The sequence below is a fragment of the Rhinopithecus roxellana genome, chromosome 17 (assembly GCF_007565055.1).
Source record: "Rhinopithecus roxellana isolate Shanxi Qingling chromosome 17, ASM756505v1, whole genome shotgun sequence".
Classification (NCBI taxonomy): domain Eukaryota; kingdom Metazoa; phylum Chordata; class Mammalia; order Primates; family Cercopithecidae; genus Rhinopithecus; species Rhinopithecus roxellana.
The window spans coordinates 7620430-7760195 of NC_044565.1; the positions used below are offsets into that span (position 1 = coordinate 7620430).

Sequence of the window (139766 nt, forward strand, 5' to 3'; positions counted from 1 at the left end):
CGCCACTCCCTGTGCGGGGCCCTCCAAGCCCGCGACCGCGCCGGCTGGAACTCACACTGGCCCGCGAGTGCTGCGGGCAGCCCTGGTTCGCGCCCGCGCCTCTCCCTCCACACCTCCCAGCAAGCAGAGGGAGGCGGCTCCGGCCTCAGCCAGCCCAGAGAGGGGTTCCCACGGTGCCATGGCGCACTGAAGGGCACCTCAAGCGCCACCAGAGTGGACGTGGAGGCCAAGGAGGCACTAAGAGTGAAGGGCTGCTAGCACATTGTCACCTCTCATTATAACATTAGTTGTTGTTGTCTGAGACGGAATCTCGCTCTGTCGCCCAGGTTGGAGTGCAATGGCATGATCTCGGCTCACTGCAACCTCTGCCTACTAGGTCTTGGTTCACTGCAACCTCTGCCTCCCGGGTTCAAGCAGTCCTCCTGCCTCAGCCTCTCAAGTAGCTGGGACTACAGGCACACGCCACCACACCTGGCTAATTAATGTCATAACATTTGTAAGATTTGTATACAAGGTGTTTTTCAAGACTTTTTTTTTTCCCCTCTGGTGCAAAGAGCTGTCCCAAACAAACAAAATCCCAGATGCTTTTTTTTTTTTTTTTTTTTTTTTTTTTTTTTTGAGATGGAGTCTCTGTCACCCAGGCTGGAGCGCAATGGCATGATCTCAGCTCACTGCAACCTCTGCCTACTAGGTTCAAGTGATTCTCCTGCCTCAGCCTCCCGAGTAGCTGGGATTACAGGCATGCACCACCACACCCAGCTAATTTTGTATTTTTAATAGAGACAGGGTTTCTCCATTTTGGTCAGGCTGGTCTGAACTCCTGACCTCAGGTGATCTGCCTGCCTCAGCCTCCAAAAGTGCTGGAATTACAGGCATGAGCCACCGTGCCTCCAAAAGTACTGGAATTACAGGCGTGAGCCACCGTGCCCGGCTCCGATGCATTTAATGTTGTGTCATTGTATCTGGAATGAAAAGGTCTGATCTGCAAGAAACATGTGGGCATCTATACTGACAAGACTCATCAGTGAACTCCAGGAAAGGCAAAGGGAACACAGGAAATTCTGACTTCATTCACAACACACTCTTTTCTTCATAGAGAGGTGCTGGTGTCAAAGCCTGTCAAAGAAGAAATTTTAAAAGTCTGGATGATATGACAAAAATAGTCAACTTTCTTAAACAGAGCTACAGTCTGATCATGTACTGAAGATGAGATTTACTCATCTATCTCTCGACAAACTGTGGATTTCTATGAAAAAATAGGTTTCTGCTCTTCATCGGAAAGCAACAAACACCTTGGTAGTTTTTAACTTCTTTTTTTTTGAGACGGAGTTTCGCTCTTGTTGCCCAGGCTGGAGTGCAATGGCTCGACCTTGGCCACGGCAACCTCCGCATCTCGAGTTCAAGTGATTCTCCTGCCTCAGCCTCCCGAGTAGCTGGGATTACAGTCACGTGACACCACACCCGATTAATTTTGTATTTTTAGTAGAGACTTGGGCTTCTCTATGTTGGTCAGGCTGATCTCGAACTCCTGACTTTAGGTGATCCCCCCGCCTCAGCCTCCCAAAGTGCTGGGATTATAGGCGTAAGCCACCATGCCTGGTTGGTTTTTAACTTCTTAAACTTATAAACAAACTTTTTCTTGTTTTTGTTTTTTGAGACAAGGTCTCATTCTGTTGCCCAGGCTGGTGCAGTGGCATGATCACAGCTCATTGCAGCCTCAACTTCCCAGCCTCAAGCTATCCTCCACCTCAGTCTCATGAGTAGCTGGGACAACACATGCATGCCATCACACCTGGCTATTTTTATTTTTATTTTTATTTTGCAGAGGCAGAATCAACTTATATTGCTCAGGCTGGTTTTTCTTTTTTAAGAGGCATTTGAAATTTTCATATTTATGTTGAAGAATGTGTATTTGACAAGCAAATACACAAGCACAAGTTTCAATTAAGGGGTAAAGTTCATTCTTTAGTTTTAGTTTCAAAAAAGTGTTTAATACACTTTCAATACTTTTATATAGACCAGTTAAAGAGATCAAGAAAGTAATACATGTATATAACAATTTTGTAATTGCTAGGCCTACATGGGAGTGTGTTAGTCCATTTTGTGTTGCCATAAAGGAATACCTGAGGCTGGGTAATTTATAAACAGGTTTATTTCACTCACGGTTCTACAGGCTATACAAGAAGTGTGATGCCAACATCTCTTCCTGGCTAGGCCTTCAGGAAGCTTCCAATCATGGCTAAAGGTGAAGGGGACCCAGAGTGTCACATAGTGAGAGAGGAAGAGAGAGAAGGTGGAGGGGCAGTGTTTTCTTAAACAACTAATTCTCATATAAACTAACAGAGCAAGAACTCATTCATTACCACTGGGACAGCCTCAAACCATTCATGAGGGATCTGCTCCCATGATCCAAACTCCTCCCATTGGGCCCCACCTCCAACTTTATCATATTTCAACATGGAATTTGGAGGGAACAAATATCCACACCATATCAGGCAGCCTGATCATGTCACTCAGTAAGGAAATGCTTTTAAACTGTCTTAAAACAGTCCTAGGCCATTTTTATTCATATTGTTTTCTCTGCAGTTTTACTAACTTTTAACATTTTCAATAAATTTTCATGTTGTAAATAACATTAATTAAAATCAATTTACAACCTTTATATAAATTAAATCAACTCCTCCTACTTTTAGAAAAATTTCATTTTGTCTTAAGCCTATTTAACAAAATGTATTATTTTTACCATATGAGTTTTAAAATTTTATGAAAAGCCACTAGGTGTTGGGAGCAGGTCCCCCAAAATCTGGCCATAAACTGGCCCCAAAACTGGCCATAAACAAAATCTCTGCAGCACTGTAACATGTTCATAATGGCCCTAACGCCCATGCTGGAAGGTTGTAGGTTTACGGGAATGAGGGCAAGGAACATCTGACCCTCCCAGGGTGGAAAAACCACTTAAAGGCATTCTTAAGCCACAAACAATAGCACGAGCAATCTGTGCTTTAAGGACATGCTCCTGTTGCAGATAACTAGTCCAACCTATTCCTTTAATTCTGCCCATCCCTTCGTTTCCCATAAGGGATACTTTTAGTTAATCGAATATCTATGGAAACAATGCTAATGACTGGCTTGCTGTTAATAAATATGTGGGTAAATCTCTGTTCAGGGCTCTCCGCTCTGAAGGCTGTGAGACCCCTGATTTCCCACTTCACACCTCTATATTTCTGTGTGTGTGTCTTTAATTCCTCTAGCGCCGCTGGGTTAGGGTCTCCCTGACTGAGCTGGTCTTGGCAACTAGGGAGATTAATTTCAAGAAAGGTAAGCTAATCTTAATTATCTGATTTTATTTCAGGGACAGATGGTTAAAAAGACATAGCAACCACAGTAGAATCTCATTTAGTAGAAATTTGTAATAAGAATTTGGGATCTACTTGGATAAGGTAAAAATTCAAGTAGACATAATGAATTAATATCTTGTTTTTGGGAGGAGGAACCACATAAAATGATAGGCAAATTAGTTAGCCAAAATAAACAAATATTCAGGAAAAGATATAATTCTCTACTCAAAAGAGCATTGGCAATTATTATTGGATTGTTATATCTACACCTTACTGATCATGCTAATGTACTATGGGCTTAGATAAAATAATCTTTATACAGAGGTCCCCTGAGACCTGGAAATTGTTTCAAGAGCTCCTCCAGAGGAGAAAAACTGTGCTGTTTGACCTGCTTGTGGGATAAAAAAAATTGCATAGTATCTCCTCATCTCAGTACAAAGTACTATATATTGTCTATCACTTACAATTTTAAAAAAAATTAATCATGTTCATGACATCCTGTGGCAAATACACTGTAACTTGTAACAATATGCAAAAAAAGTATATGATACTATCTATAAATATTAATACTTTTTATTTTAATAATTATATATAATTTTAGCTAATTATATACATAATACATTAAATTATATATATATAATTTTAATAATTTTTTTTTGACAAGAGTCTTGCTGTGTCATCAAGGCTGGAGCATACTGGCATGATTGCAGCTCACTGCAGCCTTGACTTCCTGGGCTTAAGAGATCTTCCTGGCTCAGGTTCTTGAGTAGCTGGGACTACAGGCATGTGCCACCATGCCTGGCTAATTCTTATTTTTAAATTTTTAAAATATTTTGTAGAGATAGGGTCTCACTATGTTGCCCAGGCTGGTCTTGAACTCTTGGGCTCAAGTGATCTTCCCACTTTGGCCAACAAAAGTGCTAGGATTACAGATGTAAGACACCACACCTGGCCTAATTTTAATAATTTCTTTCTGTACCCCAATAAATCATTTTTCATACATTTAGGGATGCATACACCCACTTTGGAAGCTACTGTTCCGGTCATAGAATTTTATCATTAACACAACCAACTGACCTCATTTGATTAAGATTTATTGACCATTACACCCCACAACAGCAGAATATAAATTCTTTTCAAGTGACCATGGGAATATTTATTAAAATATAGCATATTTTGGCCCAAAAAGCAAGTGTCAATAAGCTAAAAAGAATTTAAGTCACATATAGTATGTTCTCTGACCACAATTGAAATAAATTAGAAATCAATGACTGCTGAAAAATTGCTGGGTAGACCCCAAATATTTGGGAACTAAATAACAGACTTCTAAATAATCAACGGGACAAGAATAAATCAAAAGAGAAATGAGAGTATTTTAAATGGAGTGAAAATGAAAACCCAATATATCAAAATGTGTGGGATGCCCTTGAAGCAGCACTTAAGGAAAATTTTACAACATGAAACACTTATGTTAGAATAGCAAAAAAGGTCTCAAATCAATGACTTCAGCTTCCATCTTAAGACACCAGAAAAAGATTAAACTCAACATGCATAGAAAAAAGAAAATAATAAAGATCACAGCAAAAATAATGAAATAAAAACCAGAAAAACAATAGCAAAAATCTGTGAAACTAAAACTGCTTCTTTGAAAAAATAAATCAATCAAATTGATAGACCTCTAGCTAGGGTGATTAGGAAAAAAAGATAGATGCAAATTAACAATATCAGTAATGTGGGACACAACATCACTGCAAGTTATACAGATTTAAAAGATAATAATGGAATATTATGAATGACTCTATGCCAACGAATTCAACAAGTTCGAGCAAATTCTTTGAAAGGCACAAAATACCAAAGCTCACTCAAACAGAAATAGATAGCCTAAATAGTCCTATACTTATTTTAAACATTTAATTTGTACTTAAAGGCTTTCTCACAAAAGACTCCATATCCAGATGGCTTGCTGCTCTGAAGTCTACAAAATCACAAAAATAAAATAATAGTAATTCTACTAAAACTCTTTCAGAAAATTGAAAAGTAGGGAATATTGCAATGAATTCCATAAATTAAGGATTAACCTGGTACCAAAAAGCAGACAAAGACAAGCAAACTACAGACCAATATTCCTCATGAGCATAGATGCAAAAATTCTAAACAAAATATTAGCAAATTTAATTCAACAATATATAAAAAGGATAATACAGCCAGGTGCGGTGGCTCACACCTGTAATCCCAGCACTTTGGGAGGCTGAGGTGGATGGATCATGAGGTCAGGAGTTCAAAACCAGCCTGGCCAATGTGGTGACACCCCATCTCTACCAAAAATACAAAAAAAATTAGCTGGACATGGTGGCTCACGCTTGTAGTCCCAGCTACTCGTGAGGCTGAGGCAGAAGAATCACTTGAACCCACGATTGAGGTTGCAGTGAGCCGAGATGGTGCAACAACAGCACTCCAGCCTGGGTCACAGAGTGAGACTCCACCTCAAAAAAAAAAAAAAAAAAAAAAAAAAAGGATAATGCATCATGACCAAAGTGGGGTTTATTCTAAGAATGCAAGGCTGGTTTGAGATCCAAAAGCCAATGAAGGCTGGGTGCAGTGGCTCATGACTGTAATTCTAGCACTTTGGGAGGCCAAGACAGGGGGATCACTTCAGCCCAGGAGTTCAAGAACAGCCTGGGCAACATAGTGAACCACTGTCTTGACCAAAAAAAAAAACCCCAAAAATCCAGCTGTGCTGGTACTTGCCTATAGTCCTTGGTACTTGGGAGGCTGAAGTGGAAGGATCACTTGAGCCAGGGAGGTCAAAACTGCAGTAAGTCATGATTGCACTACTGCACTCCAGCCTGGGTGACAGAGTGAGAAGTTGTCTCTTAAAAACAAACAAAAAAAAAAAAAAAAAAAAACAAAAACCAATCAATATAATTTACCATATTAACAAACCAAAAAGAAAAAACACATGATCTTCTCAATAGATGAAGAAAATGCATTTAGCAAAACTCAACAACAATTTCTGATAAAAACTCTAAGCAAATTACTATTAGAACATCCTGAACTTGATAAAGGGTATCCAAAAAAATTACAGTTACCATTATACCTACTAGCAAAAACCTAAATGCTTTCTTCCTAACATCAGGAACAGATAAGGATGTTTACTTTCACCACTGCTATTCAATATGGCATTGGAGTTTACAGCCAGTGCAATTAGACAAGAAAAAGAAATAAAGGGCATTCAGACTGAAAAGGAAGAAGTAAAATTGTTATTATTTGAAGACAACATGATCATTATGGAAAATCCAAATGAATTTGCAAAACAAGTAGATACTAGAAGTGACAAGTGATTAAAAGTAGGTTTAACAAGGTTATAGGATACAAGGTCAAAATACAAAATTCAACTGTATTTTCATACACTATTGAAGAACAATTTGAAACTGGAAAAAATTTAAAACCCACACATACGATTGCATAAAAAATTAAATACTTAATGATGACTGAAAACTACAAAATATTGCTAAAAGAAATTAAAGAAGACCTAAATGGAGAAACACACTTTGTTCATGGATTGGAAGACTCAATATTAAGATGTCGACTGTCCCCAAATTGATTTATATATTCAATGCAATCCCAACCAAAATCCCAATAGGTTTTTTGTAAAAATTGACAAATTGATTATTAAATTCAAATGGAAATACGAAGTACCTAGAATAGCCAAAACAACTTTTACAAAAGAAGAACAAAATTGAAGAACTTTCATAACATGATTCCAAGGCACTATAAAACTACAGCAATCAAGACAGTATGGAATTGGCATTAAGACAGACAAATAGATAAGTGGAAATATGGTGGATCCCAGAAATAAACCCACATATATATATAAACAACTGAAGCTTTCATAAACTTTAAAGGCAATTCTACTTTTTTCAACAAATTTTACTGGAACAATTGGATATCCATATCCAAAAAAAGAAGAAAGGAAGGAAGGAAGGAAGGAAGGAAGGAAGGAAGGAAGGAAGGAAGGAAGGAAGGAAGGAAGGAAGGAAGGAAGGAAGGAAGGAAGGAAGGAAGGAAGGAAGGAAGGAAGGAAAATGAACTTTGATCCATACCACACAGTACATAAAAAAATTAACTCAAACTGGATCACAAACCTAAATGTAAAACCTAAAACTATAAATGTTCTAGAAGAAAACACAGGAGAAAGTCTTTGTGACCCTGGTTTGGTCAATGGTTTCTTAGAAACAATACCAAAATCACAATCCATCTATAGTGTTTTTTGTTTTTTGTTTTTTGTTTTTTGTTTTTTTACTTTATCCAAATGAAGAACTTCTGCTCTTTGAAAAATACTGTTAGGAGAATGAAAAGACAAGAGACAAGTTGTTGGAAAAATATTTGTAAATCACATATCTGATTTAAAAAAAAAAACTGTGTCCTGTAATGTGCAAAGAATATATATATTTTCAAAACTAACTAATAAAAATTCAAAAAATTAACAACCCACGGGGCCACTGTGGCTCATGCCTGTAATCTCAGCACTTTGGGAGGCTGAGACAGGCAGATCACGAGGTCAGGAGATTGAGACCATCCCAGCCAACATGGTGAAACCCTGTCTTTACTAAAAAAATACAAAAAAATTAACTGGGCATGGTGGTGGGTGCCTGTAGTCCCAGCTACTCGGGAGGCTGAGGCAGGAGAATGGAGTGAACCCAGGAGGCGGAGCTTGCAGTGAGCTGAGATCGCATTACTGCACTCCAGCCTGGGCGACAGAGCAAGACTCCATCTCAAAAAAAAAAAAAAAGAAAAGAAAAGAAAAGAAAAAAAACATTAACAACCCAGTACAAAAATGGGTAAAACAAGACTTCATCAAAGAAGATGCACAGATGGCAAATAAGCAAATGAAGAGATGTTCAAAAAATCATTAGCTATTAGACAAATACAAATTAAAAAATCACAATGAGAATCTTCTATACCCCAATTGAAACTTCTTAAATTTTGAAGACTCTCCATGCCAAGTATTATCAAGGATGTGCAACAAATGTAATTCATATATATTGCTGGTGGGAATGAAAAATGGTTAACCACTTTGAAAAACAGTTTGGCAGCTTCTTAAAATTTAGACATACTCTTACCATATAACCCAGTTGTAGGATATAACAAATTCCTCTTCAAAGGTTTTAGCCTGTAAATTGTTAAGTACAATGCGTTCTGGTATCAGTATGTTCAGCATCCTGTTCTTTATTTTACAGCTTAACCTCCTCATTCTCTTTGTCTCTTTACCCCTAGTTTCAGTAAACAACCCCCTCCTAGCCTCTATCACCTGCTCCATCCCGAGTCACCCCTGGTCACCTGCTCTGACCTGTCACCCAGGCTGGAGTGAAGTGGCCCAATCATAGTTCACTGCAGCCTTGACCTCCCTGGCTCAAGTGATCCTCCCACTTCAGCCTCCTGAGAAGTTGGGACTACAGGCAAGCGCCACTACATCCAGCACTTTTTTTTTTGAGACAAGAGTCTCACTCTGTTGCCAGGCTGGAGTGCAGTGGTGTGATTTCAGCTCACTGTAACCTCCGCCTCACAGGTTCAAGCAATTCTCCTGCCTCAGCTTCCCAAGTAGCTGGGACTACAAGCGTGTGCCACCACGCCCAGCTAATTTTTGTATTTTTGGTACAGACAGGGTTTCAGCATGTTGGCCAGAATGGTCTCAATCTCTTGACCTCGTGTTCTGCCCGCCTTGGCCTCCCAAAGTGCTGGGATTACAGGTGTTAGCCACTGCGCCTGGCCTTTTTTTTTTTTAAGTACAGACATGGTGTTGCTATGTTGCCCAGGCTGGTCTTGAACTCCTGGGCTGAAGTGATGCTTTCACCTCGGCCTCCCAAAGTGCTAAGTTTACAGGTATGATCCATCACACCCAGCTTAATTATTTCTTAAATTGTGCATATTGGCTGGTCACGATGGCTCATGCCTGTAATCCCATCACTTTGGGAGGCTGAGGCGGATGGATCACCTGAGGTCAGGAGTTGGAGACCAATCTGGCCAATGACTCTGGAGACTGAGGCAGGAGAATCGCTTGAACCCAGGAGGCAGAGGTTGCGATGAGCCAAGATCGCACCATTGCACTCCACCCTGGGCAACAAGGGCTAAACTCTATCTAAAAAAAAAAAAAATCGCGTATATTGCTGGCCTTTCCTTTACCTTCTTCTATAGCTCTGTGTCTTGTCAATTGGAGCTTAGATGCACAGAGCCGCATCCTTTTTGGAAGAGACTTTGGATACTGTGATCTCCCAACCTCCTCAACTTATAGACAAGGAAACAAAGGTACAGAGAATGTCTTACCTAAGGCCAAATAACTGGGTGAACTTGTTTGGAACATCAAAGTTTTAATTTCCTGTTCTATGCGCTTTGTACTACACATCCTCTTTTTCAGCTTTTTAAGATGGATCATCATTTCCCTTGAAGGGTTCTCTGCTTAACCTCCCCATGACTTGAGATATGTTTTCATGTTGTTTCCTTTATTACTTACTAGCTACATTGCCTCATTTATCTGGGGGAAGCAAACCTCTGTTGTGTGAGAAAGTTTTTAATAACCTTTTCCCCCACCCTGCTACTCTGACTATGACCTGTCTTTTGATAACACTGTCTTTTCCTAATTTGTAGTCCTCAGGTCTTGTTTTTTGTTTTTACTTTCTTTTCTTACAGTCAGTTCAGTTGCTTCAGTCTCATGTTTGAGGTTCTTAAGATTTTCCCTCCATTTTCTTCCTTTTTCTTTGGGATCTTGAGGTTAAAAAACCTTTCCCTCCCACCCTCAGTATGACTGAGACTGTTAATTCACGTCTTGTTTAATCTTATTTTGTTTGTCTTTTGCATCTCTATTGTTACTTTAGTGGGTTTTCTGAAAACACTCATATTCATTCCATCTTCTTCCAGAACACTTTTGCTTATAATTCGGGAAAATACAGAAGTTCGATTGTATTCTACAAACTATCATGTGAAGTAAATTATCAGTAAAGATTAGGATGGTAGTTTTTGTCTGACTCCTCCCCTTGTGAGCCATCTCTTTGAGCACCCCTTGTTTCCCTGATGAGCTCTTGCTACCAGGTAAACAGAATTGATATGAGATCAAATGAGAAAGTGTGCATGAAAATAATTTAACTAAAAATACACGGAGCAAATATATTAGCATCAAAATCATGATATCAATTAACTAAGATTATTAATTAATGTTAAACTTTAAAATAAAAGATAAAGGATAGTTATATGTATATTACAGTTAAATTAAGTGCTGCTGTTGCGGGGGCACATGGTGGACCACTGTACTAGAATTCCTTTTTCCAGAACTATGCAGGCCAGAGCCACATTTCAGAAACTATTTTTTTAAATGATCAGAAATCAATTGGAATTATAATAAAATACATGACACATCTGATGAAACATACCTGCTAATTTTTATATTTTTTGTAGAGACAGAGTTTCACTATGCTGCCCAGACTGGTCTCGAACTTCTGGACTCAAGCAGTCCACCCACCTTGGCCCCCAACGTGCTAGGATTACAGGTGTGAGCCACCATGCCAGGCCTATAATCTTTTTTTTTTTTTTTTTTTTTTTTTTTTTTGAGAGACAGAATCTCTGTCTGTTGCCTAGGCTGGAGTGCAGTGGCATGATCTTGGCTCACTGCAGCCTTCACCTCCCAGGTTCAAGCAATTCTCCTGCCTCAGTCTCCGAGTAGCTGGGACTACAGGTGTGTGCCACCATGCCCGGCTAATTTTCGTATTTTTTCATAGAGACAGTGTTTCACCATGTTGGCCAGGCTGGTCTCGAACTATTGACCTCAAGTGATCCACCCGCCTCAGCCTCCCAAAGTGCTGAGATTACAGATGTGAGCCACTGTAATATACCCTTTTCATAAATGTGTCCACCATATCATGAGAACTGTTTTGCAATTTTAGACCTTTGGAGATTAAATACTTCTATGAAGGGGGAGTTAGTCCTGCAGATGCTGTACAACTTTACCAAGTGGGGGCAAACAGTGCTACATTTTCTTGGAATCCTTGGGAAAGGTGCAGGAGTAGAAGATGTCTTTCCTTAATTAAATGATGGGTTTCTGCCTGACCCTATACCAAAGTTAGAGTTCCAAAACACAGCACAGAAATCAGCTAAAACAATTTGCAATTAAAGTCACCTAAAGCCTATATATATATATTTTTTTTTTTTCTTTTTTTTCTTTTGGAGATGGGGTCTCACTCTTGTTGCCCAGGCTGGAGTGCAATGGCACCATCTCAGCTCATTGCAACCTCTGTCTCTCAAGTGATTCTCCTGCGTCATCCTCCTGAGTAGTTGGGATTACAAGTGTGCACCACCACGCCTGACTTTTTGTATTATTAGTAGAGACAGGATTTTACCATGTTGGCCAGGCTGGTCTTGAACTCCTGACCTCTGGTGATCCACCCGCCTCAGCCTCCCAAAGTGCTGAGATTATAGGCATGAGCCACCATGCCCAGCCAAGCCAATATTTCCTTATAGTATCTTACTAAAAATATTACATTATACATGGGTTTGCATGTGTGTGTATATGCATGTGTGTATATATTCTATGACACATATGGATTTCTTTCCTCATGGTTTCTTAACTCTCTCTAAAACTCTATAATTTTTTAAATTTCCTGAATTTTTAATTAGACTAAGTCCTTTTGTTGGCAGTTTGTCAAGTTTACTACTTTTTCTGGGAAGAATTTTATATGACTGCTCCTGAGACTCAGAAGTAAAATATCTACATGCTTCTGAAAGAAATTGTAAAAACAGTGACAAGATTTTTTCAATCTAGCTTGTCACATATTTTTCCAACTTCATTCTCACTTTTCTCACTCTCATTTCTCCATATAAAACATACAAGACACTGTGTGTTATAGTCAGGAGCCAAAACTTCTTGCATATTTTCCACCAAACAGAAGATAGTTTTCAGCGACTTAGGAAAATTCAACCTAATTTTACTGTCTCCCATGGCCATCTTAGGCAGGAACCCAGTTTGGCAATTTTAACTTACTAACCTGTTACCAATTTAACAACTCTTTTGCCAGTTTCCCTTGGCAGATCAGTGTTTGCTTTATATTAAATTTAGAGTGACAGTATCCCTTTCAGGGGAACAAAAAAATAACTGGTCTCATCCTACCCGATAACTAAATTGTCTATTTCTCTTCAATTTTCTCTTCCCCGCATCTCTCCCAATTTAGCACTAGTGTTTAAGTAGTATAGAAGCACTGAATTAAAATTGTGTTTTAGGCCAGGTGTGGTAGCTCATCCCTGTAATCCCAGCACTTTGGGAGGCCAAAGCAGGAGGATCACTTGAGCACAGGAGTTCAAGACCAGCCTGGGAAACATAGCAAGACCCTTCTCTCCAAAATAATTAAAAATTAGCTGGGCATGGTCGCATGCGCCTATAGTCGCAGCAATTTAGGACTCAGAAGTGGGAGGATCACTTAAGCCCGAGGGTTGAGGCTGCAGTGAGTCGTGATCGCACCACTGCACTCAAGCCTGGATGACAGACTGAGACCCTGTATCAAAACACAAGAATTCTGTTCTATAATACAAAAATTATAATATGTCAATGCACTGACTGTTATGAAAAATTCTAGGTCTCCTCCTTTTCTATTACCATTAATATTAACTGTAATTATATAAATTTCACTTGTTAGAAATGAAGTTTTTAAGACCAATGAATAATTAGCAGTTTAATAAATTACATTGCCGGGCGCAGTGGATCACGCCTGTAATCCCAGTACTTTGGGAGGCTGAGGCGGGCAGATCACTGAGGTCAGGAGTTTCAGACCAGCCTGGCCAACATGGTGAAACCCCATCTCTACTAAAAATACAAAAGTTAGCCGGGCGCAGTGGCGCGCACCTGTAATTCCAGCTACTCGGGAGGCTGAGGCAGAAGAATCGCTTGAACCCGGGAGGCAGAGGTTGCGGTGAGCCGAGATGGCCTCCAGCATGGAGGACAAGAGCGAGACTCCATCTCAAAGAAAACAACAAAAAATTACATTTAATGCCTGTTGATGAGGGCTCAAGATGATGATACTCCTTAATTTTTCAACAGATCATTATTATTTTTTTGAAACGGAGTCTCCCTCTGTCGCCCAGGCTGGAGTGCAGTGATGTGATCTCAGCTCACCACAGCCTCACTCTGCCTCCCCAGTTCAAGCAATTCTCCTGACTCAGCCTCCTGAGTAGCTGGGATTACAGGCGAGCGCCATCGCGCGGCTAAGTTTTGTATTTGGAGTAGAGATGGGTTTTCACCATGTTGGCCAGGCTGGTCTGGAACTCCTGACCTCAGGTGATCCACCCATCTCGGCCTCCCAAAGTGCTGGGATTACAGGCGTGAGCCACCACGCCCGGCCTCAACACATTAACTTTATACACACATAAAGAGAAAAATGCCGTCTGTGAGAGACTCCATGTTCTTGCTATGATCAGAGTCAAGGTTCTCCCTTTAGAACTAAAGGAGTGCCAGAAATCCATGACTCGACTTACTGTTGGAAAAGAAGTGACAAAGGATTGATCCAACCACTCCCAATGATGAAAGCCCTGGAACAATTTCCTGAACTGGTCTTCCTTTCTCATTACCCAGTCTCCTGCACCCTGAAAGAGTTTCAAGGAAATGTCATGGCAGAGTTGCTGTATTAGTTAAGTATGGCTGCATAACAAATTATCCCAATACTTAGCAGATTGAAACAACAAACATTATGTTGCACAGTTTCAGACATTCAGAAATCCAGGAGTAGCTTAGTTGGGTGGTTCCAGCTCAGTGTCTGAAAAATAGATGATTGAAGATTTTACTATATGTAAAAATGTATACATACAGATAATTGCAATCAAGTAAGCACATTTTATTTTATATGAACATTATGAACACCTATAGTCCTCACTACTCAGGTGGCTAGCTGAGGCAGGAGGATCGCTTAAGGCTGGGAGGCAGAGGTTGCAGTGAGCGAAGATTGCACTACTGCACTCCAGTCCAGGTGACAGAGCCAGACCCTGTCTGAAAAAAGAAAGAAAAAAAAAGTTTATAACTAAACAGAGAATATTTGGTGAAGAACCAGAGTAAACAGTGACAATTTTACCTACAAGAGAAATGTAGGAGGGAGAGGTCCCAGAGGGCTCCTGTGATGTAGGGAGGCTTCAAGGAAAAGGTGTGATTTCAGCTGGGCTCTGACGGTAGGATCAGACTTGGGATTGAGAGGAAGGCACTAGATTAGCAGAGGAACTGAGGGGAGCACTAAGAACAGTGAGAATAGACAAAATGAGGAGATGAATTTAGATCAGGAGTAAAGGCTTATGCTGGGAAGTAATTTTCAGAACCAATGGATCAGTTGAGAGAGACAAGGAAGGTTACCGGGTTCAATAACTGTGCAGTGCATGGAGACCCCTGGAGGTTCTATTTCAGGAGATTAGTCATCTATGGACAGAACTGTTTGTTATTTATAATAAACCATTTGATTTTTTGTGAATAAATTCCTTCATAGTTTCTCATGAAAAATAATATTTTATCCTAAAGATCCCTTCTGGAGGACTTCATTGCTTTTTTTTTGGTAGGATAAGGTACAAGGATTTTTATCCCTGATAGATAAAGTAGCTTGAGAATCTCCCCTTATTTCAGTAATTTAAATCTAAAAATCTTTGTCTTCAAATCCTTGTTTAAAAAGAGGAAAACCATTTTCTGGCCCACTAGACTGGTAACAACAACAAAAAAGATTTGTCATTATGCCATCGAAATATACACCTTGAACAGACCTGTAGACTTTAGGTTCATTTCCTCTGATTTGCTTCAAGGCATTGAACTCAACTCTTCCATTGAAAAAGCTGTTGCAGACCCAAGCCAGAGGATCCCTGGCAAAGTGTGAATAGTTGGTTTTGTGGCTTTTGCTTATGCCTTGGAAAATGTGTCATGGAGAGGAGGGTTAGAGAGAAAAGGGCACATGGTACGATGTATACCTACTCTGTCTTTCTTCCATATCCCAGGGTGTAGACACTAAGACTGAATGCACCCATATCTAGGATTAGAGAAGTACCCTGGAGATGATTGGATGAAAAATGATCTATTTCAATGCAATAATGTGTTTTAGCTGATCGTACATTATTGGATAACCATGATGGGGGTTGATTTGGAAAAAGGTGTATAAATTATCCACATTCCTTGCAATTGTGAACCCAACTGTAAACAGAATTATATGAACGAGCTTATTAAAAATTAAAACATAAAATGAGGTTTTACCTTCTGATCTCTTGCAACATCTTTGCCCTTGAATCAAACATGGATGTGAAACAAAACAATGCATGTTTAAAATGTAGTTGTTAAATTCTCCAACTATATGAGTGTTGGAGGCCAAAAGAATGAGGGTTGTGATCAAGTCAGTATACCACTGGAGGCTATATGAGTAAACAGCTCATAATAAGGATTTGAAGACAAAGATTTTTAGATTTAAATTACTGAAATAAGGGGAGATTCTCAAGCTACTTTATCTATCAGTTCTCATAAATGCAGAATGTTGGCAAACTGACAAACCACATCTGCCACCCAGAGGGAATGCTGAGGGCAGTCACACCTCAGGCACAAGTGTTTCTTGTGATTAGGCACATCTGAAGCCTGTTAGCAATAATGGGAACCCGTGATCAATCAAGCAGCTGACCAATTGTTACCTCCTCCTCCCTGCTCTTTCTATCCAACAAATACGGAGGGCTGTGAAAACTCAAGGCCCTGGCTCACTAGAAGCAAGAAGCCCCTGACCCCTTCTTTAAAACAGATTATTTTGTCTTAAGTTTTCTTTTCTGCATTCGTCCTCCTTTGTTCAGTCCTGTAGTAACTGTCACCAGTGGCCTTCGTCCTCCTTTGTTCAGTCCTGTAGTGACTGTCACATATTAGGGTATACAAAATAACAGCTAATAAAAAAATCTTCTTTATTGTATTTTTATGCAATTTTATTCATATGGCTTTAGTTTTAGAGACATGAGTTTCTATATTTTTCTTTCATAATGAAGATTACCCTTTTCCTTTTGTTCAATTCAATAAGAAAAAGTGATTGTAGTTACAAATAAGTTACAGTCACCTATGTACAATGGGATGAGGCTCTGGGGGACTTCAGGAGGCAGTGAGTATATTATGCATGTGGAATGTGAATCACAGGGGTCAGAAGATAGACTGGGGTAGGCAGCCCCTAGATGGCTCCCAGTGACAGCAGCCTCCTCTTATTCTTGCTCTTGTATAACTCCCTCACCTTGATTGTGGCCTGGATCTAGTGACTTGCTTCTAACAAATAGAATGCCAGAAAGGTGAGTCACTTCTGAGATTAGGTTATAAAAATAGGGTGACGTCTGTCTTGCTCTCTTGCTTGCTTATTCGGAGGGGGGCCAGCTGCCTTGTTGTAAGCACCCCATGGACAAGCCCTATGGGGCAAAGAACTGAGGGTGGCCTCTGGCCAATAATTAGTGAAGAACTGAGGCTGAATCCAACAACTTAATGAGGACTTGAATCCTGCCAACAACCACATCAGTGAGCTTGAAAACAGATGAAGTCTTCAGATGACTGCAGGCTCAGCCAACACCTTAATTGCATGCTATGAGTGACCCAGCTAAGCACTCCCAGATCCCTGACCCACTTGTGAGACAATTTTTTTTTTTTTTTGAGACAGAGTCTCGCACTGTCACCCAGGCTGGAATGCAGTGGCAGGAGACTCACTGCAAGCTCCACCCCCCGGCTTTACGCCATTCTCCTGCCTCAGCCTCCTGAGTAGCTGGGACTACAGGTGCCTGCCACCAGGCCCAGCTAATTTTTTGTATTTTTAGTAGAGACAGGGTTTCACCGTGTTAGCCAGGATGGTCTCGATCTCTTGATCTCGTGATCCACCCGCCTCAGCCTCCCAAAGTGCTGGGATTACAGGCGTGAGCCACTGCGCCGGGCGAGACAATGTTAAGTCAAGTTTTGGAGTAAGTTTGGAGTAATTTAGAGCTTAATTTACACTGCCTTCAAGTAGCATATGGTCTAATTAAGTAAACTAAGAACATAAATAAAAATAATAGCTAACAAGTATAGTATTTACTGTATGCCAGAGATGCTTCTAAGCATTTTACATTTAATTAATCATTAGTCATTTTTATTTATTTTTTGAGACAGGGTCTCACTCTGTCACCTATACTGGAGTGAAGTGGCATGATCACAGCTCACTGCAGCCTCAAACTCCCCAGGCTCAGGTAATCCTCCCACCTCAGCCTTCCAAGTAGCTGGGAATATAGGTGCATGTAACCACACCCAGTTAATATTTGTATTTTTTGTAGAGATGGAGTTTTGACATGTTTCCCAGGCTGGTGGTCTTGATCTCCTGACCTCAATCAATCCACCCACCTTGGCCTCCCACAGTGCTGGGATTACAGGCATGAGCCACCACTCCTGGCCAATCATTAATTTTTTTTGGGGGGGGGGCAGTGTCTTGCTCTGTCACCCAGGCTGGAGTGCAGTGGCATGATCTCAGCTCACTGCAACTGCAACCTCCGCCTCCTGGGTTCAAGTGATTCTCTGCCTCAGCCTCCCGAGTAGCTGGGATTACAGGCTTCCACCACCATGCTCAGCTAATTTTTTTTTTTTTTTTTTTTGTACTTTTAGTAGAGACGGGGTTTTGCCATGTTGGGCAGGTTGGTCTCAAACTCCTCACCTCAAGAGTTCTCCCCACCTTGGCCTCCCAAAGTGCTGGGATTACAGGCGTGAGACACCATGCCCGGTCAATCATTTCATCTTTACGATAACTCTATTAGGTATTATTACTATCACCATTTTATAAAGAAATTAAGGCAACATGAGGTTAAATAACTTGCTCATGGTCACACAGTAGAGTTGAGTGTCAAACTCAGTTTGGTGCCAGATTTCACATTCATTTGTACTGCCTCTTGCCATTTCATATACCACAATAGAAGTATGTATGCTTTATGGAAGTACTACAGCATGGAGAATGATTATATCTGTAGGATAAAAGGGTCAGAGGATTTGCAGACATCTAAGTAGGATTTGAAAGATGGAGGAAAGGGATTCCAGTCAGATGGAATAGCGTATGTTAAGGCATGGGAGCACAGACTGACTGTTACTATTCCTTTCAAATGTTTGTAATCAGGCAGCGTGGTCTTCTTCCTATTCTGACCTTCATTTCTATTGATGAACACCACCTCTTTGAATTCTAGTAAACCATTACTCTTTTTAAGAAAAGCGTAAGTCCTGATTCTGAACCAAGTGCAGGACAGAGGCTCAGAATAAGTTAAGCAGAAAAATCAATGTTTGTTTTGACACGAGGTGATTTAGGGGATTAATAATGGAGGCACTTGTCTCTTGGAGCAACAGAAGCACATTGTTTACACACTGTCTACGTGCTGTCTACTTAGAGTGCCCAACTACTATAGTGCTGTCCACTGCTCTTGGGAATAAGGCGAAGATCAGTCATAAGTTTGAGAACCACAATCAAGTTTCTATATTTAAATGTAACTTCAAATAATCTTGGCTGGGTGCAGTGGCTCATGCCTGTAATCCCAGCGCTTTGGAGGGCCGAGGCGGGTGGATCACCTGAGGTCAGGAGCTTTGAGACCAGCCTGGCCAACATGGTGAATCCCTGTCTCTACTAAAAATACAAAAATTAGCTGGGTGTGGTGGTGGGCGCCCATAATCCCAGTTACTCGGGAGGCTGAGGCATGAGAACCACTTGAACCTGGGAAATGGAGGATGCAGTGAGCTGAGATTGCACCACTGCACTCCAGCCTGGGGGATAGAGTAAGACTCTGACTCCAAAAAATAAAAATATAAATAAATAATCTCACATCAGACCCAAATATGACAGAAAAATGAGAACAGAAAAAAGGGGGGATTAATTATTCACTGGAAAAATTAAAAGAGGCAACACTAAAAACAGAGAGAAGAGGCTGTAGATATAACTAGGGACATAAAAAGAGTGGTTGCCTTTTCCCCCCATTATCATAATTATCCTTAAAGGGTCATTAAAATGGTTTTGAGATAATTGTAGATTAAATGCAGTTGTAAGAAGTAATGCAGAGCGATCCCATATACCCTTAGCCCAGTTTCCACCAATGATAACATTTTGCATAACTACAGCATGACATTACAACCAAAAAATTAACATTGATGCAGTCCATGGAATTTATTCCATTTTCTTCAGTTTTACATGCACTTGTGTGTGTATGTGCTTACTTCATGTGTATAGAATTGTGTGAGCACCACAATTAAAGTATAGAACTGTTCCATCACAAGGATCCTTCATGCCACACTTCTGTAGCCACAGCCATTTCTATCCCTCTTATTGTCCCCAGTCCCCGGCAAACACCAATCTGTTCTTCATTTCTACACTTTTGTCATTTCAAGAACACTATATAAAAAGAATCTTTTGAGGCTGACTTTTTTCACTCAGCGTAATTCCTTTGAGATTCATCCATGTTGTTGTGGTATTAATAGTTCATTCCAATTTATTGCTGAGTAGTATTCCATGGCATGGATGTACCATAGTTTAACTGTTCACCCACCAAAGGGCATTTGGGTTGTTTCTTACGTAGGGCTATCACAAATACGGTTTATATGAGCATTTGTGTACAGGATTTTGTGGGAACATAAGTGCCCAAGAATGTAATTGCTGAATGCATGTTTAGTTTTGTAAATGAAACAAAACACCACACTCTGTTCCAGAGTGGCTGTATCTTTTTATACTCCCACCAGCAATGTATAAGTAATCCCAATTTTTCTGCATCCTCAGCAGCATTTGGTATATTACTATATTTTATTTTAGCCCTCTTGATAGGTGTGTAGCAGTATCTCATTGTGGTATACATTTGTATTTTGCTAATAACTAGTAATTGTTGAATTCTTTTCATGTCCTTATTTGCCATCTGTATAGCCTCTTTAATGAAATGTATGTTCATGTCCTTTACCTTTTCTGATAGGATTTTTTGTACTCTTGAGTTTTGAGAGTTCTATGTATATAGTCTAGATACAAGTCCTTAGCAGGATATGTGGTTTGCAAAGGCATTCTCTCAGCCTGTATTTTGTTTTTTCCAACGTCTTCACAGAATCCTTTGCAGAGCAAAAGTTTTTAATTTTGATGAAGTTCAGTTTAACAACTTTTCATAGACTGTGCTTTTGGTGTCAAATTTAAGACCCCTTTGTCTAGTCCTATGTTTCAAAGATTTTCATATATTTTTTCTAAGTTTTACATTTTACATTAAATGTTTTATTTATTTATTTATTTTTGAGACTGAGTCTCACTCTGTTGCCCAGGTTGGAGTGCGGTGGTATGATCTCAGCTCACTACAACCTCAGCCTCCTGGGTTGAAGTGATTCTCCAGCCTCAGCCTCCTGAGTAGTGGAGATTACAGGTGCCCACCACCACACCCAGCTAATTTTTGTATTTTTAGTAGTGACAGGGTTTCACCATGTTGGCCAGGCCGGTTTCAAACTTCTGACCTCAGGTGATCCACCTGCCTCAGTCTCCCAGAGTGCTGGAATTACAGGCGTGAGCCACTGCACTTAGCCTACATGATTTAAATTTAAATCAGTAATCCATTTTAAGTTAAAAGTGTGAGACTTAGGTTGAGGTTCTCTTTTTTGGGGGGGGGGGGGGCTATGCATACCCAATTATTCTAGCACTGTTTGCTGAAAAAGTTATCCTTTTTCTATTGAATTGCTTTTGCACCTTTGTCAAAAATCACTTTGAGCATATTTGTGCAGGTCTATTTCTGAGTTCTCTATATTCCATCGATCTATGTGTCTATGTCTGTGCCAATACCACCCAGTCTTAGTTACTGTATCCTTACTATATTACATATATTAAGACATATATTAAAACTAGAGTGATTTTTACTACTTTATTCTTCTTTTTCAAAATTGTTTTAGCTATTCTAAGGCCTGCACCTTTCCATATAAATTTTAAGATAAGCTTATCAATATTATAAATCATCTTGCAGAGATTTCGATTGGAATCACAGTAAACCTACAGCAATCCATTTGGGGATAATTGACATTTTCACTAAATTGAGTCTTCCAATTCATGAACATAAGTATGTTTTTCCATTTATTTAGAATAAACTTCACTAGGTCATGGTATAGAATTCTATTTATATATTGCTAGAATCCATTCACTATTTTGTATTTTTTTTTTACTAAGTTCATGAGAGATACTGGTCTATAGTTTTCTTTTGGTGTATAATCTTTCGTTTTGGTTTCAGGGTAATACTAGTGTCATAAAATGAATTGGGAAGTATTCCCTCCCCTCGTATTTTTTGGGAGAAATTGCACAGAACTGGTGTTAGTTCTTCTTTAAAGGTTTGGTAGAATTCTCCAGTGAAACCTTCTGAGCCTGGAGGTTTCTTCTTTGAGAGTTTTAAAATTATGAATTCAATTTTATGAACAGCTAGAGGGTTGTTCAAACAATCTATTTCATATTGAGTGAGTTATGGTAGTTTGTGTTTTTTGAGTACTGGATCATTTCATCTAAGTTGCTAAATTTACCTGTGTAGAGTTGTCTAGTATTCCCTTATTCTTTGAAGTCTGCAGGGTATGCAGTGATATTCTTTGTTTTGTTTCTGATATTGGTAATTAGTGTCTTCTGTGTTTTATTCTTTGTCAGTCTTGCTAGAGGGCTTGCTAATTTTGTTTTACTGATTTTTCTCTATTGTTTTTGTTTTCAATTTGTTTTTTTCTTTATTATTTCCTTCCTTCTGCTTGCTTTGAGTTTATTTTGCTCTTCTTTTTCTTGTGTCTTGAAGTGAGACTTCCTTTTTGACCCATGGATTATGTAGAAATGTGCTGTTTAGTTTCCAAGTGTTTGGAGATTTTCCTGTTATCTTTCTGTTATTGTTTCTGGTTCGATTCCATTGTGCTCACAGAATATAACTTCAATTTCAATTGAACAAATTAACAAATTTCAATTTTTTATAATTTGTTGAGTTTTGTTCTATGGCTCAGAATATGATCTATGTTGGTGTATGTTTCACAGGCACTGAAAAAAATGTGTATTCTTGGTGTTATTGGGTGGAGTATTCTATAATGATTAAATCATGTCTGTTGGTGGTGATGTTGAGTTTTTTCATATTCTTGCTGATTTTGTCTAGTTGTTCTATCAATTGTTGATAGATGGGTGTTGAAGTCTCCAACTATTATTTTGAATTGATCTATTTCTCCTTCCAGTTCTATCAGTTTTTTATTTCACATATTTTGCTGTTCTGTTGTCTAGTGCTTACATATTTTTAATTGCCACGTCTTCTTGGTGGATTGACCCTCTTATCATCATATAACGTCCAATTCTGTCACTGGTAATTTTCTTTGCTCTGAAGTCTTCTTTGTGTGATATTAATATAGCCATTTATGTTTTCTTCTGATTATGTTTACATATCTTTTTACATTCAACCTGCCTGTATCATTATATTTGAAATGAACTTATTGTAGACATCATAGACTTGGGTCATTTTTTTTTTTTCTTTTGAGTCAGAGTCTCGCTATGCTGCCCAGGGTTGGTCTCAAACTCCTGGGCTGAAGTGATCCTCCTGCCTCAGCCTCCTGAGTAGCTGGGATTACAGGTATGCACCACAGCACCTGGTTTTTAATCCACTCTGCCAATCTCATCTTTTAATTGTTATGTTTGCAAATGTACATTTACATTTAATGTAATTACATGGTAGGGCTTATGTATGCCATTTTTTTTGTTTTGTTGTTCTCTTTGCTGTTCTCTTTGTTTTCATGTATCTCATTTCCTGTTTCCTGCCATCCTGTGGGTTATTTGTTCAATCATCACCACTATCCATCTCCAGAATCTTTTCATCACCCCAAAGAGAAATTCTCTACCCATTAAACAATAATACCCCTTCCCTTTTATCTACCATGTTTTTATTGCATCCCTTTGTATATTTTTTTAGTGGATGCTCTAAGTTTTACATTACATATACATATGTAATATATATATTACATATGTATATATTGTTATATATAGTATATATAATATATGTTACATATATGTAATATATGTAATATATACTACATATATGTATATATTGTTATATGTGTGTGTATATATGTAATATATATACTTATATGTAATATATATATTCATCACAGTCTACTGGTGTCATTTTACCAGTTTCAGTATAGAAACCTTACCTCCCTTTACATTGTTGCCCTGTTTATAATAGTCTTAAATATTTTCTCCACATACATTTAGAACTACATCAAACAATGCTCTAATTTTTGCTTCCAATACCAATTTAGAAATTTTAAAAACTCAAGAGGAGGAAATTTTATTGTATATACCCATATTTTTGCTGTGGTTTTCCTCCCTGGTGTTTCAAGTTTCCTTCTTTTATAACTTCCTTTCTGTTTAGAAAATTTCTTTAGCGATTCTTTTTGGTAGATCTGCTGGTGACACATTCTCTTACCTTTCCTTCATCTGAGATGTCTCCATTTCCCTTTCATTACTGAAGAACATTTTCACTGGTCATTGGATTCTGGGTAGACAATTCTTTTAGTTCAGTATTTGAAGAATGTTATGGCACTTCCCTCTGGTCTCCATGGTTTCAAGTTAAAAATCTGCTGTCACTTGAATTGGTTCTCCCCTATCAATAATGCATCATTTCCCTCTGGCTGTTTTGAGTATCAATATTTTTTCTTTATCTTCAACCTTCAGAAGTTTAATTATCACATGTCTTAGCATCATGGATTTCTTTCAGTTTATCCTACTTGGGATTTGTTCAGCTTCCTGAATCTGAAGGTTCATCTCTTTTGCCAAGTAAGGGGAATTTTCAGCTATTCTTTGAATATTCCTTTTCCTTTTAAATATCCTGCAGATCCTTGAGACACTGTTCATTATTTCCCCTATCTCTATTGTTCAGATTGGATAAGTTCTACTGGTCTGTCCTCAATCCACTGATTCTATCATATGGTATCTTCACTCTACTATTGAACCCATACAGCAAGTTTTAAAATTTTACTTGTACCTTTCTGTTTTCTGTTCTATAATTTTCATTTAATTCTTTAATAAATTTTTTTTTGCTGGGTTTTAAATTTTTGTTTCAAGAGAATTTGAATGATTGTTGAAGCATTTTATGATGCTATTTTAATACCATTGTTAGATAATTTCAACACTTGATTTATCTCATCATTTGACAGCTGTTGATTGCTTTTCTCATCCATGTTGTGATTTTCCTGGTTCTTGGATGAATGATTTTTTATTGTATCCTGGATATTTTGGATAGCATATTATAAGAGTTTGGATTCCTATCCTATTTAATAATTCTTCTTCTTCTTCCTTCTTCCTTCTTCTTCACAGGCATGTTCAGCTTCCCTCTGGGCCCCACTGACAGTACCTTGACAAAACTGAAGTACTGACTCACATGGTCTTATTGCAAATGGTGGGCTGGAAGTTCAGCTCTCCTATTGCTCCACTGACAACATCCCAGTGAAAGTATGGCACCAACTTCAACCACCTTGATGCCTCTGATTGGGATGTAAGCTTGATCAATCCCCCTTGCTCAATCTGCTGGGGGAACTGGAGCATTGCCTGCTTCTATAAGGTAGGGAATAAAAGGTCAGCTACCAGTCAGGCCTACCAAAGTCACCCACAGGGAACTGGAGAGCTGCCTCCCACTTCCATAGGTTAAGGGGTAGGGTGGAAGGTCAACTTCCTGGTTGGCTCTGCTGAAACTGCTGGGGGTTGAGTATTGGGGAATGCAGTTGTTCCATCAGTGTTTGGCTGGACTAGGGAAGAAGCTGATGAGGTTTTTCATTGTTGGGCCACACTTTTTTCTATTCTTTGACTAGGGAAAACGGGCTTTCCATGGGTCTTTGTTTTGTCTGTGCCTATTCATGGTGCAGGGCTGCAGAATTCTGTAGTGCCTTGTCTGAAATTTAGAAGGAAATGAGGAAACTAGGGAATTTACCACATGTGATTCCTCAAGTCTTGAGATCCCTAGGCAGTCTCAGTATGACTTCTTTCCACCTTTCTAAGTCTTCCTATGCTTGTTTTTTGTGTTATGTCCAGGTTTTTCTGGGAGGGCCTAGGAAAAATGGGACTACTCTATCTTGGTAGAGCCAGAAGTCTCAAAAGGCCATTTTTATTTTATTTTATGAGACAGGGTGTGGCTCTGTTGCCTAGGCTGGAGTGCAGTGTTGCGATTTTGGCTCACTGCAACCTCTACCTCCTGGGCTCAAGCCATCCTTTTACCTCAGCCTACCAACTAGCTGCGACTACAGGCACATGCCACCATGCCCTGCTAATTTTTATATTTTTTGTAGAGATGGCATTTCGCCATGGTGCCCAGGCTGGTCTTGAACTCCTCAGTTCAAGCAATCTGCCCACCTTGGCCTCCCAAAGTGCTGGGATTACAGGCGTGAGCCACAGTGCTTGGCCTCAAAAGGCCATTTGTAAACACTTGCTTTAGTTTACTGCCTAGAGTCTCCTCCAGGTTGTCAAAAGCCATGAATTTTGTACTTTATCAATTTACAACCCAAACCTTGCCCTGCACAGATGCATACTAAGATATAGAAACAGGCTGAATCAAATACTTAAGAAGACTTCCAGTTTCCAGTTCATGTAAGGAGTCTGGAATTCATCACTCTGTCCTAACAACAAGCAAAAACTGAACAAACTCTTCTTAGATTTTGTTTTGTTTTGAGACAGGGTCTCTTTTTGCCCAAGCTGAGTGCGGGGGTACAATCATGGCTTACTGCAGCCTCGACCTCCTGGGCTCAAGCAATCCTCCTGCCTCAGCCTTACAAGTAGCTGGGACTATAGGTGCACATCACCACACCTGGCTAATTTTTTGTATTTTTTTGTAGAGGTGGTTTTCACCATGTTGCTGAGGCCAGTATTCTTAGATTTTTTTTTTTTTTTTTTTTTGAGACGGAGTCTCGCTCTGTCACCCGGGCTGGAGTGCAGTGGCCGGATCTCAGCTCACTGCAAGCTCCGCCTCCCAGGTTTACGCCATTCTCCTGCCTCAGCCTCCTGAGTAGCTGGGACTACAGGTGCCCGCCACCTCGCCTGGCTAGTTTTTTGTATTTTTTAGTAGAGACGGGGTTTCACAGTGTTAGCCAGGATGGTCTCGATCTCCTGACCTCGTGATCCACCCGTCTCGGCCTCCCAAAGTGCTGGGATTACAGGCTTGAGCCACCGCGCCGGGCCTAGATTCTTTACAGAATTGAGGTCACAGGGCAAACTGCTGCCTCCTAAGCTGGAGGGTTAGATAGACAGATACAGAGAATTGCAACATGCTGGAGCAGAATCTCAGAAACAGAAATCTCTGAGTGAAGCAGTACTCACGAGGAAAACCTAAACTGTAATTGAGGAAATGCTGAGACTCACAGTGGACAAGTCTGAGAGTTAAAAATCCTAGGATGGGGCAGTGCGGGGAGGCTGTCCTAGAAGGTCCTCACACTTGTGTGGGTTTTACCTCTTAGAGCTTTGGCAGGTTCTCACAGTGAATATCAGAGAAAAAATCCATGTTTCTGGAAGGAGAAAGGAAAAAGTTATTTTGAAATATGCCAGAGCATTCAATGATAAAGAAAAAAATCTTGGAAGAGCCAGAGGAGAAAAGTACCTTACCTATAGAAGAACAAAGATAAGAACTATATCAGGACTTCTCAGAAACTATGTAACCAAGAAGAGAATAGAATGAAGTATTTGAAGTGTTGAGAAAACACCCATCAATGTAGAATTCTGTATCCTGTGGAATTGTCCTTCAACAACGAAGGAGAAATAAGCACCTTCTCAGATAAACGAAAATTGAGGGAATTTGTTGCCAGTAGACCTGCCTTGCAAGAAATGTTAAAAGAAGTTCTTCAGAGAGAAGGAAAATGATGTAGGTTGGAAATTCTGATCTACATGGAGAAAGGAAGAGCAATAGAGAAAGCATAGTTGAAAATAAAGTAAAAAAACCTTTTTCTTAGTTGATCTAACAGATAAGAGTTTATTCAAAATGATAGCAATGATGTATTGAATGACTGTAGTTTACATTTAAATGCAAAGAATGACAGCCATTATACAAGCGACTGGAGGGAATAATTAGGGATATTTCATTATTATAAAGTATTTGCACTACCCATAAAGTGGTACAGTGCTATTTGAAAGTGGACTTGGATTAGTTATAAATGTATATTGCAACTTTAGGGCAACTACTAAAAAATGTTGAAAAAGGAAGTACAATTCATATGCCAAGAAAGGAAAGACAGAAAGTGAAATCATAAGAGGAAATAATAGCACCCTGCACTTTTATGGGGCCTCATGATTTGTGAGCACTTTAAAAAATTATATATATAAAAAATGTGTATATTTTTAAATATATGTGTAATTTAAAAATATATATTTAACAATGTTTACTTCATCTACCTTGCAACATTGATATGTATTTTCTCAATACATATTGTTGCAAGGTAGGTGGAGTAGACTTTGTTACTGAAGACAAAACAAAATAGAACAATGAAGTTTGGTTAAGGTTCTTACCTAAGGTTAAAAAGCTGGTAAGAGAAATGTTAACAATTTTTGTGAATTTTAGCCCTGTACTCCTATTAGCAAACCCGGCATTATTTACTTTAAAAGGTTGCTTTGAGGACTGAGATAATCACACATTTAAAGCAGAATGCCTAGCATGTTATAAGCACTCAATAAAATTGTAGCTATTTATTAAAACCAAAATCAAAAATCCAAACTAAAACAGAAAAATAAACCTCATCATATTTCCATAATGAGGAAGTAATGATTCAGACTCCAAGCTTTCAAAAACAGGAAGGATGCCTCTGTCTATTCCTGTTTGGTTGTGTTGCACCTCACCTGTTACTTAATAAGCCCTGGTATCTCTGTAATTTTAGAACTGGAAGGAACTTAAAGGTCATCTATTCCAAGCTTCTCATTTTATAGATAAAGAATCTGAGGCTGAGAGGGGTTGAATGAATTACTTCAAGATTACAGTGCTAGCACTCTTCCTGCTACAGCTGGTAGAGTACACCAACAGTGAGCAGGAAACAAACCTAAGAAAAACATCCAGATTCCAGACAGGAAAAGATTCAGACAATAAAATCTGAGATAGCAGGTTTCAAAAGGTATAAATAACCCCCTACAGGCTAAGCACCCAGGTACGAGGGCAGTGCCTACAAACTATACTCATGGAAATCTATGAGGTCCTCATGGAAGTCTATGAGGGGGTAATTTAACTGGTAGGCAACCAGACTAGAACTGCCCTGGACTTCATGAGTGGTGAAGGCCACACTGAGGAGGGCTTTGCAGCTGAGCAGAGGCTCTCTTCTACAAACATTAGTGGAGCTCAAAGACGGGGATGGTGGACACAGAAGTGCAATACTGTCAATACTGCACATCCAATCCCTAAGAATCAGTCATAATGGTGAGCAAGTATCATTAATCCAGGCAGCAAATGGGCCCCAAACCACACAGGTGACACAAAAGATGCAGAAAATATTCAGATCAAGACTTTTTGCTAATAGTTGTGCTTTCACCCCTCACTTCAACTGGTCATAGCAGCAATTCCCAGAAATGTCTCAGACAGATATATATTTTTTACTTGAAAATGATAAAAATGTGCCAGGCATAGTGGGTAGCTCACGCCTGTAATCTCGATTACTTGGGAGGCTGAAGCAGGAGAATCACTTCAGCCCAGGAATTTGAGACTGCAGTGAGCCATAATTGCACCACTGCACTCTGGCCTGGGTGACACAGCGAGACACTGACTCTTAAAACACAAAACAAAACAAGATAAAAATTGATTTGTTTAAATGAGAAGAAGTGCTATTTTTTGCAATTATTTCTTTTAGTAACACATTTTGTCAGTTTACTTTTACTTTTATATTAGTTGTGAGCTAGAGTAGTCAGGAAATTAGTAAGGTCTTTGCCAACCTTGCTGATTCATTTTTATTAATAGAATTATAAACGTAGTCTTTCTTACCCTTATCTGAAAGTGTATTTTGCATAAAAGCAGAAGTTTTTAAAAATATAATTTCTCAAATTTAAGAGATGAAATTTTGCCCTTTTCTATCTTGTCCCTCTCTGGTTTGTCTTCTAAGAATAAATCAAAGTGAAAAGAACATGTATGAGATATGTTGAATAAGCTATAAGCTAGTGTAACAGCTAGTAAGCATTTTAAAAAAGATGTCAAAAGCAGTTCTAAAAACTGTTTTTGTTGCTGTTGGAGAAATGTTAAGAGGACAACAAAAGCTGTTTACAAAATAGTAAATACAATGAGAGCTTTCTTTCATAAAAATGTGCATATGAGTTTATGTGTAGGCACAAAAAAGAAATCTGTGGAAATTCACCCCGAACGTTAAAACTGATTTTCTTTTTCTGGGTCTTGGGCTTTCATGGGACTTTTATTTCTGTTTACTTATTTGTATTTTCTAATTTTCCTACAATAAATACGTATTTTGGCTGAAAGACAAAAGGTTTTCTTTTTCCTTTCTTTTTTGATTAATGTTTACTTACATTTTACAGAGTCAAATCTGGAGTGGAGGGGAAGATGAGCAAAGTCCAGAATGAGTGTCAATTAAAGCTTCTCCAGGCTGAACAGCATGTGGGGGCAGGAGTCCTCTTGATACTAAAGTGGGATTTTGTGTGTGTGTGTGTGTGTTCTTCTTTGTTGTGTAGTGAAAATGCAATTATAGAAAACTAATTTGCAGTTGCTCTGAAAACTAAATTTGTTTCCCTGTTGTTTCTAGAGGTGCTTCTTTGACAATTCAGTTTAGGCTTAAAGCAATTATGCACTGTGTTGAAAGGGCCAATACAAAGTAAAGAGGGGACATAAATCTCTGCCCTTACAAGTACTATTTTTCTCTCCCAGCTAACTCTGAAGCCTCTTCTCCTCTAATTTGTGTATTCTTTTTCCTTTAACAAGCACTTCTTTTCATCCTGATTAAATCATGGGAGATAAAAAAAAGTCAGCCCAGATCTGGAAGCTGATAGTCTAGTTGAGTCAACAAGGCACATGTTGGAAAAATTTACTAAAAAGATGGGGGCAGTATGCACTAAGACATGAAATGACTTATACAGAGGTCTTACAGCAGTTAAAGGTAGGACTGGTAACTTGACTGTGGTCATGGTCTAGATCAGCACTGTCCAACAAAACTTTCTACAGTGATGGAAATAATTATTTTGCACTGATTAATACAGTAGCCACCAGCTACATGTGGTTATTATTTGAAATGTGATTAGTGCAATTGAGGAACTAAATTTTAAATTATCTAGCTTATATTTCAATTTAGCTACATGTGGGTCGGGTGCGATGGCTTACACCTGTAATCCCAGCACTTTGGGAGGCTAAGGCAGGTGGATCACAACGTCAGGGGTTTGAGACCAGCCAAGCCAATATGGTGAAACCCTGTCTCTACCAAAAATACAAAAATTAGCTGGGCGTGGTGGTGTGTGCCTGTAGTCCCAGCTGCTCAGGAGGCTGAGGTAGGAGAATCACTTGAACCCGGGAGGCAGAGGTTGCAGTCAACTGAGATTGCACCACTGCACTCCAGCCTGAGTGACAGAGCAAGACTCCATCTCTTAAAAAAAAAAAAAAAAAAAAAAAAAAAGCTACATGTGGCTGGCTGGTGACTATGGTATTCAAGAGTGCAGGCCTAGGTTCTAGAAGGTGTCACTAGTTAAAGTAAGACTTGTTACTTGAAGAAAGGGAGGATTCGAAAAACAGAATAAAGTGTTCCAGGAGAAGACAAAGTATGAATGAGCTGTACTCAAGTCATACCAAGGGTAGAAAAGTGCTTCATGCCTGGATAGGGGTTTGTGCTGTGTTGCAGCACTGGGCAGACCACATCCTTGAGAGAGGATCTGAAGCTGTAGGTAATAAGGAGTCATTGATTATTTGAGATCAGTGGATTATCATGGCTCTTACCTTGTGCCAGGCATTTTGTTGAGTGCCTTAAATGGAATATTTCATACTATAACAACCCTTTAAAGAAAGAAAAAAAAAAAAAGACTGAGAAAAGGGTGACCGAGCTTATCAAGGAGATCCTTGAAGAAAAGGGAGGAATAAACATAGATTTGTCTAGGCAGCTTGGCAGGGAAAGAAATGAGTGCTTGAGGAGGATTACATGAAGGTTCCTCCCCCAGGTAGGTCAAACCCATTTGGGCTGAAAGCAGAAAGGAAGAACCTACTGCAGAGAAAGAGGGGGAAGATCTGGACAGGGGTGAAAGGCAGCCCGCAGGCCTTAATGGCTGTCCTGGAAAGGGAGAAGGGGTTCCTGGTCCTTTGGGTACATGAGAATGTTCACAAAATGGATGATACACAGCAATACTTGGAAAAGAGTGACAGAGGTTGCTGGAGCTGGATTTTTTTTTTTTTTTTAATCTGTTAAGTAAGAATCAGAGACATCTGCCAAGAAAAGAGGGAAGAAAGAAAAATAGGGTGAGTGTGGAGAAGGGAGATCTGAAATAACATCATTTGGGGTTGCCCTAATAATGACTACCACCACCTTTATCATGTGGTTTTCCTGAGCCTATTATGGGTATTTATATATATTATCTCCTTTATCTCACAATTTAGTTAAGTATTATTAATTCCAATTATTTCTCAGTTATACGGAAGTTAAGGCTCAAAAACGTTACCACTTTAATTTTAAAAAAAGGATTGCCTACCACCTCATGCCAGGGCCTGTTCTAGGCAAAAAACTCAGGCAAGGGGCCTGCCTTCATGGTTTTATGTAAGTGGTGCAGACAGAAAAATAAAACATCAGATCATTTCAGAGTTTAAGTGGTGTGGAAATAATAAAATGTGTTATGGTATTAACGGTGCGGAGGAAGTACATTAGTGTGTACTTCCAGGGGAAGACCCTGTAAGGGGACAAGTGAGCTGAGAACTTTAGGATGAAAAAGGCAGGAGGAAGAGTTTTCTGGGCCAAGGAAAGGGCAAGTGCAGAGGCCCTGAGTCACGAACTAGCTGGGCTCCTGAAGAAATGCAAAGGTAGTGCAGCCGACCCTGATCAAGGAGGTCTAGGCCAAGGCTGGAGACGCCATAGCAAGTTATGGGAAGGATTTACCCAAGGGGGCAAAGCCGATCCGATCCGATAGCATAAGGCTTCCTAGGGAGCAAGGGCCAGGCTGCCCGGCTCTCCAGCGCGTGTTCTTTCCACCCGGCTAAGCTGCCCGGCACATGGCTCTGGGGCGAGGCCACCGTCAGGAGAGGTTCCCGGCCAAGGGGCCAAAGGGCCCGCGGGGGATGGGGACATTACTTCCTGGGTGTCGCAAGCCCGGGGTAGCGCTGACAGCCGGCGCGGGCCTTTCGCGAGCAGCAAGCAGCTCCCCTCGCCCGGGCCTGATCATCCCCGCCTTTAATTCCCATTGGCGCCCCAACCCGCCGCAGCACCAGCCCGGGCGGCCTGGCTTGGTTTTTCATCCCGGGAGGTGGATCCGTCGCCCAAAAGTTCGGAATGACGGTACCCCTTTCCCTTAAGAGGGATGAGGAGACGAAATAAATTGGGGTCAGGGCGACGTCCTACGGAAAACAGCCCTTTGTATTTTTGCCTGGTTTTCCCCTATGGCTGTCCAGAAACTACTCGTCTCTCGGTACGCTCTCCAAGTTACCCCCTCCAACAGCGAGCCCGTTGGTTTGGCCCCTCAGCCTGGATTGGCTGAAGGCTTACACCTCGGCCAGGGATTGGTTTCTTACCACTCCCCGCGCCCATTGGTTGGGTTTCCCCACTTCTGGGCGGAGTGAAGGCCGGTTTCCGCCCCCTTGTTTACGGAGAGCGTAGTTGTAGCGCTCTCCGAGCGCTGGGGCTGTCTCTAAAGTTACCTATTTAGCTCCTCAGGCCAATTGGGGCCTCGCTCCACCCTCGCCCTCTCCCTCGCACGCCTTCCGCGTGGTACGGCCCACACCTTTAGAGCAGCGGCGCGTGTGGGCGCCTGTCGCATTCCCCCGCCCGCTCTCCCCGGGTCGCCCCCCACCCGAGGGTGCGCTTGGTACGGCCCGCGCCGCCTCCTTTCGTCGCCCGGGTGGCCATCCCCTTCCCCCCAGTCGGCGGCGCTTGGTGCCGCCCTGGAGAATCAGGTCATCAGTCGGTTCCCGTGAAAACAGAAACAATCGGCCGCGCCGCTGCGGGTACCCTAACGTCGCGAGCGGGGCCCGGAGACGCGGGGCCGGGTGGAGCGAGCAAACGGGAGCAGCGGCGACGCGCAGCGGGGCCAGGGCGCCATGGGGCAGGCGGGCTCCGGCTGCGCTGGGCTCCCCCGGCGCCGCGGCTAGTGCGCCCGCCTCTTCGGCCGCCCTCAGCCTCCCGCGCCGCCCGCTTGGGGGACTAGGAGCAGGACGCGGCCTCGGCGGGGCTCGGGCCGAACGGCTGCGGACACCCGGGCGCCAAGGAGCCGAGCGCCGCAGCCTCCGGCATGGATCAGTGCGTGACGGTGGAGCGCGAGCTGGAGAAGGTGCTGCACAAGTTCTCGGGCTACGGGCAGCTGTGCGAGCGCGGCCTGGAGGAGCTCATCGACTACACCGGCGGCCTCAAGCACGAGATCCTGCAGAGCCACGGTAGGGCGGCCCGCGTGGGCGCGCGGTGCAAGGCCCACCGCCCGAGTCCCGGCCCGGCCCCGCGGCGAGAACCCCTCACCCACCCTCGCACCTCTGGCCTGGCCCTCGCCTCCCCTGGGGCGCGGAGGCCCCCAGACCCCTGAGACTTTTTCTCCTCTTTTCGCCCGATTTACCTCGAACCTGCCGCGACTTCGCTGCTAATTCAGAAGGAGCGCGAACCACCCGGAAACCCGGCCAGGAGCTGCGGGCTCCAGTCCGGATAAACGTGGGTGTGGGGGCCGCCTACCGCACCTGCAAATTGCCGCGCCCCCGAGTGGGCGCCCCTCGTCCCCCGCCCCCAGCCGGCCCCGAGGGTCTCACGTGGTGCCCGCGGCGCGGTCCTGCGGGCCGTGCGCGAATCGCCTGGGACCCCAGGCTCTGAGTGATGAGGGCAGTGCAGGCGGCCCTCTTTCCCCTCTGTGCCGCCGCGAATCCTTGGCCTGGGGACTTCGTTTCTTCGTCTTATTTTGGAAAGTCGAGCGTTATTCTTAGCTGTGGGTTAACAACAGCCGCTCCTGCAACTTCATGATTTGGCTGCTGTGTGGACGCAGCTCCTAACTCCGCAGCGGCTCTGACATGGTTCCTTGGAAACCAGCTCAATCAAACCCTTCTATTCTCCTAGTGTACCTTCTGATGACACTGAGGAGGAACGGGCGACGTTTGCCCAAGTAAACTGTGCACATGTTGCTGGTTACTTGCTTTGTCTGGTCAAGTTCTTTCAAAAAAATAAAATAAATTTTCCTATAGAAGGTGTTTCACCTAGATTTTTTTTTTTTTTTTTTATTGCCCCAAGCCCTGAGGACAAGTACTTTTAAAGGCTTGGTTTTCTTACACTTAAAAAGTCACAGCGATGATTCCTCTTGATCAAGAAGTAAAGGACTTATTTAATGGGTTTATTAAAGAGGCTGAGGGGGCTTCTCAGCTTGTGGACTGAACAGAAATTTATGTGAAGGACGGTTTGGTAGCTGGGGGAAGATGCAGATTGTTTGTGGCAGGTGAGATGAGGGCAGTGGCGTTAGCTGAGTGTCTCTCCCCTCCTCCTTCGTTTTTTCACACTTTGTTTTCCCAGACTGCATTTCAGTTGAGGATGGGTGCTGGTCCATGGGAAAGGAGTCTTACAGCAACTTCTCGTTCTGGGCACTGCAGTCATTTTTGAACTCCAGGAAGGAAGCAAACCTGCAGTCATAGTGGATGAGATATTAATATGGAAAAACCATACTAATTCTCATAGGAGTTGCAATACTAGTATGGAAAAATGAGCAGACCTTGGTGGCTGCCTGTGAAGGGAAATTTGACGTTGGCGATGATGATATAGTTCATAGATACAGGGAAGTGAAGGTGGAATGGGACAGGAATCCTGGGAAGACTTTGAATTTGGTTTTGGACATGTGAGGTAAAGTTGAAGGGCTTAATGAAGATAGAATCGAGGGCTCTCATATTTACTGGTGGCTGAAGATGCATAGGTCTAAGACTGTTTTCTGATGTCATTTATAGGAGGACAGTGGAGGAGATCACTTAGATTGCACAGAAGAAAGACTGGGGTCTAACCACAGTCTTGAATTTCCCTTGGCGAGTGGAGAGCCAAGGCTGGATAGAGCCAGGAGAAACCGAAAAGGGTGAGGGCTTAGAAAAGGAGAAGTTGGTCGGCTTTTATTTGGCTATTGGGAGTCAGTAACCCTCTGTGCTTGCAGTTTCATAGAATTGCTAAGACAAGCCAGATTACTGGGGGTTAAGAAGAAAAATGTGATGTGAACCGAGGTGTGGGAAATCCAGTACAGCGGTGGGAGGTATTCCCTCTGTGCTCCCGGCCCCGCCAAGGAACCAGTGGAGGAAGAGAATGAAGGGCCTAGACTTGGAGAGGTGGAAGGAACATTTCCTTTGTAGGGACCAGGTCATAGGCAGAGTTTGAGAGGAAAATGATGGAACAAAAAGTACCTTTCTTCCATGATAGAGGATGTAAGTTGAAGGGGGATGTGATTGTGAGCTTTGTTTTAGAAAATTTAGGGCCAGTCTCAAATGGATAAAATGATGGTGAGGAATTGTTGAGGCAAGAATTTGTTTTTGACATCTTCACTGGGTACTAGGGAACTTTTCTCAGAATTTATGGTCCGAGGGGTGTTGGCCACAGTATGCTATGCTGTTTTTTTTTGTTTGTTTTGTTTTGTTTTTTTTTTTTGAGACGGAGTCTCGCTCTGTCGCCCAGGCTGGAGTACAGTGGCCTGTATCTCAGCTCACTGCAAGCTCCGCCTCCCGGGTTTACGCCATTCTCCTGCCTCAGCCTCCCGAGTAGCTGGGACTACAGGCGCCCGCCACCTCGCCCGGCTAGTTTTTTGTATTTTTTTTTTAGTAGAGACGGGGTTTCACCGTGTTAGCCAGGATGGTCTCGATCTCCTGACCTCGTGATCCGCCTGTCTCGGCCTCCCAAAGTGCTGGGATTACAGGCTTGAGCCACCGCGCCCGGCCTATGCTGTTAAAAACAGTCTGAGTTGGTGAGTTTGTGTGTTCCTTTTTCAGCCTAATTTTTTCCCCCTTGTCTGCCAAATCGCTAGTCTTATATTGGTATCTCTTTGATTTCCTTTAATTCTTCAATAATAGGATTAAGTGACTAAAGGTAGTTTAGTTTTAGCTAAAACTTAGTAAAAACGTGAAAGAAAATAAATACCACAAGTGTCAGGTCTAGTTTCCCAAATAAAATCTTTCTTCTTTTGGTGTTCTTTTGTGTGAAGATAAACATCATTTTTTGGCATCTGGGCTATTGTATTTTTGAAAACAGGTGATTTCTAAATTAAAGTTCTCGGCAGGTGATGTGGTAGATATTACGTTGAAACTTAAATATACTCTTCTCAAAGGTATTTCACTGAAAACTGAGTTTGGAACCCTATTTTCAAGTTTAAAGGGAAGACTTTAGGGTTTCTGAATATACCTGTCTGGGCAAATGATCCCGGTAACCTGAGAGGCTCTAATTGGGACCCCTTTGTCAGGACTTCAGACCTCATTCTCTGCTATTACATGTGGTAATCTTGCAAGAATCTGGTGTGAATAAAACAGAATTTTTGAGGACTATATGGAACACATCATTGCATCATACTGGTGAATGACTGTTGCAGAAGCATCCTTTAGCTAACGTAAAGGGGGATTGGTTCAGTTTCTGAGGATGAATGTTTTATGTTAAAAATGTTTTTTCCTCTCTAAAGTTGTGAGCAGACAGCTATATACTAAATGAGCTGTTAGGATAGTTTGTGATGGAAACTGATCTTACATAAATAGAGTTTAGTTAGATAGTCCTGCAGTGAGCCCTAAAATTTCTCAGGTGGTCTAAATCACCTTTAAGTAGGCTGAAAATCTTTCACATAAAATTTCTCTCATTAATCTTTTTTAAATGAAAGTTTCTTAGTGCAAATACCCTTGGGGGAATGAGGGTAGTATGGGCTGGTCTCTCATACCTGGGTGAATTGGTTTGTGCTGTCCCGTTTAATCCACCTCTGGCCAAATCCATCAGCCTCAGAACAGAATATCTTTTTTTTTTTTTTTTTTTTTTAAATGGGGTTGTGCTGGTATCAGGCTTGCAGCAGAGAACAATAATGGAATATAAGGCTCTAAGAGGGAAGTGCAGGCTTTGACTTGGTGCCATAGCCAGTTAGGGAATATTGGTGGTTCAGGGACAACATAGGTGTAATAGAAATATGAAGAAGCAATAAGAACCAGGGAGAATATTGAAGAGCTGTGTCAAGGCCCAAACCATTCCTCTCCCTGGAGACTGATTGACTCTAGACTTCATGCCTTTGGAATTAGAAACCTTAGGGTGGTAGATAGGAGGGTGGGGAGTGAGCCAGAGCCTGCAGTGAGGTGCCCAAGGTAAAAGGAATAGAGATCACAACTTCTGTCATTTAGTTGTGTCAGCCTTTCAGTGAGGGTTTCCCTGTGAGCACAAAGTTTGGTCTAAGGTTCATTGTGGTTAATGTAGGCTGGTGGTCATTCCCAGTGTGCCTCGATCTAATTTGTATAGTGCATTGGTGCTTCTAAAACTTCACTCATACACATGTGCACTCTTACTTTTCAGATGGACTAACAATTTTACTTAAGTAGATTTATCTTAGGCGATGATATTTGTGTAGTCCTACATGTGGTGTGTAGGTATTAGGTATAATACACTACATGTTAAAATAAATTCATAACCATTTAAATATTAGATTACATACTAGCTTAAATTACCATTTGCATCAGTGATATGGGACCCACGCTTTGGATAACTCTGAGTTAACAGGGTTAGCTACTGTATGGTTAAATTTTGGTGATTTGATTTGTGATTATATGCCTTTTAGCATTTTTTTCCTATTGGCAAATTTATGTTGTTTCCCATTAGCACCACTGTGGTGGAAGGGAAAAACAGGAAAGAACTATTTATCATGTTTTGCTGGTATTCTGAATTCATACTTTGTGAAAGAAAATTACGCAGAAACAGTTGGTAATGGTTTCAGGACGTGTTTAAAGTATACTTGGGAAAATAGCAGTTTTTGTAAGAGTGAGGGACATGCAGTATTTTTTTCTGATTATTTTTAGACTATTATTTAATGGAGTTCTAATGTGGTTTCTGAAAGTGACTTTCAAGGAATTTTCTAAATTTAAAATGCATTTATTTATTTTTAGTAGGTCATACATTCAAATGGTATCCATTCAAACAATGAAAAAGATAACCCAGTAAATAGTACATTCAAATGGTATAAACTCAAATGATAAAAAAGGACACCCAGTGAAAAATCTTTCTACTCTTGTTCCTGGACCACCTGGTTGCCCACTTCACAGACATAAATGCCAGTTTCCAGAAAAAAAATTTTCATTGTTGTTTTTTGAGACAGCCTCCCTCTGTCACCCAGGCTGGAGTGCAGTGGTGTGATCTCAGCTCACTGCAACTTCCGCCTCCTGCTTCAAGCAATTCTTCTGCCTCAGCCTCCCAAGTAGCTGGGATTACAGGCGCCCACCACCACGCCTGGCTAATTTTTGTATTTTTAGTAAAGACAGGGTTTCAACATGTGGGTCAGGCTGGTCTTGAACTCCTGACCTCAAGCAATCCACCTGCCTCGGCCTCCCAAAGTGCAGGGATTACAGACGTGACCCATCACGCCTGACCTCCAGAAAAAATTTTGAAAGAATCCAGTGAAATGACGATTTGTCACTTTTCGTTTTTTCTTTAAGGAATCGGATATGTATTTCCATTTACTATGATTAAGGCTTAGTGTTATCTCACTTTGCAAGTTGGTAAAGATGTCTTCATCTGTGGGAGTGATCAACATATACTCTACTGGCACCTAAAACTCCTTTGGTGTATGTGTATTTTGTGACTTTTAGTAGTAAAACTCATGTAAACCATAACTCCTACCCGTATCTCTTTGTTGAATCAAAGAAACTGTTGAAAATTTGGTTACCAGTTGGAGAACTGGTTTCTTTTTAAAAATGTGGGGGTAACAAATGAGAAGGTTTAAGTAGGCAAGTAAATATGAAAAAAAAAAAATCTTGTGGAGGTCACATTTTTAACTCATCGCTGTGGCATGATATTGCATCAGGACACGGAAACCAGAGGTTGAGGGTCGCATGTTAGGTATAATCTTCCACTCTAAAATTTGGATTGTGTATATTATATATATATGTGTTGAAAAGTATGCTTATTTGTATATATGAATGATCTGTACTTTTTCAGAGCTGACCAGTGTTGAATATATTGTTTTGAACGAAAGTAAATGTATTATATCAGGGCTTGGTAGACTAGTAGCTTGTTTACCTTTTTAGCCTTATTCTGTGGTGTACATGGAATAGGCCACATAGCCAGGTTGCCCCTTTGTTACCTAGACTTTTGCTAAATACTGACAAGACACTCTTGAGTCAATAGTGACTTTGTTTTGAATACAATTTGGTATCTGTGTTTAACATCTAGTCTGGAAAATAGTGTATCAGTAGGTCATAAATAAAAGTTTGAGTGGACATTGTTCAGATATTCTAAGAGAAGAACAGACTGTTGCTCTAGTTATTTAGGCTATTTTAGGTGATAAGAATAAATGGTGAATATATTGGTGTTTCCTGTTGGGTTTAGAAGTAGATTTAACTTTGTTAGCCATTTTTTTTTTTCCAGGCTCACTCTGGAGATAATTAATTCCTTGTTATTGGGCACCTTATTCATTTAGACTGGCAGGTGACATAATAGTGTTCATTAAAATGGAATTTGTTGATGTATAAATAGGCTGAGGTTAGCGCTAGGCTGGCTCCAGGGGCACCAAGGATGTCATCAGGACTGATCTTCTCTTCTGTCAACTGTTGGCTTCATTTTCAGGGAAGTTTTCTTCCCATGGGGTAGAGATGACCAATGGAGCTCAAAAGACAGGAACATGGCTATTTTGTTGAAGATACTCCAGGGAGTACCTTTATTATTCTGTTTTGGATTCTCTCCCTGAATCAGTAATTGGGGCCAGGGAGCCAGGTCTTCTGGCCACCTTGAGCTGTGCTCACCCCCTCAGGAGGTATATGGCCTTATGATACACTGTTCATCAGGTAGAGAAGAGACAGTTCTAGAAAGGAACACTTAAACCCAGACAGAGTAATATATGTCTATTACAGTGGAACAGCTACATGTTATATCAGTAACATTCTCTGAGATGTTTTCCTGGGTAGTCTCCCCTTCTCAGCTTTTGCCTTGCCTCCTAACTATAATGTTCATATAATTCAAGTAGTGAGTTGTTAGTATGACTTAATCTGTAGACTAGAGAATACAGCTTGGTTCATATTCCTCTTGGGAACTTTTTTGAAGTTACTTTAATGCTTGACATGGTAAAGTTATTTTCCTAAAGTTATTTTATTTCTAAAGTAAACTCTGGATAATAACATTGGTAAGGAGAAACTTGCCAACACTTCTGTGATACTATTATACTACAGCTGATAGAGAAGTTTCTGTTGTTTTCATGTCTTAGTCTCTTAGTCTTTAGGATGGTGAAAAGGGTGTTTTAGCAAACTGTTCACTTGGAATATTAAAACTAACTTATTTTTATTTAGGTCCCTGCTTCTTCATCTGTAAGGCTTCTGAAGTCTTTGAAAATGATCCAAAAATGCAGTTTAGGGAGAAAATTGTGGAGGGCCCTGGCTTTGAGCTATGTGTACTTGGAGACCCATGGTACTTCCAGGAGATGATGCTCTCTAACTGGCCGTTTCCTTGAAAGCTCTAAGAGTAGCAGAAACTTCTGGCCATTCTCTTTAGATTAGATGTTAGCTCAACCCTTCAAAAAACAAAGACTAGACTATCTGGCAGGACTCGAGGATTTTGAGAAATGCAGTATGCTTTCACTTTATGTGGGTGTGGTGGTTGTGTGGCTGAGCTCAAAATGGTTGTTTGGGAATGTCGTTTGGGGAGGACATAGGCTTATATTACCAAATCTATCTCCACTTAAGATGGAGGCCTGGATGGTGATTTCTTCTGTTACGGGGGCACAATGTAGTGTCAGGCTGTGTGTTATTTCTGATGAGTTTGTTGTATCTGCAGAATTCATATAGGTTTAATTCATCTTATTGATACATGAAGACATTTGGGAGGAGATAAGGAAATAATCTTTTAAAAGAAATGTTATTCATGGCCCTGGTCCTCCAGGAACTTGGAGGCTAGTTGAGAAGATGAGTCTGTACTTGTGGAGTAGTACCTAAACTTTTGACCCTGGGCCCAGGAGGTCTGGGTTTGAATCCTTGCACTGCCAGTTTACTGGTTCTACAACCTTTTTGTTGTTGTTTTTTTTTTTTTTTTTTTTGGAAACAGAGTCTTACTCTGTCACCTAGGCTGGAGTGCAGTGGTGTGTGATCTCAGCTCACTGCAACCTCTGCCTCCCGGGTTCAAGCGATTCATGTGTTCCCAAGTAGCTGGGATTACAGGTGTGCACAATGCACAGCTAATTTTTGTATTTTTAGTAGCGACGGGGTTTCATCATGTTGGCCAGGCTGGTCTGGAACTCCTGGGCTCAAGTGATCCACCCGCCTCAGCCTCCCAAAGTGCTGGGATTACAGGCGTGAGCCACTGCACCCAGCCTGATCCTACAATCTTGTTTAGCCAGTTTTTCCTTCAGTTAACTGACATCACAGAGTTATGAGAATGAAATAGATAATAGATGTGAACTGGCTTTGAAATTTGTAAAACAGGGTAGACGTGTTATTTATAAAGTCTGTGCCTTAAGTAGTGTTAAGCACTTTTTTTATTTTTTTTTTTTTTGAGGCGGAGTCTCGCTCTGTTGCCCAGGCTGGAGTGCAGTGGCTCCAGCCACGATCTTGGCTCACTGCAACCTCCGCCTCCCGAGTTCAAGCGATTCCCCTGCCTCAGTCCCCTGCCTCAGTCCCCCGAGTAGCTGGGATTACAGGCACACGCCACCAGGCCTGGCTAATTTTTTTTTTTTTTTTTTTTTTTTAATTTTAGTAGAGACGAGGTTTCACCATGTTGCCCGGGATGGTCTCGATATCCTGACCTTGTAATCTGCCCACCTCGTCCTCCCAAAGTGCTGGGGATTATAGGCGTGAGCTACCACGCCTGGTCCACGCACTGTTTGAGACACTTTGAGTAATATTTAGGTGTCTTTATTACTGGTTTATGTTAAATACCGTTCTGTGCCAAGTGGTCTGATTAATACTGTAAAGAATGCTGAAAAGGTATCAGAATGAGTCTTTAAGGAACTTAGTTGGAGAGACCAGACTCATATTTGAAAGGCGAAAGAAACAAGACCATGGCACAGTATATAACAGTGCTTCTGGTTAGTACAGACACCAGTGAAGAGAAAGAGCCCTTACAAAGAACTGCATGGGAGTAGATAGGCATTATTTCAGCTGAACTTTAGATCACCTCATCAGTAGTTATTAATCACCATTTATAGGTAGAACTAAGCAAAATCTTCTAGGAGTTACAAAGAACAAGCATTTTCATCCTCTAAGAACTTTGTGTCCAGTTAGGGAGATGAGACTGGCATTTTTTTAACAAACACGCAAACAAAAGCAGTGCCCTATAATGCAAGCTTATGTATCTAGGCTAAATGCTACATGAGTGGTGCAGACAAAAAGGGGTGGGATTTAAGACAAGGAGAGACTCTTTTTACCTATGGGAAGTTTTAGTAGCAGAGATTGAATGTGAATAGTAGAAAAAGCAGATGGAGTGCCTGGAGGGGAGGATGGCAAGAACAAAGGTGTAGAGGAGTGAGAGGTGAATGACCAGATTGCAGGGGAAAGGCGATAAGAGCATTAAAATTACGTTGGAATCAGATTTTGTAAAGCCATGGATACCAGGAAAAGTAGTAGACTGGGAAGATATTGAATTACTTTGGGGTGGGGTGGGGACATTTTGAATAGGGAGGGGACAGGGACATCATCAGAGACCAGTTGTCAGCAATATTTAGGTTGGTTTGGAGTTGGGAGTGAGGTTTGAGTAGAGGCAAGAAGGTTAGTTAAGGCTAAGTGTCAACCTAGATTTGATGAAATAGGGACCTGTCTTTGGGTACTGGTGGTAGAAATTTAAAGGGACCCATGAAAGGGATCTTCCGAGGGAAGGAATGACCAGGAGTTGGTGCACGGATGGAGTCTGGCAGAGTAGGAGAAAAGGGCAGGAAAAACCAAAGGTTAATCCAAGGTTTTAAGCATGAATGATGGGTAGATCATTATGGAACCAGGTAGAAAATAGAAAGTTTAGGAGAGGGGAAGATAGAAATCTGAGTTGGATTTTGTTTTTGTTTTTGTTTTGGGTGGGGGGGGCAGGTGGAGGGGGCATCTTACTGTGTGGCCCAGACTAGATTGTAGTGTCTTGGCTCACCACAGTCTCTGCCTGCTGGGTTCAAGTGATTCTCCTGCCTCAGCCTCCCGAATAGCTGGGATTACAGGTGTGCGCCACTACCACCCGGCTGATTTTTGTAGTTTTAGTGGAGACGGGATTTCACCGTGTTGGCCAGGCTGGTCTTGAACTCCTGACCTCAAATGATCCACCCGCCTCGGCCCCCCAGAGTTCTGGAATTACAGGCGTGAGCTACAGCACCTGGCCTGAGTTTGATTTTTAAATATGAAATCCAGATTCCAATGCTACAGGAAACCTAATATGGTTCCACCATTCATTTCAGAGATAAATGAGATGCCTAGAGATTAAGTCTTTATACTTGGAATTTGAAGGGAGTGAACGGGTTCTCTAAAATGTGACTGGCACAGACATATGTTTAAAATCTCATCCTAGCACTTTGGGAGGCTGAGACGGGCGGATCACGAGGTCAGGAGATCGAGACCATCCTGGCTAACAGGGTGAAACCCCGTGTCTACTAAAATACCAAAAAAAAAAAAAAAAAAAAATAGCCGGGTGTGGTTGCGGGCGCCTGTGGTCCCAGCTACTCGGGAGGCTGAGGCAGGAGAATGGTGTGAACCCAGGAGGCGGAGCTTGCAGTGAGCCGAGATCGCGCCACTGTACTCCAGCCTGGGCGACTCCATCTCAAAACAAAAACAAACAAACAAACAAATAAAATCCCGTGCCTGTATCTTTTTTCTTCTCTCTGCAGTTCTTGCCTCATATACTTTAAAGCCTTTCCTGTCTTCTCTATGATAGTCATTGATACTGTTCTTTGCTCCAGTAGCACTATTAGTCTGTACCATGTAATTTAGCTCTTAAATATTAACTTTATTTCGTTTTTTCCTCATGCTTGGTTTTGCAGCACACTGTGCCTCTAATTTGATGCAGTGGTCTTTAATAATCTCTCTGGATCAGAATGCCTGTCAATTTACTGTTCTCTGAAAGGTCAGGAGTTGAGCACCAAATACCATGCTTTCTTTTACTTTGCAGATTTACCAGCTACTAATATATGGAAAAAATTTTGTTTTCTGTGTCTGCCTCCTCCAGAAAAAAATTGATGTGTTCTATTTGTGCATTTTCTCCTTCCTCTAAGCAGCCGCTGTGTCCTAGGTGCTGAAGTAGCTCACAAGAACCCCAAAGTTTCAGTGTACCACAGTTTATTTTACTACGGATGAAGTGAAATAGTCCTTTATTTTTAAAAAATACCAACCTTACCTTTTCAAGTTTCAAGTTTTTCTATTCTAATACTTCGCAAGGATATCCATGGTCACCTTGTCAGTGATTTTTGTAGAGTCAGTCTTAGATCTTTTTATCCTTTATCTACTTTATTCCCATTCTAAATTTCTTAAATCTGTGTAGAAATTGATAACATGGGAAAAGTATCTTGAACACTGCTGATGCAGGCCTTCAGCACTCAATAAATATTAATTGAATCTAAATGTCATAGTTCTCCCTTTTACCTTTTTTTTTCTGTTTTTTCTTGGTTTCATTTTGTATTTTAAGGCATCAAGGCTTTTATAAGAGTGGTATATCATAGATTCTCCCCCGCACCAGCCTTCTTAGTGATGCCTAATACTCTTTTAGCTTTCTGATTTTAATGTTTTTATTTAAATAGCTAATCTAGAATGAATTCCGAAGTATATCTCTATGAGGTCTGAGTTTTTATTTAGGTACGGTTAGGTTTGTTTCCTAAATGGATTTCTTCGTATTTGTCTGCATCAGAACTTGTGTTCCATTTTGCGTTCCACTTAATTATAAATTTAAGATCTCTGTCCATCTTATGAAAGTGGAGTTAACTTTTCATAACTCAGAAGAGCTCAAATGCAATACATGTAATATTTATAAACTTGGATATTTTAAATTTTTCCTGCCTACAGGATATTCATTAAAATGTCAAGCCAGGTCTTAGTGATTTCTGGGAAATCTTATTTCTCTGAAAATATTCTAGTCTTAAGTGGTGATATTTTCAACCTTTTTGAAAATCATCCCCACAACAATACTTTTTAATATTGTGCTTCCCTCTTTTTTTATAGAGTGCTCTCAAGTATGGTGGGTCTCATGTCTCACGTGTTTGACTCGTGGGCAGCGTGTATTTCATGGTGTAATTGACACCTTTAAACTAACTGCCTTTTATAGACCAAATTAGAACTTTTTATTATCTCCTGATGAGCAGACATTTCAGGCTACAACATGGTGTGCTGCCTACCAACCAGCTGTTTAGTTTTAGCAATGCTATCTTTAACCATGTGTTTGTGCAGTTGAGCCCCCATCCCCCCATATCATAAAAATAAGTGGCAGACAGAAAATTAAAAGTGCAAATACTGAATAGGGATGAGAAACATACTTGTCAGTGTTGATGATTTATTTGTCTTGATTGTATTAAGGTGAGTCAAAATAGTGGGTAAATCTTGTCACAGAGCTGGACACGAGACGTAGTTTTTTTTTAACCCTTGTGATCATAGGGAAGAAAGTAAAACAAATGTATGTACAAAATGCTAAAACTGTATTGAAGGTGTAACCGAGGTATAACTAGGGATTTTATAGTTTTTAGCTTTGTGCAAACCAGTCACCCTTTTAATATATGTTTGTTCTACCTTCCTATATTCTGACTTAGAATGTACTTTTGTAGGGTCACATTATATACTAGAGATGTTTCATTGCATCTTTGACAAACATGGAAATAGTTTTGTAAAAAAGAAACTGTCTCAAAAGTGACTTGAGTCAGAGCACAAACCCATTAATTCCTGGGGTTGGTGGGAGAGGTTGTTATTTGGAAGAGAGAAGGAACTGATGCAAGGGGACTCTTTTATGAATATGTCTTATTTGAAAATATGTGGGCATATGTGTGTTTGTATGTTTGTGTTGATCTTGGATACTGTGACCTTGTTGAACTCTCACCTATTCTTGAATTGTGTTTGTGTGCAGATTCCTTGGGATTTTCTACTTAGGCGACAATGTTGTTAACAATCAGGAACAGTATTATTTCCTAACTTGCTTGATATTTGGAGAACTTAGGCTGCAGTGATATTGTGTAGCAGATACTAAACATTCTGTGAGTGAGTGAGGGATCAGTGAACTGCTGAGTGAAACTACTGGCAATTTCAGAGGGTGTTGGTAGTACCAGACAGTCTTCAATGCTGGGTTTGAAATTGAGATTATGTAATACATAATTAATTATTTTCATATTTATTCTTTTGGTAAATAGTTATTGAATGTGTAGTGTATGCCAGTTACTATGCCAAACATTGGGGATTAATCATATTTCCTACTAAAGTTAATTTTGTGGGAGTAATGGACAAATAACTATTTACAACAAAGTGTGAAACTCTGATAGGGAAGTATAAGATGCTATGGAAACGTTTTCCTAATTTATTGTTTCTGTGAAACTAGAGGGCATACATCCTAAAATGGCAAAGCAGTGAGGCTCAAGGGCAGAACTTGAAAATTTTGAGAGTGTTGTGCTTAAAATCTGTTTATATAATAAAAGGTGCTGTTCTATTGTATTGAAATTTTTAACTTAATAAAGCAACACAAGTAGATGGTCTACATATGTTGGTTCTTTGCTTGTGTTGAACATGCTAATTCTTATACTTGTTTAATCATAAAAGTGACTTTAAAAAGTACTTGTGACTATTCAGTGATGAGTGAGCATTGCGTCAGAGCTGTTTCTTTCAGGCTCATGTATTGGGCCTGGGTTCCCTGGGTTTATTACATTGGAAGACACAGTTAGTGCAGGACTTTCTCCTGGATGATAAGTGACCACTGCGGTGGCCAACCTGGATGTAGTTATGGTGCAGATGGCTGTCACAGTTAATTTCCCAGCTTTTCTTCCAGGAACTGAATCCAGTTAGATTTCATTCACATAAAGGTTCTCCTAGAAGCAGGTTGTGTTTTCATACAGAGAGATCAAAAAAACATTAGAACTCTCCTAGTAGGACTTATAGAAGTTTGGTTGACTGTCAGTCTGGTCATTATAGTGATTTTCAAACCTGTTTTTACCTTTGGCTGCTTTCCACTGAATCCATTTGAAAATGCATTAGTGAAATATTTCTCTCTTAACAGGGCTTTCCCAGGGTTCTCTTTCAGATTATTCCATTCTGCTTTTCTTGAGTTTCCAAATACCTTGTAGAAATTATTTTTCCTTGGAGCATTCTGAGAACTCTCAATGTTAATTAATTGGCCATAAACTGCTTGTATCTGTCATTCATAAAATTGAAAACCAAAAATTAGAGGAATTTGTAGATGGTAAAGGAAGAAAAGGAGGTAACAAACAGCACCAAACTCCAGGTATATAAGTTACTACGATTTGAAAATATCAGCAGATTTCAAGGTTGGTGCGTGGAAGTTCAGTGGTAAATTCTAGGTGACCTCTCTCCTCCTCCTTTTTTATTTTTATCATTATTGCTTTTGAGACCAAGTCTCGAGTCTCGCTCTGTCACCAAGGCTGGAGTGCAGTGGTGCAATCTCAGCTTACTGTAGCCTCCCCCTTCAGGGTTCAAGCTATTCTCTTGCCCCAGCCTCCCTAGTGGCTGGGATTACAGGCGCCTGCCCAACACCACGCCCAGCTAATTTTTGTATTTTTAGTAGAGACGGGGTTTCACCATATTGGCCAGGCTGGTCTCAGACTCCTGACCTCAAGTGATCCGTCTGCCTTGGCCTTCCATAGTGCTGTGATTACAGGCGTGAGCCACTGTGCCTGGCACCCTTTTTATTTTTTATATTTTTCCCAGCTTGTTGTCTGCTGATATAGAAATAAATAAGTCTGGATGGATAGGAGGTATAACTTTCTTTTAAAAAACATTTTCTTTATTTCCAAAAGAAATCCAGCACTTAGTGTCACTCTCCATTCCCACCCTGCCTCCTCTCACCCTGACTACCATTAATCTACATCTGTCTCTGTAAATTTGTCTATTCTGTACCTTTCATGTAAATGAAATGACACAATATGTGGCCTTTTGTGTCTGGCTTATTGAATACTTAATGTATTATTTTCAAGGTTCATCTGTGTCATAGTATGTATCAGTACCTCATTTCCTTTAATGACTGGTCCATTGTTTATCCATTCATCATTTGCAGGTTTGGTTTGTTACCAGTTTTTGTCTTATGAATAATGCTACTGTGAACATTCTGATTCAGGTTTTTGTGTGGACATGTTCTTTTGGGTATATAACTAGGAGTGGAATTTCTGGTTCATATGGTAACTGTTTAACTTTCTGAGAAACTGCCAAATTGTTTTCCATGGTGTCTGCACCATTTTATATTCCAATAGCAATGGAGAAGGCTTTGAATTTCTCCACATCTTTTCCAACACTTGTTACTGTAAGTTTTCCTGGTAGCCAATCACAGTGGGCATGAAGTAGTATCTCATTGTAGTTTTGATTTTCATCTCATAAATGACCAATACTATTGAGCATCTTTTTGTGTGCCTATTGGCTATTTGTGTATCTTCTTTTGAAAAATGTCTATTCAAATCTTTGACTTCTTTTTTGTGTTTTGAGATAGGGTCTTGTTCTGTCATCCAGGCTGGAATGCAGTGGTGCAGTCATAGCTCACTGCAGCTTCAACCTCCTGGGCTCAAGGGATCCACTTGCCTCGGCCTCCCTAGTTGCTGGGACTACAGGCATGAGCCACCATGCCCAGCCACATTTTTGTATTTTTTCTGTAGAGACAGGGTCTTGCCTTGTTGCCCAGGCTAGTCTCAAACTCCTGGGCTCAAGTGATTCTCCCACCTTGGCCTCCCAGAGTACTGGGATTACAGGCATGAACGGTGCCTTGTGCTTTGCCCATTTTTAAATTGCATTGTTTGTCTTGTTATTGTTGAGCTTTATGAGTTCTTTATATAGTCTGGATACTAGACCCTTTCAGAATGTGATTTCCAAATATTTGCTCCCTTTCTATGAATCATCTTTTCACTTTATTGATAGTGTTTGCAACACAAAAGTTTTTAATTTTGATGAAGTCCATTTTATTTTTTCTTTGGTTTCTTGTGCTTTTGGTGTCATATCTGAAAAACCATTGCCTAATTCAGGGTCAAAAATGCATCTGTTTTCTTGCAAGAATTCGATAGTTTCAACTCTTACATTTAGGTCTTTATTCCATTTTGAGTTAATTTTTATTTTTGTTTTTATTTTTTTTGAGACAGAGTCTCACTCTGTTGCCCAGGCTAGAGTGTAGTGACATGCTCGCGGCTCACTGTAGCCTCAACCTTCTGGGCCCAAGCAGTCTTCCCACCTTGGCCTCCCTAGAAGCTTGGACTAGGGGCGTGCACCACCATCGCCTGCTAATTTTTGTATTCTTTGTAGGGACGGAGTTCTGCCATGTTGCCCAAGTTAGTCTCAAACTCCTGGGCCCAAGCAATCCACCCACCTCGGGCTCCCAAAGTGCTTGTATTATAGGCATGAGCCACTGCATTCGGCTCATTTGAATTAGTTTTTATATATTATGTGATTCTTTTGCATGTGGATATCTTGTCTCAGCACCATTTGTCGAATATGGCTCTAAAAAAAAAAAAATTTTTTTTAGTCACTTTATTTACCATCAATTCAGATACATCTATGTGTTGCACATTTGCAGGCACTATTAACATAAAACTGAAGTATACAATTTGCAATAAGGACTTGGCCTTCCTTTGGGGGCTTATGTTTAGTAGAGACTGATGATGGTATATATACATGAAATTGTTACAATGGGTTATAGTTAAGTGCAGGGGGAGTAGGGGAGAGGGCAGAAGTTACCAGGAATTCAGAAGAGGGAGTAAGTCTGTGGTCAGATGGGTTCATAGAGAAGATGAGGCTATTGAGGTTAGGTATGCTTTAAGTACAGAAAGATCAGAAATGGCCAGAACAGAGCTACTGAGGCAATTAGATGCTTTTGGTCCGAGAAATCTATGGAACACCTTTTAAACAGATTTTGAAAATTTCTTGAAGTACCAAGTCTTGTCTTAGCCTAAATTATGTTATTGGAAGTTGGAAGCCTAATTGTGTTATTGAAAATTGGAAACACTTGATAGAAACTTTGTGCAACTGTATTTAGAGATAAGGAAAGCTTTTTTCTTACCTTTTCATTTCTCTCAGTAGTTGTCATTGAACCAGACTTAATATAGTTCCTCTTCACAGTTCCTGTAACGTTTTAGGATTTCTTTTCATAGAACTTTAGAGAAACTATTCTTGTCATCGTCACTGGTTATTTCCACATTGTAAATCCACTGGCCATTCTCAGTCCACATCTTACTTGACCTAGTAGCACATCAACACAGCTGGTTACTCCTTCCTTGACACATTTTCTTCTCTTGGTTTCCCCAACATTATACTTCTCTTGAGTTTCCTCCTCCATCACAGTTAGTGCTTCAGTAGTCTTTGTTAGCCTTCCTTTTCCAGTTCTATTTCTTCCCAGACTCATAAACTTGGTGTTCTCAAGACTCAGTTCTTTTATCACTTCTCTGTGTCTGTACTGACTCCCCCGGTGATTTCATATAGTCCCATGCATTGAGATATATATATATATATATATATAGCAGTGACTCACAAATTTGTATCTCCAGCCCTACCTAACACTGCTATTGAACTCCAGGTTTGTATATCTCACCAACTCCTCCACTTATGCACTGAGGTGCCTACTCAACGTCTCAAACTTCACAAGCCCCAAACTGAACTTTCTCTCTCTCCTCATCCCTCATACCTGCTCAGCCTTTATTCTTTTTTGGCAGGATGGGGAGTTGAGGTCTCGCTCTGTAACTCAGGCTAGAGTGAAGTGCTGTAGCTCCCTGCAGCCTAGACGTCCCAGTATCAAGTGATCCTCCTGCCTCAGCTTCCCAAGTAGCTGGGAACACAGTTGTGTGCCACCATGCCCAGCTAATTTTTGTATGTTCTGTAGAGACAGGGTCTGACTCTGTTGCCCAAGGTTGGTTTCAAACTCCTGTGCTCAAGTGATCCTCCTGCCTTGGCCTCCCAAAGTGCTGATTTGTTTTTTGTTTTAATTGAAGACAACTCCATCTTTCTAGTTGACCCAGGCTAGAATCCTTGGAGACATCTGTGAGTCCTTTTCTTCCCTCATGTCCAGTCATGAAATCCTGGACTGAGCCAGTGTCATTTCTCATCTAGATTGCTGCCACAGCCTCTTATTTTCCTGCTCAGTTCTGGTACTCTTGTTGCCAGTTAGACGACCATATTAAAATGTTTTATCAGCCAGGCATGGTGGCTCATGCCTGTAATCTAAGTACTTTGGGAGGCCAAGGCAGGAGGATTGCTTGAGCACAGAAGTTTGAGACCAGCCTGGGCAACATAGTGAAGCCCTGTCTCTGCAAAAAATACAAAAATTATCCTGTGTGGTGGCAGGCGCCTGTCATCCAAGCTACTTGGGAGGCTGAGGTGGGAGGATTGCTTGAGCTCGGGAGGCAGAGGTTGCAGTGAGCCGAGATTGTGCCTCTACACTCCAGTATGGGCAACAGAGTGAGACCCTGTCTCAAAAAAACAAACAACAACAAAAAACCCAAAAATTTTTTTATTAGGTTACATACCTTTTCTGCTCAGAACCTTGCAGTGGTCCCTTTCAGTCAACGTAAAAGCATTAAGTCTTTAAAATGCCAAAGATCCTACCAAACCAGGACCATTATCTCTTGGACCTCTTCTTCTATTTTCCTTGGCCAGAAATCCACTTTTGACATGCTGGCCTCTTTGTTGTTTGAATAGTCTAGGTGTATTTTTGCAATAGGGCTTTTCTCCCCTCAGGCTGGCATGCTTTCCCCAAAGTAGCCAGCCACACGGTAGGTAGTTCCTTCACTTTTTTCAAGTCTTGGCTCCAGTGTCACCTACTCAGTAAAGCCTACCATGCCAGCACTGTTTTAAAGTTGCGGTTGCGGGGCGGAGCAAGATGGCCGAATAGGAACAGCTCCAGTCTCCAACTCCTAGCGCGAGCGACACAGAAGACTGGTGATTTCTGCATTTTCAACTGAGGTACTGGGGTCATCTCACTAGGGAGTGCCGGACAATCGGTGCTGGTCAGTTGCTGCAGCCCGACCAGTGAGAGCTGAAGCAGGGGGAGGCATCGCCTCACCTGGGAAGCGCAAGGGGGAAGGGAATCCCTTTTCCTAGCCAGGGGAACTGAGACACACAACACCTGGAAAATCGGGTAACTCCCACCCCAATACTGCGTTTTAAGCAAACGGGCACACTAGGAGAATATATCCCACACCTGGCCGGGAGGGTCCCACGGCCACAGAGCCTCCCTCATTGCTAACACAGCAGTCTGCCATCTAACCGCAAGGCAGCAGCGAGGCTGGGGGAGGGGTGCCCGCCATTGCTGAGGCTTAAGTAGGTAAACAAAGCCGCTGGGAAGCTCCAACTGGGTGGAGCTCACAGCAGCTGAAGGAAACCTGCCTGTCTCTGTAGACTCCACCTCTGGGGACAGGGCACAGTTAACAACAACAACAAAAGCAGCAGAAACCTTTGCAGACACAAACGACTATGTCTGACAGCTTTGTGAGAGCAGTGGATCTCCCAACACGGAGGTTAAGATCTGAGAAGGGACACACTGCCTGCTCAAGTGGGTCCCTGACGCCTGAGTAGCCTAACTGGGAGACATCCCCCACTAGGGGCAGTCTGACACCCCACACCTCACAGGGTGGAGTACACCCCTGAGAGGAAGATTCCAAAGTAAGAATCAGACAGGTACACTTGCTGTTCAGCAATATTCTATCTTCTGCAACCTCTGCTGCTGATACCCAGGCAAACAGGGTCTGGCGTGGACCTCAGGCAATCTCCAACAGACCTACAGCTGAGGGTCCTGACTGTTAGAAGGAAAACTATCAAACAGGAAGGACACCTATACCAAAACCCCATCAGTACGTCACCATCATCAAAGACCAGAGGCAGATAAAACCACAAAGATGGGGAAAAAGCAGGGCAGAAAAGCTGGAAATTGAAAACATAAGAGCGCATCTCCCCCTGCAAAGGAGCGCAGCCCATCGCCAGCAACGGATCAAAGCTGGTCAGAGAATGACTTTGACGAGATGAGAGAAGAAGGCTTCAGTCCATCAAACTTCTCAGAGCTAAAGGAGGAATTACGTACCCAGCACAAAGAAACTAAAAATCTTAAAAAAGAGTGGAAGAATTGATAGCTAGACTAATTAATGCAGAGAAGGTCATAAACGAAATGACAGATGAAAACCATGACACGAGAAATACCTGACAAATGCACAAGCTTCAGTAACCGACTCGATCAACTGGAAGAAAGTATCAGCGATTGAGGATCAAATGAATGAAACGAAGCGAGAAGAGAAACCAAAAGAAAAAAGAAGAAAAAGAAATGAACAAAGCCTGCAAGAAGTATGGGATTATGTAAAAAGACAAATCTACGTCTGATTGGGGTGCCTGAAAGTGAGGGGGAAAATGGAACCAAGTTGGAAAACATTCTTCAGGATATCATCCAGGAGAACTTTCCCCAACCTAGTAGGGCAGGCCAACATTCAAATTCAGGAAATACAGAGAACGCCACAAAGATACTCCTCCAGAAGAGCAACTCCAAGACACATAATTGCCAGATTCACCAAAGTTGAAATGAAGGAAAGAATCTTAAGGGCAGCCAGAGAGAAAGGTCGGGTTACCCACAAAGGGAAGCCCATCAGACGAACAGCAGATCTCTCGGCAGAAACTCTACAACCCAGAAGAGAGTGGGGGCCAATATTCAGCATTCTTAAAGAAAAGAATTTTAAACCCAGAATCTCATATCCAGCCAAACTAAGTGTCATAAGTGAAGGAGAAATAAAATCCTTTACAGATAAGCAAATGCTTAGAGATTTTGTCACCACCAGGCCTGCCTTACAAGAGACCCTGAAGGAAGCCCTAAACATGGAAAGGAACAACCAGTACCAGCCATTGCAAAAACATGCCAAAATGTAAAGACCGTCAAGGCTAGGAAGAAACTGCATCAACTAACGAGCAAAATAACCAGTTAATATCATAATGGCTGGATCAAGGTCACACATAACAATATTAACCTTAAATGTAAAAGGACTAAATGCTCCAATTAAAAGACACAGACTGGCAAATTGGATAAAGAGTCAAGACCCATCAGTCTGCTGTATTCAGGAGACCCATCTCACATGCAGAGACATACATAGGCTCAAAATAAAGGGATGGAGGAAGATCTACCAAGCAAATGGAGAACAAAAAAAAGCAGGGGTTGCAATCCTAGTCTCTGATAAAACAGACTTTAAACCATCAAAGATCAAAAGAGACAAAGAAGGCCCTTACATAATGGTAAAGGGATCAATTCAACAGGAAGAGCTAACTCTCCTAAATATATATGCACCCAATACAGGAGCACCCAGATTCATAAAGCAAGTCCTTAGAGACTTACAAAGAGACTTAGACTCCCACACAATAATAATAGGAGACTTCAACACTCCACTGTCAACATTAGACAGATCAACGAGACAGAAAGTTAACAAGGATATCCAGGAATTGAATTCATCTCTGCACCAAGCAGACCTAATAGACATCTATAGAACTCTCCACCCCAAATCAACAGAATATACATTCTTCTCAGCACCACATCGCACTTATTCCAAAATTGACCACATAATTGGAAGTAAAGCACTCCTCAGCAAATGTAAAAGAACAGAAATTATAACAAACTGTCTCTCAGACCACAGTGCAATCAAACTAGAACTCAGGACTAAGAAACTCAATCAAAACCGCTCAACTACATGGAAACTGAACAACCTGCTCCTGAATGACTACTGGGTACATAACGAAATGAAGGCAGAAATAAAGATGTTCTTTGAAACCAATGAGAACAAAGATACAACATACTAGAATCTCTGGGACACATTTAAAGCAGTGTGTAGAGGGAAATTTATAGCACTAAATGTCCACAAGAGAAAGCAGGAAAGATCTGAAATTGACACTCTAACATCACAATTAAAAGAACTAGAGAGGCAAGAGCAAACACATTCAAAAGCTAGCAGAAGGCAAGAAATAACTAAGATCAGAGCAGAACTGAAGGAGATAGAGACACAAAAAAACCCTCCAAAAAATCAATGAATCCAGGAGTTGGTTTTTTGAAAAGATCAACAAAATTGACAGACCGCTAGCAAGACTAATAAAGAAGAAAAGAGAGAGGAATCAAATACACACAGTAAAAAATGATAAAGGGGATATCACCACTGACCCCACAGAAATACAAACTACCATCAGAGAATACTATAAACACCTCTACTCAAATCAACTAGAAAATCTAGAAGAAATGGATAATTTCCTGGGCATGGCCGGGCGCGGTGGCTCAAGCCTGTAATCCCAGCACTTTGGGAGGCTGAGATGGGCGGATCACGAGGTCAGGAGATCGAGACCATCCTGGCTAACACGGTGAAACCCCGTCTCTACTAAAAAAAATACAAAAACTAGCCGGGCGAGGTTGTGGGCGCCTGTAGTCCCAGCTCCTCGGAGGCTGAGGCAGGAGAATGGCGTAAACCCGGAAGGCGGAGCTTGCAGTGAGCTGAGATCCGGCCACTGCACTCCAGTCCGGGCGACAGAGCGAGACTCTGCCTCAAAAAAAAAAAAAAAAAAAAAAAAAAAAAAAATTCCTGGGCATTTACACTCTTCCAAGACTAAACCAGGAAGAAGTTGAATCCCTGGATAGACCAATAGCAGGCTCTGAAATTGAGGCAATAATTAATAGCCTACCCACCAAAAAAAGTCCAGGACCAGATGGATTCACAGCCGAATTCTACCAGAGGTACAAGGAGGAGCTGGTACCATTCCTTCTGAAACTATTCCAATCAATAGAAAAAGAGGGAATCCTCCCTAACTCATTTGATGAGGCCAACATCATCCTGATACCAAAGCCTGGCAGAGACACAACAAAAAAAGAGAATTTTAGACCAATATCCCTGATGAACATCGATGCAAAAATCCTCAATAAAATACTGGCAAACCGGATTCAGCAGCACGTCCAAAAGCTTATCCACCATGATCAAGTGGGCTTCATCCCTGGGATGTAAGGCTGGTTCAACATTCGCAAATCAATAAGCGTAATCCAGCATATAAACAGAACTAAAGACAAGAACCACCTGATTATTTCAATACATGCAGAAAAGGCTTTTGACAAAATTCAACAGGCCTTCATGCTAAAAACGCTCAATAAATTCGGTATTGATGGAACGTACCTCAAAATAATAAGAGCTATTTATGACAAACCCACAGCCAATATCATACTGAATGGGCAAAAACTGAAAAAATTCCCTTTGAAAACTGGCACAAGACAGGGATGCCCTCTCTCACCACTCCTATTCAACATAGTGTTGGAAGTTCTGGCTAGGGCAATCAGGCAAGAGAAAGAAATCAAGGGTATTCAGTTAGGAAAAGAAGAAGTCAAATTGTCCCTGTTTGCAGATGACATGATTGTATATTTAGAAAACCCCATCGTCTCAGCCCAAAATCTCCTTAAGCTGATAAGCAACTTCAGCAAAGTCTCAGGATACAAAATTAATGTGCACAAATCACAAGCATTCTTATACACCAGTAACAGACAAGCAGAGAGCCAAATCAGGAATGAACTTCCATTCACAATTGCTTCAACGAGAATAAAATACCTAGGAATCCAACTTAACAAGGGATGTCAAGGACCTCTTCAAGGAGAACTACAAAACACTGCTTAGTGAAATCAAAGAGGACACAAACAAATGGAAGAACATACCATGCTCATGGATAGGAAGAATCAATATCGTGAAAATGGCTATACTGCCCAAGGTAATTTATACATTCAATGCCATCCCCATCAAGCTACCAATGAGTTTCTTCACAGAATTGGAAAAAACTGCTTTAAAGTTCATATGGAACCAAAAAAGAGCCCGCATTGCCAAGACAATCCTAAGTCAAAAGGACAAAGCTGGAGGCGTCACGCTACCTGACTTCAAACTATACTACAAGGCTACAGTAACCAAAACAGCATGGTCCTGGTACCAAAACAGAGATATAGACCAATGGAACAAAACAGAGTCCTCAGAAATAATACCACACATCTACAACCATCTGATCTTTGACAAACCTGAGAGAAACAAGAAATGGGGAAAGGATTCCCTATTCAATAAATGGTGCTGGGAAAATTGGCTAGCCATAAGTAGAAAGCTGAAACTGGATCCTTTCCTTACTCCTTATACGAAGATTAATTCAAGATGGATTAGAGACTTAAATGTTAGACCTAATACCATAAAAACCCTAGAAGAAAACCTAGGTAATACCATTCAGGACATAGGCATGGGCAAGGACTTCATGTCTAAAACACCAAAAGCAACGGCAGCAAAAGCCAATATTGACAAATGGGATCTAATTAAACTAAAGAGCTTCTGCACAGCAAAAGAAACTATCATCAGAGTGAACAGGCAACCTACAGAATGGGAGAAAATTTTTGCAATCTACTCATCTGTCAAAGGGCTAATATCCAGAATCTACAAAGAACTCAAACAAATATACAAGAAAAAAACAACCCCATCAAAAAGTGGGCAAAGGATATGAACAGACATTTCTCAAAAGAAGACATTCATACAGCCAACAGACACATGAAAAAATGCTCATCATCACTCGCCATCAGAGAAATGCAAATCAAAACCACAATGAGATACCATCTCACACCAGTTAGAATGGCAATCATTAAAAAGTCAGGAAACAACAGGTGTTGGAGAGGATGTGGAGAAATAGGAACACTTTTACACTGTTGGTGGGATTGTAAACTAGTTCAACCATTATGGAAAACAGTATAGCAATTCCTCAAGGATCTAGAACTAGATGTACCATATGACCCAGCCATCCCACTACTGGGTATATACCCAAAGGATTATAAATCATGCTGCTATAAAGACACATGCACACGTATGTTTATTGCGGCACTATTCACAATAGCAAAGACTTGGAATCAACCCAAATGTCCGTCTGTGACAGACTGGATTAAGAAAATGTGGCACATATACACCATGGAATACTATGCAGCCATAAAAAAGGATGAGTTTGAGTCCTTTGTAGGGACATGGATGCAGCTGGAAACCATCATTCTTAGCAAACTATCACAAGAACAGAAAACCAAACACCGCATGTTCTCACTCATAGGTGGGAACTGAACAATGAGATCACTTGGACTCGGGAAGGGGAACATCACACACCGGGGCCTATCATGGGGATGGGGGAGGGGGGAGGGATTGCATCGGGGAGTTATACATGATATAAATGATGAATTGATGGGTGCTGATGAGTTGATGGGTGCAGCACACCAACATGGCACAAGTATACATATGTAACAAACCTGCACGTTATGCACATGTACCCTAGAACTTAAAGTATAATAAAAAATAAAAAAATAATAAAAAATAAAAATAAAGTTGCGGTTGCTCCACCCACACATGCTCCCCATCTCTCTTACCCTGCTTTTTCCCCCCAGGTAGCATGTATCATCTTTTGTTGTCATTTATAGTTTGCTTATTTTGTGTGTTATGTCTCTTGCCAGAAGTTAAGTTCTTGGGAAGGGATTTTTGGTTATTTTGTTTCACTGCTGTACCTGTCACATATAATGAGTGCTCAGTAAATATTGGTTAAATGAGTGGGCATCCTTGGGCTGTTGTACTCTTGGGCTCCTTGTTCAAATTCTCAGGTCCCATCCCAGACCTATTGAATGAGAAACTCTGGGGATAGGGTCCAGCTACTTTGTTTTAACTTTAAGTGATTCTGAAGTAAATTAAAATTCAAGAACCTCTGCTATATAATGTTGGTTAGGATTTCAGAAACCAGGCCTGTTGCTTACAGGTGGGAATATGTAGATATAGAGATAAATGACAAATACCATAACTGGATTTGTTTTATCTGTCTCTTTTTCTCCCTTCTTTTTTTTTTCCTGCTGTAGGAACAAAATTTGGAGGGAGGTAGCTCAGGGAAAGGATGTAAACTGTAGTAACTTTTGGTTGATCATGTGTGTCAGGGGTCTTCAAAACCACCTTTAGGTTCCAGTGATTCATTAAAAGAATTCACACAATTCAGCATATAATCTTAGCTAAGATTTATTACAGCAAAAGGGTGCAAAGCAAAACCACCAAAGGGAAAAGACTCATGGGGCAAAAGTCCAAAGTTAGGCAGTCCAGAGTTAGGCAGTGGGTGCCCTGGTGACCAGCCCCCAATAAAAATCCTGGGCACTGAGTTTCTAATGAGTTTCCCTGGTAGGCAACCGTTAACACTTCTCACAACCCATGGCTTAAGCAGGAATTAAGCATGTTCCGTGTGACTTCACTGGGAGAAGACTGTTGGAAGCTTTCTCCAAGCCAGGAGAAAGCCAGGTACTCACTGCCCAGCAGGTATCAAAATTCTAGATTCCCAGAAGGAAAGCAGATGTTCACCATAAACCACACTGTACAACAGTTTAGGCACAATGAGCCATTCTTTTCAGCTAGGGCAGGGGTCCCCAAACCCCCGAGTATGGACCAGTACCCCTCCGTGGCCTGTTAGGAATCAGGCCGCGCACAGCAGGGGGCAAGTGGCGGTGAACGAGCATTACCGCCTGAGCCCCACCTGCTGTCACATCAGTGGCAACATTAGATTCTCATAGGAGCATGAACCCTGTTGTAAACTGCACATTCGAGGGATCTGGCTCGCGTGCTGCTCATGAGAATCTAACTAATGCCTGATCTGAGGTGGAACGGTTTCATCCCGAAACCATCCCACCCAGCCCTCGTCCGTGGACGAAATGTCTTCCACGAAACTGGTCCCTAGTGCCAAAAAGGTTGGGGAACATTGAGTTAGGGAATGATGGGAACACTCCCAAACTCCCAAGTTTCTGTATGTCAGCCAAGAGATGACTTTGTAAGCAGGACTCTCTAAGGGTAGCAGTCTATGACCTGCTGTGTTAACTCTTTTCTGCACATGGTGGTATCCAGGGAAGTTTGTTTTCTTCTACTTCTTTATATGGAATATGATGTGTTTGCACTAAATCATCTCTGTTGAGGAAATTTAGTAACAATCAGAACGTTTTGAGAATGACTTGAACAGTGTCACTGGATTTAATAAGTGAGTTTATTCACTTAGACTTATTTTCTCAAAAATAATAGTGCCTTGACAGTATTACTCACAGTCTGTGCTGGTTTTTGTAATGATAAAAATGATTTCTTTCACAGTAAAATTTTCTTATTTCCCAAAATAAAAAAAAAATTATATCTTTCTTAGTATCCATTTGAAAAATCACATCTATGAATGTGACCATCAGCTTCAAAGCAGATACTGAGTTTTCTTCACTTTTCTTCCATCTTTTGTGGTCCAAAAGGCCTATTAGAAACTTGCCATTTTTGGGTTTGTTTTAATGAGTAACCAATCCTTTTTTTTCTTCCTTTTTTAATAGGCCAAGATGCTGAATTATCAGGGACACTTTCACTTGTTTTGACACAGTGCTGTAAAAGAATAAAGGATACTGTTCAAAAATTGGCCTCGGACCACAAAGACATCCACAGCAGTGTTTCTCGGGTTGGAAAAGCCATTGATAAGGTATGGTATTGAAGGAAGTGTTTTGTATTTTTTAGCATCATTCTCTTTCTTCTGTCAGTACTTTGATAACACTGGCTTTCACAAAGTGTGCTATTCCTGTCATGTTTGCTTTTGATAACTTTTGCAGGTCTAGTTTTACCATGTTATTCTCACTCAAATTCCCTGTTGCTATTATTTAAAAAATAAAAACAAAATTAAAACTCCCTGCTTTTATAGCTTTGTTGTTTATCCATTTGAATACATGACTAGAGCTCCTAGGGTCGTGATGAATAAAGTTCCAAAGAAATTTTAACCCAATATGTGGGAGTTTGTTTACCAGGAGTAACTTTTCCTAATTCCTGAGTAATTCCCTAGCTGTGACTCTGTCCCTGTTATGGGATGATTAGAATAACAGTCTTGTATCAGTCTCCCCTGCATCATCCCAACTGTTTTCTTCCTATGAGCATCCCAGCTACTTTTGAATTTTGCCTTCTGTGTGAATGAGTGAGTGGGTTGGTTGCTAGGCAGTGAGGCTGGTCACTTTTATTTGATGTTTTTTTTTCTTGTGACATTTTTTGAGTAAGCCATCTTTGACCTGGTGGTTGATTTATAAGCAGTTATCATTTTTAGTACTGGCGGATTTTATTCATGGAGTTCATAGTCCTATTGGGGCCTAAGAGAAGTAGCGCAAGGTTGCTGTGTGATACCTCTGACTACTTCAGACATAGGGGAGATTGTGACTGGTCAAAGGTGTTTCTCTTCACACATCGTAAACTTCTGAGAGGGTAGGAAGAACTTCTGAGGAGTGCCCTTTGTAGCAAAGGCATCTTCTAAACAGTCCTATGAGTTACTTAGTCTGTACTCACAAGAGTGATAGTTGTAACAGAGGTAATAGAAGCTCATTGAATCTGGAGAGTGGTTCTTGTAACTCATAGGTAGGCCCAGCTGTTAGAAATTATCCCGTGAAAAGGCTAGGCTTGATGCTGTTTGAGTCAAGACTATATGCTTATAAGACATTACTGTTCACTGGTAGGTGTGATATGACAAGACCGTGAGTGGCAGGGGCTCAGAGGACTTGTTTTGGTAGTCGTGGCTTACAGAAGTGTTCGTGACCTTTCAGAAAGTTCTCACCACTCCCATAGTGGTGTGAGGGGTTTGACTCGGCCAAAGAGTCAGAGGTTGGTTTTGGCAGCCACAGGGTTCCAGCCACATTGTTATATCAGTGATGGCAGTCACCAGCAAAGTCTGGGAAGGCAGTGAGTATTCTCTGAAATGGTTTTGAGGTTGGGAAGCCTGTTTGGTAACTCCAAGAGAGTGAACACAGTTTTAGAAGTGGGTTTGACATCAACCCTCTTTGGTGCTATGATACTTGAAGTCTTCAGTTGGTTCCTGGAGTGGTTGTTGGTGTGTGTGAGCTTAAGAACTATGGGAGTGGTGGTGGGACACTTCATTTTCTTCCAGCAGCTGTATCCTTCTAGAATGTGATGGGGCACTTTAGAGATGGTCTTAAATCACTGTGGGTGAAGAGCCCTCTGTTCCTCTAGAGGTACGGTAACTACTTGTGGTGTCTTCTAAGAAGATTCAGATTTTGATGTTGACAGTGACCAAGGCATCCTGGTGATTCTAATGGCTCAAAGTTCAGAGAAAACCCCGGTAAGTTCCTGGGGACATCTGCATGACCACCAGTCTGCTTGCAATTATAACAGAGGGTCAGCATTTGGACAGTAGAACCAGAGGTGCTGTGACAATGAGAAGAGCTAAAGCTTCCAAGGCAGCCAATCAGAGATTCTTGGAATAAGGGGGGATGGACTCAGCAACTGTAATTGTAGTGTGTGGGCTACTGACCAAGATCTGGAGCAGTTGGGCAAACAATTCACCAATTATGCTTTCTGCAGCTTGTAGGGTGACCATATATGTCCCCGTTTCCTAGTTTATGTTTGTTGTCCTGTCATGATTATCAGAACCTTCTTTTGCTCTTGTCCTACTTGCTACTGGTGCCTGGCTGAGCATATCTTACTCCAGATCTAGCAGGTCTTTATAGATATTCATAAGGGTTGTCAGATATTTTGACTAATCTTTAAGGCAAAACATTGTCTGGATGTACTTGGTGCCAAAAATGGAAGTATCTTATTGGTAATGGATATCAAGGGAACACATTTATCATGAATAATCTACATTCTGGCTTATTTGGGCAGGGGGATGTGTTCGAGATGAAGATTCCTAATTATGTATTTTAATTTACTTGTTGCTCTTTTGAGGACAGTATTTTTCATGCCCTTGGAAGTTATAAGGACTTTTTCAAGTAAATCTTTTACAGTTTCTTTCAAAAAATTGGGGTGTTTTTGTTTGTTTGTTTGTTTGTTTGAGATGGACTCTCGCTCTTTTGCCCAAGCTGGAGTGCAGTGGCACGATCTCAGCTCACTACAAACTCTGCCTCCCAGTTTCAAGCAATTCTCCTGCCTCAGCCTCCTGAGTAGTGCCCAGCCCCAAAAATTGTTTTATGTTCCTGTGAAAGTAGTTTTGGTTCTAGGTGACCTGGATTCTGTATTCTTCTCATCCATCATATGAAACTGTATTATTTAGTCTGCAGGGCATGATGGCTCACAGCACTTTGGGAGGCTGAGGCAAGCGGATCACCTGAGGTCAGGAGTTCAAGACCAGCTTGGCCAACATGGCAAACCCCCGTCTCTACTAAAAATACAAAAAAATTAGGCACATTCCTCTAATTCCAGTTACTCGGGAGGCTGAGGCAGGAGAATCGCTTGAACCCGGGAGGTGGAGGTTACAGTGAGTCGAGATTGCACCACTGCACTCCAGCCTGGGCAACAGAGTGAGACTCCATCTCAATAAATACATACATACATACATACTATATTATTTAGTTGACACTGAATAGTGTTTGTGGTACTGTAGTCTACCGCCACAGAGGAAAGCCTGGATCTTTTAACTCAGTTCCCTAATATCTTTCAGTATATTTTCTCCCCATATTTTTGGCATCTACTTGGCCTCAGCTGAAGAGGAAGCTATTTCCTCAATAGAAGTACCTAGACATTGTGAATGGGCTTCTCACATACATGAGGAATTCCGTGTAGGCTGTGTCACATAAGACTCCATTGACTTGTTAAGTCCTCCAGGAGCTCTTTGAATTTGAACCTGGTAGTTGTGTAAGCTCTGGGCAGCCTGTTGTAAAGGCTGGGTGGACCTGAATTGGTGGTGACCAAACAGGATAAAGCTGAATCCACTGTGGCACAAGACTTTCAAGAACCACACCAAACAGACCTGAGTAATAAACTGGAATGTCCATCAGCCTATGCGTACCACTTTATGAACACGTGCTCCCACCCTCACAGGATGAGGACAAAGAAGCCAGTGGCTCCTTTATGAGCAGGCTGGTTTTGAGTGAGAAACAGTACATTTTAGTCATGCTCAGTGATACTTTTTCTTTTATATTTTAATACTTATGTTTTAAAGTTCTCTACATCGTGTCTCTGAAAATGTAAGCAGAATAGAAGCTTCTGGTGGTGTGAACCAAGATACTGTTTGGCTTTTAATTATTATGAACAGTGTCTCGCTCTCTTGCCTAGGCTGGAGTGCAGTGGCACCATTACAGCTCGCTGCAGCCTTGACTTCCCTGGGCTTGACTGGTCCTCCCACCTCAGCATCCCAGTTCCAGCCAAGTAGCTGGGCCTACATGCACTTGCTACCATGCCCAGTTAATTTTTTTCATTTTTGCGTAAAGATGTGGTCTTGCAGTGTTGCCCAGGCTAGTCTTGAACTCCTGGCCTCAAGCGGTCCTCCCACCTTGGCCTCCCAGTGTTGGGATTATTGGTGTGAGCCACTGTGCCTGGCCCATTATTTATTTTAAATAAATAATATTTGCTCTGTGACAATTTTTTTTTTTTTTTTTTAGTAAAGATAATGTATTGGGCTGTTCTTAATTTCCTGTCCCATTTTTAGGTAATCTAGAATTCAGTCCAGTTTAGGGTATTTTATTTAGTATTTTATTTAGTCAATTGACTTCTAAAGTTTACTTCCTAGGAAAAGTCAACAAAAATGATTATTGCTTTAGACTTCTAGGTATGTGTGCATATGTGTTAAATAGTACTAAAGATTTTAATATATAAAATCTGATGTGGTATAATTAAAAGTTGACCACATAGTACATGTCCCTTATAAGATTGCTGTTTTGTATACATAAAATAACTGGAAAAATTCTGAGGCTACGTGAAAGAAGTTTGCTGGAATAGACACTGCTTGTTATAAAGGAAAGGTAATTGCTGTCTTACATTTGGCTTGGAAGAATGGGTCAGATTTAGAGCAGCAGAACAGTGAGATGAGATTTTTCCTTGAGACTGGAAAAGGGCAAAATAGCAACTGTGAGAATATGCCTGACTCATGTTTAAGATGCTTCAAGATTGACTTGATTAGAGTGAGTGCTCCTGTTGGTAATAGGGAAAGGCAAATGATGGAAGGCCTAAGAGGTGTGAATTTGATCAGATGATGAAAGTAGTTGAGGGTTTACTTGACCTCATTAAATAGGATGAAAACAGACTAGTAGTCATAAGTAGGAGGATAATGGCTATCATATATTGAGTGTTGACTGTGTTCCAGATACTGAGCTAAGTGCTTTACATACATTTATATCCCATGATGCGGGGACATTATTCCCATTTTATATATGAGGAAACTGAGACTCAATGATAGGAAATAACATACCCCAGGTATATAATTTGAAAGTGGTGGATCAAGGTTTGGAAAAAGTTTTCACTCAAGAATCTGTTCTTAAACACTGTGCTATAATAGGAAATCACTGAGGCCATTGCAGAACTGGTAATGTTGAAGGGGAACAATAATAGTTAAAAAAAATTTTAAACCTCATTGTCTAAGCATATATTTTGCCACTGGGTGGAGTATCTACATTGGTGAGGCAAAATGCTGACTGTATTAAGGAGTGAATGGAATAATGGTATAAAAAAATGACATGTAGAATATTTTGATAGTTCTGGGTGAGCAGTCCAGAACTGACTTTTATGTAGGTATGTGTGTGGTAAACAAGGTATGTGTGTTGGGTAGAGAGGGACAGAAGAACTTAATATCCATTAAACTGTGCTAGCTAATCCAGTCGGCAATTTGCATTTAAGTGCTTTTAAATTAATGAATATTACTATCTCTGTATGCTTTTGTGTATTTGTTTTTATTTATATTTTCTAATAAGGATTTTTTAAATACAGAAGCAGAAGGTTTGGTGGCAACCTGCCTCTCAGATTCACGTTTGGTCAGGTTTGGCCTGGCTCTCAGATTCAGCTACTGTGTATTAAAGGTTTACTGATAGATGGATACTCATAGAGGTTTTCATGTACATTATTTACCTTAATCTTCACCAAACACTTGTAAGGTCAAGATTATTGTCTCTAGATACAGATGTGAAAACTTAGATGTGTAAGGAACCTGCCTGAAGTCACAGAGCTGGGATTAAAAACCCAGATTTTAAGATTTAGAGGAACCTTTCTCAACTGGAGGTTCTTGAGATAATTCATCCCTAGTGCCCTGAGGGCGCCCACTTTATGCATGAATTTCTCTCCTTTCCATAGAATGGTAAGAGATACATGTCATACTTGGGAGAATTAATAAAATAGCCACAGAAAGGCAGATAACTAATAGTGGAGGGATAGGGATGCAAATGGGACAGAAAGGCCTGGCAGAGTGGTTTGGCACATTACTCCCTCACTTTTTTAAATAAAGTAATAACATAGCAGTGTGAATCTACCTTTCTCTTAATGTTGATAACCAAAGAAGAGGTATAAATACCGTGAGGAGAGTATGGAATGTCTGCATCAAAAAAATGCATCTACAAAATGCTGATTATGACACACTACAAAGTTTATTTTCCAGCCCTTGGTTTGTAAAGCACTGCTGTCTGGTATATGCCTCAGTATGGGTTATTTCGTCATAGGACAGGTGCCTCATTATCAGCTTTACTAGGTATTGTAAAATTTTCCCCTGAAGGGTTTATACCAATTTACAGCCCTACCAAACACGTATAACACACTTCCTGCTTCCTCATTTCTCACCTACACCTGGTATTATCAGACTTCAGATGTTTAAAGATTAATCAGATGGGTGTGAAGTAGTATCTAGTTGTACTAATTTTGCCTTTCTTTGACCATCTTGAAGGTGGGGCATCTTTTCATGTTTAACATTAGGAATTTCTTATTTGTGTATTTCATGTTCTGTCCATTTTTTCTGTTGTCTTTCTTATTGAGAGATGTGTGTTTGTTTCAAACTCTTCTGAATACTAATCTTGTGTGGTTTGTATGCGAAGTAGCTATCGTCTGTTAGTCTGAGGGGAACCAGAATCCAGGTCTTCTTACTCTGTTAAGTATCCTTTGCTGTCTACCTCTCACTGCTAAACCAGATTAACTGGATGCTTAAAAGGGAAATTAATTCCTGGTAGGTGCAACAATAGCACATTGTTGGTTCATACACTAATTTTTCTTCAAAGTAGATGGAGAAGTTTCAAAATACATGTTAATGCTATTAGGGAATTGGCACTTAGGAATTAAATACTGAGTTTTACTGTATATTGTTACCACTGTCTGCTCAGTCATTATAATTTTATAGAATATATTTGAGAAACGGATTGGTTTTTGGTGGTAAACAGTGAAAGCCATTCTGACTGATTCTGACTGATGTTCATGATATGGCCAAAGAGGTAGGGTGGCCTGTTTAGATCTCACAATTTCATAATGATGTTGTATCAAAGTTATTTACTCCTCTCCTGCCTCAGCTTCTAGATTTAGTATGTCCTGGATTTCTTCTTCCAAGTCAGAACATCCTCTCCGGAAGGACACACCCTTGGATGTGTGCTTTTTTGCTTTTGGTTCTTGTTTGGATCCTTTCTTCCCAATTAAGAACAGGATGCCAAAGCTTTTCTTTGCTTAAAAAATGTGAAAAGAAAAAGTATAGTAAGACAGAAGATGTTAATTATAGATGGTATTTCTCTTCATTAGCCACTTCTTGGGTGGTTTGCAGTGCTGTGGATTTTCTGGACAGCCATGCAAACGAGTTTGGTTACCTAGCAACAGAAGCTGGAACTAATGCCAGCTCTGATGTAACAGTGAGTAAGAACCTGCAGTTATAACAAAAGGAGTTTGACTCTGTATTGCATTGCCTCAACCTCTGTATATTTTATAATCTTAGCTTTAATTTTTAATGCATGTGACCAGAAAATAAGCTATGGAAGTTTACTTATCTACCTCAGTAGTTTATACTGGAAAATCAGAATGTAGAAGGGAGCTCAGAAGTGTCCAGAAAACAATTGAATGCATTGCTCATGCTTCTTTTCCAAGAGCAGCAAATAAGTTACGAGCTTGAATGTAGTTAGATTTTGAGTGTAAGGGTGTTTGACTTTTCTTATCTGTGTAGTAGTGACCATAGTAAGCCTTAAGAAAATGGAGGTACACATAGGGCATCGTTGTAAAACTTTGTAGCAAACCCAAAGAAAATTGTTTAAATATTAGACTCTTTTTGTAATTTTCTAGGTGATCAATATTTACTTTTGATATGTATATTAAGGAAAGAATTCAAGGGATTATTTTGTTTGATGTGAGCAGATACTGTCAGATGGTAGCTTATTAAAATTCTGACCTAACATATATATATTACCAGATAAAATTGTTTCAACGTGATCTGTGCTTTGAGCTGACCAGCGTGTCTTCCAGAGTTGTTTTATTTTATTTTTTCCTAAGGAATAGGTGCTAATAAATTTGTTGTTTGGGGAAAAATCATTAAATGAATAAGTAGAAACCTGAAGGTTGTATTTGGATTTAATGCAGTTGATAAGATAGTGAGAGGACTTTCTTAATTAATCTCTTGATTCTTTGCTTATACTATGCATTTAGACATTTAGAGAGTTATAGGCAGGTTCCTGAGTTTGTAATAAATTGTTTTCAGATCTTTAGAAACCCATTCCTTTATGCTTCTGAATGGCCCTTTGGGAAGTAGAATTTGGGAGAGAATAACATTGATCAGCCTCTGAGCCTCTACTCCAGAAGAGGCAAAAAGTAGTACCACCTCCAGTGTTCTAGTAATTATAAACAGCATAAAGATAAAATAAGTTACTTTAAAAAAAAAGATGAACTGTTATAAAATTAGCTCTCAACAGGCAGAATCTGATAAATAGAAATTAAACATGATAATCTTATACAAGCAGTCGTGTGTGCTAGGTAACAGTTTCTTCATTATGTGCATGGATGCTGTTGCTTTAGCATCTAGGTACCTTGTATTATTTCTTTTTTTTTTTTTTTTTTTTTTTTGAGATGAAGTCTTGCTCTGTCTCTCAGGCTGGAGTACAATGGCGTGATATCGGCTCACTGCAACCTCCATCTCCCTGGGTTCAAGCGATTCTCCTTCCTCACCCTCCCAAGTAGATGGGATCACAGGCACCCACCACCACGCCCAGCTAATTTTGTATTTTTAGTAGAGACAAGGTTTCACCATGTTGACTCCTGACCTCAGGTGATCCTCCCACCTTGGCCTCCCAAAGTGCTGGGATTACAGGAGTGAGCCACCATGCCCGCCCAATTATTTCTATTCTTTAGGTTAAGTACTTGGCTAAGAAAAATGTCTGTGAAAAGAAAATGAATAAAAATTAACACTGACAGTACTCTTGGTTTTTTGTGTTTGTTTTGTCTTGAGTGATTCCAAACCTTAATGTATGTATTCAGTTTTACGCTATTGTTTTCATGTCTAGAAATAGGGTAGATAGCTCTTTATAGGGAGAAAAGTGTGCTTAATTTTGGAGAAGAGCACTCCTGCATTGTGATTGTAAATGGTGGGTTGTTTGTAGTTGCTGTTAATAGTTACTTACTGCCTGTTCTTATATGTCGTATAAAATAATCCCATATTGGTTGGACTGTATATTTAAGCATGATTGACTAGGATTGCAATTTTCGTTAAATCTAAATGGCCTTGTCTAGTTTTTTGTTTTTGTTTTTGCTTTTTGTGAGACGGAGTCTCGCTCTGTCACCCAGGCTGGAGTGCAGTGGCACGATTTCCGCTCACTGCAAGCTCCTCCGCCTCCGGGGTTCACGCCATTCTCCTGCCTCAGCCTCCCAAGAAGCTGGGACTACAGGTGCCCACCAGCACGCCCGGCTAATTTTTTTGTATTTTTAGTAGAGACGGAGTTTCACTGTGTTTGCCAGGATGATCTCGATCCTCTGACCTCATGATCCGCCCGCCTCGGCCTCCCAAAGTGCTGGGATTACAGGCGTGAGCTACTGCGCCCAGCTAAGTTTATATGTTTTTAAAAAGAAATGCAAAACATTTATTAGGGAGCAATGCCTATGAAAGATAAAGGGTGCTGAATTAGGCAGGGAGAGCTTTCACACTGTGATGTACGTTTGCTCTTCTTTCACTCTTGATGTTTCATGTTCCTTCTGTTGTCATTTCTTCTGTCTGAAGACTTTAGCAATGCTTTTAGAGCAAGTCTGATGGCAGTAAATTCAGTTTCACTCCGTCTGAGAATGCCTTTATTTCATCTTCATTCCTGAAGGATATTTTCACTGGAAGTAGAATTCTAGGATGACAGTTCTTTTCTTTCAGTACTTGACAATCATGCCACTTCTTTCTGACCTCCATAGTTTCTGTTGAGAAATCTGTAGTCATTTGAATCATGGTTCCCCTGTAAGTAACATGTCACTTTTCTCTGGCTGCCTGCAAGATTTTTTCCTTTATCTTTAGTTTTAACAGTTTGAATGTGAGATGTTTGGGTCAGATTTCTTTGAATTTGTCCATGTTGGAGTTCACTGAGCTTCTAGAATCTGTATTTATGTCTTTTGCTAAACTTGGGAAATACTCTTTAACTATTTTTTCTATACCGTACTGTTTCTCTTCTCCTTGTATTCTGATGACACACACGTTAGATCTTTTATAATTTTCCCACAGGTCCCTAAGGCTCTGTTTTTGTTTTGTTTTGTTTTGTTTTCTGGTGTTCAGATTGGACGATTTCTGTTGATCTTCACTGACTTTTTGCACTGCCACTTTGCTTCTGCTGTTGAGTCCATCCAATGAATTTTTTATTTTGGTTACTGTATCTTCTTTTTCCTTGCTAAGTCGCTCCCTTTATTTCAAGATTGATTGTATTTTTATAATAACTGCTCTGAAGTTTTAGATGGTTCCACCATCTCTGTCATGTTGGCATTGGTGTCTGTTGATCATCTTTTTCCATGTGAATTGAGAATTTCTTGGTTCTTGGTATGCCAAGTAATTTTGCAGTGTCTTGAACATTTTGAATATGTGTTATAGTACTCTGGGTCTTATTTCAGTTCTGTGGAGAATATTGGTATTTTTGGTTTAGCAGGCAATCAACCTTGTTGGATTCAGGCCACAAGTTCTAGCCAGTCTTTTCTGGGTTGTGGTTTCAATGTTAGTTTTGTTTCTAAAGCCATTACAGTTATTTAGATTTGTCCTGTGTGTGTACCACCTGGTAGCCAATATGATACCTAGGAGTTAGGTCTATTCCCTAGTTCAGTTTTCAAAATCTGTAGTATGCTGTTTCTAGTCGGGACCATGCATATATATCTCAAAGGCAAACCCAGAGGTGTACATAAACCACTGTCTTAACTACTTGGCCATCCCCCTGCAACCACTTTCAACCTCAATACTGCAGTTGTTGGGATGTGCCATGGATTATTATGTTGATAGGCATGTGTGTTTTTTCTCCTTTTTTCCCCTCCCATTATAGACAGTGCTGCAGTGAGCATGCTTTTACAGGTCATCGTTGCATTCCTCTAAAAATATTGCTGTATATTAATGCCTAGAAATCAGTTCATTCGCTTGATTCTATTTTATTCATGGACGCCATTATTAAATCTACTTTTTAAAAAATTCTCTAAAAATATACCTATTGACTCTTCTAGCATGACAAGTTTTAGAAAGGAGCAGTGGAAAAATTCCTTCCTGTGATAAGCTATAAATTGCAGTTGGGTACTTATTGGGGTATCTCAGACTGAAACAAAGACCATTTTTTTCCTGTTAAGTGGGGTGAAAATAATCTATTTATGATTCTCTTTCTCTTTTTTTCCCAGAATTTTGATTCTGACATTAGCAGTGTGGGAATAGATGGCTGCTGGCAGGCAGACAGCCAAAGGCTTCTCAATGAGGTGATGGTGGAGCACTTCTTTCGACAAGGAATGCTGGATGTAGCCGAGGAGCTCTGTCAGGTAACAGTGTGCCCACTGGGAGGATTTGAGAAAGAAGCAAGGGAACTCGTTGGAGTTTACAGTATTTGCGGGGTGGGGTTTTGAATCTTCCTCTAGCTGTAGATAGATTTTTTTAATATTTAAATTATCAGAGATGACCTTATTTTACTAGGAGTGTTTTTGGGAATTTTTTAAGTGGCAAAAATTATAGTTCTAGAACTTGTTACCCAAATCATTTTTTCTTGTTCCTGTCCCAGAATGTGAGTCTCAGTTCGTGAAGCAAAGGGCTCAGAAGTGATACTCTTTTTTCCTTTCCCTTTTTGATAGAGAAGGTTAGTATAGCAGACAAGAGGAAAGGGACAAAAACATTGATGTTTGTTCTTCTGTTCTAGCCTAGCTTAAACAATTTTATCAAATGAATTTCCAACTAAAATTTTTTTACTTCACATTAGCAGCATTTGTCTTTTATTTCTATCACACATGAGTTAGGACTCTGGAACAGTTTACCAATGCCATGTAGTCATAATAGTAGCAGCTGCCATATATTGAGTGCTTACCTTAAGCCAAGCCCTGCCTTTATTCCTTGCTGCAGTCCCATGAAGTACAAATTATTGTTTCCATTCTACAGATGAAAAATCTAAGGTCTGGATAAATAAGTTGCCTGAGGCCTTAACAGGTTCTTTGTGAAAGAACTGGGATTCAGTCCCTGATTCATATGTCTTCACACTACGTTCTAAGCCACCATGTGCTGTTGCATTTTTGTTTAGAAGCATGAAGGACTAAAAGAATTAAATAGTTTAAAAGCAGTCTGTAAACCAAACCTCTAAGCTAAGCCTTTTCTGTTTTAAACAATTCAGATAAATGATAACTCGGTTTTTCTCTGTACCTTACAGGGATTTTGTATGTGTGTGTCCATGTAATTTCCTGCAGTAAACTGTCATTGAGGATTGTTTGCTTTTAAGTAACAAAAGACCCACAATCACAGTGGCTTAAGCAAAAGTGAAGTATTTTTCTTCACAGAAATAGGTAGTAAGACGTCCATAGCATGTTTGGTAGCTCTGCTTCGTGAAACTCTTAGGGACTTAGCACCTTGTGACTCGGTTATCCCCAGGGTGTCTCCTGTCTTCAGGGTCTAAAGATAGCAGCCAAAGCTCCAGCCATACCTTTGTATCCCAGGAAGGGGCAGAGTGCATATTTATATTTCATTGGTCAGAACTTAACGTCCTACAAAGCCATACCCAGCTTTATTCCATTTGCTTATGTACCCTGCTGAAATTTGGGAATTCCACTGTGGAAAAGAGGGGAAGAATGGTACTAGAGGGCAGTCATCAGTCTCTACTATAGGGAATTATCTTTAATGGCTTGCCCCATATTTTACAATCTAGAATATACTTAATCACTAGCTCCTTACCCTGATTAATGCTAACAAAAGTCCTTTCTGTTTTTGTGTGTGTGTGTGTGTTTTTTTTTTCAGGAATCTGGTCTTTCTGTAGATCCAAGTCAGAAAGAACCATTTGTGGAGTTAAATAGAATATTAGAGGCATTAAAGGTCAGAGTTCTGAGACCTGCTCTGGAGTGAGTATTGAATTTGCTTTCTTTTGAGTACTTTCAGAACTCTTTGTAAGAAAACTCAATCAGAAAACACATTAGAGATTTTTAGATATATTTATCTTACCTGTGGTAGACTTCAGAGAAATCAAAGGAGAATTATTTATTTTGGCTAAGTGAAATATGGGGGGTGTGCAATATGAGAAAATGATTAGAGCTTATTTCACTTATCAGTTGGTCTGAATTCCCATGAGAGAAAAGGGTTTTCTGTTTCCAGGCTACACCACCACTTCATGTGGGCTGGCATTACAACAAGCTCTATTGTTCAGCCAGTGCAAGTTTGATATTTAAGCTTCCATAATACGCTGGGTTTTGCTGGGTTTTATGCTAGCATTCTAAGAAATTATTGGTTATTGGAACTAAGTGGTGTGGATGAAGAGAACAAATATTTTTGTAAAGGTACTACATTCATAATTACTGTGGATTTTGGTAATTGACCATGAACCTCTCATTGATAAGAATTATCTGAAATTACTGAGTAAGCTATAATAAATATTATTATAGAGCAGAGTCAGCAAACTTTTCCATAAAGGGCCAAGTAAGAAATATGTGGCTTTTCTGTCCACATAAGGTCTCCGTCGCATGTTCTTCATTTTATTTTACAACCCTTTAAAAATTTAAAAACCCATTTTTGGCCATCTGCTATACAAAACAGACAGCAAGCGGAATTTGGCCTGTGCCATAATTTGTTGACTCCAGCCCTAAAATTTTTTAGTGCGAGGATTACCAAGTTATTTGTAATAAATAGTTCATAAACTAAAGGGAAGAAACTGGATTATAGAAGCAGTGATTTGTTGTGAGGTTATAGCTTTAGAATCCTCGTATTTTAAAACCAGAAAAATTAACCATTAGTGTTACGGAAGTTGACTTTTATAAAATGTGCACTTTTTCCCTTAAAATTTAGCTCCACTAACCCATTTAATTCTTCATAGCTTAGTTTTTTCTTTCTGATCATTTCTCAGTTCTTTTTCCTTTTTGAAACAGGGTCTCACTGTCACCCAGACTGGAGTGCAGTGGCGTAACCACAGCTCACTACTGCCCCAAACCCCCAGGCTCAGGTGATCCTCCCACCTTAGCCTCCCGAGTAATTGGGACTACAGGACTGTGCTGTTATGCCTGGCTAATTTTTAAAAAATTCTTTTTGTAGAGACAGGATCTCACTATGTTACCCAGGCTGGTTTCGAACTCCTGGGCTCAAGCAATTCTCCCACCTCAGCTTCCCAAAGTGCTAGAATTACAGACTTGAGCCACTGTACTCGGCCATTTCTCAGTTCTGAGAAAATTTTGTATAGTTCTAAAACCAGCCCAGATGACTAGATAGAAATTCCTGTATAAATTTATGTAAAATTCCTGTATAAATTATAATAGATCTCACTTAAGAACTGTACTGCAGTGTAAGATGCATATTACCTTTGTAGAATTTGTTTAAGCAAATTTCACATTGTGACACATCTGGGAGATAAATTCAACTAAATACCTGTAACACCTCTTAAACAAAATATGGCAACAACTACTTTTTTTTTCTTTCCAAAGAGACAGTCTTGCTCTGTGGCCCAGACTGGAGTGCAGTGGGATGATCATAGCTCACTGTACCCTCTCAAACTCCTGGGCTTAAGTAATCCTCCTGCCCCGGCCTCGTGAGTAGCTAAGACTACAGGTGCGCACCACCACACCTGGCTAATTTTTAAATATTTTATAGAGACAGGGTTTCTCTATGTCGCTCAGGCTGGTCTCAAACTGCTGACCTCAAGTGATCCTCCTGAAGCGTCAGCTGCCCAAAGTACTGGGATTATAGGCATGGGCCAATGTGCCCGAGAAAGCCGACGTACATGTAAACATGTAATGGGTTTGCCAGTTGTTTTATAGTGATTAGCAAAATAATACTTGGGTTGTCATTCAACGTAATATCCACTTATCTATGCGTTTCTTAGTTTGTTTTCATTAAACTTTGTTCATATATGCTAGTCATGTACATACTATGACTATATCTATAGTCAGTGGCACATAGTATTTGCTACCTCAGCCTTCAGAGTACTCCAGACTTTTCCTAAGACCCTTTTTAACTTTGTGCATATATAAGATATGTTTCTTATTGATAAGCATGTTATGTATATTGATTATTTCTGTAAACTTTGTCTATTATTTATAGCCTTAAGACAATTCCTCAGGCAAATAGAGGACTTGTTCCATAAGTAAAAATTTTTTCATTTCATGTTTCTGGGAATAGTGTTTAATATCAGCATGAGAGAGTGTAGTGGTAATTATAGTTAACTCTTCTTGAGTGGTTATTATATGCCTAGCATTGTTCTAAGCATTTTACATGTTTTAACTTATTCAACCCTCATATTAACCTATGAGGTAAGTCATCTTACAGAGAAGCAATTAAGGCCTAGAAGATCCTCTGTGAAAAAAAGTCAAAATATTATATGAGAAATGCTTCACGTAATAGTCCCCCAATATTCTCATTTGAGATTCACTTTAACTTATTAAATGTATCATCAAGCCAGGTGCAGTAGCTCACACCTGTAAGCCCAGCACTTTGGGAAGCTGAGGTGGGCAGATTGCTTGAGCCCAGGAGTTTGAGACCAGCCTGGGCAACATAGCAAAACCCTATCTCTACAAAAAAATACAAAAATTAGCTGGGCATGGTGGTGCACGTCTGTAGTCTAAGCTACTCGGGAGGCTGAGGTGGGAGGATCACTTGAGCTCGGGAAACAGAGTCTGCAGTGAACCGAGACCACACCACCACTCTGGAGCGGGATCTTCTCAGAAAATATATAAATAGAAGTGAAAATGTACCATCAGTAATCCTACAGTAAAGAAACTCATTTAACTTGGTATAACCCAGTGTTTTCTCTGCATATTTGACCAAACAATCTTGTTTTCTCTCCAGATAACATATTTGAAACCCATAAAATTGGAGTTATACAAAACATAAGATTTAATAGAAATTGTCATTACAACAACTCAGATTTTTCCAATTTTTGCCTATTACTTGTGGATGCGTAGCAGATACTGACTAAGCATCTTTCATGAGCTAAGTACAGATAATTCCCTTTATTCAACTTATAGCAAAAATTGAATGATATGGGATACCAATTTGGGGAATTCTAGTTAAGGTACAGGTGGGAAGATATCTGCCAGTTATGCAGCCTCCCATTTGTTCCTGCTGGGAAGGATATCATGGAGCTCACAAGGGAAAAGAGGAAGGAGAGGATGCAGCAATTCCTCCAGGCTGCCTAGGCGGTGAAAAGGCAGAAGTCAGCCAAAAAAATTGAGGTGGCTAGGCCGGACACGGTGGCTCATGCCTGTAATCCCAGCACTTCGGGAGGCCGAGGCGGGCGAATCATCTGAGGTCAGGAGTTCGAGACCAGCCTGACCAACATGGAGAAACCCCATCTCTACTGAAAATACAAAATTAGCCAGGTCTGGTGGCACATGCCTGTAATCTCAGCTACTCAGGAAGGCTGAGGCAGGAGGATCGCTTGAACCCAGGAGGCAGAGGTTGCAGTGAGCCAAGATTGCGCCACTGCACTCCAACCTGGGCAACAATGAAACTCGGTCTCAAAAAAAAAAAAATTGAGGTGGCTAAAGGCCATTGAGGGCCTAGAAGGGAAGGAAGCTTGAAGAATGTTAGCTGTTTAGTTGTAGCAGTGGAAAGAAGGCCCAGGGGAATGGTGATATTGTGGAGAGAAGTGGCAGAACAACACCTAATTACATAGGTCTAATCAGGACCTTGCCTACTCCTGTGTTTGTGCCCTTGCACCTCTGAGTTTGTACAGATTTTCCCCCTCGTCCACATTTCTTTTATGCTCACCCAGATTGTTTATTTGCTTTTTGAATTTCCCTTGGTGCCTAGGGTAGTGCTTACCTCTTAGTAGGCCCTCAATGAATAACAGTAATCTGAAGGAGAATTTAGAGCAAACGTCATCCTCTTTCATGGTGACAAATAGAAAGCCAAAAATAGTGTTAACGAGAGAATAATAGTAACTTAATACAATGAGGTCGGGGACATATTAGAAAAAATAGGAACTGTCCTTGTAGCTGTGCCATTATTAACATACATATTGAAAGAAAGCAGTATCTTTAGGGGAAGCTACTTGATTGCCTTCCTAAAGGTGTCTCAAAGAGTAATACTACCTTGCTGGATTTGCCACAGTCTAGTATCTGACTTTCAGCCTTGCAGACTTGGAAACTTGTTTTTGGTGTCCTTGTTTTGTTTTGTTTTGTTTTCACTAAGAACAGGCCTTAAACGATAAAAACCTGAATTGCTAAGCTGCGTGTATAGTTTGGATTAGTAGGGGCTGTGAAACTAGCTTGTGGTAGGCAGGTCCATGTGGAAGGCACATGAGCTTGCTAAGCCTGGAGTTGGAACAAGAGGAGATTGTTCTAGAAAATGTTCAATGTTGGCGCCGGTTGCGGTGGCTCACGCCTGTAATCCCAACACTCTGGGAGGCCGAGACAGGCAGATCACAAGGTCAGGAGATCGAGACCATCCTGACTAACACGGTGAAACCCCATCTCTACTAAAAATACCAAAAAAAAAAGAAAATTAGCCGGGCATGGTGGCAGGCGCCTGTAGTCCCAGCTACTCGGGAGGCTGAAGCAGGAGAATGGCGTGAACCCAGGAGGCGGAGCTTGCAGTGAGCCGAGACGGCGCCACTGCACTCCAGCCTGGGCGACAGAGCGAGACTCCACCTCAAAAAAAAAAAAAAAGAAAATGTTCAGTGTTCTCAGGCTGAAATGTCCTGATGCCATTATCTCCACAATGGAGGTTGTGTTGCAGAGCCGTTGGGCAGTTCATACTTCATTCGCTGACTCCTTTTCTCAAAATTGTCCTTGGCTTGCCTTGGTCAAGTTTTGAGTCTGCATTAAGTATCCCAATAGGTAATAAATATAAGAGTACAAAATAAAAAGGCACAACAAAATAAAAATACAGTGAAAAGTAAATCTCCCCACCTTTGCCTTCTAATCACAGTTACTCTCCAAACAGGCAGCCACCCATTAACTTTTTTCTTGTGCATCCTTCTAGAGGTAGTCCATAAGTCCACAAGTTTATGTGGGTGGTAGTTCCCCACTTATCCTCAAGGGATATGTTCCAGCACCCCCAGTAGATGTCCTGAAACCACAAATAGTACTGAACCCTATAAATGCTGGTTTTTTTTGTATATATGCATACCTTTGATAAAGTTTACCTTATAAATTAGGCATAGTAAAAGTAATCACAATAATAAAATAGAACAGTTATAACAATATGCTATAATAAAAGTTATGTGAATGTAGTCTCTCTCAGAGTATCTTATTTTACTGTACCTCACCTATTTTCAGACCATGGTTGACTGTTGGTAACTGAAACCTCAAAAAGTGAAACCACAGATAAGTTGAGACTCTGCTGTATTAAGTTTATGTACATTTTTATGCACAAGTTGTTGCATACTATACACAGTGTTCTGCTCTTTACTTGAAAATGTTTGAAATACTTACCTGTATCAGAACATATAGAACTGTCTTTTTTTTTTTTTTTTTTTTTTGGTGACTGCTTAGTGTTCTCTTTTAGGGATTATACCTTAATTTTATTTAACCAGTTCCTATGGATGGACATTTGTAGTTTCCGATCTTTTGCTTTATAAGTGATGCAGCATCGAATATCCATTGCATGTTATTTTGAGCATGCCCACTATATATGTAGGGAACATTTCTAGAATATTGGGTTAAGGTACATTTAAAATTTGGATTGTTCTTACCATATTTCTCTCTATAAAGGTTGCCCTGAAGTACAACCCTAGCACAAAATAGCAAAGATCATTTCACATCCTTCTTGTCACAGCTGATTTTCCTTCCATTAAAACAAACAAACAAACTTTGTGAGCCTGATACTGATAGGTGTGGTAGGGGAAGAATGACATGTCATACTTTCAGTTTGCATTTATCATATGAGTGAGTTGAGTTCAACCACATCTTTTCTAGATATGTTCACACCTTCATTGTGGCAAAGGCGAAGTCCACTAGACTTCTGGCCTGGACTAAGTCTTTGAGGGCAATCTTAAGGCAGAAGCGACCACTGCTGAGATATGTGACCACGTATACCACAAAATCATTTCCATGGGCCTGTGGGAGCATTTCATCACTGCCTCTAGGGAACCTTGTAACACTTTTTTCAAAGAATTTGCTAACAGCAAAGCCTCAGTAAAATGCCATACAGAAAGCAGCTGGCCAGGCGTGGACACTCACGCCTGTAATCCCAGCACTTTAGGAGGCCTAGGCGTGTGGATCACCTGAGGTCAGGAGTTCAAGACTAGCCTGGCCAACATGGCAAAACCCGGTCTCTACTAAAAATACAGAATTAGCTGGCGTGGTGGTGCATGCCTGTAATCCCAGCTGCTTGGGAGGCTGAGGCAGGAGAATCCCTTGAACCTGGGAGGCGGAGGTTGCAATGAGCTGAGATTGTGTGCATTCCAGCCTGGGTGACAGAGTAAGACTCCATCTCAAAAGAAAAAAAAAAAAGCAACTGAATGGTTATGAGAAAGGGAAGAGAGACGTTACAGCATTTTTCACAGAAGAGAGAAAAAAAATTACTTCAGATCACGGAAGGATTTAGATTGGACAGGCCATGAACAGTATCAGGTAGGCTGCTGAAATATGGGAGGACTCCATCTCCAAAGTCAGCAGATAGGTGGGTATAGAAAGAAGCCACAGGTTTCTTCGTGGTGTGTGTGGCCAGTAGTCCTAAAGATGAGAAGATGCTTGACAGACTTAATAGAAATTCTAGTACCAATGGGTAAAACTGTTTATAAGCAGGAAATAGTTCTAGAAAATGAAATTGGAGGAAGCAAGCAGAGGTGCCTGATCACAGGGCCTTGACTATCACTGGAAATGAAGGTAACAGTGATTCAGCAATTTCTAGTGTACTTCTTCCGCATCGCCCCCGCCACCTCCGCTTTTTTTAGTTGAATAGAGATGGTGTCTCACTATTTTGTTGCTCAGGCTGGTCTTGAATTCCTGGGCTCAAGCAGTCCTTCCACCTTGGCCTTCTAAAGTGCTGGGATTACAGGCATGAGCCACAGTGCCCGGCCTGGTGACTGTTTTCTTATTCCTACTCATGGCTTCTTATAGGTGAGTGGTCTCCCTGACTCAGGCACGTTTTAATAGCCACATAGAACCACAGAGGAAACAAGGCTCTGATATATGAGCCAGTCTAACAGAAGGAACAATCAAGGCTTGAACAAGTTGGATTTTTTTCCAGAGGTTGATTTATTTTTCTTCCCTCCCCTACCTTTTGGTCTTAATTTTGAAAAGGCAGAAGAGGAAAGAGTTAATGGATACGTTTTAACTCACTCTCTATGCCCTAAGTCTGGTGGAGAAAGCATACCTCTTAAAGAGAAACTAATTGAAAGGTAGAAAGAGGTGCCATTTTTCAGAAGGATACAGAAAAGAAAGAATAGAAAAGCCAGAAGAGAAAAAAAAATTGCGTTGATAACACTGTTTTCTATTGTCTATTTTATATTCGTTGCTGGTGAAAGTTTATAGAAGTTCCAAGACTGTAGGTATTCCTTAGGAAGAAGAATAGACATTACCTGAATACATCCTCACCAAAGACTTGAGCAGTATTGGAAATGAGTGTGCAAGCCGTGACTAGAGAAATTGAGAGTCTTCATAGAAAGAGAAAATTTTAATGGTCCCTGAGAATAAATGTTTAAAAACATAAGAAGCTAAACTAACTGAGAGGCTAAACACACATGATAGAAAAGAAAAGGGAGACCTGGGAAAGATACTGGACATGTGCTTGTAAAATGCAAGTCTAGTATTAGGTTTATAAAATACCTTGTTTTTTTGTTTGTTTGTTTGTTTGTTTTTTTTTTTTTTTTTTTTTTGAGACGGAGTCTCACTCTGTCGCCCGGGCTGGAGTGCAGTGGCCGGATCTCAGCTCACTGCAAGCTCCGTCTCCCGGGTTTACACCATTCTACTGCCTCAGCCTCCAGAGTAGCTGGGACTACAGGCGCCCGCCACCTCGCCCAGCTAGTTTTTTGTATTTTTTTTTTTTTTTTTTTTTTTTTTTTTTTAGTAGAGACGGGGTTTCACCGTGTTAGCCAGGATGGTCTCGATCTCCTGACCTCGTGATTCGCCCGTCTCGGCCTCCCAAAGTGCTGGGATTACAGGCTTGAGCCACCGCACCCGGCCACCTTGTTTTTTTTGTGGTAGGAAACAGGCAGTAAATAAGGCAACGTCATATTAAGTATTTTAAAAAGATCATTAATCTGTAGAGTTGTGTTGTCCAATATGGTGACCACTCCTATTTGTAGCTCTTACTAATCTCTTCATTACTGAGAACCTCATATGAAAGGATGTGTGTGTGTGTGTGTGTATTTTAAATAGAGTCAGATATGCAATACCATAGTTTGTGTGGTTTCTTAAATAGCATGTGAAAAGGACAGAGACTCACACCAACTCTGAGATGAGTTTAATGGTAGTAGTTCCAGCAATGGACTCAGCCCATAGCTGAGAAATTACCATTTGAAAATATCTAAGAAATGAAACATTAAGTGTTCTTTTCAATCTCTAAAGCAAAGTTATGGAGTTCCTCACCTTTTTGACTAAACGTTTATTTTTGTCAGGTTTGCCATTCTCTGAATTTTTAAACATTTGATTCATGTTACTAAGGACATTTCACCAGATCCACACCTGTGGAGTAAAAATAAATGTCATTCATTCACCCTGAACTTCAGCTTTTACCCCCAAGAGTATAGCCTTAAAGGAAATTAGAAAAAGAGGTTTTTGTAAGGCTTTAAAATGCTGTGAAAGGTTATAGTGGAATGTGCTGTGGGATTGGCAAGAGGCTTTTTTTTTCCAGTATTACTAGAAATAGACACCAAACCAGGCTGGCAAAATTGTAAGATGAGAGAGATAATCCCACTAATGCTGTCTGTTAGGTTCCTGAGGGAGAACCGCTAACTATGAAGGTGAAATATTGTATTTATTTTTGGAATGATGTAGAAATTCTAAATATGGAGGTAACCATGTGCCAAGTCTTTTCACAGGCCTGACAATTCGGATAATTAATGCTAATATTTCTGCTGGGTAATTGTATAGATGCGGATTGCTTCTGACTTAGTCTTCTCGTAAGTAATATTGTTTTGGGGTTTGTTGGTGGAAAGTCCCCAAAAGGCTCTTCATCAGAAGAATGTAGTGGCAGTGCACAGAGGTGACACTGTTGATCTTACTGTCATTTTTGGGGTCTTCAGTGTTTCTGTAAATGGAGTAATTCCGAAGGTGACAGTGTTCTCGTGGTCCACGCTGGAAATTTGGGATCAGAATTTTTTAAAAAAAAATTATAGAGTTAATAATTTCACTGCATTTTTAGTTTGCTTGCCTTCCTCCCTACCCCACCCCCCCCCCCACCCACCACCATCTCTACTGAAAATACAAAATTAGCCAGGCGTGTTGGCACGTACCTGTAATCCCAGCTACTCGGGAGGCTGAGGCAGAAAAATCGCTTGAACCCAGGAGGCAGAGGTTGCAGTGAGCCGAGATCACGTCACTGTACTCCCGCCTGGGCAGCAGAGAGAGACTCTGTCTCAAAAAAAAGAAAAGAAAAAAAAAAGGTAGGGAGGAAGGAAGGGGGAGGGGCAGGGGCAGGAATCATTTTGGTGAGAAATAGAAAACTAATCTCATTTTCTTTGTAATTCTTTGAGATTTATGAGAATGAGCCATAGACACCCTGACCTCAGTTTCTCAAACTTTATGTCTTTCCTCATTTTATCAATCTGGAACTTCCTTGTCTTTATAAAGTAACCTCTTACCACTGAGATCTCTGTGTTCTTTCTCTCCTGTTTGTTTTTGTTTTTTTTTTTTTTTTTTTTTTTTTTTTTTTTTTTTTTTTTTGAGACGGAATTTCACTCTTGTTGCCCAGGCTGGAGTGCAGTGGCGCGATCTTGGCTCACCACAACCTCCGCCTCCCAGGTTCAAGCAATTCTCCTGCCTCAGCCTCCTGAGTAGCTGGGATTATATGCATGCGCCACCACACCCGACTAATTTTGTATTTTCAGTAGAGGTGGGGTTTCTGCATGTCGGTCAGGCTGGTCTCGAACTCTCAGCCTCAGGTGATTGACTCACCTCGACCTCTCAAAGTTCTGGGATTACAGGCCTGAGCCACTGCACCCATCCCTTGTATTCTTTATTGAACCTATGGGCAGTCTTTGCAGGTTTCTAAGATATATAAATGCATTTTTACCACAGTTTAGTTAAATAACACCTGGCTGCCAACAACACAGTTCAGATTTCAGTCACCATGATGTATTAGCTGTGAGCAATTGTATAAAATACAGACTTCTCTGCCAGCTCTTCAGTCTGTACATCAGGACGTAACAGGCACATCATGGTCATAACCAGTTCTGTCACTTCACTCTTGATCACTGCGCATCTACTGTCAGTTACCCTCAGGCAACAAGGGTGTAGTTGTGTCACCTCCTTAACTCCCTTATCCATGTGACATTTTACAAAAAATGAGTAATTGGAAGACAGACTTGGCAACAAGAAAAATCTTAGAAGTGAAATTGAATGTGATTAGAAAGATTTGAAAAGGACAACAGCAAGACGAAGCTAGGGCAAGACCTAAGCCTACAGGAAGCTAATGGTACAAAGCGTATTGGAAAAGTCACTTCACCATCTTTTTACTTACATTGCGCTAGAATAGCAAGATGCTTGTGGTTTAGATGGAACATTTACTTCTACTTTGGATTGAGAGAGAAAAGGGGTGTGTGTGTGTGTGTGTGTGTGTGTGTGTGTGTTTGTGTGTGTGTGTGTGTGTGTCTGTGTGTGTCCCAGTTTGGCTACTATTCGGGCCAAATTGATAATAGTTGCCTTATTGAAAGAAGATGGTAATTACAAGGATATTGAAGAACTTCACTGCCAGTAAAAGATGCTTTTTTTTTTTTTTTGTCATGTTCAGAAATTGTGAATTGACTATGTTAAGCTTTCTGAGGAAGATGTTATTGTGAGTAAGAATGCTGCTGTGAAATTTGTACTCAGATTTCAATGGTTCGTTAAGGCAGATGTTAACGATGATCATCACAGAAGGCAACTCTTGATACCAGAGCTTAGCAAAAGGCATAGAATAGTGAAGAATAGTGAACAGAGTTAAAAATAGATTCACTTTCTTATTAGGAGGCAGCTGTGGAAAGTGACTTTGAATAAAACCTATGCTTATTTGGCCACTTAACTGTGGCCAGGGAATTGAGGTCAACAAAATACAAATGTGGGTTTCTGGGTACAGTCCTGGAGGTATAAGAGAGAGGTCCTATCATGTCAGGTAAGGATTTCACCTTAATTGCTTACGTGTGCTTAAATGTTTGGGAGAGTTAAAAATGGGGTGTCTCATCCTTAGTTTAGAAAATGACATTTTGCCAGGGAGGGAGAAGCTTGGAAGTCCCTTGCCTTGTATAATTTAGTTTTAATATAATATTAAGAGGTTAAATGAGGACAGTACATTGTTTCAAAACGAATAGGATGAAAAGAAATACGACTTTTAAGAAATATGAAATCTTGTGTTGTATGTATGAGTTTGGGTTTTGTGTTGTCTTCTCCCTCCCAGTTCCTTTTTGTAAAGGTATCTACTTACTTTTCTAAATATTTCTTGGCAAGGAAAGGGGAGGAATTAAGCAATGTTAGTTTTTTTCTTATTTCATAGCCTTGTTTATAGCAAAATTTGAAACTGTGCAAACATAAATTTAAGTAGTACATTAAAAATTATATTTGTCTAAATAAATGTCTCTCCAGGTTAAGTGGAGTACAGGTGTTTCTAGCTTATAAAGCTAAAATTGATAATTCATAACTTTCAGGAAAAGTAATTTATAATTACTCTATAGGCCTGTTCATTAAAAGGAAGTTAAGACATTTTACTTTTACATTAGCTTAAAAAGTTATTACCTTTTAAAGTATAAAATTAATATATGTTCATTACAGAAAACCTGGAAAAATATAGGACAGCATAGACTGTTATCAGTGCTGTTCAGCTGGAATTGATTGGTGTGTCTTCCTGGTTGTTTCAGACCCCTGGTGCTGATCTAAGAGTTGGTGCCTTGTTCCAATTAGTCACAGCCCATGGTGTAGCAGTTGATAAATAATACTTGAAATACAGAGTCATTACTGTTAAACATTCTGGTGTCTAAAAGTTACTTTTAAAAATATATCACACTTTTGGCTGGATGTGGTGGCTCATGCATGTAATCCCAGCACTTTGGGAGGCCAAGGTGGGTGGATCACCTGAGGCCAGGAGTTTGAGACCAGCCTAGCCAACATGGTGAGACTCTGTCTCTATAAAAATGCAAAAATTAGCTGGGTGCAGTGGTGCATGCTTGTAGTCCCACCTATTCGGGAGGCTGAGGCAGGAGAATGGCTTGAACCTGGGAGGCAAAGGTTGCAGTGAGCTGAGATCGTGCCGCTGCACTCCAGCCTGGGCAACAGAGTGAAACTCTGTCTCAAAAAAAAAAAAAAAAGTGTGTATGTCTATATCTCATCACATTTGTGTATATCACACTTTCAAGCTGTTCACAGTGGCTCACACCTGTAATCCCAGCACTTTGGTAGGACAAGGCGGGAGGATTGCTTGAGCCCAGGAGTTCGAGACCAGCCTGGGCAACATGATGAAACCTTGTCTCTACAAAAAATTACAAAAAATTAGCTGGGTACAGTGGCATGCGCCTGTGGTGCCAGCTACTTGGGAGGCTGAGGTGAGAGAATCGCTTGAGCCTGGGAGGCAGAGATTGCAGTATTGAGCTGAGACCGCACCAGTGTCTATGAACTTTTCCTTTTTACTATTGACTTTTTTAAAATTAAAATTTGTAGTTACTCTATTAAATAGCTCCAGTCTTTTGACTTTACAAGCCCTTACACATACACCCCATATCAGAAACAGAAAAAAGAAAAATCTTACTGCCTTTCCTTATTTGCTAATAGGAAAACGTACTTATGCTTTTATGAGTGAAGGGGTGTATAAACTTTTGGAAAGTGATTTAATTTAAATGCACTACTTGGAACTGGAAATCCATAAGGTGCCTGGCAGGCTTAGAGACTGGCAGCCTGGAGACTGCAAAAAGCACAGTGCTGTTAGTACTGTTGATTGATGTAGGGCATTCACAAAAGACCACTGCCAGAAGTACTTTGCTGGTTGGCCAGGCTCACACCTGTAACTGCAGCACTTTGGGAAGCTGAGCCAGTAGGATCACTTGAGCCCAGGAGTTCAAACACAGCCTGGGCAACATAATGTTTACAAAAACATGTTTTTAAAAAATTAGCCAGGAATGGCAGCATGCACCTGTGGTCCTAGCTACTTCAGAGACTGAGGTAGGAGGATCACTTGAACCCGAGAGGCTGAGGCTGTAGTGAGCCGGGATTACGCTACTGCGCTGCAGCCTGGGTGACAGAGTGAGACCCTGTCTCAAAAAAAAAAGTACCTTATTGTCAGCAGGTTTACCTCACTTGGTGTTACCACTTGACTGCATCATTTTAGTGCCAGGCAAGGAACCAAGGCTTACAAATTTAGGTAAGTATTTCCAAGATCCAGATGATTAATATTTTAAAAAGTCACTGACTTTGAAGTCAGAGAAGCGTCATGATTTGACTGTAAGATGTGAATACATCAGCAAGTTAATTTGAATGTTTATATGCATGTGCAGCCCTTTCTGGGAAGGTTAGGACCCAGCAAAAGTGCAGCTCTGTGAAGTCCAATCCCAATCAGCAAATTCATTATAAATAACTTGAAAGGTTTTACTCTTGTAGTTGGTGGAGTTACTCAGATTTTATATTCTTACACAGTTCAGATTCCAGTGGTCTTTGGTGAATTGGGTTAAGTGGGGAGTATTTGTCTTAACTGATGGTCAAATTAAATAATATAATGCTAACAGCTTCTATATGTTAATATATTTAGAGAAATAAGGTAATGTTTCCTTATTCCCTTATCGCAAAATTTGATTTTAACGGCTAACTATATACTTTCCTGCCTTTGCCCTCACCTGACCTGGTAGTACCAGTTCAAGATTGATTATTCCAACTGTTTGTTCTGTAGAAGCCTGAGGTGTTGTATTTTTGGCTCAGTTAAAGTAGAATCTTGTTTTTTCCCTTACTAGAACTGTGTTTGTACAAATCATTTTGCACAGTAAGATTTACTATATGATATTTGTCTAGCTTTATCTTCCTGATCAGACTGAAAGCACCTTGGGGGGAAATAACGGTATTTACTGTTTTTAATCCCAAAGTGAATAGCACAAAATCTTGGAACTATTGAAAGTTTAAAAGTATAGTTGCCTTTCAGGATCTTTGATTCATGCTTGTATATATCAGGCCAGTTATACAGGAAAAGGGCAGTGGATCTAGGCAATCTAATTGTGAATCTCATGGCTGACACCACTTCAAAGTGTGGTCCTGTGCAAGTTCAGATGCATCATGTGACACATCAGAGTCATTCTAGTGATTGTCATCTACCTTAATGCTTTTTTCTTTCACTGGCTGAAGGGCCTCTGCAGGTGTAGTTATTGGTGGTTACTTTCCTGACAAAAGTCTGGGCCCTAGGGATTGATGTTACCATAGACTTCCACAAGATGGCAGACCAAGCCCCTTTTTTGTTTTACTGGGTTTCAAATAGTTTTTAAGACACATTGCTTATGCTTTTGATTATTCTTAAAGTTTTTTTTTGCCTTTTCTTTAGGTGGGCAGTATCAAACCGGGAAATGCTTATAGCTCAAAACAGCTCCTTGGAATTTAAGCTACACAGACTGTACTTTATTAGCTTGTTAATGGGTGGAACCACAAATCAGCGAGAGGCATTACAGTATGCTAAAAATTTTCAGCCATTTGCCCTAAATCATCAAAAAGGTGAGTCTGGAGTCAGATGTTATTAATGTTTGAAACAGGGCTATAGCCACCACTATAACTTAACGGTTCTTGTTGGTTTGTTTTGTTTTTTGTTTTTGTTTTTTGTTTTTGAGACGCTGTCTCGCTCTGTCCTGGAGGCTGGAGTGCAGTGGTGCGATCTCAGCTCACTGCAAGCTCCACCTCCCGGGTTCATGCCATTCTCCTGCCTCAGCCTCCCAAGTAGCTGGGAGTATAGGTGCCCGCCACCATGCCTGGCTAATTTTTTATATTTTTAGTAGAGATGGGGTTTCACCGTGTCAGCCCGGATGGTCTGGATCTCCTGACCTCATGATCCACCCGCCTCGGCCTCCCAACATGCTGTGATTACAGGCGTGAGTCGCCGCGCCCAGCCCAACTTAACGGTTCTTAACTAGAGCTAATACATGTTTGCCAGTAAACAGTTGTGGTTGATAATCACAGGAAAAGCTCTGACTGGCTCTAGAACAAAAACAAAAATATTAAAGCCTCTTAGAAGTCAGAGATGTTGCAGATTTTGGAATTCCATATTAAACTGAGAGGAGATCTGAGAAAGAGCAAGGTGTGCACTTGCTCTCATCCACCCCAACCTGGCTGTGTGCTGCTTGTTTTGCCACAACAAAGTGTCAGAGAGCCAAGGCAGCAAATGTTAACCCCACGTATCTGTGTAGGAATACATAAACTCTGCAATCAGAGATAATGTGATGACATAATTGGTACTCCTGTAGATAATGGTAATTATACTATGCTGTATATAAGAATTTAAATTATAAGTTCAGTATTTTCACTCCTTTCCTTTTCTCTCCATGCTGTTTAATTTAGGATGAAGGAAGAAACCAAGCTTAAGGACCAGAATTTTAAAGACCTGTTAATACATTATTTTAGGCTATATCAGTATGGGTGGGGGTATTCTTGCTTTTCGCAGCTTATTACTGCAACCAAACTAATGCTTTCTTGCTGGTACTTTTTTTAGACATTCAGGTTTTGATGGGAAGCCTTGTGTACCTGAGACAAGGGATTGAGAACTCACCATATGTTCACCTACTTGATGCAAACCAGTGGGCTGATATCTGTGACATCTTTACACGGGATGCTTGTGCCCTCCTGGGGCTCTCCGTGGAGTCCCCTCTCAGTGTCAGGTATGGAAATTGGCCCTGTCTGTTATTGAAGTATGCACTGCATTAGTCACCTCCCCTTAACTTGTTTGGTTCTTGATGTTTAAAGCCAAAAGAATTTTTGTCTTTCTGAAGAAGAATGCAATTGGTATTTCAAAAGATATCACAATTGGCAGTGACACTGTTTTAGAGAAGCAGTTTTGAAAGTGTGGTGTGTGAACCTCACAGGATCCTGAGAGCCTTTTCCATTGTATTGACATTAGTACAGATGGTCCAGAAACAGTGGTGGACTAAACTGCTAGAGCCTTTACACAAGTCGGGGCGGTGGTACAAATTCCACAGATACTTGCTGGATTCCTCACCACCACACCCTTGCAGTTTAAGAAATGCTAGTTTTACTTAACCACACCTATAATCCCAGCATTTTGGGAGGCCAAGGAGGGCAGATCACGAGGTCAGGAGTTCAAGACCAGCCTGACCAATATAGTGAAACCCCTACTAAAAACACAAAAAATTAGCCGGACGTGGTGGTGGGTGCCTTTAATCCCAGCTAGTTGGGAGACCGAGGCAGAAGAATTGCTTGAACCCAGGAGGCGGAGGTTGCTGTGAGCCAAGATTGCGCTATTGCGTTCCAGCCCATGCAACAGTGCGAGACTGTGTCTCAATTAAAAAATAATAATAATAAAGAATATTCTTGACCTGGTGTGGTGGCTCACATCTGTAATTCCAGCACTTTGGGAGGCTGAGGTGGGGGGAATCTCTTGAGGCCAGGAATTAGAGACCCACCTGGGCAACACAGCTAAACTCCATTTCTCCAAAAAACTTTTTAAAAAACGGATGTTCTTGATGAAACATTAAAATTATTAGTTTTATTACATCTTGACCTTTCAGTACACATTCATCTTAGTAATTTGACAAAATAGGAAATCCACATAAAGCACTTCAGTTTCTTGTCAAAGTATGGTAATTGTCTTGAGAAAAAACATGTTGTTTTTTGAGTTATAAGCTAGCTGGTCACTTTTTTTCATGGAATACTTTTTTTGTTTGTTTCTTGTTTTTTTTCTTTTGTTTGTTTTTTTTGAGATGGAGTCCCCTGGCTGGAGTGCAGTGCTGCAGTCTTAGCTCACTGCAGCCTCCACCTCTTGGGTTCAAGCGATTGTCCTGCCTCAGTCTCTGGAGTAGCTGGGATTACAGGCTCCTGCCACCATGCCCAGCTAATTTTTGTATTTTTAGTAGAGACGAGGTTTCATCACGTTGGCCAGGCTGGTCTCGAATTCCTGACCTCAGGCGATCCACCGCCTCGGCCTCCCAAGGTGCTGGGATTACAGGTGTGAGCTACCACACCAGCCATGGAATAGGTTTTACTTGAAAGAATCATTAACATAGTTACCCACACTCAGGTTTTTGGCAGTCTTTTTTTTTTTTTTTTTTTTAATCTTTTTTCTTAAATTTTTCAGAGACAGAGTCTTGCTGTGTTGTTCAAGTTGGACTCCAACTCCTGGGCTCAAGTGATTCTCCTGCCTCAGGCTCCTGAGTAGCTGGGACTACAGTTGTGTGCCATATCACCCAGCCATTTTTTTAAGTGAATGAAACAAGCCTGTCACATTTGAAAGGTCTTAAGTATTGTCCTACAAAAGCATGCATGAGTAAAAGAGTCATTCAAAGTACAAGACAGACAAATGGATTTTAATGTAGCAGGGTACAAAAAGTTTAATGGTAAAGTTTCAGATTTTGCTCTGCAACCAACCTTTAGAAAACAACTACCTGTTTTGGCCAAAACTGAAAAGTCAGTTTTGGTGTGGTATTGAGGAGGAGTTTCTACAGTGATCCAAAGCGATCAAAGTAGTGCTACACATATGTGTGAAGCAAGGTTTTTTTTTTTCATTTATCTCAACCAGAAGAACATACCACAATAGATGTAATGCAGAGTAAGCTATAATAATCCAGCTGTCATCTGTCAAGGTAGGCATTCAGGAGATTTGTAAGAGTGTGGAACAGTACCACCTTCTCACAAATATAATTTTGTTTTGGAAACTGTAGGTTTTTTTTTTTTTTACAAGAATGCTGTTTTTAATAATGGCATGGTATTTTATTTTTACGTGGACTAATCGCAACTTTTATGTTTCTCATTTTAATTTCTAATGCATTAAAGACCCACAAAAAGAAAAGCTCTTTGAGATCCTTAATATTTAAGCATATAAAGGGGTCCTGAAACCAAAACATTTTAAGAATCTGTTTTAAGAAAATAACTTTTTTAACTCTTCTGTTCATTTAATTCCACAAATGTTTTGTATATTTGCTATGTGCGAGGCACTGTGGGCACTGTGTTGGATATAAGATGAAGAAGGTGTATTCCACAAGGTTCTCCATCCTAGCATAGGAGCAGACAGATGCAATTAGCTATAATGTGAGGCATTGTTGCCGTCAGTTTCTCTGAGGAAGACTCTGAAGTGGGAATGTACATGCAGAAAGTTTATTGACATCAGCACCTGTGGGAGAATGAAAACAGCAGGATTGGGCAGAGAGGAAAGTTGGACTGTGTTAGAGTGGCAGCAAGGTCTCTCCCATTCCTGAGGAACTCTGGAGCTGCTATGGGCCTGTGGAGTTGTCCCAAATTGGGCCTACAGGGCTGGGCTTTTGTACCCTCACATGGAGCAACTTGCTGGATATGACTCTGGTCAGATGACTCTTTTCAACTGAGGATAGTCCTGAAGAGACAGACACAGCTGAGAGTTGGCTGCCAACACTTCCACATCTGAGAAATGAGTGCTTCTACCCTGGACAGGGGTGATCTGGGGATAAAAGGAACTATGCAAAAAAATGTTTCAGGAGCAAGCATGTCATTTGACTGATAAGCTGAGCCCATTAAACTTTTTTTTTTTTTTTTGCTATTTTGTTTTGTGCAATATAAAACCTTTTTTGGCATTAATGTAAGATTATTATGAAATTCTTTATGTTTTATTTTTTGAAACAGGGTCTCATTCTGTTACCCAGGCTGGAGTGCAGTGGCACCATCATGGCTCACTGCAGCCTCAACCTCCTGGCGTCTTCCCACCTCAGCCTGTTCAGTTTCTGGGACTCTAGGCACATGCTACCATACATGGCTAATGGCTAATTTTTATATATTTTGTAGAGACGGGGATCTCACTATGTTTCCCAGACTGGTCTCAAACTCCTAGACTCAAGTAATCCTCCCACCTTGGCCTCCCAAAGTGCTACAATTACAGGAGTGAGCCAGCACCATCTACTGTTATGAAATTCTCTAAAAACCTTATTCTCAATTCTATACTTCTTTCCTATGGACCGAAAATGGTATATAAATCAGCACCATCTGCAGACCACATTTTGAGTATCATTATTCTAATTAGCATATACCTTGGAGCACGTTTTGTAAGAAAAATAAGTATGGTGGTATATGGTCTGTAAGGAAGAGAATAGGAAAGAAAGTTATGTCTTTTGTATTGCTGAATGAAGAATTTTGTGCAAGAACATCTCTTTTTCCTTCAAACTCAGATACTACAACTACTGTATTTGGAAGAGTAGTAGTTCTTAATTCCTGCTCTTCATTTGAATTAATTGGTTCTCCAAAGCTGCTTTCTTTTTTAAAATGCATGTTTTAAAACTTTTTCTATTTTCTGAGGAAGTAAGCTAAAGTTAAATTACCCTAGCAAATGAGTTTTTTTTTTTAAACGTTTTGCATTCTTTAACTGCATTTACCCGCATATTGGTGAGGTTTATTTAGTAAATTTAGAGTTTCATTTTTTGTTTTGTTTTTTAACTGGGATTGGTTTTCAATAACGTCAGGAAATATACCAGTGGGCCTGGGGAAGAAGGGGAGGGAAAACAAGTTATTTTTCTTCTAGTGCAAATGGCTAGATTTACTTTTAGCAGAACAGAAGGCTCTCACCCCGTCCAGGGGCCAGGGTCTGCGGTACACAGAGTCTGGAGAAAGTGATGTCTCCTTGGACCAAGCGGCCTGACACCTGGCCTGGCACTGACGTTTCCTCTTCTGCTCTCCCAGTTTCTCAGCAGGTTGTGTGGCATTGCCAGCTTTAATTAACATCAAAGCCGTGATTGAACAGAGGCAGTGTACTGGAGTTTGGAACCAGAAAGATGAATTACCTGTGAGTTCCATTTTCTGTTGGCTATTTACTTTTACTGCCTTTAGAAGAATATGACATCTTTAAATGTTCACCTTTTAACCAGGAAACATTATTGTAGCCATTCGACAGGAGTTCTTTTATAGATATATAAAAAATTAAACAATACAAATGAGGAGCCTAGTACCTTTTGGGGACCTTGGAGGAGGAGTATTACAATTTTGACTTGAAGTGCCTTTGAAAGCTGGGGAAGGGAAACATCAGAAGTGGTGAGAGTTATAGATGCAGTAGCATGCAGTGTGTTCTGCAGTGCAGTTCACAGACCACTCCTGTGATTGTTTTTCTAATACAAAAGCAAAGTTAATTGGATTTACTTTTGTCTTAACTATTGCTGTCAATAAGATCATGGGTTTGTGCTGGTTACATTTTCCTAATGCCAACAGAATAAGTACAGAGCTCTTAAAGGTCGTCCGTGTAACACCTGCAGTCATCAGTGGGCCTCTAGTACTGTATTTCTACTGCTCTCCTAGAAAGGACCATGGTTTTAAACATCAGCACAATCACTTGCCAACTCTAGAACTTCTCTAAGCAGTAGCATATTCATCTCTAAGACAAGGACCAGCTTTCTCTTTATGGGGCTGCTGAAGGCTGTAGATAACATAAGCATGCTTAGAACGAGATGGGACACATGGTAGGCACTCAGATTGTGACTGCCATGGTGCACTTATGATGTGGAGTAGCGAAGGTCGTTGTATGTGTGTTTCTACCAGGTCTCTGACAGGCACTAAGACTCTGGGCTGGAATTGTCATTCCTGTCATGATTGTGTCACAGACCCTGAAAAGCTAACATACGCATTTAGTTTTTTGCCCCTTTTATACCACACCTGTACACAGGTTTATTTGCAGTTACCTTGTTCTTCCAGCGGGTAACCCTGTCAGTTGGTTGCCCCAGCTTCTCAAAGATGTTTTCTGATTAAAGGCACAGGTGCAGTCCTGGTCCTGAGTGTGGTCAGGACACAAGCAGCACTCCTGCCCCCCTGCCACTAACTTGAACAAGTGAAAAGAACTTGAGCCTTCACTTGTTTTGTGGAGGCAGGTGCCTGGCATCTGGCAGTTTCCCGTTTATGTTGTAAGCATCTCTGACATGCACTAAGACAGAGCAGACTGAAATCTGAATTCACCTAAAGACTGTGTGTCAAGCCACTAAAGCCGTTAGAGGTGGTGATCTGCCCATTAGAGGTGGGGATCTGGTCATCGTTTTTTGTCAGACTTGTTTTTATACTTTGTCAGCTTTCTTGAAAATAATCTTGAAGGCTAAGTTATCACTTTGAATCACTAAGACTGTTCATCTGAGTTAGAAGAGTGCTATAGAAAGTTACATTCAGGTGAATAGATCTGATCAATGTTCTTTGCTGCACAGTATATATTACCATGTGGATGATTTTGTGAAATATGACTTCAGCTTTTTTACTTTTTTTTTCTAACAGATTGAAGTGGACCTTGGTAAAAAGTGCTGGTATCACTCTATATTTGCCTGCCCCATTCTTCGTCAGCAAACGACAGATAACAATCCACCCATGAAATTGGTCTGTGGTCATATTATATCAAGAGATGCCCTGAATAAAATGTTTAATGGTAGCAAGTAAGTGTCTTTTAAAAAATGTTAGCAAATAAATTTTGTTTTGGAACTTGGTAGGAGGATAAGAAGTGATGAGGATTAAAAAAATGTAGCTAGATTTAGAACTAAATAAATTTCTTAACTACTCATTTGGCAAAGTGGGTGGTATCTGATTTGAGTATTTTTAATTTATCTGTGAATTTGGTGATTAGATTTATAAGCATGTCTTTAACTTTTGGGGTAGGTGATAGATTTTCCCCTTTTTTATACAAATGGAGTTGCATACTAAAAAATGTTCTATACTTTGCTGTTTTCACTTAGTGATGTGTCTTGGAGATCTTTCTCTATGCTGCAGAAACAGCCCTCATTATTTTTTTGTTAAAGCTCCAGTATATTCTAGTGTATAGAAATATGATGGGGTAGCCAGTTCCCTGTTGATGAACATTTGTTTCTCTAAACAGTGCTAAGTGAAGGCGACGGGCATGGTGGCTCATGCCTGTAATCCCAGCACTGTGGGAGGCTGAGGCAGGCGGATCATGAGGTCAGGAGATCGAGACCATCCTGGCTAACATGCTGAAATCCCGTCTCTACTAAAAATACAAAAACAAAAAATTAGCCGGGTGTGGTGGCGGGCACCTGTAGTCCCAGTTACTCAGGAGGCTGAGGTGGGAGAAGGGCGTGAACCCAGGAGGCGGAGCTTGCAGTGAGCTGAGATCCCGCCACTGCACTCCAGCCTGGGCGACAGAGCAAGATTCCATCTCAAAAAAAAACAAAAAAACAGTGCTAAGTGAATTATCTATACCTGATACATAAATTCCTAGAATTGAAATTACTGGTCCAAAGGATATATGCATTTGTAATTTATTTTAGATAGTGAGCTCAGCTTTTTTTTTTTTTTGAGATTGAGTCTCACTCCATCACTCCGGCTGGAGTGAAGTGGTGCAGTCTCAGCTCACTGCAACCTCTGCCTCCCGGGTTCAAGCAATTTTCATGCCTCAGCTTCCTGAGTAGCTAGAATTACAGGCGCACACCACCACGTTTGGCTGATTTTTGTATTTTTAGTAGAGAGAGGGTTTCGCCATGTTGCTCAGGCTGGTCTCAAACTCCTGAGCTCAAGCGATCCACCCACCTCAGTCTCCCAGGTGTGAGGCATCATGCCCAGCCAAAATTGTTGATCTTAGTTCAGGCTGTACTGGTTTCATGTGCCACTGTGAGGCATGTGGGCCGTTCTTGGTGTGGGCTTATAGCTGCCATCAGATTTGCTGCCCTTGAATGGGTTGTGTGACCAGTACATTTGAAATTCATTTAAAGACTGATGCAACCTAAACCTTTGGGAAAGAGAAATTGAATTTATTTTCAAAACCCCAAAAACGATATCCAGAAAAGTTATCTTTGTTTTGTTTAAGAAATAATTTTCCATGAAGAAAAGGCTTTCAGTTTAGGATCTGGCATGGGTGGTATGTATTTGTGACCCTTCAAATCTTCGTGGTTATATTAAGGGAAAGCATAATTCATCCTCAAAGCAAAATACAAACAGACTTGTTATTTTTGTGTGTTCTTATGTGTGTGTGATTGTTATACTCTATGACGAGATAAAAATTGAATGCTCAGTACTGAGCCTGCTCCTTCACTCAGTGTTTTCTTCTTTGTCTTTAGATTAAAATGTCCCTACTGTCCAATGGAACAAAGTCCAGGAGATGCCAAACAGATATTTTTCTGAAGAGATAACTTTAGTTTGCAATTTGTAAGTGAAACTGAGACATGGGCGCATTTCAGAAGAGAACGTTCCATATAATGCAGCTAACCAAGGACTCCTGTGTTTCTATAAGCTAATGCTCCAGAAACTTTGCCAACCTGTTAGTGTACACACACTGAGGGGAGTGCTCCCGGTGAATATTATCATAGGGCTTTATTATATTCTTGGTCTTCATTTCTGATCAAGTAAATACACCAGCAGTTGTCATTCAATGCAGGATTTTGTACTTAATTATATGGTGATTTTTTTACTTTTTAAGAGCAGAAACAGAAATTGACCTCCCCACCATGTGTTTAATATTTCACCTGCTTTTACTTTTGTCATTTTCTTGATAATCATAAGCCTTGAGAGTGTTTGTGAAAAAGTTTTATTTCCTGTTATGTATACATAATTAAATGAAAATTCTTCAGAAAAAGTTTGATAAATTGAATTGTGGTTATGAAACTAATTTGCATTTTTATTTGCTTAAGAAAGAAAGCTGTGATAGATTCCAGATTTGCTTTTTGATGTTTTCTTCTGCTCCAGCTCCAAGAAGTCAGCACACCTGCATTTTAGCTCTGCATGCAGCCCCAGCAGGCTGCGTGTTTAAGAATTTCATTGTTTAACCGGCTGGTGTGAGAAGTCTTCCGTTAGCATAGAGTGGAAGGAGTACTAGTGTTTGGTTGGTTTTGCTTTTTTTGTTTGTTTGTTTTTGCTTTTATTGCCAAGAGGTGCTTGTTTTAAAAGTATGTTTAATAAAATGAAATTCTAAAGTTAGAAGTGTTCTTAAGTTGATATTTGCTCTCTTGGTCTTGGTAGCCCTATTGTATCATTGCAGACACAGTGTTGTGCATGTGTGTATTATATATGTGCACCAGCATCAAACATTGTGTATCTGGAAGGAAAGCAGCATGTTCCAGTTCTAAAATGCAGTTACCAGACCCATCACTTTAAATCCTTAAAGTTAGAAGCTAGCAAATTTTCTGTAGTGCAGAATGTTTATTGCTGTTTTTGTGTTTGAATAGTATAATGTTTGATGCCTCCCTTCTGCAAAGTGTATCATCTCATTGACTGTGAATCTGTATATTATTCTAATGGATACAGATAATGATCTTTTCTCTTGTGAGGTATCTTCATTTAATGCACTGTCCAAAAATAGCCATGTGTAAGAGTCTCTCTGTATGATAAACTACATGGAAAAGACTTCTGTGGACATAATTCTGACTGAAACCCATGAAGTGACTTCAGTATAAGAATGTTACGTGGAAATCACCAAATATTTTGCAACTTTATTTCATCTGACATGGAGTGAACATCGATAGGAATACTTTCAAAGAAAATGAAAAAAAGAAAACACAAAAGCAAAAAAAAATGTGGCACTTCACATTTTAAACTACAGATGGACTTGGTTTGAGGGAGGGGAAATCACAGATTTGGTGCTAAGTTAATTAGAAACTGGCAGCATTTTACAGTAGTACACCAACCTGGATGTTTTTTTCTGAAATGTTTACCTGGGAGAGCTGGGGTTTGTTTGTGAAGGGAAAGAGTACTGTAGAAAAGCTCTGCTTGAGTGCCGTGTGGCCAGACCTATGTGGATGGCTACTCTGTACTGTGCGGGTTCGCCAGCGGTTGCGATTGGCCCGGCTCGGAGTGCTTGTCTGGTCCAACCTCAGTCTGGCCCCATAGCGACTATTGCCCCATGATTCTGCTTCACTGTTGGAGTCCTCTTTGAAGTTCCCCCTCTCTTTACTAAAGCAGTGAAGGAAGAGAACAGAGACAAACTCTTTGGACTATGAAAGACAAGGTAGAGAATTCCAGGCAACAGTCTGACCAAGGGTGTAAACCAGTTTATTATATGTATTTTTTGCCTTTGAATTAAAACCTAGAGTGTTGTTTTTTTGTTTTTATATTTTACCCTTTTTCTCCTTAGGCCGAGTTTAGCTTATTCTCATCTTTCCACCCCAAACACCTACACAACATTTAGGTTTCATGTAAGGTTTGAACAAGACAGATGTACTCTGAAGGCTGGTGGTAAATGTGTTTGATGACCAGACACTTCATATAGTCGACTTGGGCCACTTTTAAGGACAAAAGCCAGAGCTCAGCTTTATCCCTCTCCCAGTGCTGGGAGCCAAAAAACTGTTGACAGTTTTTTGTGCCGCTCAAGACTTTAAAAAGAACATGCTTTAACTGAAGCATTGGACTCTGCAGCTTTCTGTGTAAGGTCCGTGTACTCCCACTGGGCAGGGTGAGGACCAAAAATCTGAAACTCTTATGAATCTGACATATTATATGGAAATTATATCTTGTCTTTAAGTGCATGGAATTAAAATTCATGAGAGACTAAATGTGAGGGAGAAGTGGATTTAAAGAGGCCAGACCTTAACCAAAGATGCTGAGGTACAGCATTCTGCCCTCCCTACCCTAGAAACTCCATAAATGCTGTCACAACCCTATCATCACTGATACTTTTTGCACGTCAGCAGTCCAGGAGGATGCTTTTTGTCTCTTTACCTCTACTTTACAAAAGGTAATATGATAGAGGCAACGTTTATAACAGTCACATTTAATTATGATGTACATGAAAGACAGAATTTCAGAATGGTTTCTTAAATTTTCTTGGGAACCGTTTCCACATATCAGTTATAGACAAAGGCCATGGAACTATGCTAAACCAATAAAACCTTTTTAGCAAATCTTTGAATTCTGACTTAGCCAGAGCATCTGAGTGTTCAAGTACTGTTTTACAATGGCTAAGATTGTCTCTTGATCTTTTTTCTCCATTGTGTGATCATCACAGATGCTATTTCTGTTTTATTGGTGATTATATGAGACTTCTAATACATAAATGAACGGGTATTGGTGCCTCTTTATTTTAAAAATTTTGAAGAAAAGAGCCACCTCATATTCATAGAGTGTGTATTTTTTGAGTGTGTGAGCATTTAATTGAAAATAAAGTTATAAAGTAAATCTTAACTTTTCTGTAGCAGCTAATATATACAGACACTAAAACCCACACCACATTTTGTGGGAAATGAGGATCCTCTTTTGTCCTCTCCAGGTAGTCCCGCAGGTTATGCAGTTTAAGTTCAGTCTTCTTTATGCTGTGATTGATTTCCACTTCAGTGGCTTAGCCTTTGGGACAGTGGATACTGCAACAGCCAAGAACTCTTGGTTATCCGCACAAGACAAGCTGCTGGTAGACTACATTAGCCCTCTGGTTTTCCAGCTCAACCTCTGATAAAGTGGACTGACAGCCACGCTGCTCAGTCTGTTTAGTCAGCCGACTCAGGTTATTTTCAGGGAAGGCATGGAGGCATAGTTTGGTTAGTTTCATCACTAGGATGTGTAAGGTGACGACACAAACCAAATACCTTTCTTTCATCACTTAACTATACGTACTTTATCTCTGGTAACACTAGAATGCTGTGGTCTTGAGGGAATGTTAGCAAGGGACACATAGAAGGTTTGGTGTTTCGTAAGCCTGTCTAGCTGTGGCGGGTTTTGTGTGGTACACTGATGTTTATACCATAAGCAGGTACAAGCTTCATGAACTGTTCTTAATGAACTATAATTGAATAGATACCAAAAATAGAATGACAAATGTATTTTAATAGCAGATGAGGCCGTTAGTTTTCGGATGAATTTTCCACTGTTGATTTTACTTCAAGACATAGCAAGAGAAACAAAATTTTGTTTTCAAGACATTTCCACTACAGTTTCAAGTAGTGGGCATATGCTTCATTTACTTCCAAAGAGGCAGAAGAGCAGCTGGAATTGGCTTACAGCACTTGCTTTGTTTCATGTTATGGGTGAAGACCTACATACACTCTTCTTGTAGCAGTCACTTAACCTTCAGCAAGGCAGTGGTGGAGTTCACTATGATTTAGTGCCTGATCTTTTTTTGGGGAAGGGGCGGGAATGAATGTGTTGGGGCTGGGCGGGAAGCAGAAAATGGGAGCGTGAGTGAGTGTGCATGTGTCTGAAATTCACCATTGCCCCCACCTGCGCCTGGCAAGGAACAGGTGTTTGATGTATTTTGCTCATGACTGCAGTATGCATGTATTTTTTTTCCTTCTCTGTGTTTTCTAAACTTACACTAAAGGATTCATCAAATCATCTTGTTCAGATGGCTCAGGATTGTATTTATTTTGCTCACCCCGTGCTCTTGGGTTCTATAGTATTTCTATAATTATGTAACGAGAATAGTGTTGCACTGTAATCTATCATATAGAGCTATATGTATGGAAAATTTTGATCAATTTTTTTAAGAAATGTATCCTGTTTGCAAAGGCACAATAAAGTTCCATCTTATAGACTATAGGCAATAAAGCTAACAATAAACCTTATTTAACACAAACCACATCCATATCCTCTGTTCATTTGATTTTGGAAAAAGTCTAGCATATCCAGTAGTTTCAGGGAATTCATTTTAACTTTAAGAATTCTGATATATTTAATTTATAAATATCGGACTGATAGAATTTTGGAAAACTATAAGAAATGCTTTGTTAATGTGTGTATTCCTATGTAAAACACATGGCTTCTCCTGTGTATATTTTTAAAAATTAAATACACATTGAAAAATAGTTTTGTGGAACCGGTCTGAATGAATGTGCCAGGTGACAAAGGTATGAGGGAGGGAGTAGGGAGGTACTGATTGCGAGAAGAGAAAATTACTGTCTGCATTTGCTAAGGGTCTGCATGTCAAGAATTTAAGAAAGTATCTGTCCCCATCTTACTGTGTTTCTGTGCCACCAACAGTGAGAAGAGAAGGTGACTGGGCACTGTCCCGAGTTGTCTGTTGTTGTTTTGAGACAGACTCTCACTCTGTTGCCTGAGCTGGAGTGCAGTAGCCCAGTCTCGGCTCACTGCAACCTCCACCTCCTGGGTTCAAGCGATTCTCATGCCTCAGCCTCCCAGGTAGCTGGGATTACAGGCATGTGCCATCATGCCCAGCTAATTTTTTTTTTTTTTTTTTTTTTTTTAGTAGAGACGGTGTTTCACCATGTTGGCCAGGCTGGTCTCGAACTCCTGACCCTCAAGTGATCTGCCCACCTCAGCCTCCCAAAGTGTTGGGATTACAGGTGTGAGCCACTGCACCCGGCTATATCCCGAGTTTCTGAGTTGGGAATTGTTTTAATGTTTCCAAGCTGCTGCCCCCTCTAGCGGACCCTCCTGTGCACAGTGGGGACCCTGCCCTGTGTACTGACCAGAGTGGCAGTGAGTGCATAACTGGTAAAGTAGGGCCCGGAAACAGCTCGATGAACAGGCTGCTGGAGGGGCTGGAACTTGTGCTGTCAGCATTACCAGGGAAGACCAGAAACTGAATTGCCTTGTCTTCTATGGCAGGCCAAGGTTGTAGAGACCAAGCATTTATCTGTACTGCTTTTGTATATTTTTTAAGAGAAATGGTGTTACCTGAGATTTTAGGATGTTTCTTACCTATGGAAACCCTTGTGGTCCCACCCAGTCAGGTTGGAGCTAGTGGCCCAGGTAGTATAAGAAGAGGCCTGGCAGGCCAGTCCAAGGTCTGACCACCTTTCCCTCCAGCATTTGGGCTCCTCAGGACTCAAAGTGTGGTCCGTGGACCAGCAGCATCAGCATCACCTGGGAGCCTGTGAGAAATGCAGAATCTCAGGCCTCAGCGCAACCCTGCTGAACCAAAATCGGCATGATCATGAGAAAACGGGCTTCCCTTACAAGGAGTGTCCTGGATGCTTCCTATTTCAGGAAGTATCCTCCCTCTCAAATGTGGCGGGTCAAGATCACACATACTGAACAGAATTTCCCTTGAGGACTAAGGGCAAATCTGTTAGTCATCAAGAAAATTTATATTTAGTGTGCTTTGAACTCTAGTTATTGAAAAAATCTGTATTTCTTTAAGCATCTAGGTAATTGAGGGAGTACTGTATTTGCAGTATAGTAAAATGCATTCATTTTCTACCCCCTCCACCAAAACAGGGAAGGTGAGCATCAAAGATGGAAAACAATTTTGGTAATGACAAAATAAGGACTAAAAATGCGTCTTTAAACAAAACAGCTTGATGCTTCTCACCCCCCAGCAGAGAAACTTGATAATAAACAATATCCCAGCAGAAGATAGGCTTTCTTTACTTTTCTTTTTCCTTAGCACCCAGTAAGAAGCTTAATCGCATAACCCTGTGTACACAAAATTTAGAATTCTGAAACATTTTACAAAACAATAGTGCTACAAACGTGCGATGTGCTATTTTATTTTTAATGCTCCCCAAGACTAATTTGATTTCGTGACCTGCTAATGAGCCAGTTTTGTTGTTGTTGTTGTGGTTGGTATTTTTTTAATAAAGTATATTATACTTTTTTTTATAAAGTATATTATACTTTAAGTTCTAGGGTACATGTGCACAATATGCAGGTTTGTTACATATGTATACTTGTGCCATGTTGGTGTGCTGCACCCATCAACTCATTAGCACCCATCAACTCATCATTTACATCAGGTATAACTCCCAATGCCATCCCTTCCCACTCCCCCCTCCCCATAATAGGCCCTGGTGTGTGATGTTCCCCTTCCAGAGTCCAAGTGATCTCATTGTTAAATTCCCACCTATGAGTGAGAACATGCGGTGTTTGGTTTTCTGTTCTTGCGAGAGTTTGCTCAGAATGATGGTTTCCAGCTGCATCCATGTCCCTACAAAGGACACGAACTCATCCTTTTTTATGGCTGCATAGTATTCCATGGTGTATATGTGCCACATTTTCTTAATCCAGTCTGTCACTGATGGACATTTGGGTTGATTCCAAGTCTTTGCTATTGTGAATAGTGCCGCAATAAACATACGTGTGCATGTGTCTTTATAGCAGCATGATTTATAATCCTTTGGGTATATACCCAGTAATGGGATGGCTGGGTCATATGGTATTTCTAGTTCTAGATCCTTGAGGAATCGTCATACTGTTTTCCACAATGGTTAAACCAATTTACAATCCCACCAACAGTGTAAAAGTGTTCCTATTTATGAGCCAGCTTTTAAAACCTTGCATGATGGGACAGTGATGCAGTGGTCCACTTATCCACCATACTTCTTTGAAATCTGTCAATATATCTATGATAGAAAGTACTTAAAAACAACAGCAACAAAAAACACTTTCCTTGTAGCAGTAGGGTATTTCGTATCCTTGTGAGCCTTCTATGCTAGCAAATGTGGCGATACATCTCAATGTTAGAAGGCTTGTATAATCCAGAGCTACTAATTACTGAGCTCTCGTGTGTCAGGCAATGTTGCATTTATTTAGCTATACTTCCTTTCAGCTTAGAAAAGTACAAAGTGCTTCATGCTAAACATTGGCATGTAGAATCCTTTAATAAAACGACATGTATTTTAACATGTGGTATGACATCTTAGCAGTCACTCATCTAACAGATTTTTAAAATTCCACTCTGCTGGGCACTGAGATGAAAGCCTACAATCTGCTGGAAAATACAGAAAAGTAGAGCCAAGGTCCTGTAATGAGGTTAATAACAAGAGGGTGCTGGAAAGGAAAGGAGAGCTGTAATCGTGTGTTTTTAAGGCCTACTCTAGCTATAATGGGAAGAAGGGTGGTTGGGGAAGGGACAGGCTAGAGCCAGGGAGGACAGTATGTAATTAAGGTCAATGTGAATATTTATTGAGTATTGGTCTCGGGTACTCTTGGAGGTCTCGGATAGAGTGGTGAACCAGGCAGACTTGTTCTCTAAGTGAGAATCAAGGTCATGAAGGAAATACAGGAAGGCAACGTGCTCATCATACAGTGCTCTGAACCTCCCATTATTTAGAGAAGCAGTATTAGGTTCTTGTCTCAAGTGATAGTGGGCTTCCTTGCTCTAGCATTTTAACTGTATTCCCACTTCTCTCTATTATCTATGTTTTCTAGAAGGATGAATTTCTAACTTTGCCAGTCTCTATATCGGGCTCCTACACTGTGCGGGTTGTGTAAAATTCTCCCAAATTCCACTTGGGGCTGGCCTTTTTACTCTCTTAAAAGACATTTAGTGGCTGGGCATGGTGGCTCATGCCTGTAATCCCAGCACTTTGGGAGGCTGAGGTGGGGGGATCACTTGAAGTCAGGAGTTCGAGACCAGCCTGGCCAACATGGCGAAACCCCATCTCTACTGAAAAATACAAAACTTAGCTGGGCACGGTGGTGTGCGCCTGTAGTCCCACCTACTTGGGAGACTGAGGCAGGAGAATTGCATGAACCCAGGAGGTGGAGGTTGCAGTGAGCCGAAATTGGGCTACTGCACTCCAGCCTGGGCAACAGAGCGAGACTCTGTCTCAAAATAAATAAATAAACAAATAAACAATAAATAAATAGGACATTTAGCCACCATGCAAGTGTTGGATCCATTCAAATGAAGGATTCTGGTGTGTCATTTCCCCTGTGAAGTAAAAATATTTCTTAGAAGACATGTCCTCAGCATTCAAGACTAAGCTCTCCCCTTCAGAATAGATTAGAAAAGCATTTTAGGTTTTCTTTCATTCTTAAGCACAAGACTATGTTGCCTTTAGTTATTTCAGATATTTCAGATTAGTGAGCTAATCTGCCCTAAAGAGGAATTTCACAGGAAATTATCAAATTGTCTTGAAAACTTTCAAGGATGACTCAGGAAATGTGGGGCTGAGGGCCTCTGTCCTTCCTAGGGTGTGCCGTTAGGACTAGGCTTAGTGGCAGGTGTGGAGCAGGTAGCATGGGGTTTGTATGGTGGCTTCATGACCATCAGGGTCCCAGACTCCTTTCTGCTCCATGGCCTTAACATACGACCTCAAATTTACCCTTGTCTAATCCTAGCTGTGTTCCAGGCAGGAAGGAAGAGGAAAGTGGGTGGGGAAAGGGTGAACTTCCCCATTAAGATAGCCCCTCTAGGAGGCCTTCCTGGAAGTCCCATCTGGCAACTTATTCACTGTGTATGACTGCAAGGTTGTCTGGGAAACGTGGTCTTTTAGGTGGATGCATTACCACCTTTTCGGATTCTAATTGTGTGGTCTTGGGCAAGTGATAGAAACTTCCTACACTTTTGCTTCCTCATCTGCAAAGTAGAATGATAGTAGTTCCTATATCATAGTTTCGATGAGACCTAAATGAGATACTGACCTATGGTAAATGTTGAATAAACTGGTAGTTTTATTAAGTCAATAAAACATAAATGACATTTGCAGACCATGGTCAGCTAAGGGGGAAAAAGGGGAAATAGTAACTGGCACACAGAAGTGAGATGTGTCTGAAGGGATGGAGGGGCCTTCAGTAGGTGCCGAGATGGCAAAATGGTACAGCACGCTTCTTTTCCTCCTCTGCCCTTCCTCAGCTGCCCAGAGGATGACAGAGCTCCCTTGTGGAATGAATGGCCATAGCCATCAACAGCAGAAGTCAGGTGGTGGCCCTCAGGATTCAAGGCTCAGGGGAATTTCAAATGACACAGTGCTGTCAGGGACTGAGTCTATCTGGGACGGAGGTTTCCTGAGATGTTGCCCTGCCGTGCACTGGGTGCTGAGATCCTAGGATATATGTAATACATATATATCGATCAGAAAGGGCTACTGTTTACCTTTTTGGGGAAAGAACAGAAATGAGAAGAATCAGACTCAAGTAGCTGCATTCAGAGTATAATCAATACGACACAGGTTTAGAAAAATTCAGTACAAGTTCATTTTTTCAGCATATATTTATTATTTGCTTTCCATGTTCCATGAGCTGTTCTAGGCAACTGAGAAAACATGTATAAACTCATATACTTTGAGGTAGGGACTATTATTAGTTCCATTTTATAAGTGGGGAAACTGAGGGATCAAGACATTAAGTCGCTTGCCAGATAACTCATAGTTAATAAGTAGCAGAGACAGGAGGCTGGTTTATTTTGTTTTTGTTTGAGACGGTTGTGCTCCATCGCGCGGGCTGAAGAGTGGTGGCATAGTCTTGGCTCACTGAAGCCTCAAACGTCTGGGCTCCAGAGATCCTCCTGAGTAGCTGAGACGACAGGTGTGCACCACCATACCTGGCTAATTTTTTTGTATTTTTTGTAGAGATGGGGTTTCACCATGTTTCTCAGGCTGGTCTCGAACTCTTGGACTCAGTCGATCTGCCTGTTGTGGCCTCTCAAAGTGCTGGGATTACAGACCTGAGTCGCTGTGCCCGGTTAAGTTAGGAGGCTGGTTTAGAGCCTCTGCATTTAACCACTATGCTACTGAGGCCTCTTTTAGTTCCCTTTGGTGGAGAAATGCTGCTCAACCCTGCTTTTAGGAGCAGCTTAAGTGGGGCTGCCCCCAGGTATTTATAAAATTGTGTGCAGAGAAGTATTTGCACACAGACCCAGGACAGGAATGGGGGCAGCTTCTGGCTGACAGAAAAGGGAGATTTCTCCCCAGCCCACTTGGATAAAGATTCATGGGGAATTTTCTAAGGTAGAGTGGGCTCTCTTAAAACCAGTTGAAAGCTGGAGAAGGAAAATGACAAATTTCTCTCTGGCTTTTCTCTTCCACGATTAGGATATGTTTTTATTAAATGAATGAATGTTAAATGAACCACATTGAGACTGGATTCCAGCAGCTGATACCAAGTTTACAGCATAATAGAGGAGTCACTTCTCTCCTTTGCGTCAAAAAAAAAAACCTGTTATGGGCATCTTCCACATACATAGTAAGAGGGTTTGTAGAACCAATGTCTCAGGCTAGCAATTGGCAAATGAAACATTGTTGAACCGGAGGCTGGCAGCTTTGAACTGTGGGTGCACCTTCTGCATGTGTAGAAGGAACAGGTTAGAGGTCTGTGGTTGTCAGTGATTCCTAAGCCTGAATTCACAGCCCACCATGAGCGTGCTTTAGGCCTGCATGGCTTGCAGATTTGTTTTCTGTTTTCTTCCTGGTCCAGAGGGCCAGCTCTAATGAATGGATGTTCCTATATTGATATTTTTAATTTCCAAATTATTGTTTACCACTTTACTTGTGGCAAGTGAAATCCTGGTTGGTTTGAGGGTATAAAAAATAGTAAGTATTTGGCCCTCTCCAGAGCCTCCCAAGGGTGGCCACTCCACCACTCACCACCACCAACTTTGAGCTCAAGGTTGAAGAGGAAATGCTGCTTGTGGCAGAAATGCCCTTTTCCTGTTTTTGCCCTGGCACAGATTCTTTGACATTCATTGGTGCTCCAGGGTTAACTTCACAAGTTTCTCCCATGAGAAGGGGAGCGACGTGTTGTGAGATGTTCATCCTTCCCCAGGGAATCCAGAGATAGCCTGGAGCCCAGGCCCTGCTTCCACAGGAGGCCTCAAAACCTGGCACCTGCCCTGACTGGGCCCTCAGTATGCTGGGCACCTCCTGGCTCTGATCAGCTGGGCTCAGGGAGGAGCGACATGGGGAATTTGTCTCATGGGTAATATCTCAACTTTCTCTTCTGCTTTAATAGACACAGGCTACTTCACTTAGGGAACGGAAAACCACTCTTGCTTTCTGTTCTCTAAAAGTATCTTGGTTTTAAAACTTGCAACAGACTTCTGGAGGGCTGATTACATGGGTGTGTTTGCTTTATGATGTCATTGAGCTGTACATTTACAACTTAAGCAATTTTCAGTACGTATATTTTACCTCAACAACAAGACAACTTTGTGAGTTATCATGAAAGGAGCATCGTCTCATCTGTTACCAAGAAAGAACAAAAGGAAGAAGGGTGATGCAGGATGAAGCTAATCTATTTTGACTGATGTGAAAATGGCAGGCTCAGGTGAAGGTGAGGACTGATTCAATAATTTTAGGTCTTTATCCTAAAGAAACAAAAATAAATGCAACATTTTAGTAGTGTTATAGTAGGAAGTTTGGAAACAACTAAATACCAGGTAATAGTTAAATAAATGATGGCACAACCAAAATAGGATGCTGTTTACCCATTAAAGAGGATACTACAAATGTTTATTCATTAAAGCCACTTATAACAACATAGTACAATCCCATTTTAAAAAGAAAGACATATTTTACACGTATGCGTAGAAAATCAGGAAGAAAGTATACCATATTAACAGATTATTTCTAAGGTGAAGAATTATGAGTGGTTCTTATTTCCTTATCTACTTAAGTTTTTTCTCTCCAATGGGCAGGCATTGCTTGTACCATACAGTACGCAAGGAAGTGCGTGTTTGGGACAGCAGTTTGGGCTCTCAGCCTCCTTAAGAGAGTCAGGTCTGCCTCATCCCTGTATCTGCTAGTTGAGCAGAGGCCAGGGCTGTGCGAGCGGCTCTCCAACAATTGTCTTTACAAAGTATAAAAAGTCATCAGTGATCCCAGGAGCATGTTTGTATCTCAAGTTCAGAGATTCAAGAGGGCCTTAGTTTAACCTCACTGATGCTCAAATTTTATTTGCAAAGGAGCGGCCTCTCCTCTTTCACCGGCCCCTCTGCAATGCAAGGGCTGGGAGAGCAATTCCACCTCCATGTAGGGGTTTCACAGAGATTTTCTTTAGAGACAGAGGGATTAGATTTCAAAGGTTAAGCTCACCCCTTCATTTTATTTTAGGTCTACAGAATTTTAGACTTGATTATATTTTTAAAAAAAAAGAGTCTGATGTTTACATTATATAACTCTGCCAAAGGCAGTTCTCTTTAGTTCATTACCTCCTGGAGACTCTGGGCACAGTATCCCAGGTATCAAGAAGTACTTGTTCCCTTGCAGTTGGAGACTCAAGCAACTTGCCCTGAGACAGGGTCCTTGGAAAGAAAGACCTGAATGGTGTGGAGGAAAGAGCCCTGAGCTGGGAGATAAGGTCCCTCCAGCTACTGCTCCAACCCTGACTTGCTGTGTGCCTTTGATCAAGCTGTCTCTGGGCTTTAGCCTCCCCCTTTGTAAAATGGGTGGGGAAGAGGTTGAGATAGCATGGGTGCCTCCAGCTCTGTCAACATGATTCTGAGAACTCTGCGGGTAGCTCTGGCTTGCCCCTTTCCACACCCTACCCCGATGTGCGCACAACAGTATTGTGACCCTTGTGGTGTACTGTAGATTTTACCTAGTTTTGTTTCCCGTCAAACACATAAAGAAAAAGTACTCTTTCCCACCCCACCCCCACTAAAATAATAATCTTAAGAATGAATACATAGGGAGGAAGACTGGAAAAAATGAAAGGGAAGGACTTGCTCCCTCAAAAGGAAGGATCTCAGTTTGAAGTAACGTAGTGGCTGTTGCACAGGGTTATACGTATCTCTCCGAAAGGCTGGGCTTGCCTCCCGATTTGACCACAGGCCTGAAAGAAAGGAAAGCGACCATCATTGTAGCGAGAACCCCATCAGTGCAGCTTCCATCCAGCCATGTCCAGCCTCCCAATCCCCCAGCCTTTGAAAGGTCTGAGAACCTGCTCCTGGGGCACCAGCATGGGATTGGCTGAATGACCTCAGCACAGCACCCCTGCTAAATGCCTTACTTGCGGCATCTCATGTAATCCTCACAGCGGCCTTAAGGGTGGGCGCTGAGCTTGAGAAGTTAAACTTGCCCAAGGTCACACATCTAGGTGGTGGCTGAGCCAGGATTAAACGGAGTTAGTGTAGCTTCCTGGAACCCTTGTCAAGGTCTCCACAGAGGTGTGAGAGTGAGACTGATAACCAAAGTCATTAGCTGACCTGATTCTCAGCCCGGGAGGATCACAGGGAGAGAAGAGGATGTGAGCAAATCACCATCATCAGTCAAATGATGTTACGCTAAAAACGTGTTAGTGGCCGGGCGCGGTGGCTCACGCCTGTAATCCCAGCACTTTGGGAGGCCAAGGCGGGCGGATCACGAGGTCAGGAGATCGAGACCATCCTGGTTAACATGGTGAAAACCCATCTCTATTAAAAATATAAAAATTAGCTGGGCGTGGTGGCGGGCGCGTGTAGTCCCAGTTACTCGGGAGGCTAAGGCAAGAGAATCACTTGAACCCAGGAGGCAGAGGTTGCAGTGAGCCAAGATCACGCCATTGCACTCCAGTCTGGGCGGCAGAGCGAGACGCCATCTCAAAAAAAAGAAAAAGAAAAGAAAGAAAGAAAAAAAAAAAAAGTGTGAATTCAGCACCAGGCTAGCACCTCGTAGACATGCTAATTCATCATGAGTGTCATGTCTGCACTCTCAGCCCTCTAAAACCTCTCTGTTAAAGCGGAGCAGCCCACCATCATCACTAAGTATATTAACTCAGGTGTTGGAATTCCCCAGATGTGTCTAATCTGTATAGCTTTGTATTTTAAGGCAGAACTTTATTCTCAGTTATTCATCCCAAAATGAGAGTTTTGAGAAAAGGGATGATTCTCCTACAAAATTTCCCAAGTGCACCCTGAATAATAAAAATGCTAAAACTTTTCTCTTTTTTTTTTTTTTTTTTTTTTTGAGATGGAATCTTGCTCTGTTACCCAGGCGGGAGTGCAGTGGTACAATCTCAGCTCACTGCAACCTCCACCTCCCGGGTTCAAGAGATTCTCCTGCCTCAGCCTCCTGAGTAGCTTGGATTATAGGCATGCACCACAATACCTGGCTGATTTTTAAAGAGTCTTTATCCCCTTGGTATATCACCTATAACATATGCATTGGAAATTCATTGCATTTTCATTGGTAAAAATAACAATGTGTAAAGTCCTGAATTTGGATTTCCTCAGAAAAATGTAAAGGCGTATAAAATGCAAACTCCAGGTATAAAATGTAAAATATTTCATCTATTTAATAGAACTGGTGTACATAATCGGTTATCCTTAACACTTCAGCCTGCAACCACGGGGAAGGTGTCTGAACTTTGGATGGAAGTTGCAGCTCCCCAGCAGTATGACCTTGGACAAATCACTAAATGTTCTAAGCCTCAGTTTCCTTATTTGTACAATGCAGGTAATCGTGACTACTTTAAAGGTTGTTATAAAACTTAAAATTAAAAAAGTCTATCTATAAAGCATGTAACATGCATTATAGGCTTTCATCAAATGGTTATTATTATTGATAATCTGAGTTTAATTGTGCCTTTGCCACTTTACTAATCCCTGAGCCATGAGATGGGACAAGGTAGCTGTGAGGATTAAGAGAGATGGGGTGTATTACCCCTATCACAGGTCTGACTAGAGCAGGCACTTGTTAGATGCTACCACAGGGATGCCTGAGCCAACGGGTGAAGAGAGGAAGTTTATAACAATGATGTGTGTGTGTGTTTTAATCATTTCAGAATGATTGTGGGCTGAAACTGGATGGGCACTCACTTGAGCTGCCAGAGAGCTAATTGTCCCTGCATCTCATTCCCCTTTTTTCTACTCCAGTCCTTGACAGCAAAACAAGGTCCTACATGACATAGAGAAATTAGGAAGCAAAGACATTATTTTTTTGGTTCAGCTGATAAAAATTGGCTCTCCCTCAAAAAACTAGACCAGCCAAGTAGGAAAAAAAAACGGTTTTCTTAAGAAAACAACAAAACCCAGATGGAATAATCAGAATAAAGAGGAGGTCAGGTCCTCCAAGGAGCTAGGATGAATTGGGGGAATCCCTCAGGTTTTTTTTTTTTTTTTTTTTTTAAGTTCCAGGCCAAATAAGATGGAGATTTACTGGAGTCACACTGTGTTGACACCAGCCTAACCTGGGCCTACTTTTTCTCAAGGATGCAGGCCAGATGCCAGCCTTGGCCTCTCTTTGCTCAGAAACTACCTGACTCCCTGCCCCAGGACTCCACGGCCATGACCTCTCTCTGGGAAAAGTTCCTACTATTTGCTATTGGGGAAACCAGGACCCCACCCCAGGGCTGGCTGAGGTGAGCAGGCTGAGCGTTCAAAGAGACTCACCTGGGACATTTGCAAACACGTCTTCGGTTCCCTGGATAAGGAAAAAGAAGGGAAAAAGTGAGTGCCCCCATCCACCAATAGTCCCCAAAGACCGTGTTTTTGTTTTGCTTTGTTTTGTTTTTGTTGTTGTTGATGCTGCTGCTGCTGTTTTTTTGGTTTTACAAAAAATCATTTCAGAACGATCATGGGCTGAAATTGGATGAGGCAAATAGGGAATTGCCCCTACGAATTCTCCTTCCTTTCCCCTATTTCTTTGAGGATTATAACTCTTGAGAGCAGGGTAAGGGCTTCTTATCCATCCTTCGCCTCAAGCATCAATTTTTTAAAAATTGCAACTACAGATGCGGGCGAAAGCAGAGAGCCTGCAGACCTGATCCGGCACCTCCCTTGCATGGGACCCAAAGCAGAGTAGGCGGTTCGCGGGAAGAGGGCCAAGGACGAACCTCAAACTGGTCGTGGTTTTGACTTAACCCCCCTGGGCACTTGACCCAGGGCCACAGCGGCCCCCTGCTGGCGGGCGTTTGTCGTGTGTCCCGACATGTGCGCACGCTGCGGGCTTGGCTGACCGAACGCACTCGCTGCAGCGGCTCTGGGAACAGGGCTTTGTCTACCGAAACCTCTCTGAGAGCGCAAGGAGCGGGAAGGGCTTTCTCTCATTCCGTCTCCAGGAAAAGTGCCTGTACCTGCTGGGCAGCTCGGGAGTCCCAGAAATCTCAACCCCACACCCCGCAAGGTCCACCTGGAGCTAGCAGCGCCAAAGGCAGGAGCAGAGCCGTCTCCTCCCGGCCGCGATTCCTCGGGACTTACTGTGGTTGCAGTAAAGGGTGATAACCAGTGACAGGAGAAGGACCCCGCAGGTCCCGGCCAAGGGCGCCCAGATGTAGATACCACAGGCGAAGTCCAGTCCTCTCGTGTTCACTGACGACACCAAAGACGCCGACATTTAGGAGCAGGCCCGGGACCTCCCAACCGCCCCACCATCCCAGGCACGTCTCTCCGCCTCAGGTCTCGGTTTCCCACCACTTGGACAGCCCTTGACCTACGGTATCACGGCTCCCCCTGGCATGGGCTCTCCCCGCGGTCCGTGCCGCCCCAGCTCCAAGCCCCGGCACGCCTCACCTGAGCCCCCCGCCGCTGGCCAGCACGCCTCTGGGCGCAGGGACAGGGGCTGCGACGCGGTGGTGGGCGCCGGTGTGGGTGGTCGCGGCGCTGGCGTAGTGGTGGGCTTCGCTGCAGGGGCAACAGAGCGTGGTTGGGGGGCAGGCTGGGATTATGGACGCGCCCCCGCCCCAGCCCCAGCCTTGCGCGCCTTTCCCAACGGGAACGCCTCCCACCGGTTTTCCTGGGAGAAGGGGTGGCAGAGGAGACGGGATGGGTACCCCGGAATGGGCGCGGACCCCTGTGCTCGGGCCTTGGCTTAGCCAAGAGCACGAGGCGACCGGCCCCAGCGCAGGAGCCCGCTCCCCTGCACCTGTCCTCTCTCCCCGGCAACCAGCAACCCTGGAGCGCGGGTTGATTGCTGTCCGAATTTTACCCACGAGCAAACGGAGGCGTAGAGAATTTAAGTCATTTGCCCAGAACCACGCAAGCATCCGAACTCGAGCCGAGATCGGCCGGACGTAAAACACTATCCCTAGTCCCTACTCGGCCGCACGTTAGCCTCAGTTTGCTGTGTCTGTGAAATGGGAACAATATCTAAGTCTCTTCCAGGTGCGCTAAGAGGCTTGAAAGCAGGGCCTATGTGTGGAAAACAGGTTGAGGTGAACCCCAAGCCCCACGCGGAGAGGTGCCGCACCCTGCGCCCGGACCTGGCAGGAAGACCGGCACGAAGTGGCTGAAGTACATGATGGAGTTGCTCAGGGCCGAGCAGAAATAGTAGCCCTCGTTCTCCTGGCGGAAGTCACGTAGGGTGAGGACGAAGGTGTCCCCAGACTTCTTGCCCCAGAACCGCTGGGTGTCCAGCCCCTCCGCCGCCTTGGGCTTGTTTTGGGAGAGGTATAGGAGGAAGGTGGGGCGGGCGGCGGTGCCGCGCGGTTGGAAGAGCCACGAGCAGCCCGACGTCGGGTTGGACAGCAGCACCTGGCACTTCAGCTCCACCGTCTCTCCCAGGTTCCAGGTCCGATCCAGCGGCGACACCCGGAACTGGCTTGGCCTGGCGGCGTCTGCAGGCAGCAGGCAGCGAGGCTGAGCCCCGAGTCCCGCGCCCCCCGCCCGCCCCATCCCCTACCTTTTCGGGGGTCGCAAACTCACGGAGCAGCAAGACCAGCGGCAGGAGCAAGGCGGTCACGGGTGGGGCCATGACACGCTCCCCAGGACGCGGCTCGGCTCGAAGCTCGGGCGCCACGGGAGGCGCGCGGGAGCCGGTGGGGAGGGGAGGGGGGGAAGTTGCGCCCTTTGACCAGCCTGGAGCCTGATTTCGCATTTGAAGGATATGATGTCACCCGAAGCCCCCGCCGAGGAGAGTCACCCTCCTTTTCGCGGTTGTCGCCTTCCAGCCCGGTGAGGAGGCTGGGGCCTGTGAATGGGGCCGTCGAGGCAGCCTGGTCAGTCAACTGGGGGCAGCTGAAAACTGCGGGTTCGGGGATGAGGAAAAGGGCTTGGAAATAGTCCCTGGAAATGGTTGTGTTAGGAGAGTGACAGAGTGGGTGAAGGGAGATCAAAGATTTCAAGAAGTGAGGGCGAGAGTCGGCAGGAAAGGAGGGGAGTGTCCCTTCCTTTGCCTTCACTAAAGGCGTCTCTTGTACTGTCACCCTGGGACTTTTTGTCGGCAAAATGGGCACTGAGGGCTGAAAAGGAAGAGGAGCTAGCCACCTGCCCGCTTCTCAGGAACTCGCGCAGAGCAGCCCCAGTGTTCACCGAGGAAGGGTCCTCTCCCTTCCCCCAGGAAATTTCCATGAGGGCGGCAGCAGCCGAAGCTTTGGGTGGCAGTGTCAGTGCGCTGCTGACCTCATCCTTCCGGCCTTTCATCCAGCGGCTAAACTCACCAAACAGTCTCATCTCTTCTTGGAGCCTTTGCAACAGCCCCTACACTAGTTTCTCTCCTGACCAGTCCTCCAGCCACGTTGTTATAAAAATTATTATTCTCATAAAGGGGATCTAACAGCGTCACTCCTACAGCCTCCCATGGCCTGCATTGCTGGATGGAAACTCAACCCTCAGCTTGATTGACCAGCCCTTGGGTGCTGGCTCCTCCCAGCCTCCGCACAGCCCCCTGCCCTGCCTTTCCCAAACACCTGCAGCTGCAGCTGCAGCTTCACAGGCTTGAGGTCATTCAACCCTTGTGCTCTGTGCTTTCACGCCCTTGCACTTGCTGTAGATCCTCCTGGAATGCTGGTCTGTGAAAGCCCTGGAGGCAGCTCCTGTGCAGTCTCATTTGGACCTCATTTCTTTCACCCCCAGCTCTGGGTGCTCGGCTGGGAGGTGTGGGTGTGGGTGAATGCTTGGGTGGAGGCGGTTTTCTCTCTTCTGTCCCTAGCACACATGTGTCCCCTTCCTTTCTGTTTCTTTTTTTTTAAAAAAAAAAAAAAGAAAGAAAGACTGGGGTCTCGCTGTTTTACTCAGGCTGGCCTTGGGACTCTTGGGCTCCAGTGATCCTCCTGCCCCAGCCTCCTGAGTAGCTGGGACTACAGGCTCATCCTTCCTTTTTGCCTGGTTTTGTCCTGAAACCTTCTAACCCCAGTGGCATGCCCTCTTCCCATTTCTTCAAGGCTTCTGAGTCTTTCCACTTTGAATCCCATTGTGGCTGCACCTCACATTACTACTGCTTGATCCTAGAGACAAGACACCTGGCATTCTGTGTTCCACATGTCTGCCCCACCTATGAGTTCTGCTGGGTGAGGACCATGCCCCAGACTTCATGATGTGTCCTCCATCCCCAGAAACACAGCATGGGCTGAGCTGTGCTCCTTGAACTGCACTCTCCTTATCCTTGTGAGGTCCAAACTTAAGTGTTGGATGGTTTTTGTTGTTGTTGCTATTGTTTTTTTGTTGTTGTTGCTGTTGTTTGTTTGTTTTTTTGAGATGGAGTCTGGCTTTGTTGCCCAGGCTGGAGTGCAGTGGCACGATCTCGGCTCACTGCAGCCTCTACCTCCCAGGCTCGAGTGATCCTTCCACCTCAGCCTCCTAAGTAGCTGGGACCACAGGAGCGCACCACCATGCCCGGCTGAGTTTTTGCATTTTTGGTAGAGATGGGGTTTCACTATGTTGCCCAGGCTGATCTCCAATACCTGAGGTCAAGTACTCTGCCCCGCCTTGGCCTCCAAAGTGTTGAGATTACAGGTGTGAGCCACCATATCAGGGCCTGGATGGGCTTTTTTTTCTTTTTTTAATTATTTTGATTTCAGTACCTCCTTCCAGCTCCCTCAAAGCATCCAAGATGCTTATTCTAACATGGAACATGTAACATTTTATATTCTGAAATTTTAAAAAATGTCTTTTAAGTGACAACAGTGCAATATATTATTGTACAAAAACAAACACAAAGTCCCCTGTCTCAACTCTTGTCACTGTCATCTGCTCCCCACAGAAAACCACTGTTACAGTTGAATGTGTCCCTCAGATATTATCTGTACCTAAACAGATGTTTATACATCATCTTAGACACCTCGGATTGTATGAGATATGTATTTTTGCAACATATCTTGTTTCACAGTGGAAGGAGAGCTTTCAGCAGATGTAGATCCACCTCATTCTTATAAATGGGGGCATTTTATATGGGTGTTCCATAATTTAATTCTGCTATTAGTGGACATTTAGGCAATTTCTCATTATTGCAATGCTAGCAAGGCTGTAGTAGATATAATGTATCTGTATCACTGAGGGCTTGCACCAGTACCTGCAGCTTTTTCAAATGGAAGATGAGGGAGCTGGGAAAGAAAACACCTTTGCAATGATGATTATAACTGGCATATCGATGTATGCATGTGTGTGCGTGTGTGTGCATGGTATGTGGGTCCCTCGCTGTGTAGACACAGTGCTGTCCCTCAGCTCACATGAATGAGGGAGACGAGGAAGCAATCAAGTCCAGACAGGCCACCAACACATCAATCCTTGCTGTAGATGGTAGTTTGCTATTTTGCTCAGTACTACCAGCACTGTATCAGAAGTGTCAAATGGCCCTGCTGGCCAAAGGCTACAATCAAGAGGGTGGTAAGGAAGATGACTAGATACGAAACTGCACTTGCCCAGTGGTGGAAGCATGGAGGGAGCCAGAGTCAACCTCCACATATTTGGATCTTGGGAATCAGGACCCTGAGTATGATGATGACCAGATTTGGGGGTGTAATGCTTTAAAATAGAGCAGTTCCATCTTAGTCTCGCGGAAATCAGCTTGGGGGCCTTCTAGCCCTGCAGCTCAGAAAAGTGTCAGCCGGGGGGTGACAGCCCCTTTGTACAGAGCACCATGGGGGTTGGAGGGGAGAGGACAAGGCAACATGTCAAACCCATCAAGGAGGCTTTGTGACCCCAATGATATTTTTTGCAGAACGTGGTGGATTTTCGATGTAACCACAATGACATCCGCCTTGCAGTAGGCAGAACAGATGCAATTGCACGAGTTCTGGAGACACTTTCTGTAGACCAGGTGTGCAGAGGGCTGGGTTGGGCCTATCCATCACTTCCAGGTAAGGTCCCAAACCCCACACTGCAGCACTCACTTGGGATGGCATGAAGAAATGTGAATGACTGCACTCCTTTAAGCAAGCCCCTTATTTTAAAGAATATTCAGAAGTAGATAGGGTAAGATAGTAACCAGTTTCTATGCTGATTTAAACTGGTCCATGGAAATGGAAAATTTTAATGTAGACTAAAGACATATTCAAAATGCATAAGTGGGCAGAACAGTGGTAGGAAATTCATCAGGGTTCTGTGCCACTGCTCCTAAGACATGGACTGCAGGGACAAGCTGGAATCATAGCTGGAAAATTGCCTGCTGTGTCCCCGTTGCCAATTCAGGTCTATGGAGATGTTACTGTTCTTGGAAGGAGTTAGCTTGTCCAGGGCTAGAAACTCTAGAGTTATTAGGGCTTTGTTTTATCTCAGTTAGAAATACCAATCAATTTGGCTTCACTTCTGTCACCCTTCTTTTCCTCCACCCCGAGTTCCCCAAGTTCATCTAGGCTGCTGTCCTTCTTTCCTGAACTTTTGCAATGACCTCTTAACTGGACACTCCCATTTCTACTCTGGTCCCTTCTAGTGAAAATCTCATCATGCCAACCTCCTGCTTCAACCCGAGAGGGCTTCCTGGTATCCCTAGTAGAATGTCAGGGATTCCTAATGTTGCCTGTGAGACCCTGAACACTTGGTTTCATAGTCTCTGTCCTCTCACCTGTCACCTTCTTCACTACTCCTAGGCTCAGCATCTCTCATTTCTCAAGGGGGCCCTAGTCCTTTACACTTCAGAGCCCTTAAACATGCTATTCCCTCAGCCAAGAATGTTCTCACCTCTGCTCTCTGCTTACCAAACTCCTCTCCCTTGAGACCCAGCTCAAGCATCTCCTTCCTGTGGGGTTCAGCTCCTTCCCCTCCCACTCCCAGACAGTACAGACCACATCCTTCTCTTCTCTGTGTCACCCAGACCTTGGGTATCTGCAGACTGGAGTACAATGGTTTGTTTGCCTGTCCAGCTTGACAACCAAACCCTTGGTCCCTTGAGGAAGGAGACTTGTCCCTCTCATGTTTACACCAGGGTGCCAAACAAAGGGCTTGGCACACACTCAAGAAATTCTTGCTCAGTAAAAGCTAAAGGAAGGTAGAAGTAGGGTACAGCAGACCAGAGGAGGCCGAGATAGTTCATTCCAAGTAAGAGTGGCCAGGAAAGGCTTCACACATAGCTGGGTTTGAAGATAAAGGAAGAATTAGGAGAGACATTGTTTAGAATGAGGCATTTGATATGTCTGATCAAGATCAGCTGATACCATGCTTTAACACATAGTAACGGTATAGTTAAAAACAAAAGGAAGAGGAGGAAGGGGAGAAGGCAGATGTACTCAAAAGCAAGATAAACATCTTCAAGGACATAGCTGCCGGGCAATGACTGGAATCAGGGGCTGGCTTGTTGGGATCTGTTCTTAGCAAACCATTCTTGGGCCTGGGTCTTGAGTGTCTGCTCTTAGTGTAGAGGCACCAAGAATTTGACTCCTTCAGCTAACAGAGTTTCACAGTGCTTTGCCTATAGAGGAAGGCTGGAGCCAGGCTCTCTGCTTGAAACAGGAATTTGGATCTGGGTTTCTCTTGATTGAAAGAGAGCCCACAGCCATCCATGTAAGGCCTAGTTCTGACTGCGGGCCCTGGAAAGTCAGAGGCTACTAAAAAAAACTCAGGAAAAGAGAGAGTAAAGAGGAAGAGATTTTCAAAAATTTCTATTCAAGATAATCCTGCACTCACACTCAAAATTCAAAGTATACATAAAAAAGACTCAACAAGTGGAATGTGAACTCACTTCCAAAAAGATGCAAATTATTGAACAATTTGAAAAAAATTTAAAACAAAGAGAACAACAAATGTAGAAAATGCAGAAATTGAAGAAGAACAGTTGAAGATGGTAAATACTGAGCATACTGGAAATGAACACTCTACATATTAAACTAGGATATACTCTAGGTTGGACATGGTTGAAGGGATAATTACTGAATTGGAAGCTAGTATGGAGAAATTCACAGAGAATGCAACACAGGAAGATGAAGACAGAAGCAGTTTGAAAAAGCTGTTGAGATATATTAGCACGGTGAAGTGTTTAATAGGATTTCAGAAAGGGGAGAACAAAGGGACTGTGGAGAAGAAATACGGGAAGAAAGCATGGCTGAAAAATGTTCACAATTAAAGACAAACATTCTCAGATCAAAAATACTCTTAGTGCCAAGTATAAAAACATATACATCTTTGCACATATCAAAGTGAATTATAAGAAATCAAGAGTAAAGAGAAGAGGGCATCCCAGGAAGCTAGGATGTTTGGAAGATAATTGGGAGAATCCTTGCAGTTTGGATTATATAGTTGCAGTTTGGATTGGGCAGAGAGGGTAAGAAGCTGAACTGTAATGAGGAAGAATTTTGGTTACACCTTGCATTGACTCTCTGTCAGCCCCCTCCCTTGGTGCTGACACATGCTTACCATAAAACTGATCCAATGGTCTCATAGAGTTGATGTTTGTGGTTTCTTTGAATAAACATAGAAACTGATCCTTGCAGTCTTAAAACCTGAGAAAGTTATATTTGCCTTATCTGAGTTCCTTTCTAGGGAAACCAACCATTGGGGCTCCCAGATAGTAGCAATGAGCTGAAACTCACCAGATCACTTATTATAAACAATAAGACATCAGCCTCTTCACCTGGTATGACTGCCTAACCAACCTCTTGTTTCCTGTTGTCCAACTCCTTTTCCTTACTCCTCCCAACTTCCTGTTTTCCCACACATGGTTACATGTCTTCCCTGCTATATAAACCCCTTAATTTTAGTCAGTCAGAGGGATAGATTTGACACTGATCTCCCATCTCCTTGGATGCAGCACCTGACTAAACTCTTCCTTGGCAATACTTGCTGTCTCAGTGATTGACTTTCTGTGAGGCAAACAGAAGGACCTAGATGGATCCCCTGGTGTTTCGGTAACAAAATTGTTGCAGATCTTTAATCTCAAGAACACTGAAACAGAAGTGTTCTGAATGCAACTGGAGAGCCAGGATTTGAGTTCAGGAGAGGGGCCAGGGCTGGGGATGCAGCCTTGGGAAGGAGGTGAGAAGTTGTGAGGTGTCATTGCAAAGGAAGGTGGTGTGGAAAGATACATACAGAAGAGGATATGAAACCTTCAGGAAAGGCTCATATTGAAGAGCAAGAAATAAAACATTGGCAAGGAATCCAGATAGCGCAGAAAATTCAGAATGGGGCTTGAGAAGGTGGAAAAACTTCACAGGGGAGGTTAGGGTGATAAGAGAGGCACAGAGAGGACATCAAAGCCTGTGGCAGGTAGAGATTGTAAGCTCATGTCTGCCCCTGGCCCACGTGAGGACATCCCACATGTTTGCCATTGGTGGATGATAAGATGAGGAGGACTTACAGGAGAAAGGCCAAGAAGGGCAGGTAGGGGCAGCGTGGGGAATTGTGGAGGGTAATGTTGAATGAAGTGATGTTGACTTCCAAACTTCATTCATTATTCACTCATTTAAATATTTCTACTATTCACTTTTTTTTAAAGAAAAGTTTTGAAAACATTTTAACATAGAACAATACACCAAATAATATAAAATGCCCCCTCTTTATAACTTATAAGTGTTAATATTTTGTTCATATAATGTTCATATGAACCTTACAGATAAAATGGTACCCTTCCAAATACCACCCCACCCACCTTCTCACCAAAAGCTAAATTTGGAGTTTTGTTCATTAATTATGACAGAAAGATGTTAAGTGTTTTAATTTTTAATGTTTTTACCTTTCCTATAGAGCTGAGAGAGAAGAATGCTAAATTTCCAATGAGTGTAGATTTGTCTATTTCTCCTTTTAATTCGGTCTATATTTTGTCTCCTATATTTTGAAGCTTTGTTATTAGGTGCATACACATTTAGAATTGTTGTGTCTTCTGGATGAATCCACTCTTTTATCATTATGAAATGTCCATCTTTACCTCTGGTAATACTTTGTTTTGAAGTCTACCTTTTATTCATAAGGAACACAGCTTTCTTTTTCTTTTTCTTTCTTTCTTTCTTTTTTTTTTTTTTTTTTTTTTTTTTTTTTTTTTTTTTTTTTTTTGAGATGGCGTTTCACACTTGTTGCTCAGGCTGGAGTGCAATGGCACAATCTCGGCTCATTACAACCTCCACCTCCCAGGTTCAAGCAATTCTCCTGCCTCAGCCCCCAGAGTAGCTGGGATTACAGGCATGCACCACCACCCTTGGCTAATTTTGTATTTTTAGTAGAGATGGCAGTTCTCCTTGCTGGTCAGGCTGGTCTCGAACTCCCAACCTCAAGTGATCCACCTGCCTCGGCCTTCCAAAGTGCTGGGATTATACGCATGAAGCACTGCACCCAGCCTGCATAATGTATCTTTTTCTATCCATTTACTTTCAACTTTCCCTTCTCTGTTTTGAAACTTTTACTACATATGTATACGTGTATATGTGTATATATATAAAAATACTATATAATTTTATTTTCTGAGATTTTCAAAATACAGATATGTCATCATATTGTGTGTCTTTGAGCTACGTTGATACATACAGATTTATTTTAAATACTGTGTGGTATATTATCTTGTGAATGTGCCACAGTTTCATGTTCAGTGGTTCTTGAACCAGAGTGTTCATCTCTCTGGAAGTACCTGGAAGCGGTCCTTGGGGATACACATAATTTTAAGGAAATTGTTTTCCAGATTCTCAACTCCCATTGGTTCTCTCTTCATAAAATGGATCTGCCCAAGAACAAGTTCCTGTGTTTGGGCTTTGTGCTGGTTCTCCTTTCTGGCCTATTCGTTCATGATTGTTTTATTTTCCACTTTAAAACTGAACAGCAAACTTCCCACCTGCCTGGTCTTTACTATGCCCCAGAGGTGGGTGCATAATCCTCTGGGCCACTAATAAACAGACAAATCCAAACATTTTTCATGTAATTTCCATCCGTTAGAAATTGCCAAAGAATGCATTTCTCCTGAGAAGAGTCTCCAGTATTCAGGTAAAGAGTCATCTGGGGGCTGGGTGCCATGGCCCACGCTTGTAATCCCAGCACTTTGGGAGGCCGAGGTGGGCAGATCACGAAGTCAGGAGATCGAGACCATCCAGGCTAACACAGTGAAACCCTGTCTCTACTAAAAATACAAAAAATTAGCCGGGCATGGTGGCAGGCGCCTGTAGTCCCAGCTACTCGAGAGGCTGAGGCAGGAGAATGGCATGAACCTGGGAGGCTGAGCTTGCAGTGAGTTGAGATCGTGTCACACTGCACTCCAGCTTGGGCGACAGAGCGAGACTCTGTTTCAAAAAAAAAAAAGGGGTCATCTGGGAGGAATGCAGGAGGCAGAGTGCCTCACAGCAGACTTTGGGGCTTCATCACTCTACTCAGCTCTCTATCGTTGAGCTAGAATTCAGAGGTGAGACAGTCATTATAAGGATGCATATTAACATGTTCATTATGATTACAGAAGGAATCAGACTTCTTTTTTTTTAAACAGAATGTAAGTCTGATTAGTTAATTGGTTTGACATTGAAGACCAGCTTTGCCAATGAGGTTAATTTTAATTTTAATTAAAATTAAATTTTAATTAATTTAAATTATTTTAATTTTAATTTTAATTAAAAGTATTTTAATTTTCCTTGAATCCAATGAACTACATCTTTAGCTCCAAGGTTTTGATGAAAATCAAGTTTAGCACTTAAGAAGCAGCTTAGAAAAAGAAAAAAAAGAAGAAAACAATTTTAACAAGTTTAAAATACATGATAAGATAAAAGCATTTTGACCAGGTGCAGTGGCTCATGCCTGTAATCCCAGCACTGTGGGAGGCCGAAGTGGGCAGATCACGAGGTCAGGAGTTTGAGACCAGCCTGGCCAACATGGTGAAACCCCGTCTCTATTAAAAATACAAAAAAACTTGGCTGGGCATGGTGGCAAGTGCCTGTAATCCCAGCTACTCAGGAGGCTGGGAGGCTGAGTTAGGAGAATTGCTTGAACCCAGGAGGTGGAGGTTGCAGTGAGCCGAGATTACACTACTGCACTCCAGCCTGGGTGACAGGGTGAGACTCCATCTCAAAAAAGAAAGAAAGAAAGAAAAAAAGACAAAAGCATTGTATCACAATATTGTTTGTGTTGGAATTTGTCTTGAAATTACATTAAAATATTTCTAATACCCCAACACTTTCCAAGTTAATTAATTTCAGCAATCAATTTTAAGTGAAAGAATGTCATTGATGGCTACTTGGTAGGCTTCAGTACAACCTAGTTTAGGGCTTCCAAAACCTGAGAAAGTGAATATATCTAAAGATGGTAACAAACCCATGTGCAGGTCAATGGTTCCCAAGTCTTTGCCTTCAACAAAATTGGAAGAAGGCCTTCTAGATTTGGCAACTAACATGGGCTGAATTGTGTCCCCCCCAAATACATTTGTTGAAGTCTTATACTCTCGCATCTCACAATGTGACCTTATTTGGAGATAGGGTCCTTACAGAGGTAATCAAGTTCAAGTGAGGCCATTAGGATGGGTTCTAATCCAATATAACTGGTGTCCTTATGGAAAGGGGCAATCAGGACACACACACAGAGAACATCATCTGAAAACAAGGCAGAGATGGGGTGATGTTTCTACAAGCCAAGGAATGCCAAAGATTGCCAGCAACTGACTAGAAGCTAGGTGAGAGGCATGGAACAAATTCCTTCTCTAGCTCTCAGAAGGAACACACCCAGCTGACACCTTGATCCTGGACTTCTAGCTTCTGGAAATGTGAGGCAATAAATATCTTTTGTTGAAGCCACCTAGTTTGTGGTACTTTGTTAAAACGGCTCTAGCAAACTAATACAGCAACTAATAGATCACTAAAATTGATTTTTGATGATAGATAACATTGTGTTTGTTGCCTCTTTCTTTCTCTCTCTCTCTCTTTTCTTTCTTTTTCTTTTTTGGAGAGAGGGTCTTGCACTTTTGCCCAGGCTGGAGTGCAGCGGAGTCACTGCAGCCTCAACCTCCGGGGTTCAAGCAATCCTCCTACCTCAGCCTCCCAAGTAGCTGGGACTACCGCTGTGCACCATCACACCTGGCTACTTTTTGTACAGATGGGGTTTCACCATATTGCCCAGGCTGGTCTTGAACTCTAGGACTCAAGGCATCCATCCATCCACCTTGGCTTCCCAAAATGCTGGGATTACAGACATGAGCCACTGCACCTGGCTCATGCTTTTGTCTTTTTGGAAAAAAAAAAAAAAAAAAAAAGGAAAAAGTTGGAAGATTTAGTGATTCTGCTGTAACAAAGCCAACTATGTATTTACGGAAACAAAATGTCTCAGTACTTGCGTTGTACAACAAACAAAAACAAAACAAAATTAATGCTGAACTCTGTCTCATTCTAGCAATCAATAAGTCCTGTTATTTTATGTATTCATTAATTAATTGGACCCCAAAATTCATTTGTGCGGGAGTCCATTTCATTAAGAGCTGAATTTTCTCCCAAAATTATTTTTTAAAAACTTTTTCTGAGATAATTGTAGATTGACATGCAGATACAAGAAAGAGTACAGAGAATTCCATACCCTTCACCTAGTTTCCCCTAACAAAGGTTATTTATTTATTTATTTATTTATTTACTTATTTTTAGAGATAGTTGTCTTCTGTTGCCCAGGCTGGAGTGCAGTGGTGCAATCTTGGCTCACTGCAACCTCTGCCTCCTGGATTCAAGTGAGTTTCCTGCTTCAGCCTCTAGAGTAGCTGGGATTACAGGCACCCACCATCATGCCTGGCTAATTTTTGTATTTTTAGTAGAGACGGGATGTCTCCATGTTAGCCAGGCTGATCTCAAACTCCTGACCTTGCCTGGCCAAAAGTTACTTTTAATATTCATTAATTTTGAAGACTTACAGTTTATTTATGCTATAAAGGACAATTGTGCACTATTAATACTCACAATGATGACATAATCTAAAACTTTTAATATTTAGAAACTTATGGTTACAAGAAATTAAAAATTCATCTCATGTGCTTTTTTGGAAGAGAAGTATGAAATATCGATCAATATAAGGTCCTTAAGCATATGCACCTATTATATTAAACTTTTATGGAGGAAGTAGAAAAGAATTCATAAGTTAATTTGTTTTTATTTTTTATTTTTTTGAGACAGGACTGCAGTGGCACAATCTCCAGTCACAGCAACCTCCGCCTCCTTGGTTCAAGTGATTCCTGTGTCTCAGCCACCCGAGTAGCTGGGATTACAGGTGTGTACCACCACACCCAGCTAAATTTTGTATTTTTAATTTTTGTATTTTTAGTAGAGACGGGATTTTACCCTGTTAGCCAGGTTGGTCTTGAACCCCTGGCCTCAAGTGATCTGCCTGCCTTGGCTTCCCAAAATGCTGGGATTACAGGTGTGAACCATCGCGCCTGGCCTAGAATTCATAAGTTTAAGGAGAAGAAGGAGTGATGAAAATTTCCAAAAGTTAAGAATTTTTTCTTATGTTTTAAAAGTGAGTGATGGTTGAAATAAAATTGATATTTATGTGCTATTATAAATAATTTAAAAGAATAAGGTTTTATTTTTAAAATCAACATTTACTTTGGAAATGATATCCTTTATAGTGATGAAAAATGTTTAATGTCAAGTTAAAACTGAGTAAAGAAGTACATTCATTTTATAACAGCATTTTTCACAGTAGCTAAAATGTGGTAGCAAACCAAGTGTTTATTACTGGATGAATAAACAAAATGTGGACTCAGGAATCTCTCTTCTGGGCTCATACCCAAAGGAAATGAAATCACCACCTCACCAAGGTATCTGTACTCCTGCGTTTTTTGTAGCATTATTCATAATAACCAAGATATGGAGACAACCTGGACAACCATCAATGGATGAATGGTTAAAGAAATTGTGGTGTGGATATATACAAAGGAATTCAGCCTTAAAACAGGAGGAGATCTCCACAAGATGGTGGCAGTGGGGGCCGAGGCGCGAGGAGGTGAGGCTGGAGCGCGACCCCCTCGCCCTCCCCATTCCCAGCTTGGTGTGTGCCTTGCCTAGTTTCACTTGATACTCTTCAGGAATTATGTAGAAAAGAAAAGCTCACATGTAAATCGATTGGAATCACCAAAAGGAATCTAAATAATTATGAGGTGGAATACTTGTGTGACTACAAGGTAGTAAAGGATATGGAATATTATCTTGTAAAGTGGAAAGGATGGCCAGATTCTACAAATACTTGGGAACCTTTGCAAAATCTGAAGTGCCCGTTACTGCTTCAGCAGTTCTCTAATGACAAGCATATTTATCTCAGGTAAAGAAAGGCAAAGCAATAACTCCGAAAGACAATAACAAAACTTTGAAACCTGCCATCACTGAGTACATTGTGAAGAAGGCTAAACAAAGGATAGCTCTGCAGAGATGGCAAGATGAAATCAACAGAAGGAAGAATCATAAAGGAATGATATTTGTTGAAAATACTGCTGATTTACAGGGCGCACCTTCAGACTTCTATTACATTAACGAATATAAACCAGCTCCTGGAATCAGCTTAGTCAATGAAGCTACCTTTGGTCGTTCATGCACAGATTGCTTCTTTCAAAAATGTTGTCCTGCTGAAGCTGGAGTTCTTTTGGCTTATAATAAAAACCAACAAATTAAAATCCCACCTGGTACTCCCATCTACGAATGCAACTCAAGGTGTCAATGTGAACCTGACTGTCCCAATAGGATTGTACAAAAGGGCACATAGTATTCGCTCTGCATCTTTCGAACTAGCAATGGATGTGGCAGGGGTATAAAGAACCTTGTGAAGATTAAAAGAACGAGTTTTGTCATGGAATATGTTGGAGAGGTAATCACAAGTGAAGAAGCTGAAAGACGGAGACAGTTCTATGACAACAAGGGAATCACATATCTCTTTGATCTGGACTATGAATCTAATGAATTCACAGTGGATGCAGCTCGATACGGCAATGTGTCTCATTTTGTGAATCACAGCTGTGATCCAAATCTTCAGGTGTTCAGTGTTTTCATTGATAACCTCAACACTCGTCTTTCCCAAAGAGCACTGTTTTCCACGAGAACCATAAATGCTGGAGAAGAGCTGACTTTTGATTATCAAATGAAAGGTTCTGGAGATATATCTTCAGATTCTATTGACCACAGCCCAGTCAAAAAGAGGGTCAGAAGAGTATGGCAATGTGGAGTTGTGACTTGCAGAAATTACCTCAACTGAACTTTTTCAGGAAATAGAGCTGATGATAATTATAATTTTTTCCCTAATGTTAACATTTTAAAAAATACATATTTGGGACTCATTATCAAGATTGTATATCTTTCAAGACATTTGCCAAATGTATTACTGATGCCTCTGAAGAGAGGGTCACTGGGTCTCACATACTGATTTGAAGTCTACATATTTATGGTGCTTAGAGACCAAACTAATGGAAGGCAGACTATTTACAGCTTAGCATATGTGTACTTAAGTATATGTGAACAGAGAAATGCCTCCTGTAGTGTTTGAAAGTGTTAAGCTGATAATGTAATTAACAATTGCTGAGAGATCAAGCATTCAGCTTGCCATACACCTCAAATTCAGAGAAACAGTTAATTTGGACAAATCTACCAGTTCTGTTTTTGCTACTCTATTGTCATTCCTCTTAATACTCACTGTACTTGTATTTGAGACAAATAGGTGACACTGAATTTTAAAAAAATAATAAAAATAAAAAATAAAAAAGGAAGCGATCCTACCATTTGCCATAACCTAGACGGGCCTGGAGGACATTATACTAAATGAAATAAGCCAGACACATAAAAAAAAATATTACATGATCTTCCTTATATGTGGAATCTTTAATTTACCTATTTTATTTATTTTAGATGGAGTCTCACTCTGCTGCCCAGGCTGGAGTGCAGTGGCGCAATTTTGGCTCACTGCAACCTCTGCCTACTGGGTTCAAGTAATTCTCCCGCCTCAGCCTACCGAGTAGCTGGGACTACAGGCACCCGCCACCACACCTGGCTAATGGTTGTACCTTTACTAGAGACGGGGTTTGGCCATTTTGGCTGGGCTAGTCTTGAACTCCTGACCTCAGATGATCCATCTGCCTTGGCCTCCCAAAATGCTGAGATTACAGGTGTGAGCTATCACGCCTGGCCTGTGGAATCTTTGAAAAGGGTCAAATATATAGAGAATAAAACAGTGGTTATCAAGATTGGAGTAGGAGAGAGGAAATGGGTCTAAGGATACAAACTGGCAAACATATAGGATGGACAAGTCAAATAAAGTACAACATGAAGACTATAGTCAATAATAGTGTATTATTTCAGGATTTTTGTTAGATGAGCACAGTTGCTTTTGCTACAGGAGGAAATAAATGGGTAACTAAGTGAGATGATGGATATATCAATTTGTTTCACTATAGTATCCATTTTACTAAATATGTGTGTCTTATACCATTATGTTGTATAAACTTATATATACACAATAAGATTTATTTAAACAAACAAAATGTGGTATATACTTAGAGTGGAATATTATTCAGCCTTAAAAAGGAAGTCTGACACATGCCACAATATGGATGAATCTTTAGGATATTATGCTAAGTGAATTAAGCCAGTCACAAAAAAACAAGTACTGTATGATTCTATGTATTTGAGGTATTTAGAGTAGTCAAAATAATAGAGACAGAAAGTAGCACGGTGGTTGGGACAGGCTGGGGAGAGGGAGGAATGGGAGTTATTGTTTAACGGTTATAGAGTTTCAGTTTTTCTAGGTGAAAAGAGTTACAGAGAAGGATGGTGGTGAAGGTTGCACAACAATATGCATGTACTCAATACCACTGAACTGTACACTTAAAATGTTAAAATGGTAAGACTGTTATGTGTATTTTGCCACAATTAATTATTATTATTTTTAGAGACAGAGTCTAGCTCTGTCAACAGGGGCAAGCCCCCCGCTCTGTGATTTTCCAAGGTTGAGTGCATTGGTGTGATAACAGCTCACTGCAGCCTCCAACTCCTGAGACTCCAACTCCTGGACTCAAGCACTCCTCCTGCCTCAGCCTCCCAAAGTGCTGAGATTACAGGCATGAGCCACTGTTCCTTGCTAAATCTTTTTTTTTTTTTTCTAGACAGAGTCTCTCTCTGTCACTCAGGCTGGAGTGCAGTGGTGCGATCTCGGCTCACTGCAACCTCCACCTCCGGGCTTAAGCGATTTTCCTGCTTCAGCTTCGTGAGTAGCTGGGATTACAGGCACGCACCACCATGCCTGGCTAATTTTTGTATTTGTAGTAGAGACAGAGTTTTGCCATGTTGGCCAGACTGGTCTCGAACTCCTGACCTCAAGTGATCCACCTGCCTATGTCTTCCTAAGTGTTGGGATTACATGCATGAGCCACCACACCTGGCCTAATTTTTTTTTTTTTTTTAATGAGTGAAGGAGTCCATAGTCTTTCATACTTTGGGGTGATACAAAAACAGGAAAAAGGTTTAATGACAACTACCACTTTTATTTATTCATTCCTTTGTTGATGTACTTTTGGGCTATTTCTGGATTTTGCTGTTATAAGCTAACCTACAATGGACATCCTTGTATACATTTCCTAGAGTCCAAGTACAAGATTTTCTCTAGGGTGTTTTCCTGGAAAAGGAATGACTGAGGAGTATGGCAACCTTGTGAGAAATGACTGATTTGAAAGATGTGCCCCATAGCTTTTGATACACTTTTCTCCAAAGCCATGGTTCCAGTCCACACTCACACCAGCTGTGGAGGACTTTTCATTTACCCACGAGCTTTGTTATTCCTGGTTTTGTCAGTCTTTTTAATTCTGCCAATCTGATAACGTGTGATGGTATCTCGTTGTTTAAACTTGCACCTTTCTTGTTAAGGTTGCGACTGAGCATGTGGTCCCATGTTTGCTGGCTATTCAGCTTTTCTCTTCTGCAGACTGCCCGTTTGTCCACTGCTCTGCTTCAGTAACTTCCATATACCAAGTACTCTCTGCCTTCCATAACTCACATCACTTAAACTACGAATTTTGTTGATGCTTACAGAACCTGATTTCCTTCCAACCAATTGTGCTCTCCTAATTCCAACAACCAAACGAGGCTTCAACTCTTCTTTTTGTTCAGAGGCCTCCTGAGTCCTGTCCTACTCACAGTAAAGGCTCTGCAAATATATATATATATGGAAAAATACACTGCATCCAAAAAAGGCTCATTTCTTTCTTTCTCTCTCTTTTATGTGTATGTGACAATTTGCTATCTTAAAACAGTTTACCCAAAACAGAAACTTTGCAAAGCCAGTGGAAATTTTTCTTTTTGCATAAGACGGTTAATTCTTTTGAGTGCTGGTCTGGGATCCATGAAATAACCTCAACTCGACCATAAAGCTTTTCACTCCCACGTTATGCAAACGGTGACAACCTTGTTGGTTGCAAGCCCCCCGTGTGACTTTCCGAGGGGATCTGAGTGGTGCAAGCTGGAGGATGCAGTGATGGAAACATTGCCAGAGGGAAGGCGACTGTTTCCACCCACTCATGCTCAGAGCATGAGGGCTAGGGGAAGGCTCTGACTCCTGTAGGGGGTGACCCGTTTCTAGGACTACAGAAGGAGAGGTGTGGATCTGGAGAGAGGAAGGAAAGGCCACGGCAAGTAAAGTCAAGAAGTGGGACAAGTCAAGGGCTCTCTCCTCCCTTTCTCCTTGTCCTTGGCCTGCAGCAACTCCTCTTTCTCAAATTCCCTCGGAATGTCACACGGGGGGCTTGTTGCCAGCAAGGTCGTCAGTTTGCAAAACATGGGAGTGAAAAGTTTTATGGTCGAGTGTAGATTATTTCATGGATCCCAGGCCAGCACCCAAAAGAATTAACCATCATGTGCAAAGAGAAAATTTTCCACTGTTTTTTTAAAGTTTCCACTTTGGGTAAACCGTTTCAAGACAACAAATTGGAGGGAGAGAGAAAGAGAAATGAGCCTTTTTAAGATGCAGTTTATTTTGCCCCATGATGTTTTTGTTGGTGGTGGTGGTGGTGGTGGTTTTTTTGTTTTTGTCAGAGCCTTTACTGTGAGTAGGACAGGACTCAGGAGGCCTCTGAACAAAAAGAAGCGTTGAAGCTTCATTTGGTTGTTGGAATTAGGAGAGCACAATTGGTTGGAAGGAAATCAGGTTCTCCCCCCCCCCCCCCCCCCCCAAAAAAAAAAAGCCAGCGTGCTGGCGCAGGTCTGTGGTCCAAGCTACTTGGGAGACTGAGGTGGGGGGGATCGCCTGAGCCCGGAAGTCGAGGCTGTAGTGAGCCGTGATTGGACCACTGCACTCCAGCCTGGGCGACACAGCAAGACCCTGTATCTTGAAACAAACAAGAAACAAAACAAAACAAAACAAAACAAACGACAACAACAAAAAACTCATTTGGGAATGTTTCTGCGCGTGCCCAGAAGCACAGCCATGCCTGTGCCCCACAGTCAGCTTTTTACTTGGAGGGTAGAGAACAGTGCTTTCCTACGCTGCTGTGCAATGGAGAGGAGCTATGTGAAGCTGGCGTATGTGTGGGGTTTGCAGGCTTCGTCCGGTTTCATTGCCGGCTGCTGACCCGGCACCAATTCCTGTTCTGCAGGTCCCACCGCAAGAGAAACACGCCAGCCATGAGGACAGATGAGGGAACATGTGACGCCACGATGGGGGTGCCAGGATGCGGTGGGTGCGGTCGCGGACAGGCGCACGAGGAGCCCAGCGGAGCGCCACCCGGAGCAGGCGCATAGGAGGGCTGGGGAGGGCCACCAGGGCGACGAGAGCCGGTGAGCCTGAATCAGCCTAAAGGAGGCGGAGGAGGAGTGTGGTGGGCGCAGGGCCAGGTAGCTGGGGGAAGGGCGGGGGACTAGCCCAGGCTGAAGGCAGGCAGGAGCAGGGCCGCGATGTCAGACCAGAAACAGCAGCACTGTGTTTGGCAACCTAGCACTTGCACTGTGTTTGGCAACCTAGCAGCAACCGCACCGGTGGAGACAGGGTCGGCTGGAGAGGAGGTGGGGCTGGGTCCTAGCTAAGTAAGGCGGTGGACCTTGCAGCCCTTCCACCCTCAGCCGCTGGCTCTGGGCAAATCTCGGAGCCAGTCTTGGCGGGGTTGTAAAGCGTCCACCAGAGCCTAGATCCCTCCGCCACCTTGCCCATGAATTCATTCATCTTTCTGTGCACAGCAAGCCCCTGAGCGGAGATGGCCGACAAGTTTCCCACTGTTACCCCAGGGAACAGCGGCCCCTGAGGAGGTCAGGTCCTGGGCAGAGGCAGAGCTCAGCGCGCAGTACTGAGGCAGAAACGGGGTCCAGAGAGGGTGGGGTGGGGGGGACAGCGAAGGGTCGCCTGAAGCTCCCTGGTGCGGGGAGGCCAGAGGAGGGATATAGAATCCGTAACGAGACGAGAACTCAGAAAAGATCCGGCCCAGCGCATTTATTTTACGGAAGAAGAAAAACTGAGGCCCAGGGAGGGTGAGCACTCCAGACAACTAGGCACTAGCAGCAGGGACACTGCCCGTCACCCGCGTCCAGCAATATCTGACGCCCCTTCGGCCCAGCAGGGGGCGGTGCTGTTTTAGTTTTGGCCTCGTCGGGGTGCGCGGAGGAGGGAGCGACTTTTTCGAATTCAGTCTGCATCTTACTGACCTCGAGCAAAAACTAAGCGGGTGCACGTTCCGGTCTTGCATCTGGGGGCCCAACAGCCTCTATCTTCGCCCCAGCCCTTACACCCTAGCCCCTGGCTGGGGCTCCAGCTCCCCGCCTTTTCACCCCCACCACCAGGAGCTACATATCTTATCACAGGCCCACTAGGAAATTACCACTCGGGTGGGGCGGAGGTGCAGCGGGATTCGCAGTTTGCAAGGGATCAAAAGAGCGAGCAGCTAATTATGGCATTTCTAGCCCAAGACACTGCCCAGAGATATTGCGAGTAGGCCCCCTAACCTCCCAGCATCTCGCAGTATCTACCAATTAGTGCTGTGAGCCTCCTGTGCAATGCATCCGTCTGTAGAAATGGCCAGAATGGGCTGGGCGTGGTGCGCAGTGGCTCACGCCTGTAATCCCAACACTTTGGGAGACCGAGGCGGGCGGATCACCTGAGGGCAGGAGTTCGAGACCAGCCTGGCCAACATGGCGAAATCCTGTCTCTACTACTAAAAAATAAAAAATAAATAAATAAAATAGCCGAGCGTGATGGCGCAAGCCTGTAGTCCCAGCTACTCGGGAGGCTGAGGCAGAAGAATCGTTTGAACCCTGGAGGCGGAGGTTGCAGCGATCGGAGATCAAGCCACTGCGCTCCAGGCTGGGCGACAGAGCAAGACTCCCATCTCAAAAAAAAAAAAAAAAAGAAAAGAAAAAGAAAAAGAAAAAAAAGAAATGGACAGAATGTCAAAGCTTTAATGGTGGGTAGAAGTCCCCATACTTCAGAGTCTCGTTCTCCCAACTCTCCGTCTCTGTCAGAAAATGCGAAGGGACTGGAATGGAGATCCTGAGCGGTTCTGGGTGCCGGGGCCCCGCCCGGGTCTGAGCTGGCTGCGGTCTGCTGGTCCCCTTGTCGGGACGGCTGGGCAGAGATGCCGAGGGGCCGCGGGCGGGGATCCCCTCGCTGGCTCATTCGCATCCGCAGCCCCTCAAGAAGGCCGTGGGCCCGCGGGGAGGAGGAGGTGAGCACCCGGCAGGAAGGAGATGGGCTTGGAGGCTTGGGGCGTGCCCTGGGGCAGGTGGAGCGTCCGGCCTCTGATTTCCCGCGCAGGACACTGAGGTCACGGAGCAGAGAAGGGTCGGCGCAAGGATCTGACAGCCTTGCGCGCGCTGGGAGCGGGAGCTGTGGGGACAGGGAACGACTCGGAGCACTAAGGTGGGAGGGTGCGGGAGCCAAGGTCCCTCTGAGGTTCTTTTGACTTATTCACCGATTTCATCTGTCTCTTGGTTTTAGTTTACCTGGAAGGTCCTCTCCTGCGCTGGCTCTGGGGGTGCTTGGAACCAGAGCCCCTTAGTCGAAGAGTGTCCTGCTGTCAGCCACCACCAAGTCCTTAGGCCGAGCCCATTTCTCTCCTGGTGATGTTTGTTGTTGTTGTTTACCGAAGTCCCGGGCTGATTAGACATAGCAATGGAAGCTGGGGGTGGCCTGGGCCGTGCATTGAATTTGTGACTTTAGCAAGTACCTGAAATTCCTCTCTGCCCAACTTTTGCTGTCTTTTTTAGGTTAAAAGTATTCTGGAGAATAGAAAACAAAACAAAAATAATGGCTTATAGTGCCAATATGGAATTATAATCACTCCTAACATTTTGGTATATTGTTTTGTATTTGCTTTGTTTTTATCTTATGCTTATGTATTTTTAATTTTTTTCCATCACTGTCATCATATTTCCTATTCAGGTCTTCAGCCTGCTTTAAAAATGTTTTAATCGTGAAGTTCCGTAAAAATTTTATTTCAGCCAATTTCTTTTATAACACGTTCTTCATGAATCTTATCTGATATCTGCATAATATTCCATTCATACTTTGCCCAATTAATTAGACATTTAGGTCGTGCATACTTTTTAAATTATGATACAGTAATTTCTAAATAGCGTATAATTTCAATTTTTGTTTCTTAGTTATCATAAGAGTTCTTAAAAGGTGATAACAAATTTTTAAGTGGATAGATTATTTTCCCCCTTCCTTGGTTTATAATTTTATTGCTCTGGGGTCTGAGAATGTGGCTGTCTTTACGCTTTTTGAAATTTAAGTTTTTGATTGATGGTTGATCTCGTAAATAAGTTTAGGCACAGTTTTGTGTACTTGATTGGGCACAAAATTCTTTTACATTAGATCAAGCTTTGTAAAATGTATTACCCATATCTGCTATGTCTTTTTAAAATTTTTATCTACTTGATCTAATTTCTGAAAGAACTGTAAGTTTTTCAAATGTATTTGTGGATTTGCTATTTCCTCTTTATATTTCTAAGAGTTTGTACATTATATATTTTAAAGTGATGTTATGGAGTATAAAAACCACATGGCTGTTAAAAAGTAATAAACAAAGATACATTTTGGCATACATATCTTTTTGTGCATTTGAATTATTTTCTTGGTTTGAATTTTTAGAAGGAAATGGCTGTAAAGGCAAGTTGGCCTTTCAAAGATTTGACAGATGTACACTGTTGACCACATCAGAGTTCTTCTTTCACTAACTCCTGGTCAGCCCCAGGAATTAAAAAAAATTACACACACACACATACACGGACACGCACACACACACATATGCTTATAGTAAGTCTTCACTGTCATCTGTAGGTTCTGGGAAACTGCAACTTTAAGCCAAACAATATCTAGTAAAACCAATTTTTCAATCGACATTGTAAAAAAACCACATTGAATGAAAAAATACTTTTTGAGGATCTACTGTATGTTATTTTACTTAAAATAACAATTTCCAGGAACCTATACATGATGTTAAGTGAGGACTTAGTATGTGTGGAGTGTGTGTGTGTGTGTGTGTGTGTATGCATCAATATTATTTTGAGAAAAGCAAGAAGTGGGATAATTTTTGCTATTTCCTTTGATTTTTATTGTGGTTGACGGTTCTTCTGTAGATCTGTAATCACTTGAATTTTCTTTGTTGTGTGTGGATTGTCTGTTCTTGTCCTTTTGTGCTTCTGTTTTCTAACTTTTAACGCAAGGAGGTTAATGTCTTTCAGCTCTTACACTGTAGGAATACATTGCTATTTCTTCTACCACAAAACACCTTATTGAAAAAGAAAAACTCTGGTGCACCAAACCGATGTCTCAAATTCACCCTGACTGCCCCTGCTCCCCCTGGATCTTAACAGAAATTTCAATATGGCAAACAAAGCAGATAGAGTTCCTATGGGGCCTAAAGCTTATGCAATTTGGGAATTTTCTTTAACCATTTTTTTTTTTTGGGGGGTGGTGAGATTTTAGCATATTTTGGCTGAAATATGGGAAAAAATAGTGCCCAGTGAGATTACATGATTTTTCTGGGATTGATAGATTCATGTCTCAATTTCCCTCTGAGAAAGAGAGTGGGGTGGTGAGGAAGGGAAGGCAGTATGGAGAGCTAGGACCCTTTGCTTTCTTTCAGGATGAGAAAGAAAAGGAATAGCCAAGCTTGCCATACACAAGTGGCCCCATCCATTTATAATATTCTTTTGGTATCCTTTTATTGTCTGTGAGATCCATAGTAATGATCTCTCTATTGTTTCTGATATTAGTAATTTTTGTCTTCTCTTTTTTTTTCTTGGTTAGGTTGACTAGAGTTTTACCAATTTTATTGATCTTTTCTAAGAAGGAGCTTTTGTTTTATTTTCTCTATTGTTTCCTGTTTTCAATTTCATTGATTTCTCTAATTTTTATTATTTTTATTCTTCTGCTTGCTTTAGGCTTGTATTGCCCTTCCTTCTATTGTTTCTTAAGGTGGAATTTTAGATGATCAATTTTAGATCTCTTTTTAAAATATATGTATTTAATGCTATAAGTTTCCCTCAAAGTACTGCATTGCTGCATCCCATGAATTTTGAGAAGTTGCATTTTCATTTAGTTCGAAGTGTTTTAAAATTTCTCGAGATGTCTTCTTTGACCCATGTGTTATTTAGAAGCACTTTGTTTAATCTTCAAGTATTTGGAGACTTTTCGGCTCTCTTTTTGTTATTAATTTCTAGTTTAATTCTATCGTGGTCTGAGAGCATACTTTACATGATTTCTGTTCATTTCACTTTTTTAAAGAACGCTTTATGGGACAGAATGCAATCTCTTTTGGTAAATGTTCCATGTGAACTTGGAAGAATATGTATTTTGTTGTTGGATAGAGTATTCTATAAATGTCAATTAGCTCAAACTGGTTGAGAGTGCTGTTGAGGTCAATTAAATCATTACTGACTTCCTACCTGCTAGATTTATCAATTATTGAGAGAGAAGTATTGAAATATCCAACTATAATACTGACTTTGTGTATTTTTCCTTGCATACCTATCATTTTTTTGTCTCAGGTATTTTGATGCTTTGCTGATGAATGCATGTTGAGGATTGTTTTGTCTTCTTGGAGAATTGACTCCTTTAATATTACATAATGCCCTGCTTTATCCCTGATGATTTTCCTTGCTATAAAGTCTGCTTCGTCTGAAATTAGCTCTTCCAGCTTTCTTTTGATAGTGCTAACGTGATATATCTTTTTCTATTCCTTATAACCCATCTGAGTCTTATATTTAAGGTGGGTTTCTTGTAGACAGCATAGGGTTAGGCCTTGCTTTTTTGCTACTCTGACAATCTCTGTCTTTTACTCGGTGTATGTAGACCATTCACATTGAAAATGATTATTGATACAGTTGGATTAATATCTACTATGTTTGTAACAGTTTTCTATTTGTTACAGTTATTTCTTGTCTCTTTTTTTCCTTGTCCCATCCATTTTAATGACTATTTATCAATGTTTTCCCAGAGATTGCCTGAGCTCTCAACCAATATCATGTCTAGCTCTGTGTGCAGCAAAATATACTTCCTCATACCTGTGCATAATAAGGCAGGTGCGAAGGTGTTCGTGCAGCATTGCCTTTAAAGTGGGCAAACCCAGTCTTCATCAATGGGGCAATAGGAATTTAAATTATGGTTCACTGACCTACAGGAATACCAGGTGGCAGTTAAACGTAAGCCAATACATCTATATGTCCTGGAACATAGCAAATTCTGACACATATTGTTAAGTAAAAGAAGTGAGTTGCAGACCAATATATGTATTATAATTCTTTTAGGTAAAAATTGTGTGTGTGTGTGTGAATGTCTAAATGCACAGAAAAGTGTGTGTCTAAATGCACAGAAAAATCTCTAGGTTTATACAAATTGTGTTGATGGCAGTTTTGG

General features: G+C 41.5%; 2 protein-coding genes, 1 long non-coding RNA gene and 1 pseudogene across 6 annotated transcripts; 2 read left to right on the top strand and 2 right to left on the bottom strand.

Moving 5' to 3' along the window:
* Window positions 1-13761: 13761 nt before the first annotated feature.
* Window positions 13762-34111, bottom strand: LOC115894251. Of its 3 annotated transcripts, XR_004054321.1 has the most exons (5): window positions 34043-34111; window positions 31239-31295; window positions 26793-26847; window positions 14060-14128; window positions 13762-13958 (listed from the first exon to the last, which is right to left on the bottom strand). It is a non-coding gene; the product is annotated as an uncharacterized LOC115894251 (long non-coding RNA). The 3 variants fall into 3 exon arrangements; XR_004054320.1 differs by having other exon boundaries at window positions 13762-14128; XR_004054319.1 differs by lacking the exon at window positions 26793-26847 and having other exon boundaries at window positions 13762-14128.
* RMND5A (required for meiotic nuclear division 5 homolog A) lies at window positions 33035-102073 on the top strand. Its single transcript, XM_010378421.2, has 9 exons — window positions 33035-33869; window positions 61108-61250; window positions 72317-72451; window positions 73905-74005; window positions 88737-88903; window positions 89892-90057; window positions 94055-94157; window positions 95621-95775; window positions 97408-102073. The coding sequence occupies exons 1-9, from the start codon at window positions 33728-33730 to the stop codon at window positions 97469-97471; spliced, it is 1176 nt and encodes a 391-aa protein (XP_010376723.1). The 5' UTR covers window positions 33035-33727; the 3' UTR covers window positions 97472-102073.
* A 7293-nt stretch (window positions 102074-109366) lies between these two features.
* Window positions 109367-116445, bottom strand: CD8A (CD8a molecule). 2 transcript variants are annotated; one of them, XM_030920611.1, is made up of 6 exons: window positions 115512-116445; window positions 115070-115423; window positions 114381-114491; window positions 114069-114179; window positions 113262-113292; window positions 109367-110725 (listed from the first exon to the last, which is right to left on the bottom strand). In XM_030920611.1, the coding sequence occupies exons 1-6, from the start codon at window positions 115681-115683 to the stop codon at window positions 110674-110676; spliced, it is 831 nt and encodes a 276-aa protein (XP_030776471.1). In that variant the 5' UTR covers window positions 115684-116445; the 3' UTR covers window positions 109367-110673. The 2 variants fall into 2 exon arrangements, with proteins under 2 accessions (XP_030776471.1, XP_030776470.1); XM_030920610.1 differs by having other exon boundaries at window positions 109370-110725; window positions 115057-115423; window positions 115512-116271.
* Window positions 116446-127742: 11297 nt separating this feature from the next.
* Window positions 127743-129217, top strand: LOC104674180 (annotated as a pseudogene).
* The last annotated feature ends 10549 nt before the right edge of the window (window positions 129218-139766 follow it).

Excerpts from the sequence above, each read along its gene's own strand:
- RMND5A (XM_010378421.2), top strand. The coding sequence starts at position 33,728 with ATGGATCAGTGCGTGACGGTGGAGCGCGAGCTGGAGAAGGTGCTGCAC. Across the intron at positions 61,251-72,316 it reads TTGGAAAAGCCATTGATAAG|AATTTTGATTCTGACATTAG; the intron begins GTATGGTATTGA and ends TTTTTTTCCCAG. Across the intron at positions 88,904-89,891 it reads TGCCCTAAATCATCAAAAAG|ACATTCAGGTTTTGATGGGA; the intron begins GTGAGTCTGGAG and ends TACTTTTTTTAG.
- CD8A (XM_030920610.1), bottom strand. The coding sequence starts at position 115,683 with ATGCGAAATCAGGCTCCAGGCTGGTCAAAGGGCGCAACTTCCCCCCCT. Across the intron at positions 114,180-114,380 it reads GCCAGCGGCGGGGGGCTCAG|TGAACACGAGAGGACTGGAC; the intron begins GTGAGGCGTGCC and ends TGGTGTCGTCAG. Across the intron at positions 110,726-113,261 it reads CGTGTTTGCAAATGTCCCAG|GCCTGTGGTCAAATCGGGAG; the intron begins GTGAGTCTCTTT and ends CCTTTCTTTCAG.